Here is a 144,179-nt window from a genome sequence, read left to right as displayed (position 1 = left end):
TATTGTCAATAATGCCCCACTCTGATTCTCACCCCACTGCCATTTTCTAATGAACTCACCCAAACTAGGCTTCTCAGGGCTCTGACAGAGGACCCAACAAAGGCAGCTTAAGACAGGAAGGGTTTCTTTTGCCTCTCAATTTGAGTTAGAGTATAGTAGTATCTTGAGGGAGGGCTTTTGCTCCCAAATGTCTGCAGGGCATTTCTATGTCCACTTTAGCACTTATAGATCCTGAATAAAGGACACAGACCTGGTCCTTTTATTAACAAGTTGCTGGTGCTATGTTAGGCAGGTTCTGAGCCATTCTAACCCTTTCTGCTGATAATACCCAGATAAATGCCCCATTTCCTGCCATCTGAATCTTGCCCTGGCTTGCTCCACTCCATGTATGTCCTCGTACCTCCTCTCTCATGGTGACCTCATGGCAAATCCTCCTGGTTCCTCCACATGGTTTCTCTACCTTCTCTCCTCATGGCCCTTCTCTACCTCTCTACCTAGAGCCTTCTTCATTGGGATCTGATGTCCCGCCTCTACTGTCCTCTCCTGCCCAGCCACAGGCTGATCAGCTCTTTACTGACTCTTCAGAAACAATGGAAAACAATATTTACAAAACACTGAGACTGGGGATGCTTGACTATGCCATTATCTACACTGTAAAAAGATCTGGGTATAAAAATCAGCATCTGAATATACAAAAAGATCTGGGTATAAAAATCAGCATCTGAATATACAATGCACAAGGTGAACCCCAACACTAGTGTCTACCATGGTAAAGAAAGGAGCTTGCGATAGCTGGCCCAGTTGATGGCCAGTCCATGGTGTCCACAGCAAGAACCAGAGAGACATGAACACTGGTTCTCTGCTTTTCTCCTTTTAATTCAGTGAAGGAGCCTAGCCTATGAGCTAGTGTCGCCACATTCAGGGTCAGATCTCTGTCCTCAGTTAAATGTTTCTGGAATCTCATACACACAGAGGTGTTTTCCATGTTGGTTCTGGGATCAGCAGAGCTGACAAAGAAGACAAAATGTCACAATTCCTAGGTTCACAGGATCCATATTGCCAAGTCCAGAGGTGAGATGTCTGTTCGCTTCTTTCTTGCTGTTTCTCTTCGGCAAAGGACATAGTTTTAATGCTCTTTGTCATCTCCTCCCCCCTGCTCAAAACACATTCTTCACTCCATTCCCAGGATTTAACACTGTTGAGGTTCTTCTGCTACTGAAGAAGAGGAGGGAATTTCCCAGAACACACATGAAGGGTGAACATAATGAATCTGCTGTATCTATCTATGTGTATAGAGAGAGCTCTTGCAGAGGTCAGAGGACAGCCTGTGGAAGTGAGTTCTCTCCTGTCATGTGGGCCCAAGGAATTGAACTCATGTTGTTAGACTTGACAGCAAACACCTTTACCCACTAAGCCATCTTGCCTGCCCCAGTCTTTTAAACAGTTTTTAAAAAAAGAAAACTATGTGCTTAGAGGAGAAGAAGCAACTTGGGATTTAAGGACAGGTTCTAGGATGCTGCCCCAATGATCACTTTCTTGATAGTCACAGTCTTATATAACCCTTTTGAATATGAGCTGGCTCTGAAATGGTACTTATTCATTTATTTACATATTGTTCTAATTAGCCTTAACTATCAATTTGACTAGCCTACAGTCACCTGAGATGTAAGTCTCCAGTTATTGTAACATGTAAGTTGAAATAAGCCCTTTCCTTCCCTAAGTTGCTTTTGGTCATGGCATACGTGACAGCCCAGATTGAAACAAGGGCACAGAGTCACTTATAATGAACAAGTAAAATTGCATATATTCACTATGTGCTTCATGCTATTTTGAAATATCTAAATGCAGTTAAATAGCTGAATCACAGCGTTTGTCATGTGCATAACTCACATTAGGATTGTGTGTGTGTGTGTGTGTGTGTGTGAGAGAGAGAGAGAGAGAGAGAGAGAGAGAGAGAGAGAGAGAGAGAACCGTACAGGTCTACTTTCTCAGTGATTTTCAAGAATACAATATACACATGCCTGTAATCCCCGCACAAAGGTTGAGTTCAGGTTTGCAGGCGTGGCAGTACTCATCTAACCATAGCACTCAGGAGGCAGAGGCAGATGGATCTCTGACAGTTTGAGATCATTCTGATCTACAGAGTGAGTTCCTACCCAGGCAGGGCTATGTAGTGAGACCCTGTGTTTTAGAAGAAAGTAGAGGGGAAGGGGTTCAAAGTCAACTCCAGCTAAGAGCCCTATTGAAAGTCAGTCTGAGTTGAATAAGAGCCTACCACAAAAAGAAAGAATAACATATTAATTGCAGTCACTATATTGCACAATAGATTATCTTTCTTTTTTATCATTTATTTCCTTTTTCTTTTTTTAACTAAATATATTCTTTATTCATATTTCAAATGTTTTGTCCATTCCAGGTCTCCCATTCAAAAACCCCCTATTCCATCGCCACCCCTCCTCCCTCTATTAGAGTGCTCCCCCACCCACCCACTCACTCACTCCCATCTTCCAGCCCTGACATTCCCCTACACTGGGGCATTGAATGCCCTCAGGTGCAAGGGCCTCTCCTCCCACTGATGTCCAATGAGGCCATCTTCTTCCACATATGTGACAGCACCATGGGTCCCTATATGTGTACTCTTTGGTTGGTGGTCCAGACCTCGGGAGCTCTGGGGGTCTGGCCAATTGACACTGTTGCTCCCTCCATGGGGCTGCAAACCCCCTCAGCGCCTTCAGTCCCTTCTCCAACTCCTCCATCGGGGACCCCTGTGCTCAGTCCAATAGTTGGCTGCAAGTATCCACCTCTGTATTTGTCAGGCTCTGGCAGAGCCTCTCAGGAGACAGCTGTATCAGGCTACCATCAGCAAGTAGTTCCCAGCATCCACAATAGCATCTGGATTTGGTGGCTGTATATCCCAATGTGGGCAGTCTAGGGATGGCCTTTCCTTCAGTCTCTGCTCCACACTTTGTCTCCTTATTTCCTCCTGTTGAATATTTTGTTCCCCTTCCTAAGAAGCACTGAAGCATCCACATTTTGGTCTTCCTTCTTAGGCTTCTTATGGTCTGTGAATTGAATCTTGGGTATTCCAAACTTTTGGGCTAATATCCACCTATCAGTGAGTGCATACCATGTGTGCTCTTTTGTGACTGAATTACCTCACTCAGGATGATATTTTCTAGTTCCATCTATTTGCTGTAAATTTCATGAAGTTATTGTTTGTTTTTAAATAGCTGAGTAGAACTCCATTGTGTAAATGTACCACATTTTCTGTATCCATTCCTCTGCTGAGGGACATCTAGGTTATTTGCAGCTTCTGTCTATTACAAATATGGCTGCTTTGAACATAGTGGAGCATGAGCCCTTTATTATATGTTGGAATATCTTCTTGGTATATGCCCAGGAGTGGTATAGCTGAGACCTCAGGTAGTACTATATCTAATTTTTCTGAGGAACCACCAGACTGATTATCAGAGTGGTTGCACCAGCTTACAATCCCACCAGCAATAGAAGAGTATTCCTATTTCTCCACATCTTCTCCAGCATCTGCTGCCACCTGAGTTTTTGATGTTAGCCATTCTGACTGGTGTGAGGTGGAATTACAGGGTTGTTTTGATTTGCATTTCCCCAATGACTAAGGTTGTTGAACATTTCTTTAGGTGTTTCTCGGGCATTGAGTTTCTTCAGTTGAGAATTCTGTTTAGCTCAGTTCCCCACCTTTTTTAATAGGGTTATTTGGCTCTCTGGAGTCCAACTTCTTGAGTTCTTTGTATATACTGGATATTGTTCCTCTATCAAATGTAGGGTTGATAAAGATCTTTTTCCAATCTATTGGTTGCTGTTTTGGCCTATTGATATTATCCATTGCCTTACAGAAGCTTTGCAGTTTTATGAGGTCCCAATTGTCAATTCTTAATCTTAGAGCCTAAGCCATTGGTGTTCTGTTCAGGAGCTTTCCCCCTGTGCCCATGTGTTTGAGGCTTTTCCTCATTTTCTCTATTAGATTCAGTGTATCTGGTTTTATGTGGAGGTCTTTGATCCACTTGGACTTGAGCTTTCTACAGGGAGATAACAATGGATCAATTTGCATTTTTCTACATGTTGATCTCCAGTTAAACCAGCACCATTTTTTGAAAATGCTATCTTTTTTCCACTGGATGGTTTTAGCTCCTTTGTCAAAGATCAAGTGACCATAAGTGTGTGGGTTCATTTCTGGGTCTTCAATTCTATTCCATTGATCTACCTGCCTGTCTCTGTACCTGCAGTTTGATCACTATTGCTCTGTAGTATTGCTTAAGGTCCAGGATACTGATTGCCCTAGAAGTTCTTTTACTGTTGAGAATAGTTTTTGCTGTCCTGGGTTTTTTGTTATACCAAATGAATTTGAGAATTGCTCTTTATAACACTATGAAGAATTGAGTTGGAATTTTGATGGGGATTGCATTGAATCTGTAGATTGCTCTTGGCAAGATACACATTTTTACTATATTAATTCTGCCAATCCCTGAGCATGGGAGATCTTTCCTTCTGAGGTTTTCTTCTATTTCTTTCTTCAGAGGCTTGAAGTTCTTGTCATATAGATCTTTGACTTGCTTAGAGTCACACCAAGATATTTTATATTATTTGTGATATTGTGAAGGGTGTCATTTCTATCATTTTTTTCTCAGCCTGTTTATCCTTTGAATATAGGAAGGCTACTGATTTGTTTGAGGTAATTTTCTATCCAGACATTTTGCTGAAGTTGTTTATCAGCTGTAGGAGTTCTCTGGTGGAGTTTTTTGGGTCGCTTATGTATACTATCATATCATCTGCAAATAGTGATAGTTTGACTTCTTCCTTTCCAATTTGTATCCCTTAGATCTCCTTTTGTTGTCTAATTGCTCTAGCTAGAACTTCAAATACTATACTGGGAGAGAGTAGGCAGCTTTGTTTAGTCCCTGATTTTAGTGGGATTGCTTCAAGTTTCTCTCCAGTTAGTTTGAAGTTGGCTACTGATTTGTTGTATATTGCTTTTGCTATGTTTAGGTATGGGCCTTAAATTCCTGATCTTCCCAAGACTTTTACCCTGAATGCATGTTGAATTTTGTCAAATGCGTTTTCAGCATCTAATGAAATGATCATGTGGGTTTTTTCTTAGAGTTTGTTTATGTAGTGGATTATATTGATGGATTTCCATATATTAAATCATCCCTGCATCGCTGGGATGGTGCCTACCTGATCATGGTGAATGATCATTTTGATGTGTTCTTGGATATGGTTTGTGAGATTTTTATTGAGTATTTTTGCATCATTATTCATAAGGGAAATTGGTTTGAACTTCTCTTTCTTTGTTGAGTCTTTGTGTGGTTTTGGTAGCAGGGTAACTGTGGCTTCATAGAATGAATTGGGTAGTGTTTCTTCTGTTTCTATTTTGTGGAATAGTTTGAAGAGTATGGGTATTAAGTCTTCTTTGAAGGGCTGATAGAATTCTGCACTAAAACCATCTGGTCCTGGGTTGTTTTTTGTTTTTTGTTTTGTTTTTTTTTTTTTGTTTTTTTTCGGGGGGGGGGGTTGTTGTTTTGTTTTGGGTTTTTGTTTGGTTGTTTTTTGGTTAGGAGACTTTTAGTGACTGCTTCCATTTCTTTCTTTGTTTCTTTGTTTCTTTGTTTCTTTGTTTCTTTGTTTCTTTGTTTCTTTCTTTCTTTCTTTCTTTCTTTCTTTCTTCTTCTTCTTTTTTTTTTTTTTGGATTTGGTTTTTTTCCCTGAGACAGGGTTTCTCTGTATAGCCCTGGCTGTCCTGGAACTCACTCTGTAGACCAGGCTGGCCTCAAACTCAGAAATCTGCCTGCCTCTGCCTCCCAGAGTGCTGGGATTACAGGTGTGTACCACCACTCCCCGGCTGCTTCCATTTCTTTAAGGGTTATGGTACTGTTTAGATGGTTTATCTGATCCTGATTTAACTTTGGTATTTTGTATCTGTCTAGAAAATTGTTCATTTCACATAGATTTTCCAGTTTTGTTAAACATAGGCTTTTTGTAGTAGGATCTGATGATTTTTTGAATCTCCTCAGTTTCTGTTGTTATGTCTCCCTTTTCATTTATACCCTCGTGTGGCCGGTCCACAAAGGAAAGGGATGCTTCAGCATGGGCCCACGGAGGCACCCCACTTCATACCCAACGGCACCGCCACCAAAACTTATCCCTCCTCTATCTTTTCATAAACACATCACACACACAAGGAAAACTTTATTTGAATCCACAACAGCCAGGGCTTTATTACAGAGAGAAACCCTGTCTTGGAAAAACAAAACTAACAAAATTGCCTTTATTTTTCCATGTTGGTTTCAGGATCTGGGACAAGAGACTGAGATGCATATTTTACACACCAAAGCAGACCTGGCCTCCAGGTTCTCCCAGCATCCCTCAGTCCCTACCTGGCATACCCTGCCCCCAACCCTGAACCTTCCAGCCCAGGGGTTGGGCTGCCCTTCCCTCAGGGGCTCTTCCCTATATAATCCAGACATTTTGTGCTCTGTCTCTCTCCTCCTCCCTCTCTGTGCATTCTCTGTCTGTCTGTCTGTCTGTCTGTCTGTCTATCCTCCCCTCCTCTCCCATACTAACTCCCTTGGCCTCAATCCTTGGGGCCAGTGAACTCCTTAGAGCAGCTTCCCAATCAACCTGCCTTTAATATAATCTAATCCAGCTTGAATTGGCTCATTTTAGCAGCTAAGAAATAACCTATCATCCCAGTTTTACAACGTGAATGTAACATGCTTACTGTTGTGTTTTGTGAAAAGATAAGAGAAACCAGGGATATGTTTGGTGGAGGCCTGGTAAGGTGTGGGGGAGAGGGGTGCCTTTGCAGGCCCATGATGAGACACCCCTTTCCCTGAGGGATCAGCCACAAGATGGCATAGTATAGAATAGAGTTTATTCAGGGCATGAGGAGGGGAGTTGAGAGGATGGGAGAGAGAGAGAGAGAGAGAGAGAGAGAGAGGGAGGAACGGGCAAGCAGTCCCCTTTATAGTGAGTCAGGCACACCTGACTGTTGCCAGGTAACTGTGTGGTGGAGCTGAGACTAAACAGACTAAACACCAACGCTCATCACATTCATGCTCCCGGTTACCTTCTCTCCCCTTCTTTCCCCTTTCCTCCTGGTCCCAAGTATTTCCCCTACCATTTTCATGCAGTAGGTTTTTGTTTTGTTTCTTTTTTTATTTACATCTAGATTTGAGTTGTAATAGAAACATGTGATTTTGGTCTTGTTGAGTCAGGAATTATTTATTATTTCACTTAACAGGGCGATCTCCTGCCCATCCATTTTCTGGGTTGTGTGACTTTTTTCTTCACAGTGGCAGAGCAAAGCTTCAGTGTGCGTCTGCATAGTCGAGCCATCTCCTCTCCTGCAATGCAGTGTTGACACACGTCATCTTGACAATAAAGATGTTGAACGTTTTTCATGTATTGATTGGCCAAATTTGTACATCTTTAGAGGCTTGGCTGTCCAATTAACTTATCCATTTACTGTGTCTGCATGCTTTTTAAGATGATGCTTTATAATTCTGGATATCAGTGCCGTGTGAGATGAACAGCAACAATGGTCTCCTAGTCTGCAGGCAGTCTCTCTGGGCTGCTAAGAGTTTCAGTTGCTTTGTTCATTGTTGTTTTCTAGAAGAACCCTGTTTAGAAAAGTGTTCCACATGCTTCTATCTTGACGTATTTTCCTCCTCTAGTAGTTATAAGTCACATATTAAATTCTGTGTTAATTTCTCTTCTCTGGCTGTCAGGTGGATCGAGGTTCAGCCTTCTTTGTACAGATATCAGTTTCCCGGGCCACGGGTGTTAAAGAGGCTGTGTTTTCTAATTCCTGCTCTGGGTTCCTGATGTGAAGAATCAGGCGGCCCTCTGCTCCATCTTTGTTCCTGCATTTCTTTTAGACAGGCCACATTTTGGGTAAAAAATTTTGTGGGTGGGGTGGTATCCTTACCCCTCCTCTGGAGGATCCTGCCTGGGTCCAGGAGCAGAGACTGAAGGAATTTTGCCAACCGATTGTTAGGATTCCATCTAAGCTCCACCCCACAATTACCTGGCAACAGCCAGGTGTGTTCCACCCTACAATTACCTGGCAACAGCCTGGTAGGCCTGGCCCACTATAAAAGGGGATGCTCGGCCCCTCCTCTCTCTCTTACTCCCTCTTATCTCTCCCTGTCTCTCTTGCCCCTCTTGGGCTCTCCTCCTCTCCCTCCCCTTTCCACGTGGTCATGGCTAGCCTCTATTTCTCTACTTTCTCCTTCTCTCTGCCTTTCTCTGCCTCTACACTACCCTCTTAACTCCCATCCCATGCCCTGAATAAACTCTATTCTATTCTATGCCATTGTGTGTCTGGTCCCTCGAAGGGGTGCCTCAGCATGGGCCCTCGGGGGCACCCCCTCCCCCCACACTGCTGTATTTCATATTCTTTAAACCTCTTTCTCTTTTTATGATCACAACACCGATAACCAGTCCAACTTGAGACCATCCCACGGGCAAGCACCAATCCCTGGCACTATTAGTGATGCTGTCATGCTTACAGACAAGAGCCTAGCATGACTGTTCTCTGAGAGGCTCTATCCAACAGCTGACTGAAGCAGATGCAGAGACCCACAGCCAAACATTAGAGCTTGGAGAGTCTTATGGAAGGGTTGGGAGAAGGACTGAGGCCCCTGATGGGGATGGGAATTCCACAGGAAGACCAGCAGAGTCACCTATCCTGGACCCCTGTGAGCTCTCAGAGACTGAATCACCAAGCAAAGAGCATACGCCCGCTGGACTGAGGCTCCCTACACATATGTAGCAGATGTTCATCTTGGTCTCCATATGGGCCCCACAACAACTAGAGCAAAGGCTATCCCTAAAGTTGTAGCTTGACCGTTCCCCATCTTGGCTGCCTTATCTGGCTTCAGTGGGAGATGGTGCATCTAATCCTGCAGATCTGGTGTGCCATGGTGGGGGGATATGGGGGGGGCTCACTCTTTCAGAGAAGAGAAGGAGAGATGCAGAGAGGGACTGTGGAGAGAGGACCAGGAGAAGGCAGTGTTTGGGATGTAAATCAATAAAATCAAAAGAATAGGTTGGCCTTTAGCTATGCAGGCCTATCCCTTGGCTTCCCTGTTTCCATATTTATCTTTTATTGTATATTAACTGTGGGTGTGCTGTGACTGGCTGTTTGAAGTTCCTGTCTTGACTGCACTACAATGATGTACAATGACCTAGAATGAAAACTGAAATAACTCACATTTCTCTACCAGGTTGCTTTTGGTCGGTGTATTTTACACAGCAGTAGTTAGGTGGACACTAACTCCCCCTCTGGGCTCCTGTTACCAGAAACTAACTGATCCTGTTTGGAGAGTGATCTGACCACAGGTGATCTGCCCTAAGGGCTTGTTGCTTAGCAGTGGTCCTCAGAGGGTGTTTACCAACCAGTCCCATGGTTCCTGGAAGGTGAGGTGACAGAAGAGAGTGACTTAATTTAGGGGTAGGGGTTAAAGAAGGGAAAACAAAACCAGAAAGGGCTGTTGGGTGAGCAGTTAGTGCTGTGACCTTCATGCTGCTCCAGAAAGACCGCACCAGGTCAAGCAGTTCCACGTGACGGTTATTGAGAGAGGAAAGGACAAAGATGGCGGTGGAAAGAGAGAGAGAGTGTGTGTGTGTGTGAGAGAGAGAGAGAGAGGGAGGGAGGGAGAAAAAGAGAGAGGGAGGGAGGGAGAGAAAGAGAGAGAGAGAGAGAGATCAGAGAGGCCTTTCTTTATATATGGATGGTGACGTGGTCCCACAGGTAAAGGTGGGAGGTGAGCCAAGTGGATTCTGGGAGTACGGTGACCGTTGCCTTGGCAACAGGTATGCAGTTGTGCCTATGTGATGTCATGGGTTTCAGAGGTCCTGATACCAACAGTTAGTGCACCTCTTTTAGGAACGGAAGAGTAAGGATTGAACTCAGTAAAATCCCAGGCAGGATCCCGAATGTTGGGAACCAGGCCCAGACAAACGACTCAGGTGCATATTTTACAGACCAAAGCAGATCTGGCCTCCACATTCTCCCAGCAGCCCCTAGTCCCTACCTGTGACTGGGCATGGCTGGAATAACTGCCCTCAATGCTGAACCTTGCAGCCCAAGGGCAGGGCTTCACCTCCCCCAAAAGCTCTTCCCTATATAATCCAGATATTTTGGTCTCTCTCTTTTCTCCCCTCTTCCTTCTCCCTTCTCCCTCCTCTTCCTCTCCCTCCTCCCCCTCCTCCTCAGCCTATTCCTTCTTTTCCTCCTCCTTCTCTCCCCCTCTCTCTGTGAATAAGTTCTCACTCTCTTTCTCTTTCCCCTCTGTTGGGGTTTTCTCTAAGCTCCACCCCACACCTACCTGGCAATAGCCAGGTATGCCCCACCCCAGAGATCTGGCCCACTATAAGAGGGGCTACTTGCTCCTCCTCTCTCTCTTTTGTTCTCAGCTCTCCCACACTCTCTCACCTCTCTGCCCCTGGGGCTCTCCCCCCCTCCACATGGTCATGGCTGGCCTCCACTCTTTCTATTCTCTCTCTCTCTCTCTCTCTCTCTCTCTCTCTACCTCTCTCTACCACTAACTCCCATCCCCTACTCTGAATAAACTCTATTCTATACCATGTCTGTGTGTGTGTGGTCCCTCAGGGGCAGAGGTGCCCAGGCAAGCACCCGCCTGGACACCTTCCCCCACGCCCACCTAGCCACACTCACCTAACCCCCTATACTCCCCACTTCACCCTCCCATCTGTCTCTCTCCCCAAGGTGACTGGCCTTGTTCCTTGGGACCACCCCCACCTTCCCAGCTGCTTCTCAGTAAACCTACACACACACACACACACACACACACACACACACACACATAGGTTTTTTTTGTTTTTTTTTTTTTAAAATTTGGCTTGAATTGGCTCATTTTGTCAAAGGAAAAATAACTCATCAAAGAATAAAACAACGAATCTGGAGGAGGAAGGACAGCATAAACTCCATTTGTCTCCACGTAAGGTCCAGGCCTGATTTTGAAAAGAAGGCCATAAGACACCAGCTCCAGGAACAGACCATAAAATCCAGAAACAAGGTCATAAAACTCCCTCTCAAAGAACAGCCTGGGGATAATCACAAGAATGGGAAAGTATCTTATCTCAAGATGGGCCATCCGTGTTACCGGCAGCCCTAACTCATCCTGTAGTTAACCAGTCATGACACAGGAATGCAGACCAGGGACCACCTGGCACAAGCCAATCAGAAGCCGACCCCTGTGACCTCCCTAGCACCCACCAATGAAGTTTTAGATTACCTAAGCCACTCTCTAAGTATAAAAGAACTAACATAGTAGCCAATCAAAGTTATACTACTGTCATTGCTTTGGCCCTTACCAATCCCATTAGAGATGACCTAATCCTTCTAGAGAGTTCCCTGGGTCCCTATACGAAGGCCTGTAGGCCTTGGTGGGGATGGAAAGGTGTCCTTTTGGAGAATGGTTGAGCCCACCCCCACGCCCATCCCCATGCTGGTTGTTTCTTAAGAATCAACAATCTTTGTTTTTGTATACTATCTGAGTCTTCCTTCAGAGTTTTAGACCTTTGCAGAGAAGAGTGAGGACCAGTGTATTTGTGTAGGTACAGGCACCCATGGAGGATGAAATCCAGTCTCCTTTTCTTTTTCCTGCAACCCCTGAGTGACAGAAGCAGCTGGGAACATCTCTTTTTGATTTCCACAAGGCAAAAATCCAAGGTTCCAAAGAATCTGAGGTTCTGTCATGCTCCCCTCTGACTCAAGTGTACAAGAGGACTGACTGACTGACTGTTACCTCTCCAGTACTGACAGTCACAAACGCCCAACTCCTCCCTCCTTCTTCCCTCCTGCAAAGTTCTCGCCAATTTCCCTGTTCCTGAGTCTGAGCACTTGTCATTCTTTCTCCCTTTAAAGCCGCACAATTCCCTCCCACCCGCTCAGGGTTGGGCAAAACAAAAGCCAGGAGTTGGGTGCCTGGCAACCGTTACTTCCTGCAGGGCAGCACAAAGGCGCCCACTGCTTGCCGAACACAAAGGCCTGCCTGGCTAATTTCTGGGCTGGGGGTAGGTAAACATGCTATAGCTGTGTTGTAGAAGGACAAGCTGATGTTTTCCTTCTGGGAAAAAAATCTGGAGATCTCTACCCCAGGGCCCTCGGAGTGGGCCAGGTCTGGGAATTCCAAGAGGTTATCTGCCTTACCTCAAGGTGTCTGTTAGTTCAAAGAAGTCTTCTCTACGAGCCCCAGGGCTAGGCTGGGAGCCTGGGCCTGCAACAGAGGAACCCAGTCTCTGGCAAAGGCTCTAACAACACTCACTGAATTGCCATCTTGGAATTTTCAGAGGTTAACGAAACCTCTAGTGAACCTTACAATTTAGGGATCGATGTTTTGTTTAAAGGCAAAAAAAGAGGAAAAAAAACAAAACCCAAGAGTCTGGTTACTTAACCAGAGATTTTTCAAAAGTTCCCAGATGCTCAGATGCAGTAATTGAAGGAGGACTGCTCTGATCATGGTCTGGGAGAGTCTTTAAAAACAATGTGGGGTGGCTTGCATAAAATGGCGATGGGAGGAGGAGGAGGAGGAGGAGGAGGAGGAGGAGGAGGAGGAGGAGGAGGAGGAAGAAATATGAACTCTGGATAGTTTGGGAGGAGAAGGCAACCAGGCATGGATGCCTGATTCCAAGAACCATCACAAAAATCACAAACAACCTTGCACAAAGACTACTTCTAAAAGGTTGTGTATATGCCCGGGACTTCCTAACTTTGGATGGCTGCTACTCTTGATACTGATCCTTAGCCAAGGATAACTGTCCAGAAGCCAGGCTCTGTCCTCCACAGCTTACCTTTACCCACACTTGTTCCTGTTTGCACCCTGGAAAACATTTCTACTCTGTGGTGACCTCAGCACTCCTTCCTGCTCCATTTTACTTCTCACACAAAGGTAGTTTTGTCTTTTTAAGGTGTGGTCTTAAGTAGCTCAGGTTACCTCCCAACTCTCTCCTTCTAGCCGAGGATAACCTCAGACTCATAACCTTCCTGTTTGTACCCTCCAAATGCTGAGATCACAGGCACACTAGGCTCCAAAATAAGCCCCAAATATTTACAGAATTTATATTATTTAGGTTGTGTACCAAACTGTGTCTCCACCAAACCTATACTTCAACGTTCTAACCCCCAAGGCCTCAGAATGTAGCAGAGTTATTCACCACACAAGCACAGTGATTGGCTAGGGGAGCACTTGGGGTGTCGGGCCTCTCTCATGAAGCGCGGTAGCAGTCTTAATGGGAGGAGGCCAGGAACAAAGTCTTTCCTAGAAAGTTCTGAGGGCATGTGGCCCTGACAACACTTCATCTTAGACTTACAGCCTCTAGCACTTTGAGACCATAAATATTCATCGTCTGCCTAAAAGGTTTTATGGATGTTAATTATACATGATACCGAGCTTCATCATGTTTTCATATACGTATGGTTGATCCCACAGATGTGAGGAGAAATACCACTGATCCAAAGCATAGCCGAATTATCTAAGGCAACCTTTTTGTACCTAAACTGTGTACACAGGCTGTCTCCCCCTAAGGTGGGGCTCAAGAGATCAACCTTGGACATGGGGAAGATAGGGTTTTGACAGCTCAGGAGCAGGGGGTTTCCAAATGAGGGATTTGGTGCGCAAATAGGCGGGGTTATAGGAGCACATAAAGGAAACAAGTTGGTCATAACAACTTCCTGAAACGTGGGCATACTTGCAAGGTGGGCATAACAGTCTTTGAGACAAAGACAACGACCTCCTCCTCTGTTCCCTGGAACAGGCAGTACAGGGCCATCTGTAGTCAAGGTAACGGGCGGGGCATAGAGCAGTGCTTGAGAAACATTAAAAAATGGGAGTGAATCTTGTTAGAATTCTGTCTAAGCTCCGCCCCACAGTTACCTGGCAACAGCCAGGTATGTCCCTCCCAACAGTTACCTGGCAACAGCCAGATAAGCCCCGCCCCACAGTTACCTGGCAACAGCCATGTAGGCTGGGCCTGCTATAAAGGGGGGGTGCTCAGCCTCTTCTCTCTCACATTTCTTATTCTCTCACTCTCAACTTCTCTCTTGCCCTCTTGGGCTCTCCTCCCCTCCCCTTCTCTCCACGTGGTCATGGCCGGCCTCTGCTTCTCTACTCTCTCCCTCTCTCTGCCTTTCTCTGTCTCTACTACACCCCTTAACTCCCCTCCCATGGCCTGAATAAACTCTATTCTATACTATACCGTCTTGTGTCTGGTCCCTCAGGGGGAAGGGATGCCTCGGCATGGCCCGCTGAGGCATCCCCTTCCCCCACTCACCTCTTTCTCTTTTTATGATCACAACAAATTTAGTCTGTTTTTACTATAAGTTGGCTTTCAAGACCAAGATGGAGGCAGGCTGGCTTATCAGTATTTGAGCATCTTCACCCTTCATCACTCTCTTCCTTTGGCCCCGTCTTTGGGATTAGTACCCCCTCTTTCGAAGCTTGCCAGTGCTGGAGCTATGAACTCTCTCTTCCCATCTCCAAAGAGTTTAAGGTTCCTTACAAGAACAGGGTAAGTGGTAACTACAAGGGCAAGGACAACTTACCAGTGCTACGAAACTGCCTCTCCCTCCTCAAGCATCAGGGATAGGCCTATAGATCCTGAGGGATGGGTGGGGCTTCAGGACCTCCTCTCTTCTGGCAACTGTTAACTGCCTATATAAATCCAGGGAGGGGTGAGGCCTGTGAGCCCCTCCCCCTTGGTGACGAGATGTGGAGGAGGGACCCACAATTGAACAGCTCTTGTCCAGGTAAGAGACAATGATTCCCTGCTGTATAAGTGAATGGTTTTTTAACACACTGTTGTTGAAATCTCTTAGAAATTGCGATGCCTAAGAAATGCTATCAGTTGAAGTCATTCAGGCTGTGGGTAGCTGTCATTGTGAAACAATCTACTTAATTCACACTTGTCCCTGCCTAGGACTCTGTTGTGGTAATAATTAATATCAATTGGGGATTTCTACTTGGCCTTGGATCATTTAGTTCCCAGACAAAAGACACAAAACCTTTTTTATTTGTGGTAAGTCTTTAACAACACTAGACCTGGGCAGATCTCAATCCTCTATGATATTTTTTGTCTACTTCCCTGTCAGTCACCCTGAGTTATAATTTGCCATGATCTTCCTGGGACACTCTTACCCTAATTGGCTAGCCCTCATGGCCACATTTTCAGGATTCACTCACCCCATGGTGTCTACTTCTCTCTTCCTTCTCCCCTCTCCTCTCTCCTCCCGTGGTCTCTGCCTTAGACCACAAGATCAGGAACTGAAGCTCCGCCTACCTCTCCTCTGCTCAGCTATCAGCTATAGGGAACTTTATTGGCCAATCAGGGATAACTTGGGAGGAGGGCATGGTTACACAGCTATACATGGTATACAAGGAGGATTTCCTGTCCCAGAGGCAACCAGGGCCAGTATTTAGCATCATAACAGATAGCAACAGACCTGATCTCAACAAGATGTACCACCGTGTTTTTCATTGATTATTTTTGCCAGGGGCTATTGCCATTCCAGTCCTAGCATGGCATCTTGGAATGCAGGCACACCACTTTTATATTTCTAGAAAAGGGCTATTTTTCTTCTTTAAAGAAACAAGTCTCTAAGGCTAGTGGCCTTAAAGATCAGTAAGTACCACATGCTTCCTGTCATCATATCCTGTGACAATGCAAAACCACTCAGCACTGCTGTCTCTAAAGTCTCTTCTGATGTGTCTGTCGGTGTCTCACTCAGCATTGCCCAAGGGATCCGAAGCATTCTATCAGTCTTTAAAGTATTTCGAAGTCTTTGGATGTGCTAGCTCACACTTGTCAGCCATGTCACTCATTGGGTGACATAGTTCAGGGCCAGCTCATGTGCCACATGAGACTCTCTCTGATGGAAAAACAATCACAGATCTCTTCATCAGTAAAGACTTAGGTGTGGAGACCTGTGCCCATAATCCCGGCACTTGGGAGACTGATGCAGGAAGATTGCCAAGGATTCTGGGTCAGTTTAGTTTACATAGTTCCTGGCCATACAGGACTACAGGATAAGGCCCTGTCTCTAAAACATGGAAATAGAACAATGAAGCCCTCACTCAGTCTCCTTGATCAATTATCCAAGAGTCAAGTTTTTATTAAAAAACAAAATAACCAATCAACCAATCAAACAAACAAACAAACAGCATTGGCTAAGGATGGAGGTCAATGGCGGAGAACTTGCTGAATGTGACAAGGCCTGCTTTGATTCCCAGCACTAATACCACCACCACAACAAAAAAATGATGTTCAATTTTGGATTGCAATTAGTTATAGATTACATAAGAATCCAGATAGCCATTTGGGGCACCACAAAATCCTTGTCTTCTCCCAAGTTTGCAAAGACCCATTTGTAACAGGATAGCTTCTTTTATGTCCTGACCCTTTACCTCAGTCCTGGACTGAACAGAGTTTTGCCCCCAAACCCAAGCTCTTCCTGGAACTTCAGATGGTAACATCATTTGCAAATAGGGTCTTTAAGCATGGAAATAGTTAAGATGAGAGCACACTGGAGTGTGGCCAGAGTCCTTATCAGAAGGAAAATGCCATAGTTCCAATGGTCTTCCTCGGCCAAGTGATGGTTAAGGCCAAGGACACCAAAGATTGCTACAACCACGGAAGCTAGAAAAGGCTCTTCCCTGAAGACTTCACCTCTGTTCTTAGACCTCCAGACACTTAAAATATCTGGGATATGTACTGGGTTCTGAGGATGTGAATCCACGCTGGCCTCCCTGTCCTCTGTCTTCTACTCAACCCATCAAAACCCACACATCTAGGTGTAGGTACAACAAAGCCAGGAGGAGTCTTATGTTCTCAGTCCCAGGACACTGCAGCTTCCTGGCTGATTATCAGTATCCCCAGGGCATGGTACCGCAAACACTGTCCGTGAGTGTGTAGAGGTAGAGTTGGGTGTGGAGGGGCAATCAGGTTGTGGGTAGGGGTGGGTGGTGCACATTGGGTATCTCTAAATTATCCAGGGGCAATCTGTGCCACGTATAAAAGCTGAAAGGGCGAGAGCCATGCCTGGGTGAGTCTTCAGAATCCACTCTTCCCTCATCTCCAAACTGCATTTTATCTCACATATCTGATACTGCTATTCCTACAAGAAGGGCTTAAAATTATCTATCTACCTATCTATCTATATCTATCTATCTATCTATCTATCTATCTATCTATCTGTCTGTCTGTCTGTCTGTCTGTCTGTCTGTCTATCTATCTATCTATCTATCTATCTATCTATCTATCTATCTATCTATCTAATCATCTATCTATCTATCTATCTGTCTGTCTGTCTGTCTGTCTGTCTATCTATCTAATCATCTATCTATCTATCTATCTATCTATCTATCTATCTATCTATCTAATCTATCAACTTTATTTGTTAGAGCAGTTTTAGGTTCCCAATAAAATTGAGCAGAAAATTCAAAGATCACACATGCCATACATGTATTCAGAATCAGAATGGCACATTTGTTACATTAGCTAAACCTGCATCAAAATATCCATGACATCAGAAGTTGGTGTACACGGGGGAGGGGGGCTCCCTCCTGGTGGTACCTTTTCTGGAGCTGGGCCAGGGTAAAAATCATCATCATCACCACTATCATCATCCTCCTCATGACTCTTCCATTATAGTTTCACGTTCAACACCTACCATTCTCCCAGAATCCTCCATGCTCTGTTTCCCTTTCGACCTCCCCACCACACCCAGCAACTGCTGAACCCTTTGCCATGCCCCTCACTTTCTGTCTGTTCTGGAGCATTGCAGATTCACATAGCTACAGATTTTGAATCGCACACAGGGCAGTTTCATACACGTCAATGAGCCTTTTCCGTCAGCTTCTTTCCCTAACCGTGGGATTCCTCCTGGCTCTCCACGGATCCTTGGCTCCGGCTGCTTCCTGACATAGTTCAGTGTGAATTGGGGGTTGGGCCTGCCTGCTCCTCCTGCAAACTTGAGGCCCACAGGGTTGTCTCATGGGAAGCCCCATCCCTCCTTTCCATCCAGTGTCGATTAGAACAAGAACTCAGAAATGGAGGCAACTTTGGACATGTTCTCTATTTTGAATTGCCTTCCATGGTGTTTAAATGTTTCATAGTATAGAGAGAAAAACAAAAAGGGAGCACCTTCTAGGGGCAGGAGAGAGAAATCGTATTCACAAGGGTCCAGTTTATCTTAGTCCTCCCTGTGGATAGGCAGAGTGAGACCTCTGCTTGCCTGACCCCAGAACAGTGATGGCACGCGAGGTCAGTGGTGCAAGTGGTTTATGCTTCTATGTTTTTGGGTAACTAAAAGTCAAAGCACTTAGCTTGACATAATGGCACGGGACCGCAATCCCAGCATTTGGGAGGTGGAGGTGGGAAGGTCAGGAGTTCAAAGTCATCCCCCTTGGCTGAATGGTGAGTATGAAGCCAGCTGGGCTGTCCAGGACCTCCATTGTTTCACAGTTTACAGTAAGCAGATGTTCAGAATGCAAGAAAAAACAGCTGTTTGAGCCCAGCCTGTGAATGGTGAGCAGGAGCTCTGGAGGTAAGGAGCATTTGGAAGGCTTACCAAGAACCTCTGAGCTCCCTGGACAGCAGTGTTAGCAGGGGGTGAGAACTGGTTGTGAGACATTATTTTTCCCCACTTGCCTGAGATAATACAGACTTATGTTTCCCATCAACCACTTGGCTTCTATTCTGTCGTAAACACCTTAAAGCAAGATGGTTGATGTCATAAAGTATTTCAGCCATTCCATGTACAAGGCCTTAAATACTGTATTGCCACATAGAAAGAATTCACTGTGAAATGCAAGATGGCCAGCCCAGGTGTGAGGGGCAGGACTCACAATGGTCCCGTGAGTCCGTGTTTCTGAAGACACTCTACAGCCTTCTATTTACTGGAAGCCAGCCCATGCTACCAGCACATTAAGTCTTAAGACTTAATGTTTCTTTGCAGATAGTCTCTCATGCCCAAGGTTGGCTTGAGTGGTGTAGTCTGAAACCCACATTCTACTTCAAGTCTCGGCAAAAACCAAAATAAAATTTCTACAGACAATCAAAACCATAACCTTAAAGAAGCCATACGTGTAACTAAAAAACAAAGTGTCCTTATGAAGTAGTGTTTGGGACCTAGAGAGCTATGGAAAGTTGGTGGTTGGATGTGTTATGAGAAGATAAAGAAACCCAGATCAAAGACTTGTCTTTGTAACTCATGTTTAGAAAGGAAGAGAAGACACGGGAGAAGTGCAATGAAGGAAGCCGGAAAAGTTCTTTGATTCTGGTCTCACCCTTTGCTCTGCACCAGGCTCCGTGTAGGCATATAGCAAGTATTTGGATGGGTGGATGCATGAATGGTAGATGGATCAATGGATGGATAGATGGATGGATGGATGGATGATGGATGGATGGATGATGGATGGATGGATGATGGATGGATGGTTAGATGATAGATGGATGGATAGATGGATGGATGATGGATGGATGGATGGATGATGGATGGATGGATGATGGATGGATGGATGGATGATGGATGGATAGATGGATAAATGGATGGTTGGATGATGGATGGACTGATAGATGGATGGATAGATGGATGGACTGATAGATGGATGGATAGATGGATGGATAGATGGATGGATAGATGGATAGATGGATGATAGATGGATGGATGGAGAATGGATGGATGGTAGATGGATACATGGTTGGATGATAGATGGATGGATGGATGGAGGATGGATGGATAGATGGACAGATGGATCGATGGATGGATAGATGGATGGATGGATGGATGATGGATGGATGGATGATGGATGGATGGTTAGATGATAGATGGATGGATAGATGGATGGATGATGGATGGATGGATGGATGATGGATGGATAGATGGATAAATGGATGGTTGGATGATGGATGGACTGATAGATGGATGGATAGATGGATGGATGGATAGATGGATGGATAGATGGACAGATGGATAGATGGATGATAGATGGATGGATGGATGGAGGATGGATGGATGGTAGATGGATACATGGTTGGATGATGGATGGATAGATGGATGGATGGATAGATGGATGAATGAATGGACTGATTTCCAAATAAATGACAACTTCTCTTTCCTCTAGTTTCAAAGACACCTAGGCAGGCTCAGAGATAGCACAAACAGGTAACTAACAAGAGTCACAGAAATTACACACAGTTGAAGGATGATGAAAGCAGATCAAATTCATGTGGCACCCTCTGTTCATTCCTCTAGTATTACCACCCACCCTCATTGTCCTTGCAGCTGGAAGCCTGCCCGTCCCCTACTGTATCAACAGGGGGCAGCAGAGAGAAGGAAATGTAGGTTCCTGGCCCCCCTCCCCTCCCCGGGAGCTAAGCCACTGTACCCTCCCCAGCCTCCACGCCCCGCATAAACATCTTAAAGCAGTTTTCCTCACCTATGTGCTTTTAAAGATTAAGTGGGAGGTATTGGGGACAGGGATAGAGGTAAAGAATTGAAAATGTAAAGTGTTCTTGTTCACTGTATCTTCTTGTTGGCTTCTTTCTACTGTGTTGGTCACCCCACTGCCGCCACCTGCTACTTAAGCCTTGTTGATCGAGAGACAGTAGAGTTTGAATGGATAAACAGGCAGGCAGATTAGACTCACATGTCTTTTTAAATGCTCTGAGAGTAGAATGTAATATGAAGAATCCCTCAATCATTTTGGATTGTAACCAAGATTCCCTGATATACTATTATTGCAGTTGTCATGTGTAGGGTACTAGAGGTTTCACAAATGCCGTGTGAGTGTTCTACCACTGAGCCAAATCCCCAGCAACTCAGTCCTCTTTTCAGTTAAGACTTCCTGCTAACATCTTGAGGGACGGGAGCTCTTCAAAAGACATCAGAACTGTCACTCCAGCAGATCCATTCCTGCCTTTACATTGAAGTTGATTATCTCAGCCTTAGGGTATCTTCTCTGTTTATCAACAAGGGCAGGATTGGAACTCTGTCCAGTATCATTTAATGAGGATACACTATCTAAAGACAGAGCTGGGGAAATGTTACCTAAATCCTTAGACCTGCCATTTCTCTTCCTCATAGCTGTCACCAACCCTGGGATGGAAGTCCAGTCCCCATATTTTCCCTTGGAAGTTACTGTCCTGGCCAGGGGCCTGTGCTGGGTGTGTGGCTTTCTGGAATGTTGAGTCAGGTCAGACTATTGTAAAGCCTAGAGATTTAGGGACCTTGTTGGTTTCTCTCTACCATATTGGTCACCATACTGCTGCCACATGCTACTTAAACCTTGTTTACTAAGAGTCAGTAGAGTTTGAATGGATAAATAGACAAGTAGATTAGGCATCATTGATGGATTCTCATCTACTGGCTGTCACCACCCTCCTCCCACCACCAGGGGAAGGGGAGAGACAGATCGTGTTTATGTGTCCTGTTTACAATTTTAAGATGTCTTTTAGCCCTTCATTCAATTTTTACCTTAACTAAAATCTTATGAGAGAATACCTATTAGGAAATCTTTACACTCTGGAATAACATTTGCCAAAAAGAATTGTGGCTTTATAGAAGCTGGGAATACCCAAGACACAATGCACATATCAAATAATGCCCAAGAAGAAGGAAGGAGTGGCCCCCGGTCCTGGAAAAGCTCAGTGCAGCAGTGTAGGACAGGGAAGTGGGAAGGGGTGGATTGGGGAACAGGGGGAGCGAAGAGGGCTTATGGGACTTTTGGGGAGGGGAGATCCAGGAAAGGGAAACTCACTTGAAATGTAAATTAAGAATATATCGAATTAAAAAAAATGCCTAAACAAAAAAAAATTGCGGCTTTAGAGCTGTTCATTCAACTGTTAATCAAGGGGGAAGGAAAGACTAGAGACTTGTGAAGTGCCTGGAGAGTCCAGAAGACTCAGGTGATAGGAGCGAGAAGAAAAAAAGGAAAGCCATCTTCTGCCAAAGAAGTTGTAGCCTCAGTTTCCCCCCAACCCCTCTATATGTGAATTATTCTTAATATAAACAGTGAATTAATACCACACACACACACACACACACACACACACACACACACACATAATGTTTACTTTATGGAAGTCCCCAATAGTCACACAGGGAAACCAAGATTTATTTAAAATTGCACCTCAACAGGTGAGCAGTTCAATGATCTATCTCAGCCTTCTAAGCTAACCTGGCTGCCTCCCAGCCCCATCCTGTGATATTTGCTTATTGTTAGTGATCTGGTTCTTTGGGCTTCAGGTGTGTTTCCCCGCTCTTTCTCTGGACCCCTTCCTTCCGGCTCCAGATGCTCCATCCTCCTGGCTGGTCTGAATCTCCCTCTCTCCCATCTCTGGTTGGCAGACATCCCTCACTACTCTCCCTCCTGCCCAGCCACTGGGTGATCAGCATTTATTGACAAGGCAGAGAATAAATGGTAAGAATTGGTTACACAAACTTGATACAGGAGATTCTTGGTATAAGCATTATAATGCTGTGTTGGATTGGCACAAGATACAAGGGCAGGTCAGCATTTGAATAACACAAGGGTAAACTTTATACATTACACAAAAACGCACACCTCTGTTTTCCACCAGTTGCCAGGAATACCAATTTAGCATCTTAAAGTGTTACCAGAAGTTTTTATGTTACCACAGAAATTGGTGACTCCTCTCGGGTTCTTAATCTTATTCATAAGAGATTTTAAAATTAGATTCATTAGGACACCAAAGGGCAATTTTCTTAGCATTTGAGAGAAAGCAACAGAGTAGGCGAGGTGCTCAGAGGAGGAGATGGAAAAGATGAAGAGAAAGTCTCTCGTGGTGTATGAGGTAGGCTACCAGGTTTAGCAGCAGAGGCTTAGCAAGTGGGCACAGGCCAGAAAGCAGCTACACGGAAATAAATAAATAAATAAATAAATAATAATAATAATAATACCAAAATAAAAATAAATAAAAATCCCATAGGCTTTAGTCAGGCTCTAAAAGAAAGACAGAAAAAAAGTAACTAGAATGCTTTTCTGAGTTAGGACAGACTTGGAAGAGCTGCACCAAAGTGGCTTTGTAAGTGCCTGGACTGAGGGACATTGCAGAGAAGATAAATACATTGTCTCATTAAAGGGTAATTACTCCTTTTCTTTTGTTAGCTTTCTTTAGATGTAACAGCCTTTCTGAGAAGGTGGTCTCTTCTGCCATTTGATTGACAGTCCCAGATGGATTAAGTATTTATTTTTTATTTTATGCAAATAAGTATTTTTTTTCCTGGCATGTATGTACACACATGGTGTGTGTGAGCTACACGTGGATGCTGGGGAAGGAACTCAGATCCACTGGAACCTGAGTAGGTGCTAGGGACAGAGCCCAAGTCCTCCGTGAGAGCAGTGAGAGCTCTTGATCCCTAAGCCGTTCCTCCAGTCCGTGCTAACCTTGAGTGATGAAATGGTGTGAAATTTTATATTTGGAGCAGGTCAGAGGGCCATGTCTCTACCTGAGACCAGGCATATTCGCTTCTTTTGACTGAGCCTTACTGATCGGCTCTGCTGATGTTTACTTTTCTAGAATCGGGATACAAAGTAGCAATGCCTCTAAGGCTGCCCTAACAGAAGGAAAACAAACTTGGCGGCAGACAAGATCAGAAGCTCCACTCACTCTCCTCGGCCCCAGGTTCCCGGCTAGATTATCCAGTTATCACTGCAGGCTGTTACAAGCCTACTTCTGTTGACTAGGGGGTAGCATATGCTGGCTGGCAGGCCATTGCAAGCCTGCCCCTTGGTTAAAGCAAGGTATAAGTTCATTGGCAGGCCCGGAAAATTGCTATTTCCCAGAAGAATGTTATAGGATTATTGCCAAAATGAGGGCACTTGGCTTTGGGCAAACATCTAGGCCCTTTACTCAAAGTCTATGTCTTGTCTCTTTGTCTTAGAGCAAACTGAATTTATAGAGATCATTTCATTTTTCTAAAAGTCCAAAAATAAAGATAAAACACTAGAATTTATGCCGTCTTACCCTTGATTGGTTCTTTCTTAATGTTACTTTCTGCGTCCGTGGGACTCTTGGCAGTAACAGCAGCTGTTATTTCCAGGGGAGCACTATGTTCAAATATTGGCTTAAATCCTGCTTCTGCATTAACTCAGTTAATCCTCTTTTGAAATCCGTGAGATGGATGAGTGTCATTATTATACCATTACAGAGATGGGGAATCTGGAGCACAGAGAGGCTCCGTCCGGAGTTACCTGTGGTTTAGCTATCATGAAAACCAAGTCCCAGAATCTTCAGACGACCTGGTAATGACGCCACACAAGGTCGAGGTGGGGTTTCATGGTGTGAGTCCTCTCCTCTTCATCCTGTTCTTCCCGACAGGGTTCAGCAAATAGTTAGTGAGCAACTCAAGGTTTCAGTCACCCTGGAGGGATGGAAACAAGGTGGTAATGACCTTACCTCGCTACTATTAGAGACTTCCTAGAGACTACTAATGGGAAAACAGAACCCTGAGTTATTACGACACTCTCCTTTGAACTCCAGTTGGCACTAGAGCCCGAGGAGCTGAGAAAACCGATGGTTGACCCCTTCCCCCCGCCCCTCCCCGGAAGGTAGGAGGATAGTGATGGCTAGGATACCTAAAAATGTGAATAGAAAGGGATCCATGAGGAGAGAAAAGAATGTTTCACCTACGAGTTCCATCCCAAGCACTAGACGGTATAAAATAAAACTGGACCTCAGAAAAACCCAAACCACACCATATTGATGGGACCGTGGAGTTGTAGCTTCCTCCCATTGTCTCCTCAATCACCTTCACATTTCCTGTGCTGCGGAGGCACGCATATGTTATATACACATATGTGTATGTACGCATGTTCACATGTATGTGGGTACACATGTATGCACATGCATGTGGAAGCCCAAGATTGACATGAGGATCTTTCTCAATCACTCTTTGCCTTATTCCTTGAGGCAGGGTCTCTCACTGAGCCCAGCTTGGCAGGATGGACTAGCTAGCTTGCTTTAAGGACGCCATCTTCACCCCCAAGCTGTAATAACAGGTGAACCACTATACGCACCCAGCGTTTCCATGGTTTCTGAAGGTCCAGATTCTGGTCTTCATGCTCATACAGTGAGTACTTTACTGACAGAGCCATCCTCCCAGCCCTAACTCCTCATAGTCTGTGTCTCTTCTGGCTATGGTGACTCTAGGTTCTATAAGCTTAGACTTTCCATGACCCTGGCTCTAGACCCCACACCAAACAATCTATTAACCCAAATACTCACCATTGTAACAGATACAGTATAGTGCCCCTGGTCACCACCATTCTTTGTATGGTCAACAACAGGGGAGCTGCTTTCTTTGTCTCTTTGGGGAGCTTCTGCTAGCCTCCAGGATCGAACAGACATAGGCTCTAGCACAGATAGCTTCTCATGAACACAGTTTTAGATGCAGAGATAGGCTAGTCCTGGACCCAAAATAAAACAATAAATTTATATTCTCTTTCCCTCCCTCCTTCCCTCCCCCTTCCTTCCTTGTGGTATGTGGTGTTGGTGGTTTATGTGTGTGTGTGTGTGTGTGTTATGCGTGTGCGTGTCTGTGTGTCTGTCCATCTGTGTGTCTCTCCATCCATCCATCCGTCTGTCTCTGTCTGTGTATCTCTGTGTGTGTGTCTATATGGCCTGTCATCTTCCACCTTAATATTTCAAGACATAGTCTCTTGTTTCATCAGGGGCATCCATTTTTGGCTATACTGGTTGGTGAGTGAAACCCAGAAATCTGGCTAGCTCTGCCTCCCCACACCACGGCCACAGATGTGAGTGAGTGAGCACGGCTTTGACATGTGTGCTAGGAACTTGAACTCAGGTCTGTGTGCGTGCATAGTAGGCACCTTACTCCCTCCACCCTATGTTATGCAGTGAAGCCCTGACCCTGGACTACTGATCCACTCGCCTCCACCTCGCAGTGCCAGCTCCCTCCCTCTTAGCTGCTGTCCTTCATTTATTTTTTTAGGAATAGACTGTCTCCATAGCCCAGACTGACCTCGAATGCACACGCTTCCTGCTTCTCGCTCTCAGCTGCTGCGTGTCATGGCACCTGGCTGAGGCACCATGTTCCTGCCTCATCGCTCCACTTGGCAGCCTCGATGTGTGGCAGCTCAGTTGATGTGTCAGCTTTATATTGTCCTGAGACAATTTGGGATCATGTCCCAAATGTTTGTAATCTGATGTTTCAGGCCTTACAATAGTGTATTATAAATCCTCTTAATTCCTCTGACTTCCCTTCTGCTTTAAAGGTCCAACCAGCTCTGACTGACACACACCTACTCCCCAGTTTTATTCAGGGAGAAATAACCTGAAAAAAAGTACTTCCGACTATCCCTTCCCTCCCTGCCCACGGAATGTCTTTGCCCTGGTTTGTTCAGTTTTACTGGAAGAGGCGGAAGCAAGTGGGGGACCCAGTAACTAATAAGAGGAAAAGGATATCTTCGGGGAAAGGGCTGAGCAGGGAGCCGTGGGCTTGCTCAGAGAGGAGTCCAGGGTGTAACAAGATTGCAACACTAAACCAGAAAGATCTGAGTCTGCAAGGCCAGCTCACACCAGGCCATGATGATATTAAAACACCCTTAAGGAGTTCTGATCAATTCTTAGAACTAGCAGAAGGGTCAGATGAAAGGTTAGCTGTTTTGGTAGCAATCTTAGACTCTAAAGGCTGAGCCATCTCTCCAGCCACAATGAAAGGTTTGAAAGTTAAGTCATTTTGATTTCAAGCCCTCTGGGACCAGGCAGTGGTGGCGCATGCCTTGGGAGGCACCAAGCACTGGTAATCCCAGCACTTGGGAGGCAGAGGCAGGCAGATTTCTGAGTTCAAGGCCAGCCTGGTCTACAAAGTTCCAGGACAGCCTGGGCTACACAGAGAAACCCTGTCTCAAAAAAAAAAAAAAAAAAAAACAAAACCCAAAAAAACCCCCAAAAAACAAACAAAAAAACAACCAACAACCAAAAACCAAAAAAAAAACAAAACAAAAAAAAAAAAACAAAAAAAAAAAAACAAAAAAACAAAAAAACAAAAAAACAAAAAACAAAAAAAAACAAAACAAAAAATCAAGCCCTCTGTGGTGGTCCAGGCCTAGAATCCCAGTACTCAGGAGGCAGAAGCCCAGATATTCAAGGCCACTCAACCCCAGCCAGGGCTACATGGTGAATTCCAGGCAAGCCACAGCTACATACTAAGGTCTTGTCTCAAATGAAACAAGGCATCTAGATTTAGACTAAACCCTTCTTGGCTGCAATACGGAATCTGCTGAGGCAGAGAAGACCTGTGCTGCGTGGTTGGCTGTCATGTGGGAGGTGGTGAGGCAGCCTGGATTTAGAGAGTGGCAGGGAGGATTTGCGAGTTGACCCAAGAGGTTTCTAGCAGGCACAGTCATCTGGAAAAACAAAACAAAACCATGTTTTCAAAACATACTCACAGGGGCAGATCCAAGATTTTAGGGCCTGAAATTGATAAAATGTGGTGCTCCTATAAGACACAAATAAAAATTTAAAGTTAAGTATGAAAGTAAATATTAAAAAAAAATAGAAAGTAAATATTGCAATAAAATGCTGTGGAGCTATCAAGCTTTCTAAAATTTGCAGGACCGAGGAGTTGTCTGACATCCCTCTCTGGTGTTTACCCCTTTGTGATTGGCTTGGACCTTTGACTCTCTTTCCAGAGAGAGAGAGAGAGAGAGAGAGAGAGAGAGAGAGAGAGAGAGAGAGAGAGAGAGAGCATCAACCTCAGAGCCTTGTCATCTCTTTGCTTCAGGAATGATGGCATAAAGCATGTGCCACAGGAGTTAGCATTGTGGGCACAGAATGGGGAGGGGAAGGGGGGACGTCTAGAAATAGCTATGCACGCACAAGTATGCCTGAGAAGGCAAAGTTAACCCTCAGAAGTGACAGAGACCACCCTGAAATAGGCTGAGGCAGGAGGATTACATGTTCAAGACTTGCCTGGGCAAATTGATGACCCCGTGCGTGCCTCAAACAGTGAGAAAGAAGACTGGGACTACAGCTCAGAGGTAGAGCTATGTTCTATGTGCAGTTTGAGTGAGACCCTAGCTAGCTTCAGTCTTTAGTGCATAAAATAAGAGGAGGGGAAAAGAACAGAGGAAAACGAAAGCCAATATTTTCCAGTTTGATGCACCCAGTCAACTCCAAGATAGTCCATGGTCATATTTTTTAAAAAGTCACAAGAATAAACCTCAAGTCCTGTCTTTAACAGGATGGGCCGCTCTTGGGCACACACACAGTCTGTTATACTTAAATATGTTGCCTTGTTCCAAACACATTGTCTACACAGCTGTCTCTGCTTAAACAAAAGAAAAAAAAATCCAAAAACAAATAAGTAGCCCCCCCATCCCACCCTGGCTCTCCTAGATTAAAAAATAAATTAAAAAATGAAAAACAGCTTTCCTGTGTCTTGGGGTCCCCTATTCTCTTCCTTTTCCTTCTCTCCCCTCCCCCACCTCCTCCTCCTCTCTCTCTCTTTCCCCTTTGGGGCAGGGTCTCACTATGTGACTCAGGCTCACCTGGAGCTTGGGACCCTTCCTCTCCTAGTCCTGACTGCTAGGATTACAGAGGTGCAGCTCAGTGTATAGCTCGGGGGTATTGTTCTTTAATAACTATCCATTCTAAGACAAAGTATTTTCTAAGTCAAAGCCTATATCCCACTGCCTAGGCTGGGCTATGTATAATGATGTATAATATAATCATATCATTTCCCCCTTTTCTTTGCCCACCCTTCATACCCTTCCATATACCTCTTCTTGCTCTTTTTCAAGCTCATGGGCTCATTTCTCATTGTTATAGGCATATATGATATATATGTATATAACATATATGTATATATATAACTCTAAATAAAACCTGCTTGTCTGTATAATTATGTGTTGTAGGTTTTCATGGCTGACTGTTCGGTGTTGGATAAGCAATTGATGTGCTTCCCTGAGGAAGGCTGTGTCTCCCACTCTCAGCATTCCTTAGTTGTCTGTAGTTCCTTGTGTAGGTTGGGGTATCTTGGGTTGTCTTTCATTCCACATTAGCATGTCTGCCATTGTCCTTGATTACAGGTAGTCATGTTGGAGAGATTTTATGGGTATAGCTTGTGACGTTCCCAGAAGACACAATCTCACAGTTATTCAGGGTGTTATGCTCTTTCCAGTGTAGAAACTGTATTGTAGATGTACCCGTTTAGCCTGAGCTCCATAACTCTGCATTTTGATTGGTTGTGGTTTTCCATATGGTCTCCGTCTATTGCAAAGAAAAGTTTCCTTGATGACGGGTGAGGAGTATATTTATCAGTGTGTGTAAGGTCAGGTATATAGAATGTAGTTAGGGATTGTGCTGGTTTATAAAAGTGGTGGTTGTAGGTTCTCTTCTAAGATCTGTGACTTCACTAGCCCAGTGCAGTTGGCTAGGTTTCCAGTACCAAGCATGTTCTCCTTGCTGAGCAGGTCTTGTGTCCAATTAGAGAGCTGTTGGTTACTGCCAAGGTATGGGTGCCAGTAAGGGTTAGCATGCTGTGCTGACTGTTGGTTCTTAGGCGTCATGGCTGGGTAGAACCGTTGGCTGCTTTTCTCCTTTAGAAGTTTGCATACACCTTCTAGTACCATGAGAAATAGTCCTCAGGCCAGTTCCAGTGGCCCCTGGGCCTTGTGTCTGAAGTGTATGGTGTCTTCAACAGTAGGGACGTACCTTCTACCTTCCACCTCTGGGTGGCATCCATTGACACTAGCAATAACCTGTATGTTTTAGGAATCTCCTGGAAAACACTGGCTAACCACACACACACACACACACACACACAGAGAGAGAGAGAGAGAGAGAGAGTGTGTGTGTCTTATGCCTGGGTGTTGGGAGTTTCGTTAGTTGGTTTTCGCTCTTTAATGGAACATATCAGCCCAGATGGCAAAATTTGTTTAAATTATATATACATATTTATATAGCAACTTACCTGTATTATAGGTATTTTGGGTAGTAGTTAATAGTATGATTCTTTATGACTGTTTTAGAAATCCTTACTGTTATTTACCCTTCTTCTTCTATATTTATCCCCTCCCTAATTAGAGCCCTCCATTTCCCCCATTTCCTCCTTCTGATCACGGGGACCCCATCATTCCCCTCTCCATTGCTTCCTACCACCCAACCCCATCACTGTTCCCTTTTTACTTTCCTAGTTTCTGCAGTTACTTCAGGTACATACTCACTTGTGATGATTTGGAGCTAGGAGCCTCAGATGGGAACAAGCATGTGATGTTTTGTCAGGAGCTATATAATAGGAGAATCTAAGGCTAGCAGGTCACTTTCCTGGAGACGGACCACCATTTTTGAACAGTCTGCGATGGATGAGCTCTGAGAGGCCAGGTCCCCAAGAGATTTCATCCCAGGATTGCTCCTTGCACTGATGTGCCTTTCCTCTCACTATTATATAGCCTAAGGATTCTGGGCATCAGCCCACCCTGTTGAGCAGATTTCCTACAGATCAACTTAAAGATGAAGTTTCATGAATTAATGCTGTTTAGATGAATTAATGATTTCATAGGATTCCTGATTTTATTAAAATAATTTTAGGAAGAAAGTTTTAAGATGCTGTTACTCGGTTGGCTATGAAGATGTAATAAAGTTGGAACCAAAACTAGAATGCACCTTGTCACAGACCACCTCAGCCCAGGTATGGGGGTCCCTGGGATGAGGGTCCTTGAAGTCCAGGTGGGTAAGGATTTGGCGGTGACAAACAGAAACAAACACAGAGAAATCATCAAAATATAACAATTCTAAAAGAATGTATTTAATAGGCAGTTGTCTAAGGCTAGTAGTATATTTCCATGAACAGGGTAATAAATCTTTATGGTCAGTGCTCTTAACCGCTGAGCTAACTTTTCAGCCCTATAGGGTTAATTATTATTTAACATCTAATGCCTGACTTTTTATAAATCTTCAACGCATAAATTTAAACTATTTTAATTCTTTCTAATTAAGACTTTCTTTACCATATACCAAACCCCATCTGGAATGACACAGGTGTAGCCATATGAAATGTTATTGTTGGGAAAGTTTTCATCAATCATAATAATTTTGTAAACGATTTGAAAAGTAAAGCATTGGTTTTCCTGGAGACAAGGTCATGTTAGTGACCCCATCTCTAGGGTGGTTTTATACCCATTATTGTTGTTTAAGATCATGGTCTAGGCTACCAGGAACCTGTGTCTCGTCTCCAAAATCAAATGAAAGAAAACAAAACAGAAAAATTGCCATGAGAACTACTGCTCAGTATGTTTGCTCCAGACGACAGAGTTCCATAACCGGTTCCAGGAGACCTCCTACTTTTGAAGTCTAATGCCTCAGGCTGCGCGGAGCTTGTCACACAGATTCTACTGGGGTCATTGTTGCAGTGTCTCATTCTCATTGGGCCCTGAGTAAAGGCTGCATAAGAAATACAATGAGCTTTCACAATTAGACTAAAGAGAGACATAGGCTTGGGGAAAATTTACGTTCAATGAAAAACATTTAAGCAGGTCCAAGGTTGAAGCCATAGGTCTGCACTATAGAGCAAGGCCATGTAAAACCTGTTGCGTTGAACTTATAATGATCTTACAGGATGAAACATTTCTTTGAACTTGCTATTGATATCTCTCTGTAACTCTCCTTTTATGTAACATTTTATCTATGAGGTAATTCTTTCTTACACAGAGAACATTTTTGTCTAAAAAGCTATAAAAAGGCTGAAAGCAATAAAGGTGGCGTAGTCATTTTCTGCTTTACCTGCTGTGTGCTGTCTCTGTGACTTCTTTCCTTTTTTTCCCTCTCTCTCTTTTCTCTCTGGTTCAAAACAGTTAACAAGCTCTGAGCCTCTTGCCTGGCCAGGGGGAGGCTTCTGGCTGACTCACCAGAGAAAGGAGAACTAGCAGTAAATCCTTTTTGTAATTTCCCCAGCATTACAAAATTATATAAGCGTCAAGAGTTACATTTTTTAGTGCTTATAGGAGTACAGAACAGTAACAAAAAGTCAGGTTCCCCCAGTGCTTATTTAAGCACAGAGTTAAAGAGAAAAGAAGCCAGCAGTTTCCCGCCAAGAATAAGCAAGAGTATTAAGTTTCCAGAAACCATCAGCTTCTAGCTGCCAGTACAGTTAGAGTTACAAGGCCAGAGATCACCAGTCTTTTGGCTTTTGTCCAACTCTGTTCCACCTCATCTCGGAACCCCAAAATGCAGGGCAGGCCCCTGGCAATGTTTGTCTTTCTGGGTTACCTTACTCAATATCATCTTTTCTCTGTCCATTCATTTACCTGCAAAATTTATAATTTTGTTTTTCTTTACAGATGAATAGCGTTCCACATTTCTATTATCCATTCATCAGTTGAGGGGGGTTTAAGTCATCTCCATTTCCTAACGAGTGTGAGCAGAGCAACAATATGGCCGAGTACCTATGTATGAAGTCCTTTGGGCATATGCCAAGATGTCGCATAGCTGGCTTGTAATGGTAGATTTTTATCTTTAGCTTTTTGACAGTTCTCCACACTGATTTCCAGAAGGGCTGCTCCACTTTGCAAACTCTCTTCCTACAACTTCCCTGGCATTTGTGGTCATTTATCTTTGCCATTCTGACTGGGGTAAGATAAGATCTTTAAGCTGCCTTGATTTATATTTCCCTAGGGATCAGGAACAAACACACACACACAATTACATATGTGTATGCATATATATACATATATATGTGTGCATATATATATACATATATATATATATGTATGTTGAGATATTGCTTAGCCATTCTTTTTTCTTCTTTTGAAAACTCTGTTCAGACCCAGGCCCATTTTATTGAATGGATCATTTGTTATTTTGACTGTTTTGTGGGGGTTCTTCATATATTCTGGATATTAATCCTCTTTTAGATGTATGTCTAGCAAAGATTCTCTCCCACTCCATGGGCTTCCTTTCTCTGATAGTTTCTTTAGTTGTGCAGAAGTGTCTTCGTTTTAGGAAGTCCCACTTGTCAATTGCTGCAATAATTCTTAGGCAAATGGAGTCCTATTCAGGAAGTCTGTTCCCTCACCTGTATCATGTGGGGCATCGCCTATATTTTCTTCTAGCAGTTCCAGTGTTTCATGTTTAGGTTTTGACCCATTTGGAGTTAGTTTTCGTGCAAGGGGACAGATGTGTGTCTAATTTCCTCTGAATGTGGACATCCAGTTTTTTGTTTAAGACGCTTTCTTTTCTCTGGCATGTATTTTGGGAATCATCATATATTAAATGGCTGAAGTTACATACACTTCTGTCTGGGTCTTGGATTTTTGTCTCACTGGTCTATACATCTGTTTTTGTGCTAGTGTGATACTGTTTTTAATGTCTCTGGCCCTGTAATGTATCTTGAGTTCTGGACTGGCAATCTCTCTAGAATTGTTCTTTTTTTTCCTCAGAACCGTTTTGGCATCTGGAGTCTTTCATGGTCACATGTGAATGTTGGGATAGTTTTTCCTGTTTCTGTGAAGAATGGGATGGGAGTTTTGACTGGGATTCCTTTCCATCTGTAAAGAGCTTTTGGTAGAATAGTCATTTTTACAGTGTTGATTCTACCAATCCATGAGCATGGATACCTTTTAGTTCTCCAATGTCTTTGTCTCCATCTTCAAAGGTTTAAAGTTGTCATTATAGAGGGAGGCCCTTCACTTCCTGGATAGGTTTATCCCTAGATTGTGTTCTCTGACTGTTGTGAATGGGAGTGCGCCCATGACCCTTATCTCTTCACATTTGTTGGTGGTGTTTAGAAAAGCTGTTGTTGTGTGCGACTTGATTCTGCATCCTGACACATTGCTGGATTTCTAGAAGTTTCTGGTAGACATTTTGGGATTGGCCCGTAGATCTCTCTCTCTCTCTCTCTCTCTCTCTCTCTCTCTCTCTCTCTCTCTCTCTCTCTCTCTCTCTCCTTTATCTGGTTTTGATATTAGAGTGATACTAGCTTCATAGAAAGAGTTTTGGAGCATTTCTTCTCTTTGTTCCTTCCTTCCTTCTTTCTTTCCTTCCTTCCTTCCTTCCTGTTATAGTTTAAGAAGAACTGACTATAGATCTTCTTTGAAAAGCTGTAGAATTTCTGCTGTGAATCCATTTAGCCCTGCACTTTTTTTCCTAGTTGGAAGCTATTGTTGTTGTTGTTATTATTAATTACTATTACTATTTCAACCTCCTTATTTGTTATGGGTCTGTTAAGGTTGTTGGCCTCTTTGTGGTATGATTCTGGTAACTTCTTGGCTGAATCTAGAAAGTCCTCATTTCTTTTAGGTTTTCCAAAATTTTGTGTTGCATCATTAAGTCATTTTTTTTTTTTACTTCCAACTTAATGGTATATAGATTTGAAAGTATTCCCTTATAATATTTTTACTTTCTTTGGTGGTGGCTGTAATATCTCCCTGTTTATTTCTGAACCTGTTAACTTGGGCTTTCTCTTTCCTTTGGTTAGTTGGACCAAGGGTCTGTCAATCTTGTCTTCCCAAAGAACCAGTGGTTAGATTTGTTAACTCTTTGTATTGTTTTCTTTGTTTCTATCTCATTAGTTTCTGCTCTGACTTTTCTGTCATCAACCTGGTTTGTATTTGGGTTTTGTTGTTTAGTTGTTTGTTTTGTTTCATTTTTCTTGTTTACATTTTTGAGTTATATCTTTAAGTGATTTATTTGTGCTTTTTTTTGGTTGGCATTAAGGGCCATCAATTTCCATGCAGGACATATGTCCCAGATTTTTTTTTTATTATGCTGTGTTTTTATTTTTATTTAGTTCCAGCATTTTTTTTAAATTCTTTTTTGATTTTTTCTTTGAAATGCTCATCATGCAGTTATAAGTTGTTTAATCTCCAAATATTAGAGATTTGTTTACTATCAATTTAATTGTTGTCAGATAGGATACACAGAGTTATTTCAATCTTTTTGAATTTATAAAGATTTGTTTTGTGTCCTAGAATGCAGTCTGTTTTAGGGAAGCACCACCATGTGCTTCTGAATAGAATGTATATTCATTCTCTGGCTTTGGAGCAGAATATTCTGGAGATAAAAATTAAGTTCATTTGATGTATGATGTCATTTAATTCTAACGTTTCTAGTAATTCTAATAATTTCTAATACTTAGGATTTAAATGACATTTAAATCTATTGTCTTAGATGACCAGTCTATTAAAGAAAATAAGGTACTGAAATTACTTACTATTAATGGGTTGATATTACCATGTGTCTTTAAATTCAGTAGTATATATATTTTAAATGTTTAAATGCATTGATGTTTTGCCTGCAGGTCTGTCAGTTTGAGGGTGTCAGAGCTCCTGGAACTGAGGTTAAAGATAGCTGTGAGCTGCCTTATGTGTGCTGGTAATTGAACCCAGGTGTTCTGGAAGCCAGTGCTCTTAACAACTGAGCCATCTTTCTAGTCCTAGTAGTTTATTTATTTTTTTTATTTTTTATAAAATTGGGTGCACAAGAGTTTGTTTAGAATAGTAATGTCTTTTTGGTTAACTAGTCCCTTGATGAGAATAAAGTTTCTGTCCTTCTCTATCTCTTCTGTTTAGTTTTGGTCTATTTATAGTCTTATTTTTTTTAAAACCAGATATTAGGATAGTCATACATTTCATTCATGTTATTTACATCTATGTGTTGTGGTCTTGTGATGTGGATTTTTGGTGTTGTTTGTGTTCTCCATGGTACTTTGTGTCTTAGTAATTATAGCTTTGTATTTTTTCCAATCTCTTGGTTGTCTTTATTCCTCTATGCAGCCAGTATTGATTCCTGCATTTTCTTTAGGTTTGGTTTGCTAGATATTAAAATTTTAAAGCTATATATATATATATATATATATATATATATTCTTTCTCTTGCAACTATGGTGGATAGTTTTGCTGGGTATATTAGTCTCACTTTACTTTCATGATCTTTTAGGACTTGGACTGCATTGCTCCAGGCTCTTCTGGCTTTTAAAGTTTCCAGTGAGAAATCAGTTATTATTCTGATAGGTTTTCTTTTATATGTAACTTGTGTTTTTTTTCCTTTTGAAGCTTTCAATATTCTTTCTTTGCTCCATATACTTAGTGTTTTAATTATTAAAGGCCAGTCATGGGGATTTTCTTTTCTGGTATTGTCTTCTTATATCTGTGTGGGTACATCATTTCTTAGTAAAGTTTTTCTCTATGGTCTTGTTGAACATTTGATCTATGCTGTTGACTTGGGACTCATCTTAATCTATTCCTATGATTTGAAGGTTTGATATTCTCAGGGTCTCCCACAGTTTTTGTATGGCTCTTTCTAGTGTGTGTGTGTGTGTGTGTGTGTGTGTGTGTGTGTGTGTGTGAGGCAGGGAGTGGTGAGGGATTCAATCTAGTCTTCTATGACTAATAAACAAGTATCTACCACTAAGCTGTATTCCCATCCCTCCAAAAATTTTAAGGCACACATTTTATACATGACTGCCAGCCCAACATATCAATTATACTTCATTTTAATTTTCTAAAATTCTTGAGCAATGTATACATGTATATTTTTGAAGGTTTATATGAAAACATTGAGAATATAATTTTCTATCTTTTCCTACTTAAAATAACAGTATCAACATTTTCTTGTATTGCTTTATTGACTTATATTTAATGATTAATATATAATATTAAATACAGTAATCATATAATGAACTTACCTATGTTCATTGTATAATTTAAGAGATTTTAAATAGTATGTTATGAGTCATAATAATACTCTAATGGTATGAAAGAAACACTGAAAACATTTAGCAGCTTGGGGTGGATGGAAGATGCCTATAATCCTAGCATTTAGATGGCATAGGCAGAGAGATCACCAAAGAACAGGATCATTCTGGAAAGTTCCATTACATCTCTTCTGAGGAAATTCCCACCCCAAGCTCTAGAAGTAACCAATATTCTTCTTTTTCTTAAATTTATATTTAGTTTTTTTGCATCCCAAACATTTCCTGGTTCTGGGTCTCCCCATCACAGAGACCTTCCATCCACCCCCTTCCTCTTCTCCTCTGAGATGGGGGAGGGCAATGTTGAGATGTTGGGTTCTGCAAAAATACTTGTTCTCATCACAGCTTTACTTATGACATAGAAGAGTTGGGAAGAGCCTAGGAGTCTGAAAGAAGAAGCGAGTAAGTTGGGGTACTCATGCTATGGTATGCAGCACTAAAGAGATCGAGCTGATAGTTTAGGGACAAACACAGGTAAATCTCAAATCAAGCACAGGAAAAGAGGTTTTACACAGGAGTCCTCACACACTCTCCCCTTGTAGAGGGATTCCAGACAGGTGGAGATGATCGACTGGCAAACTAAGAATTGGCACCTTCTGGAGGTCAGGGTGGGACTTGGCTCAGAAGAGACACAAGGACCTTTCTGGGATGCTGGTCATGTTCTGTGGTGTAACCAGGGTTTGTGCTGTGTGTGTTTTCTGGAATTAGGCTTTGCGCTCAATACTGTATGTAAGAAAGAAACCTTGAATGGAGACCTTGCTAATGATACCACATAGAAGGCATTTACCCTTACTTTAGCTGTAACAAAATTTTTTTTATTCGATATATTTTTTATTTACATTTCAAATGATTTCCCCTTTTCTAGCCCCCCACTCCCCGAAAGTCCCATAAGCCCCCTTCTCTCCCCCTGTCCTCCCACCCACCCCTCCCCACTTCCCCGTTCTGGTTTTGCCCTATACTTCTTCACTGAGTCTTTCCAGAACAAGGGGCCACTCCTCCTTTCTTCTTGTACCTCATTTGATGTATGGATTATGTTTGGAGTATTCCAGTTTTCTAGGTTAATATCCACTTATTAGTGAGTGCATACCATGAGTCACCTTTTGAGTCTGGGTTACCTCACTTAGTATGATGTTTTCTAGCTCCAAAATTAATATATTTCAATAGATGGGGGATTGATAAATAGATAATTGGGAAAACATTGGGATAGTATTACAAAATATAGGATTTCCTGTGTGATTCAAACTTTTCATAATCAGACGTTGGAAAATATGTCATTTGATCTTGGACATGTTTGGTACAGTTTTGAGTTTTGATTTCTGCAAAGTGGGGGGCAACGATTTTTCATAAAACAAAGCATCTGCTGTCTGTTCCATGCTGTCGTTTGGTAAGCCATAGTGCTTGAAGACCTGACAGCACTGCCTATCAGCAGTGGTCTGAAGTACAATGTAGTAAAACTTATTGTTGATACGAGCGACAGACTGCCTGTCTTCTGGTGGCTGATTATATATTCTCTGAGTGGAAGAATAGCTTTTAATGTTGGCCTTAATAGTTCAGACTTGCTTGGGGCATCCCACAGTGATACTTTTCCCAAAGGCAAAGATGAGAAGAGTAGGGACTAAATGTCATAGGCAATCATAATTTCGGTTTTAGTATTTCAAAAAGAGCTGTCGTCATTTGGCCCAGTAACAGTTTCATTGTGATCCGTCATTTGTGTGCCAGATATTTGTTATGCAGGTACAACATGGCTGGTGTCCTCTCAGGGGCTGGAAATACAGGGATAGATGAATGTACAGAAATCTACAACTTCCTGCCCTCTTGAAGTTCACATTCTGGAAATGATAAACATTGGCTTTACAGGGATTGGTCTGGTAGCTGTAGGGGCAGAAATATGGGGTAGCTTTTCTTACCACCCATGTTGATAGTCATCACCAGCACAACAATAACAAAAGACTGGCTAACCCAAGAAACCAGATCGTATTCATCTAGCTAAACTTCTGTGTGGTAGAGGGCCCTCCAGAAATGAAGCCCCCAAGACGCACGGAAAACTGATCTCATTCTTGGGTTCAGTCAATACCAGACAGGACAGCCATCTAGAAATGCAGATGGATCCAAGGGTGTAGTCTAATGGTAACAACTAAAACAGAAACCCAGCAAGACCTGTGTGTTCAGATTCTTGGTCTTTCTGCACAGCATTCCTTCTGAGAATCCAGCGAAACACCGCTTGAAGGAAGAATGCCTGCTTTGAAGACGGGCTCTAGCTTCTGTGACTAACCTTGGGTCACCGGAATCCTGATCTCTATCGCTTGCCTTGGGGGAAAAGCACAAGAGAATAGGAAGAAAGGTGGGACAGAGTCAAAGAAACTCTGAAGGCTGAAAATACACAGCACACCCTGGTGCTGCACAGTGGAGTCAACTCTGATGTAAGAGAACAAAGCTAAGTGTAGACCAGAACTTGAGATAGCCAGGTGGCCTTAGTCAGGCAAACAACGAGACAAGAAAGAGACGCAGAGGCCAGGAGGCAATGTAGTCAGTCAGGTTGGTTCCTTATTCTTCTTGACTTCTGATTTATACCTATGAAGTCTTTGAATAGTTACAGAGAGCTGAGCAAGGGTTGCTGAACCACTTACAATCACAATAAGGTATTCTCGAAGTGGGTTTGTCTTGTGCCTACACAATTGCCCCAGCAAACAATCCAATTCTTCCTGTTCACAGAAAGCAGGGGTGTGGGGGAAACTGTCATAAACAGTTTGTACAAGTCACTCACAGCAAGAACATCTGTCCCACCCTACACTGAGTTCATTACAGGTTCCTGGCAAGAGAATGTGACGAAAAGATAAATGTGTGTGTGTGTGTGTGTGTGTGTGTGTGTGTGGTTTTGTTTTATATATCCACAGATAAACCCTGCAAACCCTGTAGCACACATGGGGACAAGCAAAAGCAGTTTCTTCAGCCATTTTGCATTATGAGTTCTTTGGTTCTTGATACATTGATCTTCTCTGAGCTTGAGTGGGGTCTGTAGGGATTCTTCCCAGAATGACCAGCATAAACAGCAGGTGTATAATCAATGCTCGTTGAATAGTAATTGAATTATAGTTGGAGCCGTTTCCATTTGAATTGAATTGACCATTCAATTACAGTCTTTCCTAAAGCGTGATATGACAGTGCCTGGGGATAAAGGAAGATGTGTTCAAATGATGCTAATGAAAAACCCAGTTATGACGCAAAGTGTGTGCAGAATAAGCAAACACAGGTCACTGCCTAGACAAGTGCAGACCTGCTTTCCCCTGCAGAGGAATGGCTAATATGAGAATCTGGCATCTCTTAAGGTCAAGAAGAGCTAAAGAGTATTGGACAGGGCTGGAATGTTAGGACGCTGGGGAATTACCCTCCACTCCTGACTAGCTATGGATACTTTGAGAACACGGGATGTATTTATTTGTTTGGTGCAGTTCTGACACTCAGGACCCAGGACCTTTTGTGTAGTTGGCAAGGGCTCTACCACTGAGCCACAGCCTGCTCTAAAAAGCTTAGGCAAGTCATTTTGGCTCCCATTTTCTCTAACACGCTTTATTTCAGAAAAGAATCGCTCGAGGTCCCACGTCCAGCATCCATTTCTGTTTTATAAAGTACTTCACACATTTAAGTTTTTAGCCCAATGATTTCTAAGGTGATGGTCACAGCTTTCTCAGTGGATATGATTTGCTAAGTGTAGAATGGATGGTAAAATATGTCAGTCTGTCTGACTGTTTATATAAGTACACATTCACAAACCGGTAAAACACCCCTCCCTCTGGTGCCCTGATTTGGTTCGTGTTACAACAGCTCCAGTCATCCCTGAATACCGAGTATCCTCCCGCCAGCCAAGTCAACGAGCAACCTGACAGAAGATCCTCTGTTTGCTCCTCGTATTCAGGTCCACTGTGCATTTTTTTTTAAAGGACTATCTTGCTATAAACTCAGGCTAGAAAGTGTCTAAAGAATCCATGCGTTTGGAGTTGAGAGCAGGCCTTTATCCGTACCACAAGCCCAGAGAGAAAGCTACGCGAGGCATTTACCTAGACCCAAATCCCATCGAAACAAACAAGTTTTAGGTTTTGTTTATTAAGCTGGCGAGTGCCCAGGCTTTTAGGGTAACGGGCTTGCTCACTAAAGAAATATTAATACTTTTCCTTCTGGTATGTCTTTACATAAAATGTTCCTCTTCGGCGAGATTAACTGATACCATCTGTGGGTATTTGTTCCCCAACTCTTGGCTTGCAAACTTGCATTTAAATCTGCATGCTTCTTTTTCTAAGCTGCTTTTCAAATTGCGGGGAACACAAGAGCTAGCCCTAGCCCGGTGGCCAAACACTGCCTTTGAGTCCCAAGTCTTTTTAACCTCTTGCTTCCAACTCTGCATCTGAAGGCAAAACAATCCTGGAGACACGGCCCTCCCCCTGCCTCTGATAGGCTGCTTGGAATAGCAACAGCCTGTGTCACCGAAAAGGGCAAAGCCTTCGGAAATAGAAACAAAGTTGGTTACAAATCACACTGGCTTTGCCCGAAGGTCGCCCCCCCTCCAACCCCTCCCACTCGTCTTTAGCATGCTGCCCATGGGGACGGTGACCACTGCTGTCAGCGCGGTAGGTCGGGGTGGTCCGGTGGCGAGGAAGAAGCTGTAAGTCCTACCGTGACCATGGTACCTGTTGAAAACACAGAGGGCCCCAATCTGCTGAACCAGAAGGGGAGAGAGGCGGAGACCGAAGGCAGCTGTGGAGCCAGAGGCGGCCGGCATCCTGCCTGCGCCGGAGGTAAAGTGAGACGGCCGGGCTAGCTCGGCGGGTGACCGCTAGAGGGGACAGTCGTCCCCGCGAGCCCCCTTCGGACTGTGCGTTTGTGCGTGGGAGTGCGTATGCGCACGCAACCCAGGGAGCTTGCCGGGTGCGTGGAAACGGGAAAGTAGGGTTCGGTGCGACGCGGAGTGACCCGGAGCCCTACATGCGGGAACCGAAGTCTCCTTGGGACTTTATGTGTTTAAACAGGAGCTGCGGCAAGGATGGGCTACATCAATTTGTTTTACGTAACGCAATGTACACAACTCTTCTCTCTTGGAAAGGTGGATCGGAGCCTCCGTTGTGAGCACGCACTTTTTTTGTTTATTGTCGCAAATGGACGGTGTGGAACAAGTGGATCTTATGAGTTATTCTGTGCCCCTAAACTGCTTTCCTGGAAACTTGCCTTTCAAAATGAGATATACTGAATACTTTCTCCTTCCCAAAGAGAACTTTAGTAGTTTTTACTGTGTTGTCTGTGTTTCTCCTAGGCGCTTGTCTTTGCTGCCACATTTACAATTCTCCACTCTTTTGATTTCTGCTTGTTTGTTTCTTAGTGCCTTTTTCTGTTCATCTGTTTTGCAAGGGACTATGTATTAATTGTGTTATGACAGACGGAATACAAATGACCTCTTCTTCCCGCGGTTAATACTTTTCATCAGCCCCACATGCTTTAATCACACGTTTCATTCCCAAGCTGCCTAGTGGAATGTTACTAACAGTCACCAATGCTCAGCCAGCGACACAGAAGTCGTTCGCCGTCTTTGATCTGGGAATGGGTCTACACAAGGATGCTTATGATTTGGGCACAGAATCCACAATGCCTCTTGTGGAGGAGAAGTGGTCCCATCTCAGGAATGTGTCACTCCAGGCTTGCCTAGCTCCAGGCTTAGGGCCTTAGCCTGATCTTTCCTTCCTTCATCTAATCAAGGATGGACACCTGGGGCCATCCTCAGCTTCTCTCTTTCCCCAGGGCCTTGCGGGTTGCCTTTAAATGCTGTTAAGAGCAGGCAGGGGGAGTCAGATTGAAGTTGGAAACTTCTTGGCCACACATTCCTGAGAAAATGAGGGGCAGCAGATGGCAGAGCATTGAGGTGGTGGTGGCGGCGGCGGCAAACAAAGGGTTAATTAAATGGTGTCTTTGTGTCACAGTGTCACAGAGACCAAGAAAAGTAACTGCCCAGTATGGCTTTTGCAACAACCATAAAGAGTTGACTAATTTTTACCACCTACCTGTAATGTCAGTATACAGGAGAAGGAGGATTTAGGTCAACCAAGATGATATAGTGAGCCCATCTACATGCGCGTGTACACACACACACACACACACACACACACACACCTTAAAGGTAGCTTTGAAAGTACAGTGTGTCTTCCTATCTTATATTATACACATTTACAATTTTCACAATGAAAGGTAATGTGTAGATACACTCATCCGTCTTGAATATTTATGCAGAAGTCAGTGTAAAAAGGGCTACTGCTTATCACTGTATAAAATGAATACCTCAAATAATAGAGCAAATCTAATCCAAAATGAATCATTATGTAGAAGAAAAAAATCCCTAAAGTTTCCACAGCTTTGGGTTATATTTATATAGTTTATATTTAGATGAATGCAAACATTTTAGATGTCCCTAAATTGTGTTAAGTATCTCTTGACACCTCTAAGCAATCCTAAGCATGTACGTACACGTATATTATACAGCCTTGCTGTATAGTTTTAGGAAGTCATTTATGTCTCCTTCTCTGATATTGATTATATTTCAGTTCATTTAAATCAAGATGTTGATGCTTATTGAAACAATATTTGCCAAGCACCTTTTAGTCTCTTTGTATTTCAAACTTATATAATTTCTTTAAATCAGGAAATTCAGAGTATTTAAAATATGCTTGGTGGTTATCAGCATATTTTTTGTGTTTAGAGTTTTTTTTCTATATTTCTAGGTGGAAAAAAATCAAGAGAAGAGGAAAATAAGTTTTATATATATATATAAAGCTGTTGGCTGTTGGTGATTGATTAAACCATGTGAGATACTGAAAAAGCAAAACAACAAAAAGGTTGAAGGAAAACTCTCAGCTCATCCCATATCTGCACTCCAAACTCTTGCACATGGGGAAAGCATTTTTGGCAAGTCTTCCTTGAGTTAACTCCTTAGTTAGGAAGGGCGCTCTGTCCCAGTGAGTGGAAGAGAGTGGACACCATCATTTTTCCAGGAAGCTACGACTCAAAGTGGATATGTTGATAGTAAAATTGGCAGAGTCTGTGGACACGTTCTAATTGCTCTTCCAAAGGAGGCTTCCGTTCAGCTCCAAACCCTGATGCGTAGAGCTGACACTCCGTTATGGTGAAGGCAGAGGTTACAAAGCTAGGACATCTTCCACAGGCTGAGGGGGACTTGGAGTCAGAAGGTTGGTAGCTGGTCCCCTGGCCAGGAGCTCTGAGGCCTGTTCCTTCATCCCCAGCTCCCATGACATCTAAAGTCCTGCCCAGAGAGAATTCTGGAAGCCTCCTCTGCCTCATCACCACTGTTTTCTCTCTCTCTCTCTCTCTCTCTCTCTCTCTCTCTCTCTCTCTCTCTCTCTCTCTCTCTCCTAAAAAGGTCAGAAGCCAAGAGCTTGTAGTTGTTGTCTGAGTTCAGAACTGGACTCACAGGCCCTTCTGGAAGGTCTGCTGTTTATCCCCCCACCCCCACCCCTGAAGCCTGGGACTTTAGAATCCTTCCACTAATCAGAACGCCCTAAGGAGTTGTTCTTAGCGATTGTAAAACTGTGAGTGCTGAGGTAATACCTCACAGGTAACTAAGACTGCCTGAGCGTTCTCTCAGGCTTAGCCTAACCTGGAACCTCTGAATGCAGATAGTCTGGCTTTCTTGGCCGGCCCGCAGGGGACTCTTCATGGAGGAAACATGGGAAACAGACCCATTCCCAGGGAAGGGAAAGTCAGACCAGCTAGACCAGATGATAAAGACTGGATTTCAAAAAGATTGTAACAGTAGGTAGGCCTATTATCTTGGGCCCAAATACTGAATGCCCACGAGCACACAAACTACACATAAATAAATGTTTTTAAAATGACAAAATTACTGACTCCTTAAAACCGTGTATTTTAAAAGCCGGGCGGTGGTGGTGGCACATGCCTTTAATCCCAGCATTTGGGAGGCAGAGGCAGGCGGATTTCTGAGTTCCAGGACAGTCAGAGCTACACAGAGAAACCCTGTCTCAAAAATAAAAAAATAACTAGAAAACAAAACAATAAAACCACATATTTAACAAAGGGCGGCTGACAAGCAAGGAATCCACAGGATTTGTAAAGCACTAGAGACTTCTGTGTAAGGCCTTCGTATATATAAGACCTGTTTTAAAGGCAAGCATCTTCCTTTGGGTATAGTTAGCACCTCTTTGATGCTAGACATTTAACCTCACTTGGAAATCATGCCAGGGTTTCTAACTCGGGACTTTGCTTAGATACGAGGCTTGAGAAAATGGTTTCTAGCAAACTCCTAGGAAGGGGATACTAGGTTTGTTATACCACAAAGACACACTTAAGAAGCACAGAGCTCTAGTCCCTTTCTAAGAACCGCTGCTCCCCCCCACCCCCGGAGAAAATGCAGACAGGTTGTCCCTTTGCCACAGATCCTGGACCAACTACTGCAACAGGAGCAGGGACATCAAGCACTCAGGCTGTGGCAGGGACTTGGCAGACATGGCCACACCTAGCATTAGAACAGCCAGCCAAGCCCTGCGGCCCACCTGTGCGGCTGAGACGTTGCTAACATTCACCTGCGTGCTGGAACTGGCTTTATGACTAGGGGCCCTTCTGATAGGCCAGTGCCCTGTCCCAGGTGTTAAATATTTCCAACATTGCCCTCCTCTCTGCCAGACTTGCCACAGTAGCTGAAGCGGCAGATTCCAGGGACGTGCTTGGTGGTAACTGACAGGACTCTTAAGGTGAGCTTGGGAGAACGCTCCTTGCTCCTTATGAATTTTCCAGCAGACACTTCCTAGTGGCCGTTCCCTTTCCCTGGGGGGGGGGGGGTGGAAATAGAGTCTGGAGTATCACAGCATAGCCCGGGCGAAACCTGTGGTATACGGAACAGCAGAGGAATCAGCTGATCTGGAAACGCAGATTTAGATTTGTGAGGTTTTAATCTTCCTTTAAAAATATCCCGGGAAAGAGAAGTTCAGAGGGACCATTTGCTCAGTAAGAGGAACCCAAGTACTATTAATCCTCATTGTCTTTAAAAACTTTCCGAGAGCAGCACAACCAACCCTCTGTCACCGAGCAATGAACGTCCACAGCTGGGTTGAACGAACTGGCCATTTACCGGGGAGTTGTGTGAGCGAGGGTGAGCACGGGACCACCCTATGTCAATTTCCCCGTGAATTCTTTCCCAGAAGAGCAAGTCACCAAATGACTTAAGGGGCAACAAGATTTGGGGGTGAGAAAGGGGAGCGTTACATAGCTTCTCCACTCTTCCCCAAGGACTCTGCAGAATTCCAAATGAGGACAATTTCTCATCTAGTTAGTCCTTCAAAAAAAAAAAAAAATCCAATTTCCGTTTCAGGCCCAGACGCCTAAATCTCTCAAAATACTTCTCAGCTGAGATGGAATCAGATGAGCCACACTGTAAGTCATAAATTTCTATGAGCTATGTCTGTTTCTTTGGGTTTGTGCTGTCTCTGTGGTTGTTTTCCCTTCGACATTCAAGTACGTCCTTCTGTACAGTTGCTGAACGGCCACGTCTCTATGATATACTAATTATGTACCTTGTACAAAAGTGATAAGCAGGAAGCACCTTTATCATTCTAATGCCAGCATTCTAATGCCATTACACTTGAACAATGGCTTATTTTATAAAACTCTATTCAAGTATCAGGGGGAAGTACAGCCCTTCATTGGGCGTATAGGAGTCTTTTTCCCTTTATAAACAAATGCAATTTGACGTCACACTTTAGCTGCGATCCCCTTGGAAGTAGTTGTTTCTTGAGAAGCTTGTGTGTCATCATTACTGGGCTGCAGGCAGTGTCCACACAACTTCATACACAACGTCTCCACACTTTTATGGACGTTGGAATTGGGAGCTATGAGGATGCTTTGGAAGCCTGCTTGAAATAGCATCTTAACTACAGATGTGTAAGACTTTTAAGAACTAGGGGGAATGGGCGGGGGGGGGGGTGGTGGTGGTGGTGGTGGTGGTGGTGGCGGTGGGGGAATTGTAACTAGGATTAACTTGCATGGTGAGAGAGCATTCCCACACTAATAAAATATTTGATTTCCAGTGGGACTAGACTCTAGAAACCCACAAGGCAAGAGTCATAGAATATTTTTTTCACTCTACAATTCCATTATCCAGGGTTGTGGGTTTTAAAACAAGGGAATTATGAGAACGCATGCAGGACACAAGGCGCCATTTTATTTCCTGATACCATGTAAGAAGCTGTTTCCAGGTTTTACTTTTCTTTTTTGATAGTTTAGTAAGTGTGCTTTGCTTCCGTGAGGACCCATTTTCCGTGAGGACTACATTTTTGTGCCGTCTCTTGTGTGGTCTCTCTCACTTTCGCTGATTGTTGAATAAATTGAACAGTTTGCCTCTGTAGTTAACTATAGTGTTCCTTTGACTGTCCGCAGTTGGCGACTCCATTCAGCACTGTCCTTTCCTCCCTGTATTTATTGTAAGATACTAGTCGAATCCACAGGCTCCATCAGGTGTAGGTTCCTTACCTTGGGAAAGATCTGATGCTATTGCCAGGCTCAGAGGTCCATAAATCCCTTGGTCTCCCTGGAAGAGTTCTTTATCCAAAGTCCATTCCTTTGATAGGTATAGAGTTGAGGCCTCTTGTAGCTATTTTGTTTGTTAGTTTTGGTTGGTTGGTTGGTTTTTGAGATCAGCTTCAGCACCTACCAAATTCCAGAATGGTTCCATTTTTATAAAATGGAGCTTTTACATCAATTCAGATTAAAGGTTTCCATGAAATGAGTATCAGGGACCAAATGCATCCCTTCTTATCTCACAATGGCGCACTGGAGTTAGACTAGCCCTGGCTCACGCACAGGGTCAGGCATACCGGTGAGCAGCTGACCCTCACCGTGCACTCGCTTCCATCATCAGCCTGTCTTTGGCTCATCCACTTTTCCCAGGGCTGTGAACTGAGTCATAACATTTAATCTTATGACCGAGGTCAGAGAGAACAGAAAGTGTAAGGCTTGCTGAGTTTGTCAAAGTCTAGCCACTCTCTAATCAGGGGCTCTGCTTCCAGACAGAGCCTTCGCTTCTCAGCCCCAGGTTCCCGGTAGGGAGAAGCCAAGTATCTGCGCCATGTTAGGGGGGGGACAGGTGGCAGCAGAGATGCCAGCCGCAGAATCCCAAATCAACAACCTGCCAATCATACATCTAGCACTCTAACAACTTCCTGACCTGCCAGATCTAGAGTTTAGGAATAAACTCATTTCAGGACTCAAGTGCTTTCCTTTTTTTTTGTCAAAGTCCCTTTGTTTCATGGTAACATTTTTTTTTCAAAAAATGAAATTATAAGTTCCTGGGCTGAGGATATGAGGACCTGGTTTAAATTCCCAGCATCCATGTAAAAAATGCCAGGTACTTGTAATCCCAGCACTGGGGACGGGGAGGATCCCTGGGGTTTGTTAACTGTTGAGGCCAATGAGATCTTGTCTCAAAGGGCATTCCTGAGGGTGACATCTGGGGTTGTGTTCTGGTTGTGTCTACAAGTACCCCTACACACACACACACACACACACACATACACACATATACATGCACACATGCACATACAGGCACAAAAGCTATTACAATTTCATAAACATCATATATATTGTTTTACCCATCAGAGGTTCAAGCTGACTGGCAGTGCTTGCAAAGTTCTGTATAATTCATAAGAGGTGGCGATTACACCCCTCTCTGTGTAGTCTGACATCCATGTCAGAGACGCTGTACATGTAGCCATGATCACCAGCAGTGAAGTCCTTGGGTGCTCAGTGCTCATTGGGTCACCAAGGTGCTGACCATCGAGATGAGCCTTGTCTACCCTCTGTGCACAAGTGAGGGCTACACACGATTGCTCCACGCACAAGATGGAGTCAACAAGAGAGAATTTGCATTCAGAAATGTGTGAGAGATAGTGTATGACTCTTCAGAATGAGGAAGAATCTAGCACAGCATCCTTGACTGTAGATCTTTACCGGTTCATCTGAAAGAAAAATGTCTAAATGACTATAGACATGCAGTCATGTTGGTCGCCTGTGGATGCCTGGAAGGTTACAATGCTCCTCTCGGGCTTTTGATGTTAGATATACAGATGGTCTCTCAATATATTCATCTTTAGCATTTAGCTCTGCAACATGCTGTATAGTTTTTCTTTCCTTGTCTACTTTATTAATTTTCTTAATTTTTTTAACTAGGAAGAATTTACTCTCTCTCTCTCTCTCTCTCTCTCTTTCTCTTTCTCTCTCTCTCTCTTAAGTAGAAAGGATTGTACCTTTCTTCCTTCTTTCTCTCTTCCTTCCTTCCTTCTTTCCTTCCTTTCTTCTTTTCTTTCTTTCTTTCTTTTGAAGGAGGGACTGTGTCTGTCTGTCTTTAAGAGGAGGGATTGTATATTGGATGCTTTATAGGTGTCACATGGAGTCTATAAGTTACACTCTTAAATTTTTATTTAAAAAGTAATGAGGTCCAAGACCCTGGTCCAGAGTTCTAAATCAAAAGCAATAAGAATGGGAATCACACCTCACAAAGCCAGGTAGTATAGAAAGACAGAAGATACTCCGTGTCAAGTCTGGCCTACACACACACACACACACACACACCCACACCACATACACACAAAAATAAACATGCACACATGTGCAGATACACTGCACACACACATGCACACACATACACACATATACATACATGCACACGTGCATGCACACATATGCACAGGCACACATGAACACTCATGCACACACATTCATATATACTTTAAAAAAAGTATAACGGAGAACTGACATCAATAGGTTTGTATAACATTTAACTGGAGAAAATAAGCAGATAGAAAGCTGGAGAAAAGAGGCCTGCACGTTTGGGGATCGGGAAGGGTTTCAGTTTAATGGGAAGAGCAGATCTGGAACGTGGAATTCGAGGCTGCGTGCAGGGCCTGCAGGGGAGCTTAGCATGTAGCATGAAAGGGACACTCCGGGAAGCGTCCCACTGTAGTGACCTCACGGTCTCCAGCTCTCACAGGTCACTGTTCTTTCCATATGAAAGTAAAGCTAGTCCCAACCCGCTGTGGTCCCAGCCTCAGGCCTCCTGGCCCCCCACCTCCGCTCCCTCCACTCGGGCACGCAGTCTCTGCAGGACTTGTGACTTTTCCCATTCTTCATGCCCCAGCTGTCTGTTTTTCCTGGAGTCTTGCCTTTCCATTACAGCAGAGCTTCGGTCTCACCCAGCTTGTAAGAAGCTGTTAGCCTTTCCCCTTCCCCTTCTCCAATCCCAGCCACACATGCTCTTCTGAAACTCACTGATGAGCTCAGGGGACTGCTGTGTAGGCACATCCTTACATCTTTGGTTGTGAGCTTAGCCTTTAATGGCTGAGCCGTCTCTCCGGCCCATGTAGGCACATTCTTAAACGTCTCTTGTCATATCTAACACAGGAAATTTATTGCAAACTTGCCTTTCCAAAGTCTTCTGATTCCTCACCAAATTGTGTTCTTGGCTTCTCTTCCCATCCTTGTCCCTGCAAATTTATAACATAGCCTTTTCTTCCCTTGCTCCTTTGCCTTGTATTTTTAGCCCTTCTTTATCGATGCCCGTATCACATGAACTGCCTCAGTCTTTTGTTCCTTTGCTCCCCCTGGTCCATCTGTCCATTGGCAGAATCCCCTTTGAGCACCTCTCTCAACGCCTAGGTGACCATCCAGACCTTAGTTTAAATAAAGGGCGCTCTCTAGAATTACCCCCATTATAGGATTTACAATATTATTTATGTTCTTCCCACCGTGGTGCCCTATTTAAGGATTTACAAAGCACAAAGGAAGCCAGGTGTGGTGGGTGTGCTCTACTAACCCCAGCAACATGTAGGAGGTAAAGGCAGGAGCATCAGGAGTTTATTTAAGGTTATCCTTGGCTAAAAAGCAAGTTCAAAGCCAACCTGGGCTACCTGAGACCCTCCCCCCTTCTCAAAAATCAAATGCAGTGGCAACAGCGAAGCCCACAAGAGGGCACGGTTTCAACCATTTTACAGTAAAAGAAATGACCTAAAGATCCTAAAAGAATTTGTTGGTGGTTTTATATTTATTAATTAGAAAATGCAAAGATGGAAGATGACTACTATATATGTGAGCTAAACAAATTCCACCCCATGTCCACACATTTGAAATTTCATAAAGCAACAACAAAAAAAAGTATGTTGCTTTTTTTAAAATTAAAGAAAAAAAAAACATTAGCTAGCCACTCATGGGAATTCTTTATAAGAAAGTAAGAACATTCAAGCATCCATATCTTATCACACCTCCCCCACACTGCAAAGTTCCATCTAGAAGCATCAGAGGTGACTAGGCAGATGGCTGTATGGTTTCTGTTCATTAGACTCCTCCTAAGCTTCCACTGTAAACCTCTAGGTCAATGCAGACACACATGCAAAATGGCAGTCGTGTTGGAAGCAGAAGTAGTTGGTTGTGAGTGAAATAGAGGAAATGCTGATAAAATGAAGATGCTACGCTAATGTCTAAGATCCAAGTAACAAGTTAGACTCTGGCAAGGCCCTGCTGTGTGTCTCCATTTGGTGGATGCAGAAGGGGAAGAGGAGGGCACCTCCTCAGAGCCATCTTCTCCGGGGCGCTCAAGTGTTTTGTTCCACAGCCCATCTCTTCCCACACTGTTCTGTCATTACTCCTCTTTGTGAGCTTCTTCAGGGAGGTGATTGCCAGAACTTCCACAAGTCTGGGTTGGGCTGGAGACAGCATCTGTGCATTAATTAGGCAGGGATAGGGAGGCAGGGGGAGGCAGGGGGAGGGCAGAGGGAAATAAAGGAAGATAGGAGATAGAGGAAGGGAGAAGGAGGGAGAAGGAGGGAGAGTGAGGCAGAAGGAGGGATAGGAAGGGAGCAAAAGGCAGAAGAAAGCCAAGGAATCACTGGAGACACCAAACCCAATAGAAGTATCTTCATAGAATATATTTGAAATTGAAGTAAATTCCATCATGTGGAAAGCTTCAGAGCTTTTCAGGCCTTGAGGTTCTTGTAGTCAAAAACGTCATAACTGGCTCGTGAATAGAAAAAGAAAGAACTCGGAAAAAAATCTGGTTATTGTATGTGCATTCCAAATGCAATAGAAAAGAATGAGGTGGGTTTTTTTTATTTTTGTCAGAAACATACATTTTAGAAAGCTACTTCTGTTCTCAAAGTAATTTTACAACAGTGAACTGTGAAAGAAAATAACAGAATGCTTGTATTAAGCTGCTGCTGTTTAGTTATAACTAAACACCTCAGGCAGGGTTTCTTATTTACTTTATTTAGCTTACGTTTTCAGAGGCTGGAAGTCCACGGTTGAGGACTTCTTCAGTCAGGCCAGTTGCAAGGATCAATGTCAGGAGTGCATGTGAGAGGGAAAATAATGATCTCATCTCAAACCAGAAAGCCAAAACCAGATTCAGTCTCTCCAGACAGAAAGCCAGCAAGAGACACAAGGTCAGGATCAGGCATGTTTAAGAACTTGTTGACACTGGAGCTCACCCCAGGGTTGGGTGTGATATCATGTGCTGGGGAGCATTTGAAGTGAAAGGGATTCAGTAGTTCTTTATCTACATGCTAAGTTTGAAGCTAGCCTGGCTTTCAAACTATATCTTACAAAAAGAAAAAGAAAAAAGCCTCACATTACAATATTAATATTACATTCCCTCTCACTGGTATCAGTATTCCATCTCATTGGTGATGTCCCTTGTGATCTAAGGACCCCCATCGCCCCACCCTGGATAGACCACCTCCTGAATTCACCACACTGGCAACATGCCTCTAGCATATGGAAATTTACGGGACCAACAACATTCAAACTATGGTAACACGCAGTAAGGACAAGCAGGCAGAGTTGGAAGACAGAGCTGCTGACAGATGAATTAGCATTGGCCATCATAAGATGTAGAGAACAGAAAGAAAATAAAGCCACGCAAGAGATCGATTTCCCGAATCTGTGATGCGGGGTGGGTGACCAGGAGAAACGATTAAAGCGACACAAAGATAGATCTGCAGAAATATAAGAACGTGTGTGACCAGCATAGACATGATGTGACTAAAAAAAAAAAAAAAAAAAAATCACCAATAGAGTAAAAGAAATGCTTTCTGAGCATAAGGGCTCAATGACTATCTGGAAATTTTAGAAGAAGAAAACATCTGATAGAAGTTGTGGGAGGAAGGAAGGAGGAAGGAGAGAAGATGGAGGGAAGGAGAAAGAAGGGAAGTTATCCCTGCAGTCACATAAAAAAGGACAATAAGTAACAGCGAAAGCCAAATGTAGCTAAGTAATAAGATACAGTCCCCAATTTGTAACTAACTCTCTTGCCAATAGAGTAGGGAGAACGTTTGTTTCAAGAAAGCATAATGATGGATGAACCACTAGGTCAACCCCGGGATTGGAAGAATACAAAAGCAAGCCAGCAATGTTCCCATCCTTCCTGGAGGCATCAAGCAATAGTGGGTGTGGAAGGAGGTCGGGTTTCTGACTTTCCCCATGTGCTTAAGGGACAATTGGAGGTCTATGTAAGGGGTAGGTCTATAGGAGTCAGAAGCCAATTCGTACCACACCAGGGGCCACCATACACATCACAGGGCCAAGAAACAGCATCTTGGGGGTTGGGACCTCTACCCTCTGTGGGAAGTGGCCTCTGAAAGTTGGTGTATACTTACTTAACTTCCAGGAATTCATGTGCCACAGTCTTCTGGCTAAGCCAGTTGCCCTCCCTTAGGAGACATCCTAGAGACGTTATTGAGCATGCCCATTGCTGCGTACCCTCTGACAGTCTGCGTGTTCCTGGCCTAAGCACCCACCTTGTCCCCACACCCTATAAGCCCCTCCTGTCTCCAGGCTATTGTAGGCTACAGATACAAGGTTAACACTGACTCAAGAAGGGAAGGCTGGGAGGCTCTGAAGAAGTGGAGATGCTTGAGCTATATCCTCAGGGATGTATAAGGCTTCCTGGAGCCGAGAGAGAAGATGAATGTAGATTGGTGGGATGGGTTATAGCATGAAGAGTCATACAAGTCAGGGAAAAAATATAGAAGTTTCCGGTAACAGTAAATGATGTATAGCTGGGCCTGGGAATTGGGTACTTGGAGAGGGATGTAGAATTTGAAAGGCTGGACCTAACAACAGTGCTAACAGTGAGCGAGGGCAGGTGGGGGTGGGGGTGGGGTCATATAGAGCAAGCTCATCCTCAAAGCTGATTTTATCGAAACGCAGATACACACAAGACTTTACAGTCCCTGCAACCACCCGGTGTGACGGTAACATGCTAATAATTGCTCTGAAAATGTTTTTGGAAATGTTGATGGTATACTATCCAGACAGCAAGCTTGGATATAATTATAAAGTTCTGCAAGTCAGCAGTACGTAATAGAGCTGAGGGGAGTGGAGCATGACTGGACGGAGGAAGGGGCATTCTGCAGCCCTTTCTAGTCACAGTCTCAACAAACCAATTGTCTTACCAGGCACAAAAGACTAGCACTGAGAACAGAGTTTGGCGGCCAAGTTAACTTTCAGCCTAAAAGTAAAGATGGGCAGATCCGGGAATCAGCGCGACCCTTGGGGCGGGCCCTCTGAGAGCAGCCTTTGCACAGAGAGGCTGGACCGAGCCAGCAAAACACAGCCAGGCAGGGTAATGACCGCACACACGCATGCATGCATGCATGCACGTACAGGGGTCTTTCCAGGGGTGGTGGCCCTTGAGGTGGCTGTTGAAAGATGAGTCAGCATCAAAGGCACCCAAGTGAACCAGTGCAGGAAGTGGCGGGCACAATGGTCGGGCAGCTCGAGGGGCAGCTGCGAGTTTTTCTTTAAATCCGAGAAGCTTTCACAGTTGGTCAAGCCGTATAATCACCTGGCTGCCCGCCAAGGAAACCTGTGCGCGCACGCTCTTCTGCCCACTGTGGGATTTAGTGAGGCGGTAAGCATCTATTGTGTGCCCATTATGAACCATTGGCATTTGGGAGAAGAAAGGGGAGAAGAAAGCAGGCGGAAATTCAAAATATTGTGGAAAATGGAGCATCTCGTGTTGAGGGTGGGGTACAGCCACGGTTTCATGTGACTCACATGAGCAGAGACAGTGTGGCTACTGTTGTGGGGGATCCCCTGCCCAGTGCCCCCTGCCAGCCCACTCTGTGTGGCCCCGTGGGTCTCACAGCTCCTTTATGTACAACATCATGATTGTGGTTACATCCTTATATCGCCTTCGTATGGAATCCTCACTGCATCAAAAGGCACCAGGTTTTTGTTTTTCCCTATGGTTAGCCTGAAGACACAGGGCCAAACGTAACTCAACAGCCTGTGGGTACCCGATAGTTTCCCTTTCGGCCATAAGTTCTCCACCCTCTGCTCACTTCAGCGTACAAATCTGCGAGGTCCCCATGGCACTTTTGTCTAGAACAACCCTGTGAAAGAAGGGAAGCTGGAATCAGGGTCGTGAGAAAGAAAACGCCGTGAGAAGCTGCAGGCGAGCTTTCGGTTTGATGTCTGGGAATAGTTGTTGTTGTTGTGGAGGTGTTGGTTTTATATTAATTTTGGGTGGTATTTTTCTCTGCTCTCACCATGGCTACTTCACCTCAAGCCATCCTGCTGCCTCAAACTCTTCCATCTGTTTTTCAACACATAGACTCTTTGCCTCCTGCCATTACCTCAGACGACATCCTGTTTCATTCACTTTACTGCCAGATTTCTTGGAAAAGTTTTGTCTGCTTCCTGCCATCTATAGAATGAGATATTGCTTCTAGCATCGTCATTAACCAAAAAGTAGACCCAAGAAAAGGCTTGTCTCTGTCTCTTTTTGTGACTTTTATATGAAGAAGCAATATCAGGTAAATGGTCTCTGATGTAGGTCTTGAAGAGAAGAGGTGGCCATCTTGGAGGCATTATACACTGAACTAGAATTCCAAGGGCAATGGGGCAGCCTCGGAATTGAACTGGAACTTCAGTTGTCATAAGTCCTGGTAGCAAGGTGAGGAAAATAGTTTGGCTAGTGCTCACACACAGCCAGGACAATTCAGAGTTTAAATGACTAAGTCCCTAATTCTTACCACCGTTGGTAAACTTTTCCCATACGGCTAAGGCCATAGAATAGCCTTACTCGAAGGTTTTAACTTTTAAAGGTAAATTGACCAGAGATAGATAAAACAGACAGGTACTGAGAGAGTAATAGGCTGTGATACGTGCAGATTCAAGTAAAATGTTTCCATGTTCCATAGAGAAATGCCATCACTAATCGCTGAAAAACTGTACCCAGTGTTCTATGTCCTAAGGACATTCACGAACCCGGATGGCTTCCAGACCTTCTGCACGTACTGTCAGTGTCTTGTGCCCTGGAAGGGAAGAGGCAAATTATCTTTGAGTCCAGAAAGCAGCAGCAGGATCCAGCCAGGCCCCTCTCCCCTAAGGAGTAGTTCTACTAGACTATACAAAGCCACCACCCTGTTGACTCCTGCGGATCTCTCCAAGGCAAAGCAGCAGACCCACCCACCATCAACGGAGGGGACCCTGAAATGCCAGAAGTCCCCTTTGTAGGCAAACACCCTTTCCTATCTTCCAGGAGGGAAAGAAAGAAAGATGAAGGCTGCGGGGACAACCATCTGTTTCCTAGGTTGTTAGCTGTCACTTTCACTGCGTCCTTAACCCCCAGCTACCCCTGTCACTAACCCCCCTCACCCCATCTGCCTCCAAGGTTTCAGTCTCAGGAATTACCAGTTACATCAATCAGAGCACGAGAAGCCACGGTTGCCAGTTGACAAACACATGCATACACAAGTCCGTACAGCACGCCCAGTTAACACGAGCAATGTCAGAAGGAAGGGTGAATAATAGAGTGTTCTTGGGTTGGCAAGATAGCTCATCAGGTAAAAGCACAAAACCTGGATGTTCGAGTTTGATACCCAGATCTCATGACGGCAGGAGAGACCTGACTCCCAAAGGTTGTCCTCTGTTCTCAACATATACACATACCATACTTAATAACACACCACACACACACACACACACACATACACACATACACACATACACACACATGTGCCCCCATGGACAGATGGACAGACAATGCTATTCTTATTCAATTAGGAGGATTTCTCTGATTTTCTTTGAAGTAGAAGAGTTTGCTGATGGTAATGTTAAAGACCGTGCAAGAGACAGGAGATACACGTGAAACCGGAGGACATAGATGGATCTATAAGAGATTAAGTCATTTAGTATATGCTAAAACAAAACAAGCACAATAAATAGAAATGTGACCAGGTGATTAAATTTCTTGAAGGCAGAGACCATATTTATGTTATTTTATTCTCTCTGTGTGTATGTGAATTTGTGTGTATTTTGGTATCTAGTAAAGTACCTGCTATATAAAGGTGCTTAGTAGTTATTTTTTGATTACATGGATTTCTGATACAGTTTTATCTAATTGACTTCTTATATATTTGCTTTATTTGATTTATTTGATGTGAATTATTATAGTCTTATTCACTGGTCTATCTTACCATGACTATCTATCTATCTATCTATCTATCTATCTATCTATCTATCTATATATCTATCTATTTATCATCTATTTATTTATAGACATAATCTCTATAGCCCAGGTGGACTTTGAATTCTATGTGTTCTCAAGGATGACCTTGAACTTTTTCTTGCTTAAACCTTCAGAGTGCTAAGATCACCGGCATGTGTAGCAAACTGTCTTTATGCAGTGACAGGATCTGAACCAAGGGCTTGCTAAGCGAGCACGTTACCAATTAAGTTACAATACCTGCCTCAGTTTATCTGGTATTTTCAATTGTCCACTCACATCTGGCACTAGATTGCTGCTGGTGGAGAATACCTTGGCTCTTTGCTGCCTTGATCATCTTAATTTGACCTATTTACTTCAGGAGAGCTGAACAGGGTTTTTGTTTTGGTTTGGTTTTTGTTTAGTTTTAAGACAGGGTTTCCCTGTGGAGCCCTGGCTGGGTAGACAAGGCTGGCCTTGAACTCACAGAGATCCTTGCCTTTGCCTCTTGAGTGCTGGAATTAAAGGCGTGTGAGCCCACGCTTGGTTTCTGAGTACCACCTAAAAATGGCGCCCTGTTCACCTTCAGAAGCAGGCAGTTACATGGCTGCACCTCAGCCTGTGAGATTGGATCCATGTGCTTGTTCCAGCCCAGCCAGCTCAGGGTTACTGCTTCTCCAGGGTTCCTGGCCCTCATAGTGGAGGTCCTAAGGTCTCCCCACCTTAGGCCTGCTGCCTTTCCTTCATTCCATCTTCCTACATGATGCCACACATTCCGTGGTTTTAACCACCATGTTTGCTCCATCTCTCCAGCCTCCGTCAGCCCCCAGTACTCATGTGTCCCTCCTGGACATTTTCATCTTTCAGGAAAAGACGAAAACAGTTTAGTCTAAAATGAAGTCTCTGGTGTCCATGTCTCTTGTTACTACACACAAACAGTTCTGTTCCTGACGTTTCCTGCCAGGGCACGTTGCACCAGGCAGTCCATAGCACCCACTTGACTGCTCAACCCAAGTGCCATTTGAGCACCAACCCCCTGGCCTAGTCCACTCCCTGTTCCTGAGAAGTTAGACTCATGGGCACTCGCTTGGCTTGACGGGAAGCCTTGTGTTTGTTGACTTGTCTCCAGTTCCACCCGAGCCCTCAGACCTGAGCCAATATCCTCTTCTGTCAGTGAAGTCCTTGAAACCAGTGACCGGTCTTGGCCCTTGAAGACTGATTTTCTTTACCGAAGCAATCATACCTCCCAAACCAGGACAGCCATGGTGCCCATGCTCTCTGACTTAGTGGGTGTGTGGCCTGTTGTACTTGGAAGGCAGTGTAAAGTGTCATGGTGACTCCCGCTGCACACAGTGTCCCGCTCCTCAGTGCCCACCCAAGCTCTCTCTGCCTTTCCCTACAATCAGGCTCCTGTGGTACACATACTATATGCCGTCTTTCTCACTGTTCCTGAGACATGGCAGGAGCCTCACTGTCGTGCCATAGAAATGGCTGCCATTCTGTCTAGTACGAAATAAAATAGAATATAAATGTAAAATTTATATTAATATTCGTTATGTGGTAATACAATTATATATTAATATAAAATTTATATGATATTATATTAAATTATATATATTTCTTCCCCCTGCCAACATTTCCTGTTTGCCCTGTTTTGTCACAGTACAAGATATCTATGTCTCATGTATATCTATGTCTATGTCTGTGTGTGTGTGTGTATATATATATATATATATATACACACACACATGTATATGTGTGTATCTTGGAATGTGACATACATATTATGCTATACATGTGTATATATATATGCATACTTGTTACTGAAAAGTAATAACTATTCACCTTTTCCCATTTTTCCTAGGGTTTTACATTAAAAAGGAAAATTTTAATCTCCTTTGTCTCCCTCTCTTGCATCCCTCCCTCACCCTCTTCCTTCATCCCATGAGCAACAGACATTGTGGGCTGCTTGCCCCCTCCCTTCCTCATTTTTAATATGCCCTTGACTCTGCACCTCCTGCTCCCACCTCTATGGCCCTGGCAAAGCCCAAGTACAGCTTAATGGTGGCCAATGAGGAATGAAGGCAAGAGACTTAGAGGCTGGTGTCTGTGGGACCCATACCCTCTTGTAGAGGTCCATTCCGTCCTATCTGCCCGTGGACGTCTGTATTTAAAGAACTGGGTTGGGCTGGGACAAGCAGGCTATCTGGACATCTAATCCAAAGCCAGAGGCGTGCACTAACTGGTAACCTTGTCTGTTCTGTCTTTATCATCTGCCGGCTGCTTATCTCCCAGAGCTACTTACCCTTGACTAAAACAACCCCCCAACACTCTAGCCAGAAGGAAGCCAGACTTCATAAATGCCTCCACGAGTCTTCTCCTAAACAACAAAGAAAAAAAAAAGATTTTCCCTGCTGTTGTTAATTATCTTCTTGGCTAGTGTTTTATTCTACTATGTTTTTTTTTTTTTTTTTTAAGTGTGGTCGGTTGTATGTGCGTCTAAAGCCAACACTATGAAAGTCTTACCCAGGGACAAGTCTCCATTTGGATGTGGTGTGTTTGGGATGATCTCTTGGACTGATTTCACCGTCTCTCTTTTCTGCTTGTAGGTCCCAGCATGTTTACATTCTTGACGTCCGTTACTGCAGCCATCAGCGGCCTCCTGGTGGGTTATGAACTTGGGCTCATCTCTGGGGCTCTTCTGCAGATCAGAACGCTGTTAGCCCTGACCTGCCATGAGCAGGAGATGGTTGTGAGCTCCCTCCTCATCGGGGCGTTCCTGGCCTCTCTCACCGGAGGCGTGCTGATTGACAGGTACGGAAGAAGGCTCACCATCATCTTGTCATCCTGCCTCCTAGGACTCGGAAGCTCAGTCTTGATAGTGAGTCTGTCCTACACGCTCCTTATCATGGGACGCATTGCTATAGGGGTTTCCATCTCCCTGTCTTCCATTGCCACGTGTGTGTACATCGCAGAGATTGCCCCTCGGCATAGAAGAGGACTTCTCGTGTCACTGAACGAGCTGATGATCGTCACTGGCATCCTTTTTGCCTATATTTCAAACTACGCATTTGCTAACATCTCCAATGGTTGGAAGTATATGTTTGGCCTTGTGATTCCCCTAGGGGTTCTGCAAGCAATCGCCATGTACTTTCTTCCCCCGAGTCCTCGTTTCCTGGTGATGAAGGGACAAGAGGAGGCTGCGGGCAAAGTCCTCGAGAAGTTGAGAGTGATCTCAGACACCACTGAAGAACTCACCTTGATCAAATCTTCCTTGAAAGATGAGTATCAGTATAGTTTTTGGGATCTGTTTCGCTCCAAGGATAACATGAGGACCAGAATCCTGATAGGTCTGACACTGGTATTTTTCGTCCAAACCACTGGCCAGCCAAACATACTATTCTATGCGTCAACTGTCTTGAAATCTGTTGGCTTCCAGAGCAATGAGGCAGCCAGCCTTGCGTCCACTGGGGTTGGTGTGGTCAAGGTGGTTAGCACCATCCCAGCAACCCTCCTCGTGGACCACGTTGGCAGCAAAACCTTCCTCTGCATTGGCTCCTCCGTGATGGCTGCTTCGCTGTTGACCATGGGCATTGTGAATCTCAACATCAACATGAACTTCACCACCATCTGCAGAAGCCATAGTCCTCTTAACCAGTCCCTGGAGGAGTTTGTGTTCTATGCAACAGGAAACCTGTCAACCAGCAACAGCAGTCTCAGGGAGCAGTTTAAAAGAACCACTCCCCACAGCAAAGGGTCATTTATGCCCATGGGGAATGACTTGGAGCTGGAAAGGGAGATGACCTTCACATCTTTACCAAATGCTGTACTGAGCCGAACTGAACCCCAGGGAGTCACAGACCCTGCAGTCATCCCAGCTGCTTACAAATGGCTGTCCCTGGCCAGCTTGCTTGTTTACGTGGCTGCGTTTTCAATTGGTCTGGGACCCAGTAAGTACCTCACTTCTTATTCTTTTTCTCCAACACTTCTGATTGTTCTGTACTGCCTGTCATCGATTCAGACAGTCTAGAGTCAGGTACAGCCTTGTTAGATGCAAGTCCAAGAAGCAAAATGAGCAGACTGGTGGGTGCCCAGTGTTCTGCAAAGGTTGGAAATGTGCCTCTTAAGTGTTTGCTTCCAAAACCCACAAAGCCCATGTTTATCTACAGGATCAGTTGCTCGCTGTTATCTACATTACAGTATGAGCATTACCTTAGCACAGCTGGCCAGGGGTGAATCAGACCTGCCAAGAGATCCACTGCTCAGTGGCGTTAGATTGTTGTATGAATGCAACTTTATTGAGGTTTCGTTGCATTCTGTGACTCTCTTTTATGGATGGAAGGGGAACAAATGAAGTGTTTAGATTTTGTTAATGATTGGTACACTCAGTAATATTATTACCTATGCACTAGGTAATCATAACAACACAACACAAGTTTGACAGCTTACCAGGACCTACCTGCAAGGCTCTTCCACTTTCTATACTTGGTCTGTTCAAACATAAGACACATTGAGGTAGTCTGTTTCTGTTCTCTAGTCTTTTGCCTCACAAGACATCTCACCCTCTTACAGGGAGGTTGTGGAGGATCTCCCATACATGTCACTGGGGGAAAAGTGCTAAAAGTCAAGGGTGATCCTCCCATCTCAGATCCTCCTGCCCTCCGAGTGCCATCTCTCTCCTTGCCTCCCTCTCTTTCTCCTCCATCTTTCCACCCTCTTCTTCAATTAGTAGTTATCTACAAGGGTCAAGGTGACACATTTTCTCTAATAAAGGCTGGTCTCTTTCTGATCATCAATCAGCTGAGTCGACCTATTGGATATCAGTTAATCAATACCCTTGAACATGCTGCTTTAGCCTCTGCTGCTCTAATTCTACTTCCACCTCATTATTTAAATTTTACATATCTAAAAAATATCAGTTTCTATATATATATTTTTTCAAATTCCAGTCAAGCAGGGATCTGGTAGAAACTACACTGTGATCACTTTTAGTGTTAAATAATTATAAATTTGTACCGCCCCGCCAAGCCTCTGCACCAAGATCCAGCCGGTCACACTCAGGACAACTCTCACTATCGCCGCTGAGCCAATCTCTTCCAGCTAGCTCTCACAGCATTCCAGCTGTGTTTCCTCTCCACCATAGACTCTGTAAAGGGTGGGAGTCCCATGCTTCTGCCCAGCACCTACTCCTTCCAAGTATTCGGTAAAACATGACTCTTAAACTTGAATAGTTAACCAAATATATTTATGTATAAGAAACTCCTGATTCCATAACGGCAATTTACAATGACAAAGTCTTATCCCAATATTTCAAACCTCTCCGAAACACCAGAAACGCCATCTGGATATCCTCAGTCTCCCTCTCTCTCCTCCACTCCTGCAGTCTACTGAGCCTCTCCCCTTAGCTCCTCCTCTTCTCTCTCCTCCAGTCACTGGCCTCTCACTGCCTCTTTGTGAATAGATAAGAAATATTTTGCAACAATCACTCACCTGAGGCAGTCTAGGACTAAGCAGCTGTAACTAGGTTGGGTAGCCAGAGGAGGCCACCTTCTAGCACCATGGGTGGGTAGATTTCCCATATAAGCTGTGAAGGGGCAGCCAGAGTAAATATTATTACACCCTAGCCTCTGAATGGTCTGTCTCAGCCTTGATCTTGTTCATTAAGACATTAACATAGGAAGCTGTTGGCCCATGATACACTTAGGTGACTGCTCTGGTTTTTTTTTTTTTTTTTTTTTTTTTTTTTTTTTTTTTTTTTGAACTAATGGCATTTGGTGAAGCATCAGTATGGGTGTTATCATATACTGAGGAACAACTTGACATTGTCTATTAAACTTTGCTGCATAAACAAGTACAGTGAGTTAAGTTCACGTGATAAGCTGTGCATGGTGGTTTCCCACCTACTGGTTTCCTTTGCCAGAATCTTCTTTTGTCCTATGTTCACCATGAAACCAAAGATGTTTCTTTTATATAGCTATTTTTATCCGATTCTCTGAAACGTCAAGGGGTTGCCTTAGTATCTGAGAAAGAGCATAACACAGGTATGCCCTCTTAGTTGTAAAGTTGAGACCCCCTTGAGTTGAAAGAGTTGATGTTCTATGTGGTGCACATCGTAGGAGAGCCATTAGCCTTGAACTTTTAGAACCAACCTATGTAGGGAGCAGAGGAAGCCCCGGGTGAGTGAAGTCCTAGGAATGTGTCCTTTGACATAAGCAAGGCCTGTCCAGGGCTCAGATACCAATAGCCCGTGGTAAATCAGCAAGGCTATTACCCATATGAGCCAGGCAATGCTTTCCTCAGAAGGTCAGGCATGAGAGTTTATAAAGCCTTGACTGGTATGTGCAATCCCTAGCAACCATAGCTTCCTTCTCCCAGGTGTTCACAGCCTGAGACTGTTCACCTGAGATTCTCTACAGAGATGAGCTAACCCCACCCCATGTATGGCACACAGTAAACACTTGAGGTTCTAGGTTGCCCATGATTAGAGAACCGTCTCCACTCTGGTCCCAGCTTCACTGCACGTGTTTCTGTGTGTCTGTCTTTTCTTCATGTTCCTGCTGCCCCTAGCCAGGGTGCAGGGACCCAAGCTGCTTAGGAGACTGACAAACCTATTCATCAGTGGAGTCTTTTAACATCACGTCACCCTTCTCTCTTTGGGTTCTGGTTTACCCTGAATGCAGCACGTTTTCCACTCCAGCTCATACAGAACAGACTTCCCCTCTGTGGAGAATCCAGTTTGATTTTGGAAACAGTTAGTAGATTCATTGTTTATGCTCCCTTAAAGGGTATTCTGCCCTTCTTCTTTTTAAATATTTCTTAAACTTAGTGTTGGGTATTGGGTGTGAAGGTTCAACCCATCCAGAAGCTCACGTGTTGAAGGGCTCAGTCCTCAGCTGGTGGATCCAGTTTCCTGTTGGTCTTCATAGTAAACATGAGCGGATTTGAGAGCTTTCTGTCACTGTGATCGATTCTTTTTGCCTCGTGGTGTCTCAATTTTCAGTCTGTGATCACCGTGTCCCTTTTGCCTTTGAGTCAATGGTGAGGCAGTACGTCACAGGACAGACAGTACACAGCCAAGGAAAATACTCTTTGTTGACATAAAGAAGGGCATACTGCTAAGGCCTAATGGCGTTCTAATAGGCCTTACCTTCTAGAAAGGTCTACCGCTTCCTAATATCACCATAAGCTAGAAGCAAGCTCTTAACGTAAGAGCCCTTAGGGGACACCCTGACTCCAGACATGGCAGTTAACTAAGTTTGGCTCAGTCCTTTCCTTCAAGATGCATTAGAAGTAAGAGTGAGCCGGGCGGTGGTGGTGTACCCAGCACTCTGGGAGGCAGAGGCAGGCAGATTTCTGAGCTCAAAGCCAGCCTGGTCTGGCTGAGTGAGGTCCAGAACAGTTAGAGCTACACAGAGAAACCCTGTCTCAAAAACAAAAACAAAAACAAAAAACAAATAAAACAAAAAACAAAAAAGAAAAAAAAGAAAGAAAAAAGAAAAGGTTAATAAGAAGAACAGTAAAAGACTTAGTAATCAGAGCTATGAAGAGAAGCTGGTAGAGACGTGTGTGGAAGGCTGTAGCCTGTTTATTTAATCATGGCCTGGTATCTCTGCAGAGTAGAAAAGAAACTTAGATCAGAGTAGGCAGAAAGCAACTGAACTTGCCATAGCAAACTGGGAGTATGTGGAAGAAACTTTAGCTTGCTCCCACGTCGTCCCGTCGGGTCTGGGGACGCTGGCCATCTGCAGAAAAATGGCTGTGTTTCCCCTGAGCTTGGCCGTGGGGAAGTTCTAAAAATGGATCTGGCCAAATTTTGTGTTCCCTAGGACCTATAAGGGGACCCAGTTGTTAGTAGTATAGTGCCTCGTTGAGAGCCCGGGCTGGGGTTTTGCCTTCATGTCGCCATTTTCCCCGTGAGGTTGCCACCCCTGCAGCTCCTCAGGGTCAATGTTTGGGGCTTTTTTTCGTAGTTGTCATTGACCAGACATTTGATCTGTCCCTCAGTAGTGGATCCTGTATTTGTTGTTTCCTTTCTGTCTCTGCCATCCTAGCCTAGCTCAATGTTATTCCTAGATACCAAGAGAGAGTCTCCCAATAATTCCACTACAGCCCCTGCTCACACCCATCCATCTTCCTCGCATGCCCGCTTTATATCATATCAGAGAAATTGACCGCTTTCCTAGATGAAAAGAAGATGGCGGATTATTTTTGTTTACTCTTTTGGCGGAAAGGAAATAAGCTGCCAAGGATCCTGAGGCCAAGGGTTTTGGGGGTCTATAGACCCAGACTCCTTTAGCTGATCCCACACTCTTCACCATTGTAGCCCAGCCCCGAAGACACAGCTTCTCGGGGCCTTCCATCACATTCCTGAAGGGTATCAGTGCATCTGTAGTTGGCTACACTGGAGACTATTAACATGTTATGGAGCCGTCATTCACATAGAGGTACATTGAAAACTCGGCATAGCACGCACAGTAAGAGTTAGTGCAGGCACGGCGAGGGAATGCCTCATCCCTTAGAGTTTCTTTGTTTCCCATTCCTCCCTATCCCGGCCATAAACTCAGAACATCCCGGCCATAAACTCAGAACACATGTAACCTCTTCCCCGTCTACTTAATCACAACCTTCCCTACCTCTGAGGCTTCCTGAAGATTCCCTCTATGCACCCACTTGGATTCGTAAAAGGCTTCTGTTTGTATGTGCCATTAATGTATGTCAGACATAGAGAAACTCAGTCTGGGATTTCAAGAGACTGAGTTAAAAACCAGAAACTCTGGGTTCTAATCCCAGCTCTTTAATTTTGCTGGCAATGTGACCAAAAAGCTGCATGTACGCTCAGTTGTTTTTGTTCTATGAAATGGGCAGAGTGATACCTGTGGCATGTGTCAGAGAGAAGAGGTGTTTGTCAGCTGAGCCAGTAGTGCTTTGGATGCTACCGAGCACCGGGTCACTGTGACAGACAGGGCAACAGTGTTACTCAGTCTTTGACTGACAAGCTTGTATTGTTTCCGTTCATTCCTTTGGCTTTATTCACTGGGGCACAGCTGCTAAATCATCCCTTCTTGGAACAAGGTAACCGCATCTTGTGGGTTTTCTTTCTGCCCTTTTTTTCATGTGATCACCTTATAACTCTGCTTGTAAGCCATCACAGGCTACATTCGGATTGTGAAGGGAACTAGGGAGAGACTTTTACACCAAGAAAGGATCTCAGAGTCAGCTCTAAGCAGGCAGGCAAAGGAGCCAGTAACTTAGGAATGCTGCACAGCCAAAGCAAGCCCTCTTGCTGCTGGACGCCAGCATGAGGCTTTCTGTAGAACAGTAAATACATCACTTGGGTACAACTTTTGAATATTGGCCTGGTTTTGCCTATAAGAAGAGAGGCTTGGAGACAGTCATGCTCAGAACCAGCTGGTGAGAGGCCAGCCCGGGCATGTCTTTGTTAAATCCTAAATCGCTGGCCACAAGTTCTTCTGAAAGTCATCCTGGATTTTCTTGGACAACTTGGCTTCTCCCCCCCCCCCCCCCCAGTATGGAGGAGTAAGTAAGTTTCTTGCAGGACTTCTATATCCAGTTCATTGCCACTGGGTGAAGGAAGTTGAGGTCTGAAGGCTCTTGGGGTATGGGAATGGTTAACTCTCTCATCCCATGGTGTCTAACTCAGACCGGCTCCTCCAAGGACTGGCTTGGGTGCTCATGTCAGACTGCGTCACGCTGTGAGGAAGGCCAGCCTCTGAATCAACCCTCCTGACAGGAACAGTCAGCTCTCACCACAGCTTGGGAGATGGAGATTTCCCTAGTGTCTTTGATATGATCTAAAGAACTACCCTTTGTTTACTTTTGCAAAGAGCCAGTCACTCATGTCTATGTTTGTGCCGTGATTTCTCTTTCTCTCCTCATGAGAACATGCCATGGGGATTCCATTTCAATACTTAAAATCGTATCGTAGGGCACTGGCATAAACTGCAAGAGCCAGTCAGAGCTTTAAAAATGTTCTTAGGAGCAAGCTTTTCATACCAGATTTTAAGTGCATTATAAAAACTTATTAGCCTGGTGTGATTATTGCTCAACTATGGAGGTTAGAGAGTTTATTGCTTGTAAAACAAACAAATCCTTTGTATAAGTAGAGGCATAAAGGGGAAAGTACTTGTTGTTCTAAAGCAACATTGAAAGGAAGATTAAACCATCCTTATTAAATCTTCTTAAGTGTGAGTTGGATTAGGGCAGCATTCTTTAATTATATTAGATCATAGTGTGGCTTTCTTCTGCCAGGAAAGTGTTTCTATTCTTAGGTTAAAGTGTAGGCCGTCGTCTCACCCTTGGCCCCTCTAGTTTTCTAGCTGCAAAATAACAAGGTTGCCTTAGGATGTAGAATTTCAGAAGAGGGGACCTGCGTGTGGCATTGAGTAACGTGAGATACTTCCTTGTGTGTACATAAAATGGTATTCTAAGGCAGGCACTGGCTTCGGCCGTCTGCTGAAGCGTTCATAGGACTTAAGAGGAGAAGAGGCTTCTTCACTTCTGGTGCGGAATTAAATCAGGACGTGAATCCCATTGCCGTCATGCCTGACATTTTATTAAACAGTCATTTATTCAGCCGTCCATCAACACAGGTTCAAAACCTTAACCAGACTCTCCGGTGCATGTTCAAGGTGCTCTCGGTCATTTTAGCTCCTTTTAGTGACCGAGAATTTTTTTTTAGCACATAATCACAGATTCCTGATGCGATGAGAACATCTACTTGCTCCACAAGTAAAGAGGTGCCAAGGCCCAGAGCCTGTTGTCATTATGTCATGAGTTCATCTGAGGTAACATTTGTGGAGAAATTCGGTTCTGACCACAATACCCACTGTAACTTAGAAACAAATCTTTCTCCTTCCTTCCTTCCTTCCTTCCTTCCTTCCTTCCTTCCTTCCTTCCTTCCTTCCTTCCTTCCTTCTGTCCGTCTGTCTGTCTGTCTGTCTGTCTGTCTTTGTTCCATTTTGGAGGACATCTTTTACATCTGCATTCACCAACATATATCACCATATGATGAACTATAGCCATCGTGCATACAGTATGCCGTGTAATGCGTTGTTTTCAGGCCACGCCTCATTCTACGTCACAGCCGCTGGCTCCCACTCCCACACGGGTTTGGATCTCCTATAATCACATCTCTTATACATTCGGTCTGTACTCCACCATAGTTTTATTTTTTGTCAACAACCGGTTCCCCCCGGCTTTTCTCTAATAAGCTCAGCTCTGTCAAGGTTTCTGACACGTTCCATTCCTGTCCACCGTCATCCAGGAGCTATGTGTGACTCTTTTCATGGTCCTCTAACCCAAAAATTCGTGTCTGTAAATAAATTAGTTATCCCTTCTCTCATTCATAAGTCCCTTCTCGCCAGGAGCAGATGTGAGGGATTTTTTTTTCTCTCCAGGTTATGGATTAGGTTAGGTAACGAGGCTCGGACTGTCACCATTAGACTATGCTTGTTTCACGTGTTCAAGTAGAACATCGTGCCAAAAGACGAATGACAGGTGACACCAGAGAATCTCTCTCTATCATCTACCCATGCTGGAGCTCCATATTGGCAGGAAGAAGCAGACAGAAAAGTCCAGGAAGAGAAGACTGAGGGAGGATGTGGTGGAAGTTCTTCATTCCTCTGTCCCCAGGGTGATGTGGCTCAGCGTGACATATGTGGCACAGACATTCAGACGTGGATGGGAGAGACCATGGGATGAATACAGTTTCAGGGACGAGCAGTGTTCTGTCTGGTGGAGGCAAGAATAGCAAGGAGAGTAAAGAGGCAAAAGGAGGGGTGTCCTTGGGGGAGGGATGTATGGGGGCGGTTCTGTGCCTGTGAAATTGGGCAAGTTTTGTTCAGAGAAAGTGGTGTGAGTATCTGGAAGAGGGGAGTTTTAAGCAGGGATAAATGGCGGCAGGTCAAGTGTCCCTGAGGATAGACATGAGCAGGAGAGATTAGGAGAATATCAAAGAAGCTCGTAGTGTCTGTCTGACATGGTGCTAGGGTTCAGATGGGAGTTTTACCTGGAACTTGCTGCCTTTAATCTCCGCTCCTTAGTGTCTGAGTTTTGGACAAATAAGTTCATCTCTCCACATTCTCAGTTTGCTAACCTGGACAATGGGTTAGTAGTGTCTACCTCACTGTAAAGAGCACAGTGAAAGGAAGCAATCTGTACAACACGCCCTTCGTTTAGTCTCTGGCGCACAATGTGGGACTCGGGGGAAGTGGCGCAGATTCTGGTGACCGCCTAGACGTGAGAGGTTCAGAGACTGCCAGCACTGATTTCACGTCCCATGGCGTGTTAATGTTCTATGACACCACCATCAGCTTCATTGGCCTCTGAATTTAGTTGCATGGACACTATGGTAATGGGCCTGTTGCTTTGGGAAGCCTGGGTCACCTAGGAATCTAGACAGGTTTTTACGGAAAACCATGCCATGCTGGTGGGAGGAAAAGATGTAAATCCAACTGAGGATCACGGATGCTCCCCTGTCTAAATCCGTGCTATTAATTCAGACTCTCAGTGTTTGTGGCCTTGGCCAAGCCCTGTGCCTTTGGACTGAGTTCCTGTAGTTGAGAGTCGGCCCTGGCATCTAGGAAGGACAGACAGTAGGGACTGTGCCTCACATGGAGCCCCCATGCATTGGATCAAGAGTTCTTCAGTCATCATGCTCAGTTGAGGATAGAGAGGTAACTGATGCCTATGGAAGAAGGTTATGCTTAAAATCAAGGGCATTTTTAGGGCGCTAGACGAAATGACGATTTCTAAGTTTTTCCATTTTGTTCTCCAAGTATGAGACCTAGTTTCCCTTTTAAAAAGAGATTTGAGTTTAGCAGTACCATGGACTAATTGTTCTGACTTTACGTTTTTTTAATTAATGATTTATTTCCATTTTTATTTCTTTAAATTCTCTCTCTCTCTGTGTGTATGTGTGTATGCGTGCACACATGTGTACGTTCAGAGGTCAGAGGACAACTTTTGGGGGTCAGTTTTTTCTTTCTTCCATGTGTGGGTCCTGGGAATTGAACTCAGGCCATCAGGATTGGTGTCATGCCCCTTTATCCACTCAGCCATCCTTTTACTTCCACTGCACCTGTGCGCAGATGATTTAATGGGGCATCTGTAATCTAATATTCTCCATTTTTAATTTAGTTACTTATTTATTTACGTTTGAGACTGACTCTTACTTTGTAGGTTAGGCTGGCCTCAAATACCTATCCCCCTGCCTCTGCTGCCCTCACCGCTGAGATTAAACGCATGGGCCACTGTGCCCAGCTAAATCCAATATGAAGGAATTCCTTTGTAATTTTTTTCTAAGAGAAATTATGGGACAGTCTAAACTTGAGGCTTGGAAAGGTTAATATTTTTTTTTCTTTTTTTGTTTCCCTTATTAGTATTAGAGCTTGTAGACATAGTTTCGTGAATTATCTTAGCCTTAAAAATTCCACTGGGTTCCTCTGGGGTGGACCGGTGAGTACAGTTGATAACTGTAATGGAAGGCATCCCCTAACCACAAGTAATTAAGGCGTCAGTAACTGGAAAGAAGCTGCGGTTTTCCCCACTTGCAAGCTAACAGGTTAGACTCCTTAGTCAGGACACAAGGCCATCTATTAATCATAGAACATTGAGGAGATCAGCACTTATGGAGATATCCAGGCTCCATAGATCAAGGGGATTATTTGTAAAATGTCTGCACAGATGTTGGGTCACCTGAGAGGGTGACCCAGAACTTGGAAAAGCCAGTAAACCAACCTGTTTCCTTCCCTGGAGACATTGCATTTACTTAACAATAATCAAAGCTGCCCCTTTCTTCCAAGGAGATGATTTAGCTGTCTTGTATGTAATAGGCTCCTTAGTGGGTCTGTAACAAAGACCCGTCAGAACCGGCTGCTCCTGGACAAGGAAGAATGGCAGACACATGTGAGTCTCTCCCAGTTTACATGTATATCTGAAATCCCACGCCCTTCCTGTTTCTGATGAGGCAGAGTGAGAGAGCTTTCAGACATTCCAGCCTAGTGTGGATTTGTTTCACCTTGCAGAGCTGACACAGTCCTTTGGAGGACCAGTATCATTGGGGAGCAAGAATGCCTTAACATTCAGACTTAGAGGTTGCATCCAGACGACTCTGGCTCTCCACAACCCACTGCTCACGTGATGCTCCCACAGCCTCCACTTATGATGATTCCAGGCATGTGGACAGCAGGTTCTAATTTGGGAGTTTCCTTCGCTGCTTCATGCCAAACCCATGCTGGGTTCGAGACAAAGGCTAACATTCCACAAGTGCATCTTGTGTTTCATAAGAGATCTTGATCAGCTTTTGCATTTCCTCCTGGCCCCCGGGACCCTAGTGTTCAGAGCCTTCACCCTCAAAGGCTTTTCCAGTGACCATTTCCCCCCACCAAACATAAAAGTAGGACACATTACATAAATTATCTTTTAAGCAGTAGAAGTTGACCATCAAATGTGGGCATTATATAACAATATTCACACAGTGGGTGTGTTAAAGTGTCGACTCCCTTATATTTTTAAAACAGTTTCTTTTTTCCTTTCAGATCTAACCCACATCTGCACAGTTCTCATTGTTTTTTTCCTCCCCAGTTAGCTAGGTTGAGTTGACTGAGTGACTTATTTCACCCTCCAGGGTTAAGTTGTTACCTGCAGAGTTGTCCACTAACTTTGTGTTCAGGTACAGAGGCAAACTTAAAGGAACTTGGGTATTGGGCTAAGGAAGTCCTCCTTCCCCTTGAGAGTTAGACAATGCAGTTGTGATACTGAAGGGACCACGGAGTACTTTGCTGCGTGGGAGCAAAACTAAACACGTGGAGGAATGGTACCATGCCTTCTGTGACCGTCAGTAACTGCTGATGCAAGCTATTGCTTAGCTTCCGGTCAGCGCCCCCATGATAATCTTTCGTTTCTGGAACACTGCAAATCCTGGATCTCACAGACGTTAGAGAAGCACGTGGAAGTTTTTTTTAACGTGATCTTAATAAGCACAGACATTCATTGGTTATTTAGCTGTTTTTCTAAGCACATTAAGAACTGTTCCAAGGAGCATTTGGAGTAATGAAAACCATGATACTTTCCTAGTCATAGTGAAGTCGTAATGAAGACGGCAGAGTACAGAATATTATGTCTGTATATAGCAGTACTTCAAGTGCCTTGTCACTCGGGCTGAAACCATAAAAGAGAAATTCCTCACCTGTCGTTGCTTTTATGTTTGTTTGCATATGGAGTGCTACTTCTGTCTTATCAGGGTATATGAATTATACTCTATGAGGGTCCTCCAAGATGTTATAAAGGAAGTCACTTTCCAAAGATTCATCTTTGAGAACCTCAACAAAAACAACACCAGCAACAACAACATAGTTCTTAATTTGTTGTCCTTTCTAAGCCAGATACTGTAGCACATGTCTGTAATCCCACCACTTGGGAAGTAGAGGCAGAAGAAACAGGGGTGCAGGATCATCTACATGATGAGAATAAGAAACATAAAATAGGTCCCAAGAGATGGCTCAGAGCATAAGAAGGTTTGCTCTGTCAATACAAGGACCTGGGTTCAAATCCCCAGTATCCATGCAAAAAGCAGATTTTGTCTGAATGCATTGGTCCCCGTAATGTCAGCCAGTACTGGTGTGCAGAGACAGTTAGACCCCGAGAGCTCACTAGTCAGACAGCCTAGATGGGTCAGTCTAAATAGATGGCGTGTCATGGCAATCATGGAAAAAGAAGATGACCAACACTGTGCTCTGGCTTGCACTTGTGTACTTATGTCGGTGATGTGCCCACTAACATGCACCATTAATGCAGCACACAGCATACAGAGTAAGCAATACATTTAAATCACCCCTTCCTATCTCTTCAGTCACATATAGACTATTTAAAAGATATGAGAAGTATTATTATTATACATACAGTGAGCTATAAAAGCTGAAGATCACTGATAAAAAAATTAATGTAGGTGTTGAGAAATGACTCATGACTAAAGATAAATAGTCCTTCCATCTCCAATGATTTGCTTTCAACAACAACAACAAAAAAAGATTACCTAATCAAATCATCAGCTGGCAGATCATCACAAGAAGCATTCACTGTTAATTCAGAGAAGCGAGTGACATTGTTCTCGCTGAGTTCCTTCTCCTCGACACCTACTTTATTATTGAGAATAATAAATTCCATCCATTTCAAAGGTAGAGAAAGGCATTGCTCTATAAGTGACATTTGCCCACGGGAACCCAATAAACAGCAGTGCTCCCTCCATCTCTTGAAGGTACTTGTGATATTTTTAATGTTTGGTGATTTCTAAACATTCTGAGATGCTTCTCTCGCTATGTCCTCTTTTATACTAATTATGGCATTAATATACTCAGGGAAAAAATCTTAAACTGTCTCCGAATATGTTAAACTACAGTTTCAGCTCATAACTTTTCTCACTGAGGTGTTCAGGACTGGCACCGAAAGTCTTTCTTTTGGGCTTGCGTTATCATCAGAGGGCTCAGTACTACACTCAAATGGGATATCAAGAGTTTATCCAATACGGATACTATTACATTCTACTGGAAGCATCAGAAGACCAGTGCCTAGAAGCTGAATATGTTAGACAGTACATCCTCTGCTATTATGTCAGTTTATGATTAAAATGTTAATGTAAATTATAAGTAATGAAAATACTCAATTTTTTCAAACTTCAAATCACTTTTCAGGCTACAAGAGCGAGAGTGGTTGAGGTCCCACGGCACAGTGCTTTCCTCTTCTGTTTTTGGTGCCTGGCAAAAAAGGGAGGGGGAGGGTCCTGTTTTGAGCCAGTCCTGGTGGAGCACCCAGCACTTGGGAGGCAGAGGTAGATGACGGTGTGAGACCAGTGTGGTCCTCATAGTGAGAAGTTTGCATGGTGACACCCTGTCTAAAAATAAAGAGGTTTTCATTTTTAATTTCATTTCATTTTAAGTTAAGAGTCATTCCTTTTAGCTAGTTTCTGCTAACACACTTTTCTGGAAAAAAATCATTCTGGTTGATTTTGATTAGGAATCCTTATTTGGGGAAACATGGGTGTTTTATTCCATTGCCTGTCTTATGATCTAAGCAGTTTAATATAATATTCATGAATAAAGCATTTCCTTCACCAAAGGCCATGAGTGTCACAACTCAGGGAGACCGAGGCACGTGAGACTACTAAGCCAATAAAATGAACGCTGCTCATGTCGGAGCTGGTGGCCTAGCAGAGTCTGCTGTTAAAAGGGCGGATGTCTCAGGATCTAAGCATCTGGTTGGAAGAACATCTGGGCAGCACACATGAGGTCCTGTTCACACTTTAAGCAGCTCTTTGCAGGAAAGCGAGGTGTGGTGTGTACTGCTTTAAAAGGGAGCAAAGCCCCAGGATCTGGACTGACTTCTGCCACGCTCATGCATGGGTCCCTCAGCAAATCCAGTCGCTTTGCAGCCCAAGTACAGAACTCCCTCCGAAGCTGGTAGTTCTCTGGCAGGAGTTTCAGGACCTCAGTGAGTCTTTCAGATTCTGAGTTCACAGGCCAGGTGGTTCAGGAAAAAATCATGCCAAATGGCAAGTGTGCCCAAGAGCTGCACGATTTATATCCCGGAGCCTAGGGGGTTAAACGACAGGTTCTGTAGGAAAAACTGGAGCAGTGGGTGAGAATAAGTAGGAGACCGGAAATGCTCAGGGTGACTTGACAGAACTGTCATTTCTATCATCTCTCCTAACCCGAGGCTGAGTCCTCACGAAGTAACATGAAGGTATCTGTCCCTCCTGGGCATTTCATGTCACTCTATGTGGGCTGTAAACACACTGTCTGCAGACTTTTCTAAATCTGGCAAATTCTTATGAGACCCTGAGGATCTAATACCATTCGATATAGGGCATGCATAGCTGTGAGTGATTACTGACCCCGGTCCTCCACAAGCTCAGATTTCCACAGTCATCAGGGACTGTGACATAGAGTGACATTAGGGACATTGCAGACTCTGGCCTTTCCAGAGGCACAACTTGCTGAAGTAGTCCTGTAACAGTAAGACAGGGATTGAATAACAGAGTCAAGGAGACATGTTTTACGCCTGCTGAGTGGCAGAGGCAACATACACAATCCTGTTGTGTTTTGTGTTCCAAGTACTCTATAGAGCAGACGGGACAGTGTATCTTCTGCGTGCCCATCATTCAGAAAGGGAAGAAAGGAGATGTTCAAAGAGAATCCCCGTTTCTTCCTGTATCAGTGAAAAAGAACCCTTCCATGTAGGAGAAGATTGGTTTTCTTTGGAGAGAAAATAGGCCCTCATCATTGATGATAAAAAGAAGACCTTGCGCTTCTTGTGTTTTACAGAGGTCACTGTACTGGATCCACGGTACACGGGATGGGCTGTATACTGGTGTTCTTCTGAGTATACTCAGGGTTCTTCTCAGTATACTGGTGTATACTGAGGCCATGCTTTTCTATTCTCTTTGGGCATACGTAGCATCTTTCTAGAGATCATCAAAACTCAAAGACTTACTCTGTCTTGCTCCTTCCTGTCTGTCACAGGAAGCCATTCTTGCCGTTGCATTCCAAATTTTATTTCTCTTTCCCAGGGTTTGAAAGCTTGTGATTTTATAATTCTATCATTGACATTAAAACAACACTCTCCTTACTTTAATTACTCAGTCTCTATATCGGGATGGTTAAACATTCATTTGACAATTGCTAAGGCCATCCAGGTTTGTCAGTACTTTATCAGCCGAGACATTGGGTCTTGAGTTCTTCTGGTTTGATTTGAAGTGAAGTAGAAGGTTCCAGCAAAGATGCTCTTTATTTCTGGAAATGTCAGGCTCTGGGCTTGATTGACAGGTTCCCACCAGAATACACACTGAGGAAAGTCTATTTTCCAATCTTCAGTTCATTACTTGGGCTGGTTAAATGGCCCCAGGACTTGGTTCAACTGCTGCACTGTTTGTGTACTGTAGACTTTCTGATTGTTTTTCAGTTATTTAAGACAAGTCCCAGCACTTCAGACTCAGCACATGCAACCTACCACCAGTGCCGTGTACAACCACCTCCACGTGATTGTTCGTTCTGAGACAGAGGCCCATGTTTTCTAGGATGGATTTGAACTCATTTGTAGCTGAGGATCACCTTGAAATTCTGATTCACCTGCCTCCACCTGACATTATAGGCATGTAGCGCCACACGTGGTGTCTTAGCTAGGGTTTTACAACTGTGAACAGACACTATGACCAAGGCAACTCTTATAAGGACAACATTTAACTGGGGCTGGCTTACAGGTCAGAGGTTCAGTCCAGTATCATCAAGGCATGGTAGCATCCAGGCAGGCATGGTACAGGAGATGCTGAGAGTTCTACATCTTCATCTGAAGGTTGCTAGTGGAAGACTGACTTCCAGGCAGCTAGGGTGAGGGTTTTAAGCCTATGCCCACAGTGACACACCTACTCCAACAAGGCCACACCTTATAGTAGTGCCACTCCCTGGGCCAAACATATACAAACCACCACATTCCACTCCCTGGCCCCCATAGGCTTGTTCAGACACATGAGTCTATGGGGGCCATACCTAGCCATAGCATAATAAAAAGGACATTTAGTCCAACTTCCAAAGTCCCCATAGTCTATAGCAGTCTCAACAATGTTAAAAGTCCAAAGGTCAAAGTCTCTTCTGAGATTCATCCAGTCAGTTAACTTTAGTCCCCAAGGCAAGACAGCTGGGCAAACTCCAAACATCCATGTCTGATGTCAAAGCCACCTTCAGATTTCCACTCCATTTCATCTTTGTTGACTACAACAAACTTCTTTCTCCTGGTCTGGTTCCACCCCCTGTTAACAGATTTTCTTGGTAGGTATCCCATGGCTCTGGCATCTTGAACATCTTTAGGTCTCCAAGGCAACTTCGATGTTACAGCTTCTTCTTTCAATGTCTGGGATCCACACATGATCTTGTGGGCTCTTCCTAAGGGCTGACATCACTCCTCTAGTTCTGCCCCTCTGTAGCACTCTAAGCTCAGGTTGATCCACTCAATTCTTGCTGCTGGTCTTGGTCATCATTCCATGGTAGTGGCATCTCCAATACACTAGCGTCTTCCACTGCAACTGGGCTTCACCAATAGCTTCTCATAGGCTCTCTTCATGGTGCCAAGCCTCAACGTCTTTGCATGACCCCTTCAGTCCTGGGCCATCAACTGCAACTGAGGCTGCACCTTCAACAGTGTCCTTCCATGGCTTCTCACAGTGCCAAGTCTCAGCTCCTCTTTGTGACCTCACCATGCCTTCAAATTCAGTACCACCTGGGTGACTCACACATTACCAAGTCCAGCTGCAGCATGAGGTACAACCTTGGCTATCTCTGGAGCACAGCTTCTTTGTGCTCTCAGAAAACACTTCCCAGATTTCACTTCAGTGATGCTGGTCTCTTCTTGATCAACTAAGAAATTAAGCTAATTTCTTAGTTCCAGCTAACCCGTGTACTGGCTGGTTTTGTGTGTCAACTTGACACAGGCTGGAGTTATCACAGAGAAAGGAGCTTCAGTTGGGGAAGTGCCTCCATGAGATCTATCTGTGGGGCATTTTCTCAATTAGTGATCAAGGGGGAGGGCCCCTTGTGGGTGGTGCCATCTCTGGACTGGTAGCCTTGGGTTCTATAAGAGAATAGATTGAGCAAGCCAGGGGAAGCAAGCCAGTAAGAAACATCCCTCCATGGCCTCTACATCAGCTCCTGCTTCCTGACCTGCCTGAGTTCCAGTTCTGACTTCCTTTAGTGATGAACAGCAATGCAGAACTGTAAGCTGAATACACCCTTTCCTCCCCAACTTGCTTCTTGGTCATGATGTTTGTGCAGGAATAGAAACCCTGACTAAGACAGCCAGCATCAATTGTCCCAGTAGTCCCTTCTATTTTTCACTGTAAAACCAGAGCCTCATGGCCAAAGCCAGGTTCTGCTGCTTGCAGGAGCTGGAACATGGCCCCCTAGTCCTATTACATTATCACCAGCTTTCTGTTTTCCAACTCTTTCATTGCCTAAGCTTGGCTGTCCTGGAACTTGCTCTGTAGACTGACCTTGAACTCAGAGATCTACAGGCCCGTCTCCTGGGAGTAAAGGTGTGATCCACCAAGCCTGTACTTAAGCTTTTCTTCACCTAGAATTTGCTCTGTCTCAAGCTGGTCTTGAACTCAGAGATCTGCTTGACTCTATCTCCTGGAACTAAAGTGTGCATCCCCATGCCTGGATCTAAATTTATCTGGGTAAGATCTTGCCCCAAAGTCCCACTTCCATAATCTGTTATCTCCTAGAACACAGGATTCAGCTCCGTTTCACTTCCTGGTGCCCCTTTAACACTCGAACCATATATTTTATATTTTTCCTTTCTAAACTTGCTACACTTGTTCAAAATGCTCTTCATGAGAATTAACCAGAGATTAAAGTCTCTGCTGGGCTTTTTTGAGACTTGCTTTGTCAGTGCAATTACTCTAAGTCTCTTTAGCCTCGGGTAGAATCTTCGGACAAGGGCAAAAAGCAACAACGTTCTTCACCAAAATACCACAAAAATAGTCTCTGTGCCACATACTGAAATTCTTCTCAAATACCTCTTGGATCTGGTCTGCACAGTTCAAATTATTCTCAGCAACAGAGTCTTCCATATTCCTACTAGGATAGCCTATTAAGCCCCATTTAAAGTCTTATAAAGGACTGGTTTATAAATTGGGGCTGGCTTACAGGTCAGAGATTCAGTCTGCCTCGCCACTGGGATGCAGGAGTGCTATTGGCATGTCGCCCAGGGAAGGCAGAACATAGTCCAAGATAGGGGTCCCAGCCTGTGCTTTCCCAGGTGATGTGTCCTGTGTACCCAGATGCCCAGGAGCTGAGAACAGTGGTCTGTGAGTTCTTGCTTCCCCTATGCGCCAGGCAGGAAGGGCATGGCTGGGTCCCAGGACCAGGAAGAATCCAGTTTGGTTCTGAGTGTGGAGAGTACAGAGGGGCTGGAAGAGAGAAGGCCTTCTCCTTCTCAGGGAGATTTAGGCGAGGCTCTTTACAACAAAGAGCCCCTCCCCCCCATCCTTGATGAAGGAAATGGTCTTCGCTTGTCAAAACTGCTTTATTTATGACAGATGTGAATGTCTTCATCCTACTCGGGATAAACCAGGGATTAAATACCTTCTGCAGGAAGGAGTGCCCAGGAAGGGAAGCTCATTGGCTAAACACACAGGGCCTATCTCTATTTCTCATTAGCACGGTGTTTATGCTACATGACTGGTTGTAATAATGGTCCTCTCCGTGGGGCATCATGGTGGCATCTTCTAGGACAGCTAGAGCTCAGCCAGGAGCTGGTTCTAAAGCCTGGCATTCTTAATTATGAGATTTCCCAGGGTTTTGGAACCTACTTTAACCTTACCAGTTCCTCTGGTGGCATGGTCCACTGCCTTCACCCTTACCTTCACGTGTCTTCACTCCTGTTATTGAGCCATTGCCAAGAAAGTGTGCCGATGTGAAGAGGAAGCTGCAAAGCCTGCTCAGCCAGGGTTCAGTGCCCCACTTCACTTAGGAGCTCTGTGACCTTGGCAGGTCATTAACTCCTCAGAGCCACTGTCTCTTCCTCTATGAACGGAAAAGAGCCACGGTTCAACCTGCCAGGGGTCGGCAAGGGTCAGATGAGAAGATACAGAGGCATTTGACAAGCCAGCCCAAAGTAAAAACCCATCCCTGTAGGAGCAAATCAAATCTGTGAGCAGAAGACAAGTTAATTTGCAGGCTTCTGCCCTTCCCAATCTAAGCAAGCAGAGTCCATGGTGCGCCTTGTCACTCCAGATTAAAAAAATAAAGAAGAAGTCCTTTGATAAATTTGATTGCAAGAAGAGTCTTCTTCCAAAAAACTAGATGTCTAGTCAGTATTACAATCAAATTTGAGAGTATTTAATTTAGGACTTCTGTCTGCCTACCTTCCCCCGGGCTATGGCGTTGAGTTGGAAAAGGGAGAGATGTCATTCTCAGGACTGATGTCCTGCCACAAAGCCAGGCAGGACTTGGAGAGAGACTACGGAGGGTCTCTTGGTGCCCAGGGTCTTCGCTGATTTCTCTGTCTCACCCTTTTCTTCTTCGCCCTAGTGCCTTGGCTGGTGCTCAGTGAGATCTTTCCCGGCGGAATTAGAGGCCGCGCCATGGCCCTGACGTCCAGCATGAACTGGGGCATCAACCTTCTCATCTCTCTGACATTTCTGACAGTGACTGGTAAGAACTCTTTCCCATTGATGCCCTCGTGATCTTCCTAAAAGTGTTTGTTGTGGAAAAATTTCAAGTATATCCAAAAGTAGAGAGATCGGTAATGAATCAATATGTAGCTATGTACCCAACCTAAGCAGCTGTCCATCTTAATGCCTTTCTAACCCCATGCCTCCCACTTAACAATTTATTTTGAATCATGTTATACATATACATACATATGCACATACACATACATATACATACACATACAATATAATTATCACCCTTGAAATATTAATAATTTCCCCTAGGATCTCTCTGTTTACATTTTACCAAGTACCTTATAGTTATTTTTTATTGCTTGGGTTACCTGTGAATATGTAATTTACAGTTGAATGGCATGACCCAGCATGTGTAGGCATTGTCTTCGTTCTTTCTACTAGATTTTCACCCTTACAGTTTGAGGGGAGAGAGAGAGCACCTGACTTGTGCGCAGATTTTTGCAGGGTCTGGGTCTTGATATTTTTCATGACTCCTGTCTTTTGTCTTCCCTGTAAGTTCCTATGTTGTTCTACATGGAAGCTTGGGAGGCCTTGGGGTTTTTACCAGTTAGCACATTCCTGGCAAGAGACCACAGGATGTCTGTCTTGTCACCCTCCCAGTCTGTCTGCCTAACCCCCACCCCAGGCCATGTTGAACTCCTTGGATTCTTGTCACCCAGCCCCTCTGTTGTCATTCTCTCAGCCTGTCTATGTTGTTTGTTGTTTTGTCATTTTATTTTCCTGGAATGCTTCTCTAAAGAGAGATTTCTTCTCACTGCCATTTGGCTACTCTGAATGTGGATCTAATATAAGGTAAGGTAAGTGCTTGTGCTTGAGACTTTGTGCATTACTTCTTAAATACTAAAGTAATGATGTGGTTCACCAGCGCTCTTCAAAACTGACCACTGATATTATCAGACACACACACACACACACACACACACACACACACAGAGAGAGAGAGAGAGAGAGAGAGAGAGAGAGAGAGAGAGAGACAGACAGACAGACAGACAGACAGACAGAGAGATATGAAAGACTGAAAATGTCAACAAATGACCTGAATCTTCATAGGAAGACTGGTTCACATAGACGGGCTAAGGAAGAGGCAGACCCTTGAATAGCTTTTTCAGCATGAATCCTGGGAAAACAGATCCTCCTCCCCACCCTCAGTGGTAGTTGTCTTTCTGAGAACTGACTATGACTATAAAGTTCAGTCTGGCCTGGAACTCAGGGCAATCCTCTTGTGTAAGCATCCTCCCTCAGCTGGGATTATAGGCACACACTTTTATACACGGCCAGATCCAATTAGTTTTTAAGGCCTGGACTGATCAAAACTTGTCTAGTTGACTTCTCCTTGAGATATGTAAGGATCTCTACATATTTTCAAAGATCAACTTTTCAGTCATGGAAGAGAGTAGTTTAAAAGAGACGTGAGTCTTGTTTACCCGGCAATCAGCCTTTGCATAACGATGTGTCGTGAAATGCGTGGCACACTGTTCTTGGTACCCAAGCCTTGTATGGTGGGCATTGAATTCAGTTCTGCGTGCAGTAGTCGGACTCGCTGTGTACCAAGCCCAGGACGGAGGAGAGTGACCCACGAGACAGATCTGCAGTCCAAATAAGGTAGACAGTGTGGCAGGGAGATGTTGAGTCTTGATTTGTCTGCTACTGCAAGTGTTCAAACAGAATGCAGAGCAAGTTTAATGAGATAGCCTTTTGGGCTTTACTAATTCCAGCTAGTTCTGCAAGTGCTTGATTAAGCAATCAGCCTGGCATAACCTTGCACCAGTCGCACGAAAGGCACAGAGACAGGGTTGATTAAAACTGTCGGAGTGCTGTCTTGGCACTCAGGGTGGCTCAGCCGTTAGGAGCACTTGCCATGCGATTAGGATGGTCAGAATTTTCATTCCAGCATCCGCCTACCAAGCTGGACACCTGGCGCACGCCTGCAGCCCCAACACTGAGCCGGGCAGAAACAGGAGGATCGCTAGGGCTTGCTAGTTTCCATCCTAGCTGAGAAATCATGGACCTCACGTGTGGGAGAGACCCTGCCTCAAAGGAATATGCAATGGGTAATAGAGGATGAGGCCTGGCATTTTCAGACCTCCATGTTATGCGTACACATACACACAATCACACACATGCACACATACATGCACATGCGCGCGCGCACACACACACACACACATACTCACACATGTGCACTTGCACACACATACACCACACAAACACATACATACATACATCTGACACACACATGCACATGCACACACACACATGCACACATATACACATATACTCACACACACTACACACACGCATATACATACACACATTCACACATAACACACACATGCACACCTTTAAAAAGAAAGAAATGTCTTTGTCTTCTTCCTGTTCCTTCCCACCTCATCTCAAACTTACCCACAAGTGGTTCTTGTGCTTAGATCCGTCCACACTGCAGTCAAAATGGCTTCCATATGTAACAGGTCGGTTTTCCTCTTGACTAACTGAGATTTGTCATTGTAGCTGTCAAGGGTCATTTGCAAATCTTGCCCGCAATTGGTCTGAGGGTGTGTGTAAAAAGAGCCAGATACTTCTCTACTCTTCCTTGTCATGCTGAACTTTTGCTCTGGTCCAGGGACCAGCACAATGGACAAGCTTACCCTTGTCTGAATGTCTAGTGTATGAACTTGGCTGATGGTTAGAAAGGGATCATATCTTTGTTCATAAGTGGTCAAGAGAGCTGACAAGTGAAGTCCACCAAAGTCTCCACAATCTCAGTTCCTGCTGATGATGTCTTATCCAGTGGATTTCCTTCGTCAGCCCTGGTCTCACACTAACATGGTGATGTTTGTAAGATAGCTTTGTATTTTACCTGAGAAGGTTGTGGAGTGGGGGAGGCATTATAAAACAAACTGAACCTGGCCACCTTCTGAATTTGTAACTCTCACTTCCATGGAGAGTAAGTAGTACTACCATGCACAAAGATACCCGTGGCTTCCTATAGGCTCTGAGATAGGTTCTTAAAGGTTCACAAATGGGATCAGTGTAGCACAGAAGACATTCTAACCACTTTCTTTTGTCCCTTATAGATCTTATTGGCTTGTCATGGGTGTGCTTCATATATACGATCATGAGCCTGGCATCGCTGGTTTTTGTTGTTCTGTTTATACCAGAGACTAAAGGATGCTCTTTGGAACAAATATCAATGGAGCTAGCGAAGGCGTAAGTACTCGTATCCTTGGTCTTCGGTCAAAGTGTAGTTTTTATATACCATTAATTAAACAAACATCTGAAGTTACTTTAGGATATTCCCTTTGCTGTAAGACTGTCTACATAATCCTTCTTCCCCATCCCTGCCCTTGATGTGTGTGAACTTGTGTTTATTGATATACAAGGCTTTTAAAACTCTTTTCAGTGGCAAACAAGAATCCCAAGCTGGGCCTGGTCCTAAAAGCCCGTGATCTAGCGCATCAGAGGTGAAGCCAAGAAGAATGAGTTCAAGGTGACCCTTAGCTACATGTGTTAGGCCAGCTTAAAGAGACCTCACCTCAGCCTTCCTCTCCCCCCTCCCAGGAAAGAAATCTTCATTTCTAGCTCCTCACTCAGGAGGCCACCTCTGTTTGAGGTTCTAGGTAGATGCTAGGCTAATGATGTCTATCCTGGGATAGCTTCAGCACTTCATCTAACACAGGCTCAAGGGTCTTTTGAGCCCAAACCCTTAAGGCTATGATTAGCAGAAAGAACTCTTGGCGCTAAATGTCTATAATTCCTTATAATGTGGTTTATTCAAGTTAATTTCAGTAACGGTAAGGAGTGTCTTACATGGTTAGGCATTTAGAATTAAATTTAGGCACTTAAGTGAATTACACATGGAGAGGTGAGAGAAATAATTTAACTGGCAAGTGGGCCATGAACAACTTTCAGAGGTGGGGCACCAAGTTCTAACTAATTGGCCTTATGGACTGAGGGAAGTGGTGGAAGTCTAGGAAGTCTAGGAATGAACGGAAACGTGTTCTTCTTAGGATTAAGTTAGAAACGGGGTCGTGTTCATTCTTCAGCTCTACTACAAAGGAGAAAACCACACTATATTTTTTAATAGGCCGTAATTTCTCCTTTAAAAATGCTGCTCAGGCACCGAGGAGACATGTACGGCAGGTAGCAGGGACTATGGCGGTGACGCCTTAGGTTCCATCTGAGGGAAGGGGAGCTTCAGGGGGACAGATGAGCAGATAGTGGAATATGTGTGCAGACATGAAGGCCGGCCAGTTGGTCCTGTGTGAGCCTAGGCTGGGGTGAGGAGACTCCCAGAAAACTTTCACTTTGTGGTAATGACCCTTGGGGCGGTGGCAGTCTTTAAAACAGTTGACTTTACTAAGCCAAAAGCTCCTCTCAATCCAAATCATAAGTTGACTATCAAGTTTGGAGGGTTATGCTTTGCTGCAGATGAGGCCACTTTAAGAAAATAAAATGGCAATGATTAATTTATAACAAGACAAATGCAGTTGTCAGGAAGGCCGATTGGCTAGCTGACTTGCATGTGGGGCCTGGGTACAAGCAAGCTTCCTCCTAGCTGCCTGACAGCAGTTAGCACAGGTTTGCTTTCTGTTTGTTGGAAAGAGGGTCTCAAAACAGGCTGACCTTGAACCCACAACCCCCATCCTCCGCCTCTCAACACAGAGCAGTTTTTTTTTTTTTTTTTTTTACCGAGGGTCCTGAGATATGACGCTTCTGTCTCCAGTCTAACACAGTTCATGCAACGGGAGGTGGGAGCAGTTAGGACTAGAATAAATGAGCCACAGACTGGCCACGCTCTCGCAGCCTGGCCTACTGCTTCAGTTATGATTTAACTCTTCTCCCCTAAGGCAACAGACAAGAAAGAACCAAAGCCTGGCGAGGTAGTTCACGCCTTTGATTCTAGGGCTTAGGAGAAGAGCCTGGTTTACATAGCAAATTCCAGGCTGGTCAGCGCTATATAGTGACCCAACCCAATAAAATACTAAACATTTAGGCAACCTCAAGAAACTGTTCCTACTTTAGGTGGTAAACAAGGAATTAGATCATTGTAGGATAGCACGTTGTTTAGCATAAAGCTAAATACACGGTTTTGATAGAAATTTTCATTGTATATGCCCAACCCCCAAAGGAGAGAATACCAGAGTGGACCCTTGGAAGTCAGTTGGGTAAAGAAGCTCTTGGGGGCTGGGGTGGGGTCTTGCACAGGAATGGAACACTCAGAGTTATGCTACGAACGTGACATGGCTTTGAGACTGCGAAGTGAGCCTAGAACAAAGAGGGGTCAGGCAGAGTCTCTGACTATCTTAGTAAAGAATTTGGATTTTAAAGGTAGTAGTGGTTATTTATTTATTTATTTATTTATTTGGGTTTTTTTTTTTTTTTTTTTTTTGCAATGTATAGTGTGTGTGGAATGTGCATACGTGTTGGAATACTTTGCCATGAGTGTGTGTGTGTGTGTGTGTGTGTATAAAGCTAGACTTTGCCACCTTTTTCTACTGAGCTCCACTCTACTCCTTTTGGCTACGCTGGTTGGCCTGGATCCTCTCGGCCCCACCCCTCAGTGCTAGGCTGCTGGACTACTTAGCCACGCCCAATTTCTTCAATGTGCTGAAGATTTCACCTCAAGCCCCTATGTTTGTACAGAAAACGCTCTTATTCACTGAGCCACCTCTCTAGCAGAAGTGCTTAAAATAAAAGGAGATGAAGCAGCGGACCAGAGTTTAGAAGGAATGCTCTGGCCAAACAGGAAGGATGGACAGGGAAGTGGCCGAACCGAGGGAGCTATTCAAGATGGCAGATGGGAAGGCGGGAAGCTGGGCATGGTACAGCAGGAGAGCCCACGAAACTGGGACCTCGGCAGGAAGGATGGATGAGGGAAGAGGCAATTAGAATTGTTCTCAATGCAGTATGTAATAGTGACATTCAGGGCAGCAAGATGTCCGGGACGAGGGGCAGGTTTGGCGGAGGGTCTGTTGCAGAGGCAGGGGTTAGCCCTGAGTTCCATCTGGACAGATCCCCTCTGAGGCGCTCAGGCGACGTGAGAGTGGACTGAATGTAAGCACGCGAAGGCATCTGGGACTTGGGAGAAACATCTCTCAAGATACAGATGTGGTCGTCGACACAGGGATGCAGGTACTTGGTGCGTGGGCAGTGGCAGGATGAGGAACGTTTCAAGAGTTTTGGCAGCTGTCTAAGAAAAATAGTAAGACTCATCAGTGCAGAAGAGGCTGGCTTGAGCAGGCAGGAGAGCTCGCCTTTCCGTCCGTGCATGGTAAATCCAGTTTGTGTGTACACACTTTGAATTACCCAACTCCTAATCCAAGGCATAAAGTGTGTTTTACAAGTTTGTTTAAAAAAAAAAAACCAGTCTTGTGAACAATAGTAAGTCTGTCCGTTAGGACTGAATTGCGGAATGAACCGCTACTTTGCTTTATCAGACAAAAACTAAGGGATTATTATTTTTGAGCTCACGGTACTTCCTTCCAAAAGCCTTAACTTTTAAAATTTATTAAGCAGCTTGGAGGTAGGGTTGTCAAGTAAAGCAAACCTAAGTAAAGCAAATCCTAAGGACTTGAAGCCAGAATTAAGAAATACCCAATCTTTCTGTTTAGTGGCCGTGAAGAATGCTTCTTGAGAGCAAAGGATTTGGGGATCTAAAACTGTGAAACTTATTCAGCATTCTGGGAGGGAGGGGGGGGGAAGACAGTAAGAGAAGTACACTCTGGACTTACTGTCTGTGAGAACCACATTTGGTTCTTTTGAGTCATGCAGTTACTCAGAACCTCAGCCGGGCACCGTCTGAGGCAGTTGTGTGTGGGAAACTTGGAGCGGACTGAAGCGAAGTTATTGTGACCCTACCCCCAACAGTACTGTGAGGGACAACAGACAAGGATATGGGGGTTGGGGGGGGGCAGGGGGCAGAGAAGTTGGAAGACAGTGGTTTGAGAGGTCTGTGGCTGAAACACAGCACTGGCAAGAGAGGGTGCTTGCTGCAGGGGGAACCCCCAGGCGGAGCTCTGAAAGGGAAAGAATTCTTTCAGCTTCTCACCACAGAATCCTAAAGGACTGAAAGGTTTTCTCTGCTGGGTGCAGCAGGCGGAGAAATGCTTTTTAGATGAAAATGTGGAAGCAGCTTGAGTTGTGTAAACCGACCAGAAGTGTTTGCTGCATATGTTAAGCAAGGTTCCCTGGAGAGAAATGCGTAGATTATCACATTAACCAAGGGCATGCAGGGCATTGGAAAGCCTGTGGAACTTGCTAGTACACGGAGACTGAAGTCAAGCTGATAGAAGAGGGCTACTGCTGAGCTGAAGGAGTCTTTTGGAATCTAGACGTTTATAAAGCAAGGGAATCAACTTTTGTCACCATGGAAACCAGTCCCGATGTGCAAATCCCAATAGAGTTTTCCTCAAGAATAAGAAAGTTAGCTGTAACAATCAAATTAATTTTAAATTTGATAGTACACATTGCTTAATATTTCCTCTCTGCTGTTTAGAGTTGGTCCCCACCCCAGCCTGTTTTCACAAAGCTGAAAAAACAAATATTCTTCCAAGGATGCTAAGTTCCTTATAAAATAAATAGTGACTCAGACGAGAGTCAGGAAACATAGCTGCTATCGTGTAATTTGAAAGGGGTTTGTTTTTAATATCTGCCTTGCCAACCATAAACCCCCAATGGGATGCTTGGCTATATTTCAGTTTCTTCAACTGTGATTTTTCCTTCCTCTTCTCCCCAACTTAGGTGAAAAAAAACAAGCTAGCTAATGTTTTATAAATAGTTTAGTTCTGAAGTCTTTTTTTTTTTTTATTGTTAACCATCAGTGTTGAGTTGTCCATTCCCATAGGCAAACCAAGCTGTTTCTAATTCCTTACCGAGAGCTTGGGAGATGGCTCTGTCAGTTTCGTGTATGCCATGGAAATGTTTGTCCCCAGCATGTGTGAAGAGTGAGGTGGTGGGAGTGAAGGCCTGTAACCCCAGCCTTGGGAGAGACAAGATAGCATAGGATCTCCCCAAAGCTTGCTGTCCAGCCAATGCAGCCGGATCTGTGAGCTCCTGGTTCAGTGAGAGGCCCTGGGTGTATGTGTGAGAGATCCAGTGTCCCCACAGCGCACACACCAAAAAAGCACACAGTAAACAAATGAACAAATATATATTTACCGAGCAACTATTATGCATTAGATACTGGTGAAGGTTCTGTAAACAAATTATCAATGAGAAAAAAAAGAAAGACAAACAATACTCCCAGGATAAGAAAAATGTGCAGACTAGTGTTTGGGGTGGGGCAGGCTTTAGAAGGCTGTGCTAAGATAACCTTTAAGATAGGACCCAGGAAGGTACAAAGAATGCAGGCAGAGAGCGGCTCTTCCAGAGGCTAACTCTGAAACAGGCTTAACCTGTTTCTGGAAGGGCAAGAAGTCCCAAGAGGTCAGCCCCTGGGATTGATAGAGCAGGCAGAGGGAGGAGTCGCTCTAACTGCAGAGGGACAGAACCGACTGTGTCAGCACGGACAGTGATATGCCAGGCCAGGTGGCATGCCAGGCCAGGTGGGTTATGGGTAGCCTGAGGCAGAGGACGCTCACAAGCTCAGTGCTGGCCTCAGATGGCCCTTCCTGCCTCATGGCAACGCCCACCCCCCCATCTCTAGTCTTCTGTCCTAGCGATTGTCTGACTTTGTGCCTACCACCAGCCCTCCAAGTGAGAGCACCAATTCTGTTTTCCTATGACATTAGCCCCTCATACCTCTACCCTCTTCCCTTTCCCAAGACTTCTGCTTACTCCTTCATTCTCCCTGTTTTTAACCTTTGTACTTTTTATTAGCGGGACAGAAACTTGCAGGGGTTTCCCACGCCCCCATCCTGCCGCCACCTTCTTTGTCATCTCTTCTTTCTTTCTCTTTCTTTTTCTCTTTCTTTCTTTTTCTCTTTCTTTCTTTCTTTCTTTCTTTCTTTCTTTCTTTCTTTCTTTCTTTCTTTCTTTCTTTCTTTCTTTCTTTCTTTCTTTCTTTCTTTCTTTCTTTCTTTCCTTCCTTCCTTCCTTCCTTCCTTTCTTTCTTTCTTTCTTCCTCTTCCTCTTCTTCTTCTTTTTTTTTTTTTTTTTAAAGATACGGCTCCATGAATCCCTGGCTTGTCTTTACCTCACTACATGGTTGAGAATAACCTTGAACATCAGACCCTCTTGCCTCTACCGCCCAAGTGCAATGATTACAGGCATGTACCACCATATCTGTTGTATGTGGTACTGGGAATTGAAGCCAGGATTTCTTGTATGCTAGGCAAATGACCTGCCAACTGAGCTTCTCCCTGTCTTCTGAAAAGGCTACCTTGGTGCCATTTTTCTTCCAAACTTGCCATTTCTTTCTTTATCGCAAAGTTTTTTGTCCCTTCTGCTCATTTCCCTTCTCACCAGCCTGCTCCAGTGAGACACCTCCCCCACCCCCTCCCCATGTACTTCCCTGGACTAGTCCTACCGCAGGGCCAGTTCTCATCCAGTGCTTTAGCTGAGTATGGGATCCTTTCTGAATAGCGTTACCGCGAATGCGGACCTACCTTCTGGCTGTGCCATCTCTCTCCACGCACCTGGCCTCGCCTGGCTCCACGTCATCTCTGTGGTGAGCCTGGCCTTCCTCCCACGGATCTTCTCTCACACTCATTGCCTCATCTGGGTCAGTGTCGTGCCCTCTGAACCATATGTACCAGGAGCTGAAATGAATCCATCTGGATCTCCAAATCTCCAGATGCGCCTGTTCAAGCCTCGCTTACAATCTCCCTTCATATTAAGAGAGAAGCTACGCCTGCTAGTAAGTCCACCCGCTGGCTTTGGACTTACTTTTCTCATTTGATGTCGGTGCCTTCCTTTTCTTCGCTGTCTTTCATCCCTCTCCCACTCCCTACATCCACAGCGGGGTGCGCTGACATCTCTTTCTTCCATTGCTGTCCGAGGCACCATGAGCTCCTTTCATTACCCCAGTGCTTACATACATGGTCTCTATTTCCCAACTTCCTCCCCTCCATTCTGTTTCTTTCAAAGGGTGACTACGTCATTCCTTTGTTCCAGTCCCCCGGGGTTTGTCATGGAGAAAAAGCAATTCTGTTTATGCTTCCTCAGGCCGGCAGCTGTGTTTCCCGTCCTGCCCCGCGGCAGCTATGTTTCCCATCCTGCCCCGCGGCAGCTACCGGCCCCAGCCCCACTTCCCTTTTTCCTGCCAACCTACCTGACTGACGCTCACTGACTCGGCTACTGTATTTCAGTTCTTTTCTTAATAGCTGAAACATTTACTTGACTTATTAGCTATCTCTCATTAGATTCAGTTCCTGGGGAGCAGGAATCTGTAAAATAATGTGTTTTGCCTGTGTGGGTATATAGGTACCACATATATGCTTAGTGTCTGCAGAGGTTAGAAGGCTGGCGCTGAGGACATTTGTGCTGCCTGGGAACCACGAAGAGGCTCTCTGTTAGAGCAACAAATGTTAATGGGCGAACCCCATCGAACAGGAATTTTTACAGTTTGCTGCTGTTTCTCATCACTGGACAGTCTCCTGGCTTGTAAGGCTCATTGCTAAATGCATTAGCAAATGACCAGGAGAGCTGGATACAGGAGCGAGGCGTGGTCAGGGTAACCTCTAAGCTGTTGAGGCACCGAGATACAGCAGCCTGAAGCGGCCTAGGCTTCGAGGTACAGGGGTAGCTCGAAGAATTTTAGATGGATCATTTGGAGATGTTCGTTAGACATTAGAGTCACAGAAATAGGCAGCTACATGTGACTGTTAAGCCTGTTAAGTCTTTATAGAGTTGAATGTTGGAAGCCATTGACCTCATGAAGCCAGATGAGAGCACTGGTCAGAGGACAGTGAGGCCCAAGGCTGGACCAAGCCTCCATTAGGCCAATATTCAGAGACTAGAAGGAAGGGATCACCAAGGGACCGAGGCCAGTGATGAGGAAACCCAAGGGAACAACTATTTCCAAAGCCAAGAGGTGTTCCAAGGACACATAGACTGAAAGGTCAGGTATCATATCACAGGCTTGGGACTCTGGGAGGCTCAGGAGTAGGAGGCTGATGCTGTCTCAGTGGGGAGGACATCTAGGGAGGCTCAGGAGTGGGCGCTGATGCTGCCTCAGTGGGGAGGACATCTAGGGAGGCTCAGGAGTAGGGGGCTGACGCTGTCTCAGTGGGGAGGACATCTAGGGAGGCTCAGGAGTAGGGGGCTGACGCTGTCTCAGTGGGGAGGACATCTAGGGAGGCTCAGGAGTAGGGGGCTGACGCTGTCTCAGTGGGGAAGACATCTAGGGAGGCTCAGGAGTAGGGGGCTGACGCTGTCTCAGTGGGGAGGACATCTAGGGAGGCTCAGGAGTAAGGCACTGATGCTGTCTCAGTGGAGAGGCATCTAGTTTTGCCGTGGAGAGCAGATATACAGGGTGACCACCTTCCACTTACTGTCATTGATCCCTTCTCTAGCTCCTGTTCTCAAGTTCTGTGCTCAACAGACCAGGTCTCCAGTCCTTCCCCAGGACTCTGAAGACCAGTGCTTGCCATCCACATCTCCGTCTTGCTTGGCCCAGATCCCTTCCTCCCTGACCCAACCCCAACACAGGGCTTTAGGATGCCCCGCCACCCAGAGCAGTTCCCCAAAGAAGCTTACCTTTCTACTCTTTGAGATGATGCTCCAACACCACCTCCCTCTTTGTTGAGGCCCTCCTGGCCAATGCCTTTTGTGACCATCATGCTTTCCATGTCCCCTCACCCCCACCCGCAATCGTTAGAGGCCACAGTCCCTCAAAGTTCTGTGCCAGTGTAGTCTGGGATTCTGCACAAGGATTCCCAGCTTGACCTCCAGGAATCATGGACTGCTGAACAATATATCATCCTTACCGCAACCCTCACTCCGCCCCCCCATTCTATTTTGGCAACTTTACACCCCCAAATCACATGCTTTTGCACTTGTCTAAGAAAGCACGGGCCTCTTGGAAGCCAGTCTTCTCCAGCCCCACCCACACTGCCTACTGTGACCCATCCCGTTCTCTGTGAAAGAAAGGTTCAAAGGCTCGCCCCCCCCCCTTCCTGATAAATCAAAGGGTCCAACATATTTTATGCACATGGAAATAATTTATGCATGACAGGGAGCTAGACAATGCAAGAAAGTAAGTCAGGATTAGGGGTGAAGTCACCCCTTTTCCTGCTGGTAATATATACTCTTGGGGTCTTGGCCTGTACAGAAGGGTCCCGTGGCCTTGTCCTGAGAGGGCAGCTGCCCCCAGTTTACTCTGTATGAGACAGAGCAAAGGCTGAAGGGACGCATCACAGTCCTCAACACATCAAGGCTTCACAGTAAAAAAAAAATGTTTGTCCATGAACTAAACCATGACAACCCCAGGGGCGATTTTAAAAATAATACGCTGCAGATTTCTTTCAAGTCCTGTATAAACGAAGAATGACATCTTCATTAGCGCCTCTCTCTTTCAGGAACTATGTGAGAAACAACATTTGTTTTCTGAGTCATCACCAGGAAGAATTAGTGCCAACCCAGCTTCAAAAGAGAAAGCCCCGAGAGCAGCTCCCAGAGTGCAGCCACCTGTGTGGAAGGGGACAGTCACAGCGGCCCTCGCCAGAGACCTAAGGGGCTCCCAGCCCCACATGCGGCACAGTGGCAGGACTTACAAGGGTCTCTGCCATGTTTTCTCCTCACCGTCATGGAGAAGTTTTACACGGACACCCTGAAATTAGAAAGACCGCCATTAGTTCCTCTTCCTCCAAGCAGACTTTTGCCGAAAGGTACAGGAGGCATCAGTGCCCTGACGTATCAGGCCAAGCAAAACAAGACTGGTAGGTTCGATGCCTTCAGCTTTTGAAGAGACTGTGTTCTAGTGATGAGGCCTGCCTCTGCCTTATGCCGTCTGTGTAGGATTCCACTCACAGCTTGATACTCAGACCCTGTCATGCTCTGTCATGCCCAGTCATAGCACGTGTGCCTCTGAAGACACCGTGTGGATGATTTCATTGCATCCGTGTTGTGGATTAGGATGGTATCCTGGGTAAGACTTTAGTTGGCATTCGAGTCCACCAGGACAAAGGTCATGCAGCTTGTGCCTCATACGTAGCGAGACGCTAGCCAATCAAATACTCTTTCCTAAGTTTTATGTCAGTTTTTAAAACTCTAAGATAAACCGTTTTCCTTTTTTTTTTTCTTTTTAAAATATGATTAGAAAGATCAGTTTAAAATTCCTGGGACCATATTTATTTAGAGATAGCTGTTAGTAAGGAGTCTGGCGTATTGTTATTTATCCAGCTCTCTAAGCAGTTAGCTTTAAGTTATACAGTCAAATCTCTAAGAGTTGTCTCCTGGGAAGGCTTTCGTGGTAACCTGTAGCAGCCCACGGCTTTCTGCAGCTCTTCCCACTCCTCAGGAATCACTCTACCTCAGGCTACAGCGGACGGGCTTTCCCTGCTCGCCTTCCGACAGATTCAGACAGACAAGACAGGTACCTTCCTTTCTGTGGTGAGCCGTGACGGTGAGCCACCCCAGCACGGTGCCTCGCACCCACCCACATGAAGGGCTTCTCTGGCCTCTATTTTTTTCCACTTGAATCTTAAGATTTGACAAAACATTTTACCAAAAGATTTTGCATATTCTAGAAAAAAAAATCTGTGATTAAAAAAGAGCCCCGTCCCCTTAATTCGGGATTTTCTTCCTTTCACTAGCAAATGGTCCCAGTCTGTCAGAGGTGCGTGCCCACCCCGTGCCCAGGTAGCAAAGAGCAGAGATGACAAGTATAAGCAGTCAGTGCTTGAGCCCCAGGAGGCCTGCTCCTCAGATGCACCCTCTAAATGGACCCAGAGCCTGTAAGGAGGGGAGAGTTAAATCTGATTATGTCATAGTACAGTTCACATCTGTAAGAATGTGCACTGGGGTCTTTGGTTGAGGGAAGAGATGAAGTGAGTTTTGCAGATCGTCATTTCAAATTTATCACGAGTCTCTGGAATTACAGGCCACGTTTTTTAAAAATGCTCAAGGCAGGTAACTGATGCCAGTCACCCCCCCCCCCAAGTTCTCGGATTAAGATATTTTAAAAATTGTTGAATGATTCAATTTTACACATACATGGACACACACTTAGCTATTTTGTTTGTGTATTCCTTGTGAATGGGCAAAAAGTAATAAGCAAATGCGGCTTATTGCTAATGACTTCAATGGAAGCGATGGAAACCTTGTACTGTTCTCTTATGACCAAGTACGGAACTAAACATTTGTGTGTTCAGAATAACAGTTTACCCAGTATTAGCCCCACCTCACTCCCAGCACATGAAGCCATTGGTTTTCAAAAATAAAAAGGGGGGATACTTAAAACTTGTATGTATATATTCACAGTTTTTATTTATATAAAAAATTTTACAGTACTTGTAGAAAACCAGGTGACGCGAGACCCACTCACTCCTTCCCAGCCTTGTTCTGTGGACTGTGCAGGCAGCTGCCACACAGGTGACCCGGCCACGCCCACTCTTCTCCCTCCAGACAAGTCCTAAGATCTTCAGAGCTCTGCCTGGCTTTCAGGCCACTGAAAACGTTCCGGCGACTACATCTGCACCTTCCCTACCCGAGTTTCTGTCTCACATACATGTTTCTCAACACTGCAAACTAGAAGTTCACTGTTAAAACAAGTAGTAAACCCTCCCCATTTTAAAGCGGTCTACCTCTACATCTGAATTTCTAATATCTTAAAACACAGCAAAAAAAAAAATAATCCCCAAATATAGAAACAATTTTAAAAAGTCACAATGAACTGGGAAAAATCAAGTGTAAAGCCGCCTTAGTTCCCATGTTCTGAAGGAGCTGAGGCAGGGGGATGAGAAGGCTTTCAGGAAACAAAACTGAACACAGAATCCTACGCACTGCCTGGCCAGTGCTTAAGTTAGCCTTGGAAGGTTTGTAATCTGGTGCACATGTCGCAAGCCTTTGCAAACGTTCCAAAAATACAACGGTAAGTCAGAGCTTGGTGGGAAATAGTTTAGTTTGTACAGAGAATCTAAGTTTGGATGCCACCTGGCTTACTTGTTGAGGGAAAGCTGCTCCGGGCTGCACTGAGCACCTGCCCGACCCTGCTTTTCCACCCAGAGTCCGTGCATGGCTGAGGGCCCCGTCTCGTAGAACTGAAGAGTGGCCTCTCAATCTCCAGTCACCCTGCAAGTGCACTACTCACACACAGCAAGGCCAGATACGCGCCTGCCAGTGGCTCTCTGGGTCAAGTGGGGCTGGAACCACACAGTGGCACAGACTCCGTGTGGGTCACTTCTTGTTGAAACACAATTTCAATCAGTTTCTGACAAGATTTCTAGCGTAGCCTTGAGCACCAAGCCAAGGGTTGTAAGAACCTCAGCTGGCTCAGCATCTACAACCAGGATTCCCGAACAGCAACGGTTACAGGGCTGCCGCACATCCACCTAGACAGGAAAAGGCCTCTCTTCAAAACTACAACTTCTTAGCTTTTAAAATGCATTTAACATTTTCTATCAGATTAAATTAGTACCATACACATTACCATCCATCTGTGGAGTTCCACCCTAGTTACCTAGAGCTTATGTACATGGTTTTTACTTCCAATCTGCAAGGAAAAAATTCTAATTGATATTTGGTAACAGAGCATGAAAAGATACTATATACATGTAGCATACACATATATATACACAACTCACTTCAAAAAGAAGCCCACACACTTTAGGCAAAGTCTAAGCCTGCATAGATTTTAAAAAATTATGAATACAGTTGTTTAAAAGAAAAAATGGTGAATAAATGTTACAGAATGGATATGAAGAGAGATCTTTTCCAAACTTTTATTTGTGCACATTCAATTTAAAAAGATAACGTTTACAGGTTCTTTGGTGCCCATATTTAGCATACAAAAATGTAAAAGACTATTCACAAATCAAACACATTAGCTCCAACTGGAAAAATAATGACATCAATAAAACAACTGTAAGGTAGTGCACACGCAACAGCTCTGCCTGTGGGGACATGGAGATCACTGCGAAAATAAATAGAACGTCCTTTTGTAAAAGCAGCAATGTCATGTCTTGTAAACTTCCTTTTTATATTACAGCAAAGTTTGAAGTAAAATCCAAAGGGACTGGAGCTTACACTGTAGCCGTGAGTACGAGTCTGTCCTCAGTCACTGTTGGTCCAGTTTTCCTTGTGTTTTGAGTCCAATGTGCAGCAGGTTTCAAACGGTGCTCAGTTAGAGACTCTAACCAATGAAGTTTGAGTTATAAAATCTCCTTCCTGCTTTCAAACACGAATGGGTAGATCTGCTCCACGGCAGTGGCCACAGCCTTTACATTGGGCCCTGTAATAAGGAGAAAGAGGAAAGGTTGAGAGGCCAGAGAAGGCACCCTGACTTCCCAGAGCTAGACACACTGCCCTGGGTTAGAAGCTTGCAGGCTCTGTTCACAATACTACGGCACACTTACACAGTCCCAGACAGTCAGGGTCCTGAGACTACTGACCTCAGAGCCTATCTAATTCAGCAGGGTTCTGGGGAGGCATCAGGTGATGAGGCCATGCAGTGTAGTAATTAGCTCACGGAACACGATCATGTACATGATCAAAAGGAACATGGAAAGGGAGAAACGTTTGTTTGTGAACAAAACTGTCTCACTAACAATACAATCACTCCTTGAAAAGTCACACAAAGTTAGATATCTGCTGATGTAAGCTTCCCTGGTACTGCGCACACACACACACGCACGCACACGCACACACACACACACACACACACACACACACACTATTCTGATCCATCCCTTTCTGGCTCACCCCATGGCTACAATGTTCTCAGGAACTAGGACATTCCACATGCATGTACACATGGCATAATAATTAATCAGGTCAAGTTTGGTAAGGTGTTTAACCAATGCTCTATCAATTCAATAATTATACTTAAAAAAAAATATAGTCAAACACAGAGTATAGCAATTAACCAGGTCAATTTCCCTAAGTTTGTTATGGTGCCTTGTGTATCACCATCCCTCCTGCCCCCGTCACATTACTGAGTCAAGTTGGAGTCTCACATTGCAGACCAGGCTGGCCTCACAAAGGTCTGCTTGAGTGCTGGGATTAAAGGCATTAGCTACCATACCAGGATACACATCCACATTTCTTGAGGTTTACACTGTGTTACTGTGCATTTAAGAGACTTAACTATACAGAAATCCAGGCTCAGCAGCTTAGAGACATCTAAACTAAGAGAACAGTTTCTCTGCCTCATTCATAAGATGCGGGCAGGAGCCTGGCAGTGGCTTTGAAAGGCCCCGGGAGGATGGGAAAATGCATGAGCTAAACTGCAGCTGATCTGCTGTGTCTTCGTTTACTGAGAATTAAAGACAACTCAACAAGACGAAGGAATCTATCTTAGCTCATTTTGTCTTCAGGGCCTGATTCCTAAAGCAAGTCCAAATATAATTTATTATCACAGTGCGCTTAAAGAAAACACACACCCAGCAAGCAAATGCCTTCCTGGACATGTGCAGCCACGCCTTCCAGTACGTGGAGGAGTCAAATGAGACAATGCAGCACACAGAGAACATAACAGACAAACTGGTTATAGTGAATGTCCACACCTTAAAAAATGAGTTTCTCCTACATAATTTAACTGTACTATTGCATAAAATTAAAAAGTTCTACTGGAAGATCATAGTGGGATAGTCCTATTCAATGTCTGTAAAGTCTGGTCCTGTAGCAGGTGCTACATTGAGATTGTGTGAGGCAGACACAACCACGTGAGCATGAAGAATGAGCCTCAGGAGGGTGACCATGAGAGCAGACACAGGACAAGCCAGCATAGGTCACAAGTGAGAGGTTCAGTCCAGAACAAGTGAGAGGATCCATGTCGTACATTACCTGTCACCGTGATACTTCCTGTTGAAAATATCTGTAATGTAGCTCTTAGAGACTTTATCCGATAGCACACGGCAGGGTGAAGCTCAGGTTCATAGCTGTATAAAAACAAAATTATGTTTCGTTATTTATACCGAATGGCAGCTTCAAAGTTTGTATGTTATTTCGATTCTCAAAAGACCTACCTGGCATGAGGTCTATTGTTCTTTGTGAATTCTGGCAAACGGATTTCAAAGGGCATGTTACAAACTGCCAAAACATTCACAACCTTAAAATCTGTAAAAATTACCTGTGCGAGAGAAGGAAAACTCCATAAATTATTTAGAAGCACATAAAAATACTCAATCCATACTAATTACAATTTCTCATAACATCATAAAATGCTATTTGCATAACTGAAACTGTATATGTTGTCTTTTAAATTTTATGTAATTAACCTTAATCTTGAAAATGGGATATTTAAAACTGAGAAAAGAGCTAGAAGAGGAAAGGAGTTAAGAGAAATTCCAGAGTTAGAATGGAAAAGTTGTCACTTGAAGAATTAATACACAGAGTGAACACTGGGCTCTTAAATTCATTTTAAAGACATTTCTGTGGTCCTTGTGGTGATCCGGTCAAAAGCTGTTGTTTACTAGCAGAGATCTCTCTGAGTCCTGGTTGGCTTCTGCCAGGGAAAGCAGCTTTGATAGTCTTTACCGTTAACAGGTACTCCTCCTAACAACATTTTAAACCATTTCCCCCTTTCTCCTCTCTTTCTCTACCCCCATCCCCCATGTGTATCTGTCTGCCTGTGGCAACAGAGGTCGCGCTCAAAGCTGTATACATTCCAGGCACGTCCCTCCCACTGTGCTATCTATAATCTATATCTAATCTATATCTAATCTATACTCCAGGTTAAACATTCTCCACAAACCACAGCTGAGGGGAGAGCGGCCCTCCAACCCAGGGCTACACAAAGCAGTAAGCTACACAGCCGCGGGCTGCCTCACGGCTTCCAGGGCCACACCATCATGCACCGCGGTCCCCACCCTCACTGTCTACCTATAGCCCTACTCAACAAGGGACCTCTTATGGAATGTGACCCACCAAGGCCACCATAAGTGGTAATTTTCTTCACGTTTTGCCTCTAACCCGTGAGAGGGTGCTGCCTGCTGTCGGTCAGCACGGCTCTCTAGCGCCCTCACCATCCTGACCGGGCACCTTGAGGAGATAGAAAGGCATTTTCTGAATGCTGAATGTACGTGTGAGGTGAGGGAGGTGGGAAAGGCCGAGCTCACAGAGCATTAACTAAGGAAGCAAGTCTCTGTGGGAACAGTTTAAGGGAAAGCACCATCTTCTCCAAATCTCCAGAGCCATACTGTTACCAACAATAACGGGCAATATAAAGAATCTAGAAAAAGTTCAGCAGAAAAGAATTCTTGTGATTTGTTTAGTCTATTGAACTTCTTAATTTATAAAATTAAATCCTTGAACATGTGCAGAATGCATATTTTTAGAAAATGTTACCTGAAAACCTAGTTTCTGCAGACTACGGGCTAAACGTCTGGCACCAAATTTAGCTTCTTCTTCACTGTAGTTGAAGTAAAAAAAAAAAAAAAGATGATTAGAGGCAGAGAAAATGCAGGCTATGCTGAAGGCTGAGGGGCGCTGGTCTGGGACCATGGGCTCCCAGGGGGCAGAGCGGAGGGCGGGTACACGGCTCAGCGCAGATGGAACTCACCTTGTTGCTCCAGTGCAAATAATTTTTCCTGAGGACCAAATTGTAGCTGTAATTCTAGGTTTTCTAAGCTTCATTAATACTTTCTGGAAAAGAAAAATCAATGACCTAGTAAGCATTAGTCTTGACAAACCGCTCTGCCCTCTGTGCCCATGTTACTGCCCACTGCTATGCAGGGCTGACGGGACTGCTCAGCCAGCACCATCTTCAAGTCCAGGTCAGTGCTGGTACAATCAAAGTCTCAAGAATGGCTCAGAGGTGTGCCATCAGACCTAAGAAAAGGTCTGCACACGTCTCTCCCTTGCTCCATCATGTGCACATTATCAAACTGTAATACAATTCAGTCTGAGGAAGACTTAAAATCTGCTAGGGAGCAAGATAGTGGTCAAACTAAAACAAGCTGTAAAATTTCAGACGGGAAACTGTGAAATGGGATCATCTGACACTGAGTTATTACTTACCCCCTCAAGATGTCAGCTTAAATTCTTATTTTGTTTTGTTTTTCTGATGGAGGGTGTTTTTTAGGTGGCCCAAGCGGGCCAACAATGCGTGATTCTACACTCTGGGGACTGCAGTCACATGTTCCGGCACCTCACTCTCTGTAGATTCCTTTTTTGTTAAGGGAAGTCATTATTACTAACACATTAAAAAAAACGTAATTGGCCAATGAGATTTTGTTTTTGTTGAATTTAACTTGTTCGTAGTTTCTAAGTCTAAAACCTGGAGATAATTTACTGAGGGTACACGGGCACTTAAGTTTTTAGAACTTAAATTGAACCTTTGGAAACATCCCTAACTTAAAACTCTTTTGTGTCTATGATATGACATATCCGTGTATGTCCACATGTATGTGTGTGCAGGCACACGCTGTGGTGTCTCACCCCGCTCTGCACTGGGACAGTCTCTCCCGTGACGCACTGGCAGGACCTCCACCTCTGCCTCCGTCTCCCACAGGAGAATGACTGCCCCACTGCACCTGGCTTTCACATGCTTCTGAGCTTCCCGACGCACCAGTCTGTGCTATCTAGCGCTGGGTCACCCTCGGAGCCCCGGCCGTGGCGCCCAGACCCTATCTATCTCAGATGGCAGCTCCGCAGTGGACCGCACCCTCAGCCCTCTTCATCCTTGTGCTCTCCTTCCTCCCTGCTCCCATGTCAGTCTCCTCTCTCCTCAGTTTCCCCTCTGCTGGGCTATGTATGTAATGTCTGCTAGAGAAGGATGTGATATTGCTGTGCTGAGTCTGGCTTACTCCCCTTAACGGGAGTTTCACTGCATGCATTCTCCAAGGAATGACATGCCCGTGGTGCATGTGTGCACATTTCTTTATCCTCTCATCGGAGGCCACCTAGCCTGACTCTGTAACGCCTGCTTTCAGAGGCTGACTTTACAATTCCATCAGCAGTGTATTAGCGCCCACATCCCTGCCAGCTGTGGGGCTTTGTTTGGATGAGAATGGTCTCCACAGGCTCGTATGTTCAAATGCTTGTCCTCAGTTGGTGGCACTGTTTGGGAAGGAACAGGAGATGTGGCCTTGGAGGAGCTGTGTTACTGGGGTCTGAGGTCACAGCAGTTCGTGCCATTCCCAGTGTCATTTTCTCTACGACCCTAACAAGCTTGTGGCTCAAGATGTGCGCTCTCTGCTACTGCTCCAGCCCCAGGCCTGCCAGCTGCCAGCTTCCCGTAACTGCCTGAAGCTCCAAGGCCACAGTAATCTCTTTCTTCTACAAGTAATAGAAAGTAACGAGACGCCAGCACCTGTTGTCCCTTTTCCTATGAGCCATGTTGACTAGGGTAACTTTGATTTTGCATTTCCCAAGTTTCTCCTGTTTCCTGGCTGCCTTTTTCAGCATGTAGTTTATCAAAGCCAAATGCATACCCACTGTCAATATAGCTGACATCAAATCACGAAGATTTTGTTACTTATTAATAACACTAATGCTGTGTGCTATACTTATAGTAAGAAGCTTTTAAATCTTACATCTAGGTTAAAACCTGAATCATATTTTTTAGCAACTTATTAAAAATGTAACTTAGTTAACTAAAAAGCAACAGGAAAATTTACATACAACAAACTTAAAGCAGGGCTTGAACTAGGCTATACAGCCACCAAGACTCAAATTAAGCATTAATTCTCCCTAGTACATGCAATCTCCCTGAGAAGGGCCATCGCTACAGGGCTCCATGCTGCATCAATCACACCTGTCATAACAAGGTGCTCACAACTTATCTGTACGATACATAGAGCGCCACTCAAGGCATGGTCAGATCAGGCTAGAGTACACACATGGAAACTAGACACTTACCCCAACATCACGCTTATAAATTACATTTGCTCCCTCCAAAGCAATCTTCCTTAGGTTCAAATGGCATCTTGTTCTAAAAACGCAGACTACATTTGTAATTAAAATGTCCAATGCAACATCACTGTCTGCATCCATTGGGGTAGTTTAGAAACTTGTTTTCCCACCACGAAGATCACATCCTGGGAAAGAAAACGAAATAGTCATTCAACTTTTATGTTCTGCTATTTCTCACAAATAATCTTAAAATTAAAATATAAGAAATAGTTTTCAAATATTAAGAGAATCAAATCATGTCTCTTATTATAAAATGTCACAGTAGATGCAACAAAATTATCTTTAAATAACTTTCAATCCTTAAAACCCAGTAACTGTTACATGCAGGGATCACTCCCATGTTTCCTGTGTGCTACAATTACAGTAAGAAGCCAAGCCTGTCACTCGAGGACTGGACTGTGGTCTCTCAGTCCTTTGTCACAATACAAAACCCTAGCATTTAACTTAAGGATTTGATTCTATGCAGGCACCGCAGGCATTCTCATAGTCCGTATACTCAGGAGGCTGAGGCAGAAGGACTGCCCCAGGTTTAGGGCTAGCCTGTTTTAGAAAATTAAATAAAAAACTTCTAAAACCTGTACAACCATATAGTGTTCAGCTCTATGTATTAACCATGCCCGAACCTGACTGTATGCTTTCTTGTATTTTTGGCCTTTAACCTCCGCCCAGCAGTGCTCACCCACCTCGCTCTGCAGCTCCCACTGTGCTGAGCTGAGGTGAGAGGCCTTCCTTCCTGGGCTGGCTAAGCTGATCCTGTCTTTGCAATTTCTTTTTGGCCTATGCTGCTTCATCTCTTTGAGGTCTGTTCAATTCATTTTCTAATTTTTTACACTGAAAACTACTTAAGCTTGAATTCCTTTTTCTTTTTTAAAATAAACGTTAAAGGTCACCATAACCTGCTGTTTCAGCATTTTTTCTACTTGGGTATATGTTTTCATTGCCTGTCAATTCTAGCAACATTTAAAATTCTGTTTTTCTTGGATGAGTTATTCAAAGTTTATAATTTTATAAACATGCTTTTTCTTTTAACCTTACTAGTTAGTAGCTGAGGAAATGTTTACTTAAAAGAATGTGATAACATTTATCATGGCAAATAACAGTCCTAGCTATAGTATAAATACAACAGTGTTCTCTTATAATTTGATATAGAAATATTCTACAAAAGACACTGTGGTAGTGGGTTATCAGAACCTAAAGTGTACACACACACACACACACACACACACACACACACACACACGGAACTGCTGTCAGTTGGTAATGCTGAACTAAGCAAAGAGTAAATAAGATTATACAGAGAAATTGGTAATTACAGAGACACACTGTCCCTATCTAACAGTGACTAGTTTAAAAAAGCATGAAATATACTGTGTGTGTGTGTGTGCATGCGCACGCTTGTGTACTCAACGGTCAAAAGAGGCATCAGATCCCTTGGACCTAGAATTATGGATGGTTGCAAGCCTCTATGTGGATGCTCTATCTGAGCTTAGGTCCTCTGCAAGAGCAGTAAGTAAGATATACTTAACCTTGGAGCCATCTCGTCAGCACCAAGACACACTTTATGAACAGTATATGGCACAAAAGCCTAGACAGAGGTTCATGATGTTAGTGTATAGTGATTCAGAGACTGTTCGATGGTGAAGAGGACTTGTCGCTCTTCCACAGGCATGAGTTCAGTTCTCAGTACCCACATTAGGAGGCTCACCAACATCCGTAACTCCAGCTTCAGGGGATCAAACGTCTCTGGCCTCTGTGCATCTAGATATGTAGCACATACACTTAACTAGTATGGAGGCCTGAACTGAGTTTATTTTGGCTTGTGTACACAAGCCACACACACACACATCATATATCAAAGACTAATTTCTCTATTCAGAGAATTAGCCTTTTTGGGTAGAATCTGGATTTCATTTCTGTTTTTGAGCCAGGCTTTCATGTAGCTGTACCTAAGGATGAACATCAACTTGTAATTTACCAACTGAGCTATATCCCAGCTCTGAATCTGAATTCTAAATCAACAAATACATATTAGGTTTACTGTTAAAAGTAAAGTCATTTCAATTTAAGTATCAACAGCTTGCATACTCTCTGTCCAAGGCTTATATTTAAAAATGGCTTAACTGTTTTGTCTCATTTTCACATAAATGCCTGGTCTGAGTTTGATTTGTCAATAAACTGTTTAGAATTACAGCCATCTTGTTTTCCTGAAATGCTCTGCTCCCAGCACTGTATAACGTACACATGGAAGCAGAAAGAGCCTCCCCCTTGCAGGGACTGTGTGGACAACACAGCTCCTATTTTGGTCTCAGCCTAGTGCTTGGTATTCACTGCAAAGCCACTGCTTCTGCAACTGCATCCTTGGATCTCCTGCAGAACACTGCCCCCTCCCGGCTCTGATGACAAACTCCATTAGAAGAGACCACACATTTTCCACAAGGGACCATAATAAATGCTGTCATAAAAACAAAGCACACATAACCTTTGGAAGGTATTCCACTGGAGGGCCAAAAAAGCCAAACTACACAGATCTACTTCCACACAGCCGAAGAGGTTTGTTACTCTGAGACTACGTGGCAGCTGCACGCATGGGGAGGGGCTTCAAAGGCTTGATCACAAATTTAGTATCCATAATTTGAGAACTGGCCAACTTAGGACAAGATTGGTAACACAACAATTTACAACTCACACAGTCCCAAGAGATCTCTTTTCTAAATGTCAGACAGATCACCACGTTCCACACTAACACTGTTTTCTCTATAAAGCAGCCATCATCCTCCTTGATTCCACCATGCTCCCCAGCAGCCAGCACCCTTCTGAAAACAAGAACCCTAGTTTGCCTTTTAAAGAATGGTCGTTGTCATCTCTGAGAAGCAGCATAAACGACAGGTCAGGGCCTCGGCTGTGGAGCTTGCACTAACTTTGAGGAGGCATCAGTCACCTAGCTTTCTCAAGTCTTCAGCTGCTCTTCTGTAAACTAGTGGTATCATATGCATGGCCAAGGGAAGGTCAAATACTGTCATCAAGAATAGCAAGTGGCAGGTACCATGGTTGTGGATGGCTTTACAGTTAATTATGGTAACTGAACACTACTGAATAAGCTGATAGCAAACCGTGTACCGTGGCAGCCACAGGAGGGAAGACCCCGCTCCTGACAGGCTAGCTGGGGCCAGCCACAGCGCTCAGTGGGCCAGAACCTGGGTAGTAAGCTTTCACTGGGACCCAGCTATGCTCATGGCCTGCAGTGACTGCAGCACAGTGAATGGTGCTAAGCACGACGTGCAGGCCTAAACTGTTTACCACGTGCCTCTGAAAACGTGGAATCCCTTGGCCAATCCACTAAGGTACACCAATAAAATATTTAACACCAACACACACAGATCCCATTTTAAAAATTAAAATGAACAGAAAGCATCCATGAACAAGGTCTCTGACTGGACTCCTGTTGAACAATCCAATATAACAGACACTTAAGGGCATCATCCACGATCTATGCAGAGCTACTTGACTTGACCCTAGGGAATTACTGTGAACTTTGTTAAGGGAGACAGCAAGAGCGGTTATCTAGGCACCTACGCTAACTTAGAGCTTTGCAGACACATCCAGGTACCGGCGTGTATCTATGATCAACCTGAACTTTAAATACAGTAATCCTTCCCTATTAGAACCCAGGAGCACATTTGTTGCTGCTCAGTGTCTCTCAATGTCTGAAATCTTGCCACACAAATCTGCACAATCTAATGGGAAAAGATGAAGGCATGTAATATATACAAATTCAGGAATTATACACTAAGTTTCTATCTTAACTCCAGCGCTCTTGTCAGCCTAGATATGCCCTCTCAAGGCTAAACTTCCGGCACTCCCTTTACCCCCTCCTGTTCAAGGGCGGCAGAAGGATAAAGGAAGCACATTACTGTGGGGCCAGTAGCTGCCCTAGTGAACTGGAAGCCGTTTGCTGTCTAGCAGGCGCCATCCTATCACAAAGACATTCTCTACTTGCCTCAATAGCTTATACCCAGGCTTAGATTTGTATTTTTTTTCCAAGTATGCAAGAAAAGAATTTATAGCATCCCTAGACTCACACAAAAAGCCAAAGGAAAGGCTATGTCACCATATTACAAAAAGCACTGAATAAATGCTGAAGCAAACATATCTCATTAAAAATTAATGTTCACTATACACATCTCTACTATTACCTATATGACTTATTCTACATAAAAACCCTTCTACCTGTAAATATAGCAGTTGGAAGGCTAAGGCAAGAAAGAAGACATTTCGGGTTCAAGGCCAACCTAGGCTACACAAAGGCTGTCCTACAACAACAACAACAACAACAACAACAACAACAACAACAACAACCATAAAGCCCGAAGCCTGGAAGACAGGTAGTACCCATGTAAGGAACTTGCATTAAAATGACTATCATAATTTTTTTAAACCCACTTTTTAAACCCAGAGAAGGCCAGAGAGAGCTCAGTGGGTAAAGGCTCTCCTTGCCTCCAAACCTGACAACCTGAGTTCCACGGGACTCACATGATGGATAAAAAGAACTCCAACAACTTGTCTTCTATCTGATCACCACACACTTGATACAGTCAGGTGAACATACACAGAGAAACAAATAGAAATAAAAACAAATTAAATGTAATATCAATTCTACAGGGAGCTACAAGATTTTCTTATTAAGAATAATTCTCTGGACTTTGATAACTATCTACTTTGAGCACACAAAGCCACATAAAAATAAGTGTATGTAACACTTCAATGACACCTTCAGGCAGCGATGCCTAAAGGCAGTGGGAGAAGGGTGATGTTCTTTTCCTGAGTGAGACCACTGCTAGGAGATTCCTCTCTAGGCTTTGAGGCTGCGTGGGAGCTGCGGGCGGCTTGCTGCCACTGCCCAGTACCTGGAGAGTGGATCTTAATACAACCACTGCTAGCCAGGGAAAGAGTATGTTTTCTACAGAATAGCTTTATACCTTCATAAACTGAACCACAATAGAACAGGAGCCACCCACATTTTACTTAATACAAATTTAAATTTGGGAGCTCAAACTTAAAGATATACTAGCTCCTTATTTTGTGTACACAGAATTTATTTATGCTATATCTGTTGATATTAAGTAAACTCTGATGGCTAACCAGTTGTCAGCTGGCTAGGATCCAGAGCCACCTAAAAGCCGAGCCTACGGGCATGTTCATAAGGGTCTCCTGGATTAGGCTAACCAAGGTGGCGACATTCCCAGGCTGACCCTGAGCTCCCTGCACAGGAGAAAGGCGGCTGAGCGCATGCACTCAGCATGCTCTCCTCAGGCCGACGGCTGTCACGTGACCACCTGCCAGCAGCCCCTGCAGCTGTGTCCTCTGCACCATGACAGATGACTGGAATCCTGTATTGGGAACCAAAATCAATCTTCTTGCTCTGAAGTTGCCATTAGGGTATTTTTGTCACAGCAACAGAAAAGGAAGCATAACGCTGTCAGCCTCCAACTCTCTGTATATGTATAAATGTATTTTCACCCCCTTTTGAGGCAGAGTCTTGCTATATAGTCCTGGCTGTCCTAGAACTCGTTCTGCAGACCAGGCTGGCCTTTGCCTCCCATGTCCTAGGAGTAAAAGCATGTGTCACCACACACTGCAATATGTGATTTTTAAGAAAGCATGTCAGTTCTAGTTATATATGGAATACTTACTGTTATGTTTTCTTAGGCTGTTGAAGTCTTGTATTCATCAGAGCATATTAAACAAGATGGTGACCATATGCAAGTGTTATCTTATAAAGTTACCGAGGGTTTTGTAGAAATCCATTACATGGGCTAGAGCAATGGCTCTGGTTAAGAGACCTAGCTGCTCTTCTAGAGGAACCATATTCAATTTCCACACTCACATGGTACACAACGTCTTAAACTCTGGTTCCGAGAGGTCGATCTGACACCGTATTCTGACCTCCATGGGCTCCAGGCAGTATGTGTGATGCACAGACAAACATGTAGGCGAAACCCCCACACTTACAAAATAAAGCGATGATAATGATATCTTTTGACAACGTGAGATATAAAAGTAGCCAAAACCCCATTAGTTGATTTTCCTGAATATTAATGAGGGCAAATTCTTTAAATACTGCCAGCCAGTTATACTTCTAGAGATCTTGAGGCATAATGGCCATGAATTCCTGAGACTAAGGCAAGAAGATCTCTGAGATCAAGGTCATCTGGGGCAAATCTAGTCCCAGATCCAGGCGTCGTGGTACACACCAATCTGGGCCACACCTCCTGCTGGAGACCTACCTAACATAAGGACATTGGAAGAAGGAAGATACTCTCTTCTTCACCTCCTTGCCTCGTGGGACTGAGCAACTGCTAGGTCCTTGGACTTCCATCCACAGCTGCTGCTAACCATTGTTGGGAGTTGGACTCCAGACTGTAAGTCATCAACAACTACCCATAAGTTCTGTGATTCTAGAGTATCCTGACTAATACACATGAACTATTAAGACTTGAAGGGCAGGCCAGCATGGAGAGTAGGAAGAATTATAGGGAGAAAATTAGAGAGGGAGAATGGGTCAAACTGTGTCATGTTAAGGATTTTCCTATTTGTCCTAGTTGCGGTGGTAAGCTAGAAGAGTTGGGGTGGGGAAGGGCATCATTACCACTCTGCAACAGGAGGGCTGGAAGGTGAGACTGGTAAGGAAACCTATCAGCAGTCCAGGTAAGAGTGGACCAGAGTGGCACTGGGTGACAAAGAAAAGCGAAATGTGGAAATGGAGGTGATGCTAGGTCTCTGGCTAAGGCTCTCACTTCCTGAGACCGAAAGAAAGGCCTTGGATTGCTCAGGACAACTTGTTTGGAACATTTGGAACTCCAAAACATTGAGACATATAAGAGGAGACACAGACTAGACATGGACAATAGACACGGACGTCTAAGGGCTCAGCAGACTGCTCAGTGAAGCAATCTCTTGCGAGCCATAGGATGGGGCAGAAGCAGGGAGGAGCTCCTGAACAGGTGACAGGCCCTGGAGCCGAGGCCACGTGACACTGGCACTGCACTCGTGCAGTCAGCATTCAGATCTAGCTATTCTTACTGCTCTCATTATCTCCTCCCTTCCCTTCCAGGAGCAGAGAAATGTGCAAAAATGGAAAAGGTTTCTGGTGATTCATTAGTCTTCAAGCTTCGGAACACAAGAATACTTCATGTGTCTTTAAGGTTAAAAGCAAGAAGTAAACTAAAGCATACAATTTGATATACCTGATCAATAAAATTAGTATGTTGGGGATAGAGATTTACCCACAAATGTAATAAGAACTGCAGCCTTAAATAAGACTATTTTTAATCAAAACACTTGGCGCTACTGACTGGTCCAGACTGGGGCTGAGATGGCTGGCGGAGCAGCAGCTGTGCGGGGCCGGGGCCGGGGCTGAGAGCAGGCCCAGCAAGGGCTGAGCAGGTACTGACTGCACAGTACAAACTGACTACTTTGCTCAATTTTACTTAGGTCCCCACCTAAGAAGCCAGAAAGCTATATATACAACAAGTGTACACATTCAATGTGAAAATTTAGCTTTAAATCCTCGTTGCATTTTAAGGTGCTGCTTCTCTTAGGTGGGTCATCTTCCGTGGGCCTCTGTTCTTACTCATTACAGACTATGGCTTGAAACCCTGGGAAGGGTGAGGGTGTGGTAGTGCAGCCTGTGATTCTAGTAACCAGAAGGCTGAAGCTGGAGGGTGGCTTGAAGTGGAGGCCAGCCTGGGCTACAGGATGAGTTCCAGTCACCCTAGGATACAGAGTGACACCATAGCTTCTCAAAGTCTTGTCTTGCCCTTAAATCAGACATCCTTATTAAAGTTTAATGCAGCCCTGGGAAATAATGGCTCGCTCCAGCAGTTACGGACCCCTGAAACTGTGGGAAGACAATCACCTGTGTGCCTGCAGAGGAGGCTGCCGTTCTCTCCATAGGTTAAATGTGTCATCATCTTGGGCCTCCTGGGGCCTCCTGGGCTTCAGCTGCTACCTGTGAACTTTATGGCTGGCTCCTATGTCAACCTTGAACTACCAGAGACTTAATTTCATATTTCCAACCGTCTACTCATTAAAACAACTCGCTCAAGCAACACTCCCAATTGCACAGAAACACTGGCGTATACTGCTTATCTTACCATTCAGTGAGTGGAGCAGCCACCACACGACAGCCCCAAATCTCTGAATCTTAGATCTGGTCACTCATGTACGCTAGCCCAGCACTCTGGAGGTTGGGGGGTAAGGACTGTCGCTGGTCTAAGGCTAGCTTGAGCTACATGAGAGCTCCAGGTTAGCCTGGGCTCAAATTCACACCACCCCTCTCCACAAAGCTTCAGACCCTTCCTTCATCTATCATTTTCTCTCTTATACTCAGCTGATTTCAAATGTAGCTTTATTTTCTGTGTCCAAAACAAGGATTGTTTTTAAGCATTCTTGCACATCATTATGGGAAGAGCCCGCCTACTACAACTTTTCTGTTTGCTGTCTCAAGCATCAAACTACCAGAATTATTTTTCTAACTGTGCTACATCCCTACTTCAAACAGACAGACAGACACACACCAACCTCTTGGCTCTCTTAGACAAACAAAATAGGATCTACTCTGCTCGGCTTGGGGTGCTGTGGGCTTCCTGGCCCCTACTGTCCTTTATAGCTGACTTAAAACCCACCCTTACACGGCTACTTTACAGCATACTGCTCGCAAGGGCAGATCCCTCTCTGCTTGTCCCCATTCCCGCAGTGAACAAACTCCTACTCTAACTGCACATTTACTATGTAACTGGAGTCAACCAAGCCCTGTGGGGCGGCACAGGCAGAACGAACCTCTTAGCAGTTAAGTCTAGGAGAAAAAGCAGATGGCAAATAAGCCAGGAATGAAATAATGAGAAATTGTGACCCAGGAAATAAACAAGACACAAACAATGCTCAGGAGAACAATGCAGAGAACTAATTTCTACTACCTTCAGAAATGAGAGCTGAGTTCACAGAACAGGACACCAGAAACTGTCTGTTCTGTCTACTGCATCGCAAACACTAGGCTCTCTAGACAAACAGCTCAATGTAAATGGCTTTAGCTCTTGGAGCAGCAACTTGGTTGCTGAGCTAAATGAATACTTTTGGAACAAATCAAGGAACTGCAGGACAGATTCTACTCAAGGTGACAATAAGGAAGAGAAATTAAGATTCAGACTTATTTATAGGTAGTGTTTTATTCATCATTTTCCTTTTCCCCAAAATTACTCCATTCTTTACGTCACCTAAGGTACCTAACTTGTGCAAATCTTAAAGCTGTTGGACGGTGTCATCACAGAATAGCTAACCTGTCCAGTCTGTCGGGATACTGTTCATTTCACAGGTAACATTTGTATTCCTCTATTTACAAAGGGAGGCAAAAAAAAAAAAAAAAACAACCCACAACAACAAAACAACAACAGCAAAACCCAACACAAGACAAACTAAAAGTATAGTTTCAAAGCTAGACTTGTGGCCCTGGAGCCAGAGCATCACCAGGTGGGGGCCAGTCAGGGATACACAGCAAGAGACCTCACTGTGAGACAGATAACCGTTTCAGACAGCCAAAGCCTTCGAATTTTAACAAAATCAGAAAAACCAAAAAGCTGAAATAGAGATGCACTTGTGGGGCAGGGAGCAGGGACAGGGTTTCTCTGTGTAACAACCTGGCTGTCCTGGAACTCACTTTGTAGACCAGGCTGGCCTAGAACTCAGAGATCCCTCTGCCTCCTCTGAGTGCTGGGGTTAAAGGCGTGTGCCATCACGGTGGGCTACAGAAGCACATCTTTAACATAAACACAACTCAGTGCTCACTTGCTGCTTCTCAGAGCTATGTTCTGAGACATACTGGGGTCAGGCTGTGCACAGCCTCCACCTAGGCCTCCAAATGTGTCCAGCGTGATCCCACCCTGCACCTCAGAGGCAATGGTAACAGGAGAACTGTCTGTGCACTTAAATGAGGTACAGGAGAACCTCGAGGTAACAGGAAATCCTCATTATCTTTACAGTAAGGCCACCATCATCTATGTGGCCCTCCAGTGACCACAGCTTCACTGGAAGGCATATGAAACTGTGCAAGCAGGTCTGCACTGCAGTGAGTTTTTAGATTACTCCCAAGCTTTACTTTGCCATATTGTAACTCATGCTAGCAATATGTGCTGAGGATCAGAGAATTATCCAAACAGACTTTTTGTTTGTCTGAACACATGTTCTCATACAGATCAGCAAGGCCTCCAACTCACTATGCAGTAAATGTGTCGGCTAGCACACTGGCACCAGCTAGTGGGATGACCTTACACTCCTAAGCCTCCTGCCTCCAACTCCCAAAGAGCTCTATGACAGGCATGAGCTAGCATGCCTGGTTCCTCTAGGAGTTTTTAATCTGCTATGTCATATCAGATCTTTGTCCCTGTGCCACCACAAGAGCACAGAACACGGAGTGCGCGTCACAGTGGGCCATGTCTGCTAGTTATAAACTGGTGGCCATTTTCACAGTGGACCATGTCTGCTAGTTATAAACTGGTGGCCATTTTCATAGTGGGCCATGTCTGCTAGTTATAAACTGGTGGCCATTTTCAGAGTGGGCCATGTCTGCTAGTTATAAACTGGTGGCCATTTTCAACATGGCTGTGCTTCCATGACGTCCCTGAGTGACGAGCCTCGGTTGCGGCCAGGCCATGATCAATCAAAGGCTGCTCAGGATGACGTCACCAGGCCGTCTGAAGCTGAAGGTGAGGAGATGCACAAGCTGTACAGCAGTCATAGCAAGTGAGTGACAACAGCTTGTGGCTCCAGCAAAGTGGCTGGTAAAGGATAGGGTGAGCCTTTTCCACAAACGCTCCAAGCTCACCGTGAGTTATCTGAGGCTCAGACTAACCATAACCCTCCTTCATATCTGCAGCCTGGGTTGAAGAGTAGCTTCATATCTTTGTATCTGAACAGCAACATCTGCCCACAAATAGTAAGATGAAAAACAAACGAAAACCACCAAGTAGGCAAGCTTTACTACAGAAAGTCCTGACACACGCTGTCAGCCTCGCGCACCACCCCTCCTTTCGTTCTGAAAGGAGTCTCAATATGTAGGCCTGGCCAGCCTGGGGCTTACTATGTGGATGAGGCTGTCTTCAAACTCCCGAGACCCACCTGCCTCTGCCTCCACCACACTGAAATTAAAGCTGGGAGCCACCATGCTACACAGGCTCAGGACCTGCTTTCTTAAAACCACTCTAACACTGTCTTCAGAGTGTCTCAAGTTAAAGGAGCTGTAAACGTGTGTTTGGGACGGAGGGCAGAAAAGTCGCAATCATTTCTCCTCACATCACTGTCTCTCTTTTGTTTTGTTGTCTTAAGATCTGGGATCAATGTGGCTATGAAAAAGGAGTTAACAAAACTTAATCAATACAAGACAGATTCTGACTAATCTACTTGCTCAACTAAATCACCAGGATCTGCCAGACTTCACGTTCTTTAATTAGGAAAACAAAAACAAAGTCTTATCTCTGAATACAAGCACACTTGCTAATCTCATGTGTAAAATGCAGCATAAACTTGGGAAATGGAACTATGGAACTTTACCTCTACATACGAGATTCTGGTGTGTGTGTGTGTGTGCGCACGTGTGCATGTGTGTGTTGGGGCGTGAGGAGTGGAGACCTGGGCATCAAACTCCGGCCTGACACATTTCAGGCAGTAATCTGCACTGAGCTGATTCCTCAGCTAATACGTTATGAGTGATGGGATGGTATATATTTTATAAAATTTATTATTTCAACAAGAAAACGGGACTTAAGATATTAGACAAAATACAAGATAATAGTTTGAAATCCTCTTTAAGCAAAAACTTTACTTTTGATACAGGGTCTTGTTCTGGCTGGACTCACAGTGATCCTCCTGTCTCAGCTCTCTGGGTACTGAGATTACAAGTATGCTCCACCAGGCTCAACAAACTTTTTATTATTATTTTTTAATAGTTTCAAGTGTTCAATTAAACTATAAAACTTGGACTTAACTTAGCTATCTTCATAGTCAACTGTAATTATCAAATTATTTTCCAGGTTAAATAGTTTCAATATTTACCACAATTTAAAAAAAGTTTTCAATTCTAAAGCAATTTTGTAATCACTGGAACAGAGCAACAGCTTCAGCTCCTTCTGTAATTCTAAGAGAGGTACTACACAACAACAGTAGTGGCAGGGAAATCTCAGACAGACTGATATGGACACTAATAAACTTCAAGCTTATCATCAATTAAGGTATACAAGTAACAATGCTTTCTAAAGAAAGCCAGTTCTGCCAAGTGGATCAGTGGGGCCTGTTTCTTTCATTCAGAAGTACTACACAGCAAAGCGGTCAGGCCCACAGGGAAACAGTCTTTCAATAGCTGTAACCAAGAGCCAGAGCAGGCTTTGTTGGTTTTCCTTTCTAAGAAACAGAGATGTCTGGCTTTGCTTAGCCCATCTGCCGTAAGTGATAACCAGATGCTCCCGTGACAATTAGGAATTTTCACAAGTACTCCCCTACACTAAAACCTAATAGCACAGGCGAGTTCAATAGCCTGAGATCAAAAGGGACGTCAATAATGTAACAGAAAGTCTGGGAACAAGAGAAAGGAGTGATCTGATGAACACGCCGCAGAGGACCAGCCTCACAGCACCTGCTCCTGCTCTCTCAGCCTCACAGGACCCTTAAGTTCAGATATTAACTCCACATTGTGGACAGTGATGTCATACCATCAACAAAGACAGAACGGTGATACTCAACATAGGTGGCTGCTAAGTAGGCATTGTCCATACCTTTAATATACTACGAAAATGTAACCAATCCTGATCAAGTTACTGTCTTACAACCAAGAGCTTCAAAGTTGATAGAAGGAAGTTTGACACTTTTGAAACTATTAATTAATGTTTCACTTAGTGAGTAAACTAGCCTTCATCCAGGCCAATCTATATACAAAGCTATCTTTCTTGCTAGGCACTATTAGTACTAACAAGTCAGGACAAAATGCTATCTTAGCACACCATCTAATTTCTTCCTTTCTTTCTGTAATCTTGTATGTGCACATAAATGGGTGTGTGCCTCTGTGTGCACCTGAGTATGGATGTACACAGGCTACAGCACAGGGATCACGACAACCTCTAACACAGGTCCCCACCCTCTCTACCTTATTTAAGACAGGCTCTCTTTTGATTCACTGCTGCTTCTGACAGGCTTCAGGGGATTCTTCAGTCTCTGCAACCGTCTAGCGACAGGATCACAAGGATTACAGAGACACCACCTCCTCTGACTTCACATGGATTCTGTGGGTCTGAACACAGGCCTTCACTTGTGCATGCCAAGTGCTTGTCCCAGTGAGCTATCTCCCTAGGCCTCAGGACTTTCTAATGAGTAAATACTATACCGTTAAAACAAGATATAGCCAAATTTTTGAACTGTATGGGAAGGGGTGATATTTTAAAGTTTCGGTGACCCCAAGGGAAGAGAGATCTAAACTGCCCAAGGAAGACACTTTGATGTAATGGTTAAACATTATTTAAGATTCCTGGTAACATGTTTCCTTGCACAAACCCAGCCATTCAAGATAAATTTTGTTCTGTGTTAGCATTTAGTCACAGGTAAGACCAGATGAGCAGAATTTCCTATGTGGTCTGACTATTTAGCACTGATGACATACCTCTAGAATCTTGCTTTTTCACAACTATAAAAACAACACATATCCCACATCCCCTCTAAAGACAGAATGTATCATAATGCAATAGTCACATTTGTCTAGATGTCCTGAAAGACCCCAGGTCTGTCTCAACTTGTAGAATTCTTCCACAGTGTACTCCTAATATGCACACAATGCCTGCATCTCCTGCTCAAGTCAAGGAGCAGTCAGTCCTTCTTTCTATTGCTTGGATTCATGAAAACAGCCCTAATCATGCCTCTGACCTGCTGGTACCTATAGCTGCACCACTACACACAGTAACGAACAGACGCGACACTGGGAGAGCTAGGTGTCAGGAGGCTCTTCTCAGGGCTCAGGCTCCAGCACACAAGACAGGTTCTCCTTCATCCGCTAGAAAAGCCCCCAAGATAACGTAAAATCAACACGTTATCTCCATCTAGTAAACAAGTCAATCTTCAAAACACACATACTGAGGATATGAACACACAATATGGTGGTGACTCTTAGTGCTGACCTTCTAGGAGCTTCTTGTATCAGGCATATGGTATCTATAAACCAACAATTACAGTACCAGTGCATATGTAATACAATATCTGACACTCAAATTCACAACTGTTATATTACTCATGTCTGTCACTTCTCTGTCAGCTACACATACACAAAAAGCACACTTCAGAGGCACCAGTCAAAAAAGGTATGAAGTAAAATGGCCAGAAATTTCAGGAAAATTTTATAGTTCAAATGTCAGCTAAAAATCTTGACACTAAAAGCTTTAATTTGGAAACATGGTGAAACTTTCTACTTTAAACTCTTCCAAAATCATTTTAAACTTCCTTTTCAGAGTAATAATTTCATCACATGGTTGATGATGCAACAGGAAGAAATCAATCACCTAAGGTTACTTACTGTTTAAATGTCCTCATGTCTACTCAACTACATTATATAGAATTTGCTACCTTTTAAATAATGTCAAACTTCTGATGAGAAATAACATTTCAAATATTCAGTTGTGTTACATGATCTGTTGTATATTTTAGCAGATTCTTCACACTCTTCTCACAGAGATATATACCCACAACATTTTTCATCTATTTTCTACCTGAAGAAAAATGTGTGGAAACCACTTCTGCACTTCCTTCAAAATTGCAAAATGTAAATTTAGTCAAATATTCAGACGCAAAACAGTAAGATAGCTGTTGAAAACAGCTTCAGACTAAGAATTACAAAAACCTTATGTTCTGTTTATAACACACAACAGTTCTGTTTATAACATACAACAGGGTCTGTAATATCTTTTTATCCCCAAAAGTGACTGTCTATAGTAACAGTAGTACCACATGAAGTACCATTTATGAAGAGCTCAAATATTTTCACAAGCTCAAATATTTATTTCAATACCATCTTTTAAGTCAGAATGAATTTGAAGCTTAGCAGTCATCCAGAAATATAGAACATTGGACATGTCTACTCCAACTCTTCCCCAAATAGGGTTCCTATGAAAATGCAACCAAGAACCATTAATGAAAAACATACATAAGTCCAGGGCATGTGCTGAAAAGTCCCTAAAGCAGAAAAAAAATGAAAAAGCACGAAAAAGCACTTCTGATCAGGATACAAGTAAGACGAATGTGGAGTGCTGGGCTCATACTGTGGAAAGCCGAAGCTGGGTTAATGACAGTTAGATGCTAGAACGGAGCAGCATCCAGGGACCACACGAGACAAAGGTCTCAGCACACAGTCCAGGTTAAGTAAGTCTAAAGGCAACACTGATGAGCGAGCAGGGAGTTCCGTATGACCCACACTGTGAAGAAGATGCACCAACAGTGGATGGTCCCCAAGTAGCCTCCACAGAATAGCCATAGAAAAATAAGCAAAGCCTCACCTAAAATACATTTTCATCTCAAGCGTTTTAAAATCTAATTTATTTCCAAGGTTCAAATCTCCAGTCCTTTTAAAGGGAAGCCACTGATCTCCCTGTCAACCTGGAAGTACGTCAGCATCAGCTAACAACACTGGACCCAAGAGTCCCGGTTAGAAGCTTAAAATGAAACACAGGACTTAAAATAAGTGTACCCTGCCTGGCGCCTCTCCAAGAAACCACACAGCACTAGATCATTACAGCTCCTGGCACTCATTTTGGGAGCACAGAATATGCAAGAGGACTGGCAGTAATGGTGGCACCCTTTTGCTTAGGAGAAGCCAGGCTTAGCAATTGAACCTGTGGTTGACATATTGCCTAGATGATTATCAATACTGTTTCCACCATTAATCTTCAACTGTATGAAGAGACTTGCTCCTACCGACCATAAAAATGTTATTACTGTAGAACATAACCTTTCCGGACCACAGAGATACTTCACTTACTGATGGAAAATTCAATTTTGTTTTGCTTTCTGAGACAGATATCTAGAGGAGAAAGACCTGAGATTTACTATTACATACCCCAAGCAGGGCTTGGACTCACATTCTCCTGCCTCAGCCTCCCAGATGCTGGGATCCCAGGCATGTGCCACCACACCCAGCCTAATATGGTTTAGCAAAGTATAAAACAAGTGGTCTGTGATGCAAGGCTTAAGAACACAAACTGATGAATCCGTAACGAATGGGGTGTATCCAAACCCTAAATAATCCTTTCAACCAGACAGTGCTAAAAGTCACTTCTTGATTTGAATGGACTGCTGTTTTCTCAAACTTGGAAAGAAGACTGCGAATTCTGGCCGGAAGAATAAATGCCCTCCTTATTACATTTCCCTTTTTCAATTACCTAAGGGAATCTGTTCCGGCTTCACGCACAAGTCACAATTCTAAGCCATTCTTCTTAACCATAAGCACGCCCAAGTTCACACTAGTCACTGCCAGTCTCGCTCTGCAGGTGACAGATGCAGTAAAGCTCACAGATGTGGACTGGATGCAGCCTGACACTCCGTGCAATGTGTGCCCGGGCAAAGCCTGCAGATGCACAGCTCGGCAGAGGGAGTGTCTTCTATTTCAGTCATTTCCCATTTTATATACTTCCAGGACCCGGCCAGGCGATTATGGGGCGATTACCGCCCCCACCCCCCCTTCCCACTTCTCATCCCTATTCACAATTCATTTCTACCTTCCCGCGTTCCAGATCCTTCTTCCCGGAGCTTAATTCAGCTGCTACTATTATAGAGCGGGGCTCCCGGCAAGTGCCAGAAGGGAGAGGCGCCGGCGCCGCTATTTGGAAGAGCCTTCGCGCAGCTGCTCCAAGTTTTCCGAGAAGCCACCAACCCCCTCGCTTAGTGGCACGGCCCCTCTTTTCCCCCCAGGGGTGGGCTCCAGGACCTGGTGCATCCCTGCCAGTCTTCCTCGGCGAGGCAGGCGCGCCCCACCCCCACCCCGTTATCCCTACTGGGATGCCCGAGCCGCTTGGCCCGTCCTCCCTTCTAGTAGGTGGCCCACGGCGCTCCCGTGCTCGGGTCCCCGCCCCGCACAGCTCCCTGCAGCCTGGCCGGCGCGTAGACGCCCCGCGGCAGCTCCAGGCCCCGCGGGCCCTGCATACCCCCAACCCCCTTTCCCCGACCGCCGACGGGGTTACCGTGGGAAGACGGGGCGGTCGTAAAGGACGCGGCGGCAGCGCTGCTGCTGGTTGCGTCGGACGCGGAGAAGAAGCTGAAGGACAAGGATGAAGATAAAACGGGTCCTCTCCCCAGTCTCCATGGAACTCCCGCCCAGGCCCGTTGCTAGGAGCCCCCCAAGGCTCGAGCTCCGTTTCTCGCTTTGTTGTTCCGGGTACAGGGCGGCCGCTGCTTCCCCCGCGACAATAAATAGACTAGACGCGCGGGAGCATAGAGACGGCACGCGGCGGCTAGAGCGCCGGCCGGACCCGGGCGCTCCGGGTATACGCGCTAGCCGCCCACTTCCGGTTCTTGCTGCTCCCCTCTTCGCCCCCGCCCCTAGCTGCTTCTTCCTCCTTCCTGAAGCCGCTGGCCAAGTCCTCCTGCCCGCGGGCTGGGCGAGGCGGAAGTAGCCAGAGGGCGCAGGGGGCCGAGGATGCGCTTCCATGAGCTAGCTCGGGGAGGGTTTGAAGCCCCGTGCTTGCTTTCCGCTCGTGGCTGGCGAGCAGCATAACACAGATGGGCGTTAATAATCATCTAAACCAGAACTGTGCCTGCCACCCAACCGTTTGTACAGACGAGCTCAGCTAGCAGCCACTGGGCCCTGGTCCTGACCCCCGGGGTGATGGGGATCCCGGCCTTACTCATCGAGGGCCCGGCGTGGCGGGAGCTGCAGGGCTGGCAACGCACACTCGCCGGTTTGAACGGCCGCACAGGGCGGATTGCGCCCTCGGGATGGCGTGGGCCGTGCTACCCGAGGAGCGAGACTCATAACGGCCAGAGTGCAGCCGCGCGACCCGGCTCTTGCCCCTGCTGGCTCGCCCTGGATGGTGGGGGAGGCCAGCGGGTTAAAAGGCCACGCGAACCAGTCCCTTGGGTGATCTGGCCTCCGACTGGGACCACTTGGCCTTTTGAGAATGACTCAGGCTGACCTCTGAAGGTTTGGGCGTACACAACTAATAGGGGATTTTAAGTATTTGAGGGGTGGCCAAGGATGCCTCTTTATCACTTCTCCCTACTCTAAGTGTGAAAATACTCGTGCGCACACACATACAACTACTTGAACGTTTTAATGCACTGTAGGAGCTTCAGTTCTCATATTTTTTTGAGATTAAATCGGTGTACTCTGTGGGATAGAATGAACAAGAAGCTGGGTGACACATTCATGTCTCTGGTGTCTGATTTCGACAAACCCAGAAGGGATGGCCCTGAGAGGAGAGGGAAAATGAGGATGTTGAGGTCTAGCTATGCTGGGGGTGTGGGCACAGCGAATATAGCTAGGAGAAAGTGACAAGATAAAGTTGGAGGGGAAACTAAGACCCAAAACCATCTGCACCTTGCAGCCAGGAATTTGAATTCTCTTCCAAATGCTAGGAGTTTGCTGGAGAGAGCTGGGGTGTGGTTTACCAAGAAAATGATAACCAGAAGAAAAAAAAAAAAAACAAAAAAGCCCATGCTCTATTTTAAGGGCGACTGCCCTGTTTAGAAGGCAATTTTACAACAATGGCGACTGATTCTAAGGTCTTTGTGATTCTTCCCTTCAAGACAGCCCAGCAGGTTGCCGGGAAGGCCCGGTGCCTTGTACTTTGGGTTGCCTTTTGTTATAGCCAAGGAGCCTTGCTTATAGAATTGGATATAGTTTGCCTGCAAGTTCCATTTGCGGTGGTGCTGATTTTGATTGTTAGCCTGATTGGATTATTCTTCAGCCTAGATGATAGAAAGAGCACACTTTTAGGTGTATCTGTGAGAGCGCCTTCAGAGACAACTGGGTTGCTCTCAATAGATGGGTTACAGTATGACAGCATTATTACGTAGGAGAGGCCCGCTGGGAAGAAGTAGGTCATGGGTGTGTCTTTAGCAGACACTTGATTGCTTGCCCTGGCCTCTGCCTTCACTTTTCTTCCTTGAAGGGATGATGGGAACTCTTGCACGATGCGCTCCTGGCCGTGATGGACTGGCACCGGTGAAACCCCCTTTCTTCCCCGTTGATTTTACTCCCAGATAAAAGTGCCTAATCTGGCCACTTCCCATTAATGGCTAGAATACTTCCATACTGCCATACTAACCCACCTATTGTCCTTCTGACCAAGAAATTCCCTTCTAGTGAAAGAAGCGGAACAGTATCAACTCAGCTCTCAGAGTACACACTGAAGACTGTCGTGAAGTTGCTGTCTGCGGTCTGTTGTAACTTACACATCTTATTAACACTGTAGCACTGACACCTAAAGGGGCGGAGTTTTAATTGTCTTAACTGTCAAGTGGCGGTTTTCAAAGTTCCTAACACTGAGACCCTTTAATACAGTTCCTCATGCTGTGGTGACCCCCCCCCCACACACACACACACCATAAAATTATTTTCATTGCTACTGCATTAACAAGTTTTGCTACTGTTATGAATCTCAATGTAAATTTTTTTTTTCCCAGAGAGGTTTGCCAAAGTGTATGTGGCCCACAGATTGGGAACCGCCACTGTCAGTCAAGGACTGATGGACGGTGACACCCTATTCTGTTCATCCCAGACCAGATGGACTAGTGAACCTCATTGGTAAGAGTTCTGCAGCTGCAAATGTAACATAGAAGCCATGACGGCAATGTTGACTGTCAGCTTGGTAGGGATTAGAGTCACCCAGAAGGAGGATGTCTGTATACAACAGTGAGGTAGGTTAACTGAGATGGCACAGAAAATGTGGATTGCCACCATTTTTCACGCTGACAACCCAGGCCGAACAAAAGGGAGAGAAATGGCTGGGTAGGAGCATTCATCTGTCTCCGTGCTGCCTCCTGCTTCTGTCATATGCCTTCCATCATCATAGGATGTGCCCCCAAATGCCTAAACAGCCCAGATAAACCCTTCTTTCCTTCCTTTTGTTGGGAATTTTGTTGACAGCAGTAATTAGTACGCAGGCTAAAATAACTACAAGCTGTTCCAGTCAACAGTGAAATAAGACTGAAATATAAAGGGACATTGAAAATTTTAATAATTTAATATTAAAAATTTTATGCATAAAAGCACTTATATACAGGGTCTTAGTAACTTAATAAAACATACAAAAATGTACCCTTTTACTACAGACATTTTAAGATGACAGCCAACTATCACAGAAAGTCTGACTCTAAGAAAACTTAGATCTTCAAATGAGGCTACGGGAATGTGCTGGCTCCTCTAGCCTCCTGTAGTCCTGCAAACGTTGGACAGTAGGACGGGAATTATGTCGCATCATTAGGGACAGTTACTTCTGCCGGTGGCTAGAACATCTGCAGATGTCCTGTGCCGGTAAGGATCTACCATGCCAATTAGAGCAACTAGGTATTTTGTCTCACACCGAGTTAATGCAAACAGTATGAATGCAGAGAGCAGGAAGCCGTTGGTGTCAGAGCTGCCTTGTTCCTCTGGGGTCCTCCTCATGTGTTCTGATATGCCCCGTTACCACAAAGACAGTCCTCCCATTACGCCAGCTGAGTGGTAAACAGCTTAGGAGATAGCACTGATGCTCTCACTTGGCTTATAACCCCAGCCGCTCAACAGAGCTCTCTGGAGACTGACAGAGTAGCTAGGCTGGTTCCCAAGAGGCAGAGAGTAGAAGGGGAAGGTTCATACTCAAATTCACGTCTCTGGGAGATTTCCCCAACAAGCTGACAGAGTTCCTCAAATGGCTTTAACTGACAGCCTAGGAAAGATCTAAGGCGTTTCCAGAAAGTCCTCAGCAGGGCAAAAGGTGCCCAGGACAATCTGTCTCCAAGGGCAATGTCCCCAACTTCAGACCGGGCAGAAAGGGGAGTTGGGGTGCTCTCAGACCTGGCAGAACAAAGGGGAGTTGGGGTGTTTCTTGCTGTACCTTTAAGGCAGAATCTGATACCAGAAAAACTGTGAAGGGCTGTGCTGTGAAGGGCGGCCCTGGCTCCTTTCTTCTTGGTGAGCATAGCATTGTAGATGCTCGTTACCATCTCAAGCTGCTTCCCTTGTCCGTTTTCCTCTTCAGCATGCAGTCCTACACTGGGCAAGGAGTCAGTTTGCCACAATCAGACCTGATCAAAATCAACACTGTTCAAAGATTCCTGAATTTGGGGGTTAAATTCAGTAACCAAATGGGTTTTTCACTACCGAGGATGGATGGCGTGTTTGTGGTAGTATGTGGGGCAGCTCATTGACATTAAGCAGAACTACACTAGTGAACACACACACACACACACATACACACACACACACAGTATGCTAACACAGCTTTTTGTCACACATGCACTGTGAGGATAACTTTCATGAATCTGTTCTCTTCCTCCACCATGTGGGTCCTTGGAATTGAATTCCCCAGTTGTCAGGTTTGGTAATAAGTGGTTTTACCCATAGCACATCTGACTAGCCCAGGAAGGTATTTTTATTGGAATTTTTTTTTTTTTTTTTTTTACTTTATAGAACTCTTCTTTCTCTTGGGAACTTCTCACTTCTGGTCCCCAGCCTAACAGTCAGCCAGCAAGAACTTCTCTAATGGCCAGAGAAGTAGGTTTCTGACCTGAGCTGGTGAACTAGATAGAACCCATGTAGGCCTGGCTGTCCTAGAACTCACTAAGACCAGGCTGGCCTTGAACCCAGAGGTCCACCTGCTTCTGCCTCTGCCTCTGCCTCCTGAGTGCTGGGATTAAGGATGTGTACAATCCTTGCTCAGCCTCTCAGTTCTATTTCATTTTTATTCCTATTTGGTGAAGATGAATCTAGACCCTTCAATTAGCTTTTCGTGCTTGTTATCACAAGGTTGGATTTCTGTTAATTGATAATGCTGCGTATACTGAAATAAAGCTTTCTTCTTATAGTATGTTCCCCCCGTAAACTCCTAGAGCACAGAGGGTCTTGTTAGAATCCACCTTCTGCAGCACAGGTGGCTTTGGCAGCCCTCTGCAGGAGTCTGATGGACAATAGCGAAGTCTCCAAGTTCAAACAGCATTTGTTTGGTCCAGAACATCAAAAGAGATAAGGCTGGCACGGTGACATCCATTATCTTCACACTAGAGTGTAAGAGTCAGGACTAGACTGAGTATCATAGCAAGGCCATGTCTACAAAAGCAAAAACAAACAACCCCCCATGACTAACATAACTGGAATGTGCTAAAACTAGTTGCTAATGATTTGTCTAAAAGATCAACAATTTGCAAGGAATGAGATGAGATTGGGAAACTTGACACGGAAGCCTGTTAAGAGGTGTACGGGAGTTTTCTGAATGTGTACACACTGTAAAATACTTATATTCTAGCTGAATGCACACTCTGAACATCCAGTGCAGAAGAGACTGCTAATCAGGCAGACACAGGAGAGCACACTAGCCAGACGATGGTCAGTGTCTTTGCCCAACCTTCTCACTGCTGAATTGTTGGACCTTGAAGCAGAATGGCCGTGGTAGTCAGGAAAGAGGCCATACATGTGTGCTCAACAGCATGGACTTTCCCTTAGCCGGGGTCACCTTGGCAACACTACTGCCAAGTGCTTAATCCGTCAAGAGCAGAGAACAGCACTGAGTCTCCAATATGGCACCATTCCCAGGTGCCATGAGCTAGCCATCTGGTGGCAGGTTGATTAGACTGGATATCTTCCATCGCGGAAGAAACAAAGACTCGCCCTGATTGGAATGATCACCCATTCTGGAAACGGTTTAGTTTTTACTGCCCGAAAGGTTTCTGCCAACTCCACCGACTGTGAACTCACAAATTGCCTTATCTGCCATCAGTGCGTCCCAGTCGACACTGCCTCTGATCAGAGAGCTCCTTTCATAGCAAGGGAATTAATTGGGTTGGCCACACACACAACACCACTGGGAAGCTTCTGGCTTAAATTGATGGTGAAATGACTTATGGAAAACTTAGTTATGATCCCAGCTGGAAACGGTGCCTTGGAAAATGAGATTCTCATTTCAGGCCCTGTCACACTGTCTCTCCCATAAAAAGCAACGTAGGAATCAAGATGTGGCAGCGACGGTGGCTTATCTTACAGCGTCATCTAACAAGCTCCTCATTTTCATCTTTGCCTGGGAACCTTGGCTGCTGTGGGTTCAGAAAAGAGGCCCAAGGGGAGACTGCTTCTGTCAGATGATGTAACACTGATTACAAGAGACAGGAAGACTACCACCTGGCTATTTGGGGTTCTTTACACAATGAACAGAAAAGGGAAAACAGGAACTAATCTACTAGGCGATGTGATTTACCCCAGTTTCAAAGAGGAAGTTTGTCTGGTTCTCTGTGCTGGAGGCGAGAAGACACTCCAGGGTGTCATATTAGTGCCACCAATTAATACTGAGAGTCAGTGAAAATGACAACAGCCAAAATAAAACACACACGCTGCCTAAGGACCTCACCCTCCCGCAAATGGTTTGTGCCACTTCACCAGGAAAACAAGTTCTGGCTGAGGGCAGAATGCAACACAGCAATGGTCAGAGGGAAAAGCAGGAATATCAGTGACAGCCTCCCTAGGCTGAGCTGTAGAAACAAATCAGAGGTGTCCTTGTTAATCTGCTGGTAGTTTTCTCTGTGTCTGTCTGCGTATCCCAACAACTGCCTTTGTCTTACCCCTCTCCATTCGTTCAAGTTGCTCACTGTACTAGTTTCCCTGTGGTCGATAGAAGAAAGCACCACGAACTCAGTGGTTTAGAAAACAGGGGGCACGAGCACTCTCCTGGTTCTGGGAGCTAGAGTCCCGGGGTCAGGGTGTCAGGTTGACTCCTTTCACTCCTTTCATAAGAAGTGTGTGTGGGGGATATGTCATGGGTCACCTGACAACCCCTGGCATTCCCCGGCTTGGGAGAGACCACTCTCATCTCTTCCCCTATCTCTGCATTTTTTTTTCATCCCCTCCTCCCAGAACATTTTCCTATGATGACACCTACCCGTTACTCCAGGGTGATCTCACAGCAAGATTTCATTCTAGTTTCAAGGTTCCTGTTTTCAAATAAGGTTCCGGTCACAGGTTCTCTGGCTTAGAATTTCAATATATTTGTATAAAAGCTTTATTTGCTTATTGAGGCTTCATGCACATTTGAGTTAGCCCTGGATGGTTTCTTCAGGAATGAAGACAAGCATCACCAGAATTAGTTCTCTCTCTCTCTGTGTGTGTGTGTTTTTTTTTTTTTTTTTTTTTTTGGTAAATGCATTTATTCCTCCAGAGATTCAAGGGTCATCTTTCCCCTTCAGTTTGACCATCCCATTTGCTGTTTGTTTGTTTGTTTTTGTTTCTTTTTTTCTGGTTTTTGTTTGTTTGTTTGTTGAGACAGGGTTTCTCTGTGTAGCCCTGGCTGTCCTGGAACTCACTCTGTAGACCAGGCTGGCCTTGAACTCAGAAATCTGCCTGCCTCTGCCTCCCGAGTGCTGGGATTAAAGGTGTGTGCCACTTTTTGTGTTTTCTGAGACATGGTCTTATATAGTCCAGGCTGGCTTCACATTTACTACAGTTGCTAATCCTCCTGCCACTGCCTCCCAGTGATGGGGTGATATTAATGAACTATATTATACCTGACTTTTAATCTTTATGTTTTTATTATGTTAATTTAATTGGATTTCAGAAGAACAACAAAGTAAATACTTGTTAAGCCAAAATGTGCACTTGAACATTTTTACAAATTAAATGTATAACCAAAATAAAGTTTAAGGATAAATGCCAAAATTTCTTCCTTTCTTCTTTTTCTTTTTTCTTTTTCTTTGACAGGGACTCTGGTTGTCCTGGGACTCACTATGCAGACCAGGCTAGCCTCAAACTCTCAGATATCCTCCTGCCTCTGTTTCCCACGTGCTGGGGTTAAAGGTGTATGCACCACATCTTTACCAATGCTATTAAGTTGGAAACATGAGTGGAGGTTGATCTGAGAGAAAGAGTCCTTAAGTTTGTAACTGTCTGGAAGAAGGTTAATTTAGGTCCTTTAACGTGACCTCAAGCCATCTCTACCCACAAGAGAAAAAAAAAATCATGCATAGATTCCCGTTTAGCAGAAGGAGGGAAAAACCACGCACCTCCACCAAATCAATGAATAAGGAAGTACAGACGCCACAAGTGGGTAGAACAGACAAGGACAGGAAAACACACAAAGGGCGAGGACAGTGGGGACAAGCCCCACACTCCCGTGTTATAAAGTGAGTTATAAAGTGACCCAGGGAGGGTCCTCATAACGGACCTAAATAATTCAACTCGACTCTGCTGCTATCATTTATATTCCTTACATTTACTTATTGTGTGTTCATGTTCGTGTGTGTACTTTCACTGATACTGGTGAGCGCGCGCGCGTGTGTGTGCGTGTGTGCAATCATATACTTTATTAGTGTGTGTGTGTGCTTGTCCAATCATTCATTTATATTTGTGTGTGAGAGTGTGAATATGTGTGTGCTTGTGTATACAATCATACATTTATCGCATGTGTATAATCATAAATTTATACAAGTGTATGTGTGTATATAATCATACATTTGAAACTACTTATGCCATGACATGTGTGGAAGTCAGAGGACAACTTGCAGACATTAGTTTTCTCCTTGATAAAAGGGGTTCTGGGGAATCAAACTCAGGGGTAAAGTTTGGTGGCAAGTGGTTTACCTGCTAAGACAATTTATTTATTTTTTTTAAGATTTATGTATTTATTATATGTGAGTATACTGTAGCTGTCTTCAGACACCAGACGAGGGCATCAGATCCCATTACAGATGGTTGTGAGCCACCATGTGGATGCTGGGATCTGAACTCAGGACCTTCGGAAGAACAGTCAGTGCTCTTAACCGCTGAGCCATCTCTCCAGCCCGCTAAGACAATTTATGAGTTGAAAAGCAGATTGTTCCTGTGGATTAAATAAATAAACCAACAAACACCGCTTTATCTTCTTCAAAAGGTTTTCTCTGTTCAAGAACAGAAACCTGTAGGGCAGTGGGGATAATTCACCCAATAAAGCCTTTGCCACATGAGCACAAGGACCTACGTTTGAGCCCCAACTCCATTATAAAAGCCAAGTGAATGAACACACCTGGAGCCCCCGAGCTGGCTATGTAGAGTGGTAGATCCACGCGTGACTTCTAATTGGCAAGCTCCAGGCTGCTGAGAGACCTCGTCTCACAAAACAACGTAGACAGTACCCGGAGAGAGGTTGAACTCTGGCTATCACTGATGTGTGTGTGTGTGTCACGCGCGCCACAGCACAGAAGAATAGAAAGATGGGAAAATTGAAAAGAAGTCAGGCATAGCGACACGCTTGCAGTCTAGCCAATTGGTGGCCGAGACTTGAGAGTCACTTAAGACTCAGATTTGAGATAAAGCAAAACTTCAGAGGGAAAAACTCCAGGAAAGTTCTAGCAGGAAATCTCCTCACCGAGGCCTAGAGAGATGAATCCTGTGTGCTTGCTGCTCTTTTAGAGGATCGGGTTTGGTTCCCAACACCCCTGCTGCAGCCTGTAGGGTTATGTGTCCTGTGTCTGCTCCCGACAAGGCTCGCCTGCTGGGGAGGCAAGACGCTGGAAGTTGACCGCGCCTGTAGACCAGCCCGGGACACTGCTCTAGCGGGACAGCTGGAGTTGGTTCTGGGGTTCCCAGGCCTAGGCCGTCTGGTTCTCAGGCTTTCTGACACCCAGGCACCACTGGATGCCACGGAAGAGTTGAGAACAGAGCAGGGCCATGGGCTGGATCTAGCCTAGGGCTGGTGTGTGTGTGTGTGTGTGTGTGTGTGTGTGTGTGTGTGTGTGTGTGTGACGGAAAGCTTTGGCTGGTCCCGTTAGGGAGGGGGCAGTTCTTGGCTTGGTGCTGGTGGTGGACTTGGAAGTGGCTGGGAGCACAGAGAAGTTTCTTATAGGAGATTAGACCGGGACTCTGTAGGCAAAGGCCTTCTCCACGGCTCCCCATGGCGGATCCCAGTGAAAAGAGGCAGTCCATGGTTTTAAGGCATTCATTGTCACGGTGGAAATTGGATGAGTAAAACCGTACACCCCTTTCTCAGGGTGGGCCTGAAGTTAAATACCTTTTGCAAGGAGGAATGTGTGGGAAGGAAAGCTCATTGGCTAAGTCCTCTGGGCTCTTAGGACCCTCATTAAAACGATGATCTGTCTTGAGTATAACATGAACACAAGTCATGCCTTTTGCATGGGGAGGGATTTGGGGTGTTGCCCTTCCGTGACTGATGGACACAAATGTGTGAGGGGGCTGTGGCTAGTGACAGGAGCCTGGTACCCCAGAACCAGGCAAAGTGCTTACCATCCCTTCAGGATTTCTGGGGTTTCGAGCCTTAGCTCAACTGGGAACCAGGCTGCCTTTCACTGTCCAGTCCCACAGCAGCCCACAATTATCTGTAGCTAGAGGATCTGTAATGTTCTCTTCTGGCCTCTGAATGCCCCATCCACATGTGGTACACAGACATGCATGCAGGCAGAACACTAATGTACATGAAATTAAAAAGTAAATTAGTAGCCATATTAACTTCAGGCAAAATAACGAAAATTAATATATAAAAACCCTGAGAAATTGAAAAACCAATATCAGAGCAGACAGGAATAAGATGTAGTTAAAAAGCTAACTTGCTATTTATTTAAAAAAAGCAAAGTAAAAAAAAAATAACTCTTAGAAAATAGAAAAAGATGGATCAAAGATAAACTCATGAAATAGTAAAACAAAAAGAAGATTCTGTTGACTTTTTGATAAAAAGCAATAAAATAGACAATGCCTGAGAGAGGCTGGCCAAGAAAAACAAGAAATAAAGTCCAAGTAAAACCAATTAAGGACAAAAAGGAGGCCCAGATATGGCAAAGACTGAACAGATAAAAAAAGAACACCATGAACAACTTCATGCCAATAAATTCGAACATTCTGATGAAATAATAAAGAACGAGATATCAAAAATGACTCAAGAAGCTAGCCACGGCACATACTAGTGACAGCTTCTAAAATGCAGAGGGTGGGAGAGGTAAGCTCTTCTTCAAAACAAGGGGAAAATAATCTGTTAGGAAGTGCTCGACCCCCGCAGACAGGTGGTTTGAATAAGCTTCAATAAGAAACAGAATAGAAGCTATGTCTACTAACAGATGACAAAGCCATATTTTCTAAGAAAGTTAAACAGAAATGAAAATTTGTTGATGAGTACTAGGTATTTAGCATAAAATGGTCATTGGTGAATTTTAGTTGTTTTTTGTTTGTTTTTGTTTTTTGGATTTGAGTTTTTCAAGTCAGGGTTTCTCTGTATAGCCCTGGCTGTCCTGGAACTCACTCTGTAGATCAGGCTGGCTTCGAACTCAGAAATCCACCTGCCTCTGCCTCCCAAGTGCTGGGATTACAGGCGTGCGCCGCCACCGCCCAGTTTATCAGTGAATTTTAAAGTGGCAGGCCCTGATGTGCAGGTTTAGTTGTGGGCAAGTGAGAACAGGGAGAAAGGGCCTTCCAGTCATGACACTCTGGGTGTCATGGGTGGTGAGTGGGTGAATGGGTGAATGGGTGTCGAGAAGCACTATACTCTGCTGATATGGGATAGCCCGGAGATTTCAAACCTACATTTTGATTTCCTCCTTAAAGGCAATTGTTCAGAGATTGTATAAAACAGGAAGCTGACCCGAAGGGCTTCCTGACTCCAGCTGGGACATAAAAGGAGCTAGCTCTATCCTCGGGTGAGAATAAACTGAGCAAGCTTCTGTTGCTTGTTTCTAGAAACTCATTTTTTATTATTTTTTTTTTTTTTTAACTCAAGAGTAAGTTGATCTCAGATTTCTCTGCAGGAAGGTAGATTTCTATTAGGCTTTAAGCATCTCCTCTGAAGGCATTTGTCAAGCACTACTACTCATGTATAATCAGTCAGATTTCAAGAGACAACTGGAGATACGCAGCAATACCAACAAGAACCAATTGAAGTGACAGATAAGGGCAGGGAAGATGGAGCTACCTATGCGTGGATCTTGCAGCATCTACCTTAAAAAACTGAGTTCTTTCTTTTTCTTTCTTTCTCTTTCTTTCTTTCTCTCTTTCTTTCTTTCTTTCTCTCTCTGTGTAGCTCCGGTTGTCCTGGAACTCACTCCATAGACCAGGCTGGCCTCGAACTCAGAAATCCGCCTGCCTCTGCCTCCCAAGTGCTGGGATTACAGGTGTGCGCCACCGCCGCTGCCACCACCACCCCAGTTCTTAGAGAGGCCACTTAGATGGAAGCCAGTCTTGCTGCCCAGAGAGTCTAGTGGAAACAGCAAGGTCTAGTGTCAGCAAGTGACTCTGTCTCACAAAAGATGGTGGAGATTGATAAAGGAAGGGCATTTCTATATACACTTGCAAGAAAGAGAATGTCTGTACATGCACACAGAACACCCCCCCATGCACACACGTGTTCATCAACATACAACAGAAGCGATTAACGGCCAGGCGGGAAAAAAGCAAGCATAAAGGCAATAAAAAGTATCTGGATTAACGCCATGGCTAAAAGTGAAACTTATTAAATATGATTAAGAAAAAGATAACAGGACAAAATCCAACTACACGCAGCTTACATCTAAATCGTAAGGACGTAAAGAATGAAAGCAAAGTATGAAGCAATAGATTCCTCAGAATTCACCGAGACCAAGTTAAGGTAGTTAGAAGTGAGACAGTTCTTAGAGCAGAGGGACAGCGATCATGAGAGACACGTCAGAGCAGTAAAAGAGCAGCTCACCACAGAGAAATTAACAGGGCCCAAGGTTGGTTTTATAAAATAACTATTAAATTTACAAACAGCTCACTGAAAAACCACAAGTATCATAATGCAGAGATACGTGGTGCCACTGTGGAGGTGAGGATTTGAGCTCATGTATGCACTCAGCGCTGGCCAGTGTGATCGAGTCCCTCCTCCAGGATGCCTGCAGAAGACAGTCGGCTTCTGATTTCAGATCAAGATACTGAACTCTCGGCTGCTCCCGCACCGTATATCTACCTGAATGCTGCTGTGCTCCCCACCATGATAATAACAGATTAAACCTCTGAAACTGGCTGTCAGCCAGCCTCAGTGATGTTTCCTCAGCAGTGTGGGTGCCTAAACCTAACCTTAACAGGACTATCAATAGACACGCAAACCCAGGAGGGAGACGTCTCATAGGACCCATCCCAAGACAAAGAATGACTGCTGAGATGGGGAGCCTCTCCCAATCTAATACACAGTGGTCAGCCTTGAAACCATATACACTCGAGCCACTCTAAGCATACTCAGAAGCTTGATTTTATATAGTTATTCATATATATTATATTATATAATATTATATTATGTTAACATTATATAATGTTATATATTAAATTTAATATATTATATATGATTGTTATTTCTATAAAATATATAACATACACTATATAATGTTATATACTTATATAGTAACTAATTTATTAACATTAATGATCAATATTCATTATATGATATATATTAATATGTTATAATAATAATTAAATTAATGCAACTAAATAATTTAACATTAATATATTAAATATACAAATATATATTTATTAAATATTTATATATATACACATATGTATATATAAGATATATACAACTTTATATTACATATACGTAAATTCCAATAACTTATAAATATATTTATTTTATGTTATATATAATATATTATATATACATTATATAAAATATATAATTGCATATATATTTGATTATTTTTGATTCTATTCTATTTATGTATTTATATATTATATATTATATATTATATATTATATATAATACTTTATGTAATATATGTACTATATTTTATAATTATATTTTTATAATTATTTTTATAATCATATAATTTATAATTATTTTATATAATTATAAATTATAATTACATGTTTTATAGTTTATAAAGCATGTGTAATATACTTTATAATAATATATGTAATATAAAATATATAGCTTTTATGTTTATTCTATTATATTAATTACAATATATAAATATATAATATATAAATGCTTTATATGTTATATATTAATATATAATATATGACATATTGTAATGTAATATATTGGAATTATAATGTAATAAATATAAAAGAGGCTGTCAATTTGAGAGGGTGTGGGTGCATACACAGAAGGGGCTGGAGGGAGGAAAGGGGGAAAGTGATGTAATTGTATTTCGATTTAAACATTTTTAATAATTAAAAGTAACATTACATTTATAGCTCTCTACTTAACTGAGATTAACTGAGCAAAAGAGAATGTAAAAATGGTTATGTTTAAGACAATATAGTCACTAAAATATGTCATAAATATTCCTAAGTGTCAACTAACTTGAAAGTGTAGCATATAAAGATAAATTCCTAGAAAATCACTTCCTTATAATTAAGATAATAAACCACTTTTCAAAACATTTTCTACAAAGAAATTCTAGGTTCACATGGTACTTGTGGGCAGTTTTATACAAAGAAGATACAAAGAAGAAAAATAATTGCAACCTATATAATATTTTCTAAAGAATTGAAAAATAAAGAATACTTACAGATTCATTTCACAAAGCTAGAACTATTTGCTGCTGGCGTACACTAAGACGGTGAGAGACATGAAAATGAGCAGCCGGCTATAATCGGTACGCAAATTCTTAAACTAAATAGTGAAGTGAATTGTATTAGGAACAGGCTCAGGCATCAACCCAACACACACACTCCCAAAACCCAAACAACAACAACAACAAAACCAACAGAGTTTTAACCCACATCCTGAGTTATCATAAAATTAATTCATCATAGAGCCTAGAAACTTCTCAGAGAAAACTTTTATAATATCACATTAGGTAAATCCCTTTTATATCAACAGAGTAATAATTTCCTAGACTAAAGTACGGCATTTCCTAGAAGTTAACTATGACTGTTGTTTGAAAGGGAAAAAAAAAAACATTCTGAGAAGTTAAGCTACAGATTTACAGAAAGTATTTGCAATTCCTGTATTGATGGGGAATTCTAAGAGCGAATTATAAGGAGGTGCCTAGGTAAGGCAGTGAAGGGTTTTGTGAGAGACTTTACCAAAGACATGAAGATGGAAAAATCAGTGCTGAGAAGAGATACTTGGTCATTGGTGGGCAAACAGACACGAACCAGGAGAGCTGCCATATCCTTCCAGAATGTTTAAACAGCACTGCACCATCAAGGGTTAATGCGGACTGAAAGGCTGAATCTCTTACAGATTGCAGAGGGAACAGAAGAGACTAAAAGCATTTGTCCAGCATGATAGAACAAATCCAAAGGTCTGTTCTACTCTTAGGAATCTATCTTTCAGACACGCCTGTGCAGCTTTGGTTTGTAATGGCACAAATTTACAAGACAGTCCAAAGGGTTACCACTAGGTGAGTGGGTAGAAGAACACGGCTGTTATCGCCAGAAAATGGACTCCTCTGCAGAAGTTAAAAAGAATAGACTGTTGATAAAAGCAACGACAGTGGCAAATCTCAAGATAACTGTGGTTATTGTAAGAAAAAAAATTAGGCAAAACTCAGAACATAGTACACTACAGAATTTACATAAAGTTCCAAGAAATGCAAGATTAGGAATTCCTTGGGAATGACAGGCAAGGGTGGGAAGAAAAGAATATAAAATCAGTATAAAAGAATATAAACAGAAGAAAATGTTCTGGAGTTAAATATCTTTTTTTTTTTTCTAGAGAAGACTTCACCATGTAGCCCTGGCTGTCCTGGAACTCACTCTGTAGGCTAGGCTGGCCACAAATTCAGAGATCTGCCTGCCTCTGCCTGTGCCTGTGCCTGTGCCTGTGCCTGTGCCTCTGCCTCTGGACTCCTGGGCTTGAAGGCCTGAGACACTACTGCCTGGGAACCAATATCTAATGAGTATACAAACATCAAAATTCATAAAGGAAGGAAACTTGCTCTTAGACTTTGATTTCCTTCCAACCAGATATTTACAGGAGTTTTCTGAAGCCAGTATAGAATGAAAACAGGGCAAAAGATACAAAGACTTAAAAATATTGTCCACAGAGGATATGGTCATGTATATAAAACAATCAAAAGAAATTATCCTTATTTATGTATATCAGCTAGTTACAAGGAAATAAAAGCGGTCATTTTTATCCACCACCCAAACTGACGTGTAGTTTATTACAGTTCCAGTTTGGATTCCAATGTGACTTTTGACTTGGCAAGCACTCTCAGAGAACTAGGTTGGGCACTTTGTAAGCATTCCTTACAAAGTTGCATGATCAGACACCCTGGCTAGAGAAACTGAATCAGAAGCCAAAATGCCAGGCTCACTCACACAAGGGAGCTGGACTTACACAGGTACTACGCTGTCATTCCAGTAGACACTGAAGTATATCTGTATAGGAAAAAAACTAAGACACCTACTTCATACCATGTGGAAAAATTCAACTTGAGTACAATTCAACACGATGGGATTTCGAGGACAAGCCTTTCAAACTTATTTAAAAAAAATAAAGAAAGAAAAAACTAGACATCTGTTTCAGGGTGGGGTATATCTCTAAACAAGGTACAAAGCTAATCCTAAAATAATTAAGTCATGAAAGATTAAAAATAAAGTCCTTTATTCATGTAAAAAATACATTAAAATGGGCAGATAGGCCATAACCTATAAAACTTAAGCCACTCTTTACATTTACATTTACATTAATGTCAAAGGATTTGTCTAGTTTTCCATTGTTTTATAAACTTGCACAAATCGACAAGAAAAAGTCAACCAACCCACCAAACAAACAACCAACCCACAAACCCACCAACCAACCAACCAACTAACCAATCTACCAACCCACCAACCAACTCACCAACCAACCAACCAAACCATTAACCTACCAACCAACCAAACCACTAACCTACCAACCAACTAAACCATGAACCCACTAACAACCAACCAACCAACCAACCAACCTACCAACACACCAAACAACTCACCAAACAACCCACCAAACCATGAACCCACTAACCAACCAACCAACCTACCTATCAACATACCAACCAACCAACCAACCAACCAACCAACCAACCAACCAACCAACCAATCAATCAACCAAGCAATCCTAGTAGAAAGGAAAAGATTTGGAGGCATTATAGAGAAGAAACATGACAGAGCTGAGTGTGATGATACAGGGGAGGGAGAGACACAGAGGTGGGCAGAGGAGGAAGAGGCAGAAGCATCAGAAGTTGAAGGGCAGCCTCAGTTACACGGCTACAGCAAATTAGAAGCTAGCCTGGGCTACAGGTGGTCTATTTCTATTTTAGAAAGGAGAAGAAAGGAGTATAGAGGGAGAGGAGGAGGAACAGAAGCAGGAGGCAGAGCAGAGAGAAATGGCTCAGGGGTATCAGCATGATATGACTAAACAGATCAATGGAAACAACACTTGATCTTTAATCTCCTTAGGAGCTATGAGGGTAACTCTTCCATGGAGACCTAAGATACCAAAACGTTCATAGCTACAATGTTAATGACGTCAAAAAAGAATGAACAACCCAGAAGTTTCTTCAAAGTATAATGAACTAATAGTGTTTATTAAAAGATGTATTATACACTAGTAGAAACTGAACAGAGCAAAGTTTAAACACACACACACACACACACACACACACACACGGGTTAATTTTGCATTTTTAATTGACTGTCACAAGCAACTTAAGGACCGTACCAGCCTAAAGAACATCGAGTCTGAGCATTATGAAAAGGCTATTTTGAAGCAAGCCCTCCTTCCCCGAGGTCTAATAAGATGATTTAAAGAACTGGCTCAGTCAGGATCATTTGCAGGCAAGCACAGGGACTTGAGTTCGTTCCCCGGCATTCACGTAAAAGCAGTTTACACTGTAATCTCAGCCTTGTGGACGAGGAAACGGGGGTCTCTGGAGCTCAGGGTTCGGCTAGTTCAGCTGAATCAGTGAACTCGACATTCAGCAAGGACCCTGCCTCAAAATAACATCAGAGTAGGGAGATCTTGCTTCAGCGAGGCTGCCACAGACCTGCCCCCTTCCTTGCCCCCAACACACACAAAAGCTGTGTGCAGTGGTGTACTAATCCCAGCACTCCTGTGGTGAAATACTCGGCAGAGACAGAACAGGGAGGCGAGCCTGGAGCATGCTACAGAGAAGCAGACACAAGGCAGGGAGAAAAAGGACTCTTGTACATTGGTCCTGACTTCCATATGCACCTCAGATGCATGAGCTCACACACACACACACACACACACACACACACACACACACACACACACAACAGTTAATTCAAAAAGAAGTCATAATAAAATGGGCTGGTGAGCTAACTTAGAGGGCAAAGTCACCGGCGGCCGAGCCTGCAGGATGACCTGAGTTTGTACCTCACGGTAAGAGGAAAGAACCAGCTCTGATCCTTGCCAGTTGCCCTCTGACCGCCACACTCCCGCAGTGGCACATGCCCAACCACACACAAAACAAATTACTAGAAGGTAACTGAAGTAGAGACGGGGAGGAGTCATTGAGAAAGACACCTGACTTGGGCCTCCACATGTACACATGCATTTGTGTGTATGCATGTGGGTGCGTGCTTCAGTGCAGGCATGTCTGTATGTGGTGTGTGAACGTGTGTACAAGAGTGTGTAGAGGTAACCAGACGGAATGGAACGGGAGCCAGACCTATGCATTTCTTCTAGCCTCCGAGTTTGCATTGTTGGTTGAGCTGGCACTAGCAGAATTTATTGACATGAAGACCCCACCATTTTTGCATGCTGCTTTTAGATGTTTTAGCTGATACAGAGAGACCGGGAGAAAAAGCAATATAGGCAGACTGAAGTGAGTTTTATTATGTATGTATGTATGTATGTATTGGGTTGGTTTTTTTCACATGATGGTATCATCTGGAAAATGCCAATACAACTAAAATTTTTATTTAAAAATTCAAAAAAAACTTAAAAATATTCACGAAGGAGCTGGAGAAATGACCTGGGGATTAAGGGCTCTGGCTACTCTTAGAGAGGACCTGGGTTCTTGTCCTAGGACCCACAGACATTGCAGGTGAACGCAGAATCATCCCAGTTGTGCGGGTTCTGGTGTCTCCTTCTGGCTGCTGCTGGTATTGCATGCATGTAGTACATACACACATAAATATACTATACCCACATAAATAATACTAATTTTTTAAAATCTATGGCAACCAATAAGAAACTAGTGAAAAAATGAATTTTTGGTAGTGATCTTCCCCACTTGTTACTGACTTTGTGCCAGAAACTCTGCTCAGCGCTTAATAATATTCACATCTCAATTAAGTTCTAGAACTCTGAGTGCCAGGCTTTCTCCACAGGAATGAGGAAACAACTCTTGCCGAGAACGACTCTTGACTGGCAGGATCAGGTTTGAAACTTGTTTTGTCTGGCTCATAGCTCACGCCTAGAAACCCTGTTACCGTGTCTCCAAACAAATATTGACCTAAGATATTTTTTTCCAAAACACAGATAAACAGTGACCCGGAAAGTTGTTCAGGGAAAAATGTGGCTTCTTTTGGTGGTGGGCATTGTTCAAATAGGGCATCGCCTGTCTTATTTAAAAGAACATGCACTTCAGATGGACCAAATACAGGCACAAAGTGAACGCAAGTCTGTATCTTGAACAAGCCTGCAGAAGACAAAAGAAAGCCATCTTTGTGGCTGGAGAAATGGCTCTGCAGTTAAGGATGCTGCCTGCTCTTACAGAGGACCAGGTTCCGTGCTCAGCACCCACATAGCAGCCCCCATCCCGCGACTGCAGTTTCAGGGAACCCAGCTCCACAGGCACAGCATTCTGCAGGCAAAACCCCCATACACATAAAATAAAATAATCTTTTAAAAAAAATAATTACCTTTAAAAGTCTGTCTTCCATTCGCTTTTTCTTTTAAAACACTATTTAGATTGCCTGTTACTTTTCTGTCAATATTATTCAGTTACAATATAATTGTAATTAGCAATTAAAACTACCTTGATTGGATGGGTGTTGTCTTATTGCTGTGAAGAGACACCATGACCACAACAGCAATTCTTTTTTTTTTTTTTTTTTTTTGCAGATACCAAACAATTTTTATCAAAGTCATTCAGGAAATGGAAAAATGAAATAAAAAATGAGTAGCGCTTGAACAACCCTCCAAATCTTTCAGAGAAAACAAATCAGGAAATATGAATTTTCCTGATGTTACAATATGCTACAATTATAACAAAGACCACAGCAATTGTTATAAAAGAAAACATTTAATTGGGGCCGGCTCACAGTTTCAGAAGTTTAGTCCATTATCATCATGGCCTGAAGCATGATGGCATGCAGGCAGACATGGTGCAGCCGCAGGAGACTGAGCCTTAACTGGGCGTGGTTTGAGCTCTTCAAAGCCCAACCTCACACGACTCACTTCTTCCAGCAAGGCCACACCTACTACAACAAGGCCACACCCCCTAATAGTTCCACTCCCTGTGAGCTTATGAGGACCATTATATATATATATATATATATATATATATAGTTTTTTTCAAGACAGGGTTTCTCTGTATAGACTTGGCTGTCCTGGAACTCACTCTGGAGACCAGGCTGGCCTCGAACTTAGAAATTTGCCTGCCTCTGCCTCCCAAGTGCTGGGATTAAAGGCATGTGCCACCACCGCCTGGCTCTATTTTCTTGAATTACCATGGGTGGGATTTTTATTCCCCCCCCCCCAAGAAGCTGTTAATGTTGCCTCCATTAGGAGATGTTCTGTTTCGAGTCCTCTCAGCTGGTAGCTGAATACATAAAAACAGATTCTGAACCGTCTCTTAGGATGCGAGTGTTGAGCATCTTACTAGTGTACTCTAGTTTATCTTTAACTTCTGTTCTTTTGGTCCTGGAGACCCTTGGACTGTCACAAAAGTTCACGTCTTCCATTTGGGAATGCTGGGAACAGTCTCACTTTCTCTTGCCCACCTCTGCTAAAATCCCTCGTTACCCTGGAGGGTGCTGTGTGAGCGCATGCGCAGCAGCAGGAGGCTCACATCTGAGGGTGGGCAGAGCCTTCAGAGGCCAGCGAGCCCCCACTGCTTCTTATGCGCTCCTTTCAGGAGCCTGGTCCCGGATCTTGGCTGATTTCTTCTTCTCAAACCCACAGACTCAGAAGCCATGCGGAGCCCTGCAGCAGACAAATGGTACTCGAGGAACAAGGCTGCCCCTGTGTGGTGTGAAATGTGAAGAGAGGAGGGATTTACCCAGAGAAACGTGAGAAATACGAAGTTGTGAAAGGTGAGCTTCCGTCAACTGTAATGTCATTTGCAAGTTCTTTGCAATAGGTATCAGGCCCTAATACTGACAAAAATGCAGAAATCCGTTTTAGATGACACCAGAAACCCATGGCACATCCACGAGGTGTAACCATGGAATACCCCGAAATTCCAGGAAGAGAGTATAGTGGACAGGTGTTTTGGTCTACAGAAGCCCCCTCCCCCCATATAGTCTTATCTAAAGATCAGGCATGGATATGCATAATTTTGTTTTGTTACGTAACAGAATGTTATAGGATATGTAATTCTTGAAAGTCATGGTTTTGTTTTGTTTTTCAAAAATAATATAGTATATAATAACATCCTCACAGACCTTGCCTCTAGTAGCCCTGTGAGCTCTGCTCTGGTTTCAATGTAGCAGAACTGTGGACTGAGGTCTATTTTTGTTTACTTTTGTTACTTTTTGTTAGTAATGTTGTGAGACATAGTTTCACTACACAGCCCAGGTTGTTCTTAGACTCCGAGCCGCCTAAGCCTCTGGAGAGCTGGGATTACAAAGGCGCATCTGGTTTAAGCACGAAGTGGAAAGAGAAATCCATTTCATAAATATACATCCCGGGTAAGTAATGGTTCTAGCAAGTTAGCTCAGGGTGAGGAGCACGCGGTGGTAAAGGAAACCTTGACAGAAAGTATATGGGATATTATTTCCATCCCAGACTATTGCAGGTAGCTGACAGAGAATACTCGTGAATCTGCCCACCGTCATTGGAATCTGAGAGGATGGGCAGAGGGCACTGTACCAGTGGCTGCTCTCTGGTAAGTGAAAGGTTAAAGGTAAGCTTTAACCTTTAAGACAGCTCAGCATCCCCGTCTCCAAAGGATCCCAGTTACCTCAGTAACTAAAAAGAGATGGAAAAATAGACACTCCTTATTTTAGGTTTTGAAAAATATAAAATATAGAATAGTCAAAAAACAAGAAAATTGGTACCACAAACAAGGAAGAAAGGTTAGCCTGAGGAGCTCTGGGCTTTTGGCATATCCAAGAAACTAAATAACGCCTGACTTCTGACCTATTTGGATTTATAGTTTATAGGTAACACTTAGATAACCACCTTGGCCATGTTATTTAATGGCTTTAACCTTTAGTTTCTAATCCTGAACATGAAATCTCAGTGCCTACGTTGTGTTAAGGGTTTCATCAGAGGACACAGGACAATTGGCACTCGCCTAGCTCTTGCTTGGAGATCCCATAAATATTAGGCTAATAGAGTCACCTAGGAGCAGTAGAAATGTATGTATAGCCAGATTCAGTGTGCCCACAATGAAGCTATTGAATTCACAATGAAAAACAGCTACCATACATTTTTAAGGTATTTCCAGGAGGGATATTATCTACCATGTAATAATCGTCTAAAGGCAGTACCTAGTGGAGGTACCTGGAATTTAGAACATCATAAAATTTTACTCTCAGGACGAGAAGCCCAGCCAGAGATTGTTTATAGTGCTCTGGGTTTACAAAAATCTCAGAGATCCAAGATTCTCTCTTTCAGATGCATCACGAGCTAGCTAGATGTCTTTAAACTTCTGTTTCCCTACACAAGAATGACAGCTACAATTCATATACTGCTTACAGATATATCACATTGACTATGATCCCAGAGACGAGGTATACGTCAATACCTATGTCAGAGAAAGCCTCAATCAATACTTTTTTTGTTCTCTTGAAATTCTTCGATGATGGTGGTGATGGTAATGGGAAGGTCCAGCGAAATCCTGAGGTTTAGGAAGCTGATAGTGAGTTTATAAGGCCATTAGGTCTTCTGAATAGAAAAATAAGGACCCAGGAAGACATATGTGGGAGTGGTTCCGTTACCAGAATGATAGATACCTCATTGCCTGTTCTGGGTAGATTCCCAAAGTGGGGCTGCATGTCCCGCAGCTCCGTGCTACGCTTTGTCAGTAGAGGGCGCCAGAGGGACACTACAGGAGAGAGGTGCTTTCAAAAAAGGCCGGCAAGCTTGTTTTGCCAAGCCTTGCAAGTTGAGCTTGCTCAGAAGATGGGGCTGGCGGTGGGTGGGTGGCTGTTAGCTGCAAGAACGCAGCACTTTCAAAGTGGGCCTTGCCAGCCAGCCATCTCCTCGGGAAGCTTTGCCGGAGCTTCTCAAGTGTGATATAGGCGGCTTTTCATCAAACCCAGAGGGCAAATTCCCTGAACTTTGTGGCAGCTGCCTTTCCTACCGGCTTCAGCCCACACTGCAGCGAGGTGTCTCCTGACTAGATACCGGTTCTAGCTAAAATTCCCAAGTTACTAGTTCCTGCTAGTGTGTGTCGGTCCTCACCTTACATGAACCCCTTTGTCTGTTCAAATGACCCTGGAGAGGTCTGGACCCAGGCTCTGGGGAGACAGATTCCCTTCCAGGGTTGCTCCGGTCGCTCTGTCCTACAATGCTCCCTTTACAGTTCACCCTCCATCGGAGTTAGCGGTTTTAAATGAAATGTTCTTGTTCAAACTGCTCTCTGGTAGGACCAGAGACTGTGAAAAACCCCTTATATAAATCACATCCCTGCTATCAATCTATCCTTGGATAGTCTGAGTGTAAAAACCACTGAACAGAGGAATTGATAATGACGGGAACCTGCAACATTCTTCAAGACTCTTCTGGTATTAGCTGATTAACTGGGTTTCCAATTCTGGTTGAGCAGGAAAGACTTCTTGGGGGAAAGCACATTTGAGTTGGACCTTGGACCTTCGAAAGGAAGGGACTTTTTTTGGGAGGAGGGAGACAGGGTTTTTCTGTGTAGCCCTGGCTGTCCTGGAACTCACTCTGTAGACCAGGTTGGTCTCGAACTCAGAAATCTGCCTGCCTCGGCTCCCAAGTGCTGGGATTAAAGGCATGCGCCACCACTGCCTGGCTGAAAGGGACTTTGTAAAACTGTAGTGTAACTGCAGTCATGGTAGCCATCCGGGCGGAAGGAGAGAGGCAGATACAGCAGTCGTCCATTTGGCACAAATGCCTTGGACACAAAAAAAGTAAGAATGTAGTTGTGTTAGAGCCTGGGAGGGTTGAGCGCTGGGCACCCAAGCATGGGGAATGTGTGAGTCCACGAAGATTTGACTGCTGTGTAGAATGGATTAAATTGGGACCTAAGCAAAGTCACTTATAAGAAAATTACATCAGTCGGGCGGTGCGTATATATATCATATCTATATATCTATATCTATCTATATCTATCTATATCTATCTATATCTATC

The 144,179-nt window shown here is 44.1% G+C and overlaps 2 protein-coding genes across 2 annotated transcripts; one reads left to right on the top strand and one right to left on the bottom strand.

Moving 5' to 3' along the window:
- The first annotated feature begins 41,296 nt into the window (after window positions 1-41,296).
- Slc2a12 (solute carrier family 2 member 12) lies at window positions 41,297-94,936 on the top strand. The gene is made up of 5 exons (XM_052169759.1): window positions 41,297-41,583; window positions 59,945-61,285; window positions 80,435-80,557; window positions 83,667-83,799; window positions 93,051-94,936. Exons 1-5 carry the CDS (start codon window positions 41,469-41,471, stop codon window positions 93,202-93,204), a joined length of 1,866 nt encoding a protein of 621 aa, XP_052025719.1. The 5' UTR covers window positions 41,297-41,468; the 3' UTR covers window positions 93,205-94,936.
- Tbpl1 (TATA-box binding protein like 1) lies at window positions 94,934-120,061 on the bottom strand. Its single transcript, XM_052169765.1, has 7 exons — window positions 119,802-120,061; window positions 102,493-102,671; window positions 100,193-100,275; window positions 99,979-100,042; window positions 98,658-98,761; window positions 98,476-98,570; window positions 94,934-96,922 (listed from the first exon to the last, which is right to left on the bottom strand). Exons 2-7 carry the CDS (start codon window positions 102,625-102,627, stop codon window positions 96,843-96,845), a joined length of 561 nt encoding a protein of 186 aa, XP_052025725.1. The 5' UTR covers window positions 102,628-102,671; window positions 119,802-120,061; the 3' UTR covers window positions 94,934-96,842.
- Between the last annotated feature and the right edge of the window lie 24,118 nt (window positions 120,062-144,179).

The sequence above is a fragment of the Apodemus sylvaticus genome, chromosome 23 (assembly GCF_947179515.1).
Source record: "Apodemus sylvaticus chromosome 23, mApoSyl1.1, whole genome shotgun sequence".
Taxonomy (NCBI): Eukaryota; Metazoa; Chordata; class Mammalia; order Rodentia; family Muridae; genus Apodemus; species Apodemus sylvaticus.
This window is presented reverse-complemented; position numbering and strand designations above follow the sequence as displayed.

Excerpts from the sequence above, each read along its gene's own strand:
- Tbpl1 (XM_052169765.1), bottom strand. The coding sequence starts at position 102,627 with ATGGATGCAGACAGTGATGTTGCATTGGACATTTTAATTACAAATGTA. Across the intron at positions 98,762-99,978 it reads TGCAGAAACTAGGTTTTCAG|GTAATTTTTACAGATTTTAA; the intron begins GTAACATTTTCT and ends TCTCTCGCACAG. Across the intron at positions 98,571-98,657 it reads AACAATAGACCTCATGCCAG|CTATGAACCTGAGCTTCACC; the intron begins GTAGGTCTTTTG and ends GTTTTTATACAG.
- Slc2a12 (XM_052169759.1), top strand. The coding sequence starts at position 41,469 with ATGGTACCTGTTGAAAACACAGAGGGCCCCAATCTGCTGAACCAGAAG. Across the intron at positions 41,584-59,944 it reads GCATCCTGCCTGCGCCGGAG|GTCCCAGCATGTTTACATTC; the intron begins GTAAAGTGAGAC and ends TTCTGCTTGTAG. Across the intron at positions 61,286-80,434 it reads TTCAATTGGTCTGGGACCCA|TGCCTTGGCTGGTGCTCAGT; the intron begins GTAAGTACCTCA and ends TCTTCGCCCTAG.